Here is a 144,179-nt window from a genome sequence, read left to right as displayed (position 1 = left end):
CATTACGGATGGTTGTGAGCCACCATGTGTTTGCTGGGGTTTGAACTCAGGATCTTCGGAAGAGCAGTCAGTGCTCTTAACCACTGAGCCATCTCTCCAGCCCTCCTTCTTTAAGCCCTGTAAAAAGTTAGAGTATTGTATTGGAAATGGTGAAGAATTTTAGTTTGCATCAGTGGTTCTAAACCTGTGCGTTTCTACTCCTTTTGTTGAACTATCCCTTCACAGTGATGAATGTCAGATACCTTACATATCATATATTTACATTATTATTCATAACAGTAGAAAAATTACAGTTACAGAGTAGCAATGAGAATAATCTTGTGATGGGGGGGGGTCACCACAACCTGAAGACCTGTATTAAGGGGTCCTGGCATTAGGAAGGTTGAGAAGCACTGGTTTAGATAGACTGATGAACTCATTTCATTCTGGGCTTGAACGTATTTTCTCTAGGGGCAGATTTCACACCTCTGAGCATAAGTAATCACCTATAAAAGGATGACCACAGGGGCATGGAACTATACAGATGATGGATGGAAGTATCCAGCTAGGACCCAATGGAAACGAGTGTTAGTACCTTTTCACTTTCTCCTTGTAGAGTCAAAGACTAATAATCTGGAGCTGAAGAGATGGCTCCTTGGCTAAGAGCACTGGCTACTCTTCCAGAGGACCCGAGTTCAAGTCCCAACACTCATGTGGTGGCTTATCTGTGAATCTAGTCCAGGGGATCTAACATAACACCCTCTTCTTAGTTCTGTATGCACCAGGCACCTAGGTGATGCACAGATATACAGGCAGGGAAAACACTCATACATATTATAAATGAAATACAAAATTTAGAAAGAAGAATAAATTTTTACACACATTTTTTAAAAAAGATTTTATTTATTTATTTTCTATATATATGACGAGTACACTGTAGCTGTCTTCAGACACACCAGAAGGAGGCATCAGATCTCATTACAGATGGTTGTGAGCTCCATGTGGTTGCTGGAAATTGAACTCAGGACCTCTGGAAGAGCAGTCAGTGCTCTCACCTGCTGAGCCAGCTCTCCAGCCCTTTACCCATATTTTTAACAGGAAACTTCACTGCCTCCTGAACTTCCTTGATATTTTATATTTAATTTTTTTAGATACTTCTTCATTTTTTTTACAACATATCACACTTTCTTAAAACTGAGTGTGTGTGTAAGTGTGTATATATATATATATATATATATATATATATATATATTCACCATAGTTACAACCATTTTATCTGAGGTATGCAGACTAGTACTAGAACATAAAAAATACTTGAATATATGTTTAAGATTTTTTTATTATATTTATTTGTTTATTTTGCTTGTATGTGCATGCTCAGTCCATGTGCAGAGGTCAGAGGACAACTTGAAGGCGTCAGCTCCTTCTTTCCATCAGGTGGGTCAAGTCATTGAGCTTGGTGGCAAGTGCCTTTACTTACTGAGGCATCTTACCACCACTAATTAAATTTTTACACGTGCGCACGTGCGTGTGTGTGTGTGTGTGTGTGTGTGTGTGTGTGTGTCTGTCTGTCTGTCTCTTTGAGATATATGTATCTTAGGGGTATGTGCATGTTAGTTCTGGTACCCAAGGAGGCCAGAGGTGTCAGATCCCCTGGAGCTGGAGTTATAAGTGATTTTCTGAGCTGTTGAAGTTGGTGCTGACAACTGAGCTCAGCTCCTCTGTACGAGCAGTATATGCTTTTAACTCATGAACCATTTCTTCAACTTCTGGCTTTAATTTTTTTCAAACATTACTTTGAAAACTTAGGGGTAGAATTAGGTTAAGTTTTTTTACCAACTTAAAGGAAAATTTTGAGAGCTGGGTCTGGTGGCACCTGTAATACCAGCCCTTGGGAGATGGAGGCAGGAGGATCATTAGTTTAAAGCCAGATTCTGCTACTCAGCAAGTTTGAGGCTGACCTGAGCTAAGTGAGACCCTCTCTCAAAAAAAGCAGCTGGGCATGGTGTCTCATGCCTATAATCCAGCACTTCGGAGACTGAGGCCTGAGGATTGTTGTGAGTTTGGAGGTAGCATGGTTTACATAGTAAGCTCAAAGAAAGAAAAGAAAAAAGAGGAGCTGTGGAGGGAAGGAAGGAAAATAGGCTTGGTGATGAAATTTTAGGTGGTACAAAAAGAAGATCACAGGTTATGGGAACTGTTAGTTTTACTGTATATAGTTACTGTCCAGTCTATGCCAGAAATACTGCATTCTAGTCTAGGTGCTTTAATTAAGATAGATATTCATGTGTATTCATAAGAGTGCCATCCAGATGGTAGGAGATGTGAAGAATGGCTTTGTAAGGCTCCATTAACAATATACATGAGATCTAAGAATAGTTCCCAGTATTTATATATTGAAAATACAGCAGTTACTCTTGCTTTGGCGATCCTGCTCCAGTTTTTTTAGCTCAGTAATAGAATAGACTTTTGTGATCTAATTCTAAAAACGGTCATTTTTATACTTTTTTAGCTTAATTTTATTTAAACATTTTAAGGGTTTATTTTTACTTTGATTCACGTGTGAATATGTGTGTGTAAATGCTGTGTGAGTATAGATGCCTTCTGTGGCCATAAGAGGGTACTGGATCATTGGGAGCTGGAGTTAAAGGATGTTCCTAGTGAATACGGGTGTAGGAACTGAACTTGGGTGCACTGTAAGAGTAGTATGTGCGCTAAACTCCTGAACTATCTCTTCAACTCTAGATTCTTAATTTTAAAATTAAAAGTTGTCTCCGTACCAGAAACCCACTGTCATGGACCATATCTTTATCTGAAGCAGTTATTCTGAGACCAGCCTGGCGATATATATTGATGGTGATGATGGTGATGATATACCAATGATATCCTCCTTTGAAGTGGAATCTTTCTGTGTTCCTAAGACTGCCCAGAACTCCTGAGGTTCAACCATATGCTCCTGCCCTAGCCTCTCAAGTATGTGGAATTACAAGTGCACACCACAGTCATGCTGAGTGAGGCAATCCAGACCCAGAAAAACACGAATTGCATGGTTTTTTTCTCTTTAGATATGTGTGTTTCATTTAAATGGAGGGGTTAGGTAGCTATTAACTGAGCAGGGCACTCTGAGGGAAAGAAGGGGTGTTTTAGGGAAGAAGAAATATAATATAATGCTATAAAGGGATAAAGAGGAAATAAGAACAGGAGGATTAATTGGGTTGGGGGAATGGGAGGACAGGGTGAAGGAGGGACTCTAAAGAGGGACAACTAACTTTAACTGCCTCTTGAAAAGCTATCTGGAAACCTACTACAGTAGAAGCTTCCTAAAATGTAAACATATATAAAAGGAGTTTAAGTAGCATTACCATATAATGAGGGGAACAATAGCCTGACTATACACTGTATGCCACTAAATAAAACCCCTAACACCAAGAATGGATTACATCTTTTTGATTTGTTGACCAGTGGGATTCCATAACACCCCCTAACATTACAAGCTATTGGCAATGCAGTGTTATCTGACACTGCATTACAAGTTGACAGTAAGAGACTATTGCTGATTACACCCATTCACAAGGCATGGGACCAGGAGAAATCTAGCCGGTACTCAACTGGAAGTGTCATCATTATTAGCTAGTGTTCATAGTGTTGATAGTGCTGGCAATATCAGAGGAGAAAACTAATGATGAATTTCACCTGGCAGTGAATGCTCTGAGCTATAATAATGATATGTTGCAAGATTTGTCCATAGATGCAGTAGTGGCACAGATGTCACGAGAGCAGCCTACCAGTTTTGGGTGGATTTAAGGCCCGGTCTATAAGATGGAATCCATACCTGGTAATGACTAGATAAGTCATGGGCCCTAGGGGAAAACCTGTTCCTGTTATTCTGCTAAATGATCATAGCAATAATTAAATTATTCCTAATTACATATTGCTATATCCATAGATTGGTACAAGTGTGAGGAGTTGTCTTGGGTTATGAGAAAGTAAATCACTCTGAAGTAATATTGCTTTATATATGCAATTTGTTACTTTAGGGTTTATTTTTAGTTATATGTATGTGGGGGAATATGTGCAGATGTGTGCAGGTGCCTGGCCATATTGACACTCACTATATAGACTAAGCTGACTTAGAGCTAATGTTTCCGCTGCCAAGTACAGGGATTGCAGATGTGTGCCACCATGCCTGGCTCTGCCTCACACACTCTGTCTCCGTGTGTGTGTGAGAGAGAGACAGGTCTCAATATACATCCTTGATTGGCTTAGCATTCTATGTAGACTGGTGTGTGTGTGTGTGTGTGTGTGTGTGTGTGTGTGTGTGTGTGTGAGAGAGAGAGAGAGAGAGAGAGAGAGAGAGAGAGAGAGATACAGGTCTCAATATACATCCTTGATTGGCCTAGCATTCTATGTAGACTGGCGTCAAAATCACAGAGCTCTGCCTACCTCTATTTCCAGAGTGCTGTTATTTTTTTAAAAAAATATTTATTTATTTAATGTATGCGAGTACACTGTCGCTGTCTTCAAACACACCAGAAGAGGGCATCAGATCCCATTATAGATAGTTGTGAGTCACCATGTGGTTGCTGGGAATTGAACTCAGGACCTTCGGAAGAGCAGTCAGTGCTCTTAACCTCTGAGCCATCTCTCTAGCCCCAGTGCTGTTATTTTTAAAGTATGTGCTACCATGGCTGACATAACTGCTTATGTTTTATCGTTAAAGAATGTTTTTTGACCTAGGGTTGTGCTGTGCAGGTCAGGTCAGCTTGCACCTTGATTGAGTCTTGGCTGGCCTTGTGCTTGCCATCTGCCTGCTTCACTTCTCCTGTAGTGAGTAACACCGAACTTTATGTAGAAACTTTTATTTTATTATTTTTAATTTTATGTGTGTATGCCACATGGATGCATGTGCCTGCAGAAGCAGAGAGGAGGTTGGATACTCTACAGCTTGAGTTACAAGTGGTTGTAAGCCATTGGACTCGCTTTGTAGACCAGGCTGGCCTTGAACTCAGAAATTCAGCTGCCTCTGCCTCCCAAGTGCTGGGATTAAAGGTGTGCACCACCACGCCCTGCAGATGTGTAATATTTATACATGGTATAGAATTCAAAAGATTTAATAGGGTACATGATAAAATGTCATGAAGCCATTCCTATTTATCAAGGTCTTTGGGACACAACCATTACTACCAATTCTGTGTGTCTTTTTCTAGAGACATTTTAGGTATATGTACAACATGATTTAATCTTACTTTATTTTATAGCTAAAGTGGCACCAGGCTTTAAACATAGCTTGTTTCTTTTACTTATTTTGATATAGTGTCTCTCTATATTCTGAGTCGGCTCTAACTCATATTCTTGTCTCTTTTTTGGTTTTTCGAGTCAGGGTTTCTCTGTATAGTCCTGGCTGTCCTGAAACTCACTCTGTAGACCAGGCTGGCCTCGAACTCAGAAATCCACCTGCCTCTGCCTCCCGAGTTCTGGGATTAACGGCGTGTGCCACCCCACCCCCCACCCCCTGGCTCATATTCTTGTCTTACTCCAGCGTTTTACTCCACTGTAATTTAGCAATGTGCTACCATGCCCAGGTGTCTTTAAAACTTTAAAAGGTTTATTCTCTCTCTCTCTCTCTCTCTCTCTCTCTCTCTCTCTCTCTCTCTCTCTCTCTCTCTCTCTCTCTGTGTGTTTGTATGTACATACCGTTGTACGCAAGTCGAGGTCAGAGAATAAGCTGTGGGAGTAGGCTCTCTACTAACAGGTGGACCCAGGGACCAAACTTAGGTTTTCAGGTTTGGTGGCAAGTGCCCTTAGGTACTGAACCAGTTCTCTGTGCCCCTTTTAATTTTTTTAGTAGTCTCACTGGCCTTGAACTTGTTCCATAGGCAAAGATGACTTCAACTTCTGATCTTCTGTCCCCTTCCTCCTGGGGGCTAGATTGTAGGTACAGGACACCACACCTGATTTAGGCTATACAGGACTTCTTGCATGGTAGCCAAGCACTTTATATTAACACCCCCCATAGTTTTGGGATGAAAATCACCCATAGTTCTATAAAGTAAGTTAAAATAATCAATGATCTAAAGATGGTTATCAACGTTAAGAAAGGACATGTTTATAAACAGTTTATTAGCAGGTACAATGGAGCTTTGTAGTTAGGTGGGCAGTTTTGTTTGTAAATGATCTAAAGAAATTTTTTATTTTTTTTTAACTGACCTGTATAAATTCAAATTTTCTGATTATTCCAGACTTCATAGTACCCACCAGAATATCTGCTTCCTGTTACTAAAGAATGAATTGAAATAAATCACAAAATTAAATCATAAATAAAAAAATCATAGAAAAGAGACTGTAAGCACTTTTCGCAATCATGAAGTTTTAGACTCTTCTAATTTTCTCAGCCTTAACTTCTGAACTGTTCTTAGTCTCCCATGTTTTCCTTCTTCCTAAATTCTGTTTTTTAAGTAAGTAACATCATTGCAAAGAAACATTGAAGTTATCTTTATATTTGGTTAGAAAGCTAACACTGTTTTTTGTTTTGTTTTGGTTTTTCTGAGACATTATCTTGGTGTATAGTCCAAGTTTGCCCTGGACATACTAGATAGCTCAGGCTGACCTCGTATTCTTAGTAGTCCTGCTTTGGCCTCCTGAGTGCTGAGATAACTGTAGTGTGACTTGCAGCTAGTGATATTTTTAATGAAAATTTTCTTTTTTATATATGAAAATACATTTGTTATTTTTCAATCTGTTGTTAACATTGACCTTTAATCTTTGATTTCTAAAACTAAGGTTTTTTTTTTAATTAATTAATTAATTAATTATATGTAATTACACTGTAGCTGTCTTCAGACACTCCAGAAGAGGGAGTCAGATCTCCTTACAGATGGTTGTGAGCCACCATGTGGTTGCTGGGATTTGAACTCAGGACCTTCAGAAGATCAGTCGGGTGCTCTTACACATTGAGCCATCTCACCAGCCGGGGTTTTTTGTTTGTTTGTTTGTTTGTTTGATTGATTGATTGATTGATTGATTGATTTTGGCTCATCAATACAGGGTTTTTTTGTGTAGCCCTGGATGTCCTAGATCTCGCACTGAGATTTCGCGCTGAGACCAGGCTGGCCTCAAACAGAGATTCTTCTGCCTCTGTCTCCTGAGTACTGGGGTTAAATGTTGTGCTACCGTACTCAACTCTAAAATCAATTTTATATTTAAACTTTTTTCTTTTATTTATATTTTGTGTTTAAGGGTTTTTGCCCAAAGAGACTATAAGATGGCATCAGATCTCTTGGGACTGGAGTTAGAGAGGGTGTGAGCTGCCATGTGTGTGTTGTGAATTGAACCCCATGTCTTCTGAAAGAGCAGCCAGTGAGCCAGTGGTTTTGTTTTTGTTTTGTTATTGTACTTTTTTTTTTTCAGAATATGAAAATTTATTGCTGTTTCCATTGTCAAATTTTTGTGATCTTGGCCTTTCTTTCTTGCCTTTGTATAGAGCCAAAAGAGACACATTGGCTACTTAACCACATTAAAGCAGGCTCCAGGAGTATCACCTACAGCATGACCTTTTCCACCAAACTCAGCAACCAGAACTTCATCATTTTCCTCAATGAAGTTCAGGCAGCCATCATTGGGCACGCACGGACGCTGTGATCTTCTTGCTGTTCTTAATGAGCTGCACCCTGGCACACTTCCTGATGGATAGCAGAATTTGGCTGTTTGGCCTCAACCGCTACTTTTTCCAGCACAATTCCCTTTGCATGAGAGGCACCCCCAAACGGATTGGTCTTCAAGCTGTGCCCAAGTGGGCTTTCTTGTATTGTTTATCATGCCACTTCTGGTCCCGTTGGTGACTGCGGTGCTTCTGGGCAGTTCGGAGACCATGGCACTTTATCCATCTTGCCGGTGCCACAGGCCCAAGAGAAAGTGTTGTTTTTAGCAGGGTCTTTCTGTGTGGCTTTGGCTGTCCTAGAACTCACTATATATATTTTTCTGCCTACCATACCCAGCTGCAGCCAGTGTTTCTGGTATTTATTTATTTATTTAGGTTTTTCAAGATTGGGTTGCTCTGGCAGTCCTGGAACTCATTCTGTAGACCAGGCTAGCTTTAGACTCCGAGATCAACCTGCCTATGCTTCCTGAGGGCTGGGATCAAAAGGCATGTGCCAGCACTGCCAGCCTTGTGGACATTGTTCTAAATACGGGGCCATCTCTCTAGTCCCTATTCGCTTATGTTAAAAAAAATTATTTGTGTCACTTAGTCCGGTTATTGAATATGAGTAAAATTTTATTTCTCAAAGGAAAAGCCCAAGAAACACAGAATTTCATGTTGTGACTTCAAAAGAGCTGTCATTTATTAATGGGAATACCGACATTGACACCACCCTATTTCAATGTAATATACCCTAATGTTGTCTCTTTGTGAGTTCTTTGCTAAGTAGGTGTTTCCAGCAATTGTTGTCTGGGAAGCCTTCCTACTTGGAAGAATTTACTTTTACAAAATAGTAGGATCAAAAAGCCAGAACCCTGTTAAAAAACAGAAACCTTGGGCTGGAGAGATGGTTCAGTGATTAAGAGCACTGACTGTTGTTTTCAAAGGTCCTGAGTTCAAATCTCATTGTTTAAGAGCACTGACTATTCTTCAAAGGTCCTGAGTTCAAAATATGGTAGTGCACAACCATCCGTAATGAGATCTGACGCCCTCTTCTGGGGTGTCTGAAGACAGCTACAGTGTACTTACATATAATAAATAAATCAATCTTTAAAAAAACCAACCAAACAAAACCAGAAATCTTTAGAGAAGTTGGAAACACAACTTAGAAGAAGCATTTTTTTTTTCAGTGACACTTTTTGCATTTCACGTTCATTTAAGTAGCATTAATTAAACATACTTGGTGTCATTCCCCTGGCCCCAACCCCAGTGGGAACTGAAGTTAAGGCCTTCAGCATGTAAAGCAAGCACTCTATCATTATAGAGTTTTAATCCCTTTATCCTTCCCTACTGTCATAGGGTTTCATTGCTGTGAAGAGACACCATGACCATGGGAACTCTTATAGAGGACAACATTTAATTGGGGCTGGCTTACAGTTTCATAGACTTAGACCATTATCACCATGGTGGGAAGCATGACAACCTCCAGGCAGACATGGTGCTGGAGAAGGAGCTGAGAGTTCTGCATCTTGATCCAAAGGCAGCAAGGAGGAGACTGTGTTCCACACTGGGCAGAGCTTTCATATAGGAGACCTCAAAGCCTGCCCCAACAGTGACACACTTCCTCCAACAAGACTGCACCTACTGCAACAAGACCATACCTCCTAATAGTGCCACTCCCCATTGGCCAAGCATTCAAACACCTGAATCTATGGGGGCCATACATACCTATTCAAACTGCCACACCTACCCTTTTAAAAACAGAAATTTCCCCATCTAACCCAGAGTGGCCTTGAATTTGAGATCCTCTTGCCACAGCCTCCTGAGTGTTAGGATTATAAGTGTGTGCCACTATACCTGAGTTGCATATGTTTAAAAAGATCACCTCAGAGTTATATGTAGTAGCATATAATTATAGTCTGAGCTATTCAAGATGTTGAGATGACCTTCATTTGAACTTGGTTGTTGAGGCTAGACTGGGCAACAAACCCTTGTCTTGCCCTTTCTTCTCTTTGCCAACTTCCCCCACAGAAAAACAAAAAACAAAAAACAAAACAAAACAAAACAAAAAAAAACCCTACAGAAAAATCAAACAAGCAAATAAACAACAAATGGGCATGATGGGGTATGATGGATGTGTCAGTAATGGATTAGAAAAGAGTAATTACATCTTCCAAATATGTATATATCTATATATAGATATATCTTGTAATAATAAAACTTTTAAGAATAAAATTTCTGAAGTGATTAAAATACCATAATTTTCAACTGGAAATCTTATAGTTTCCAGCTGAAACTGAGACTGGAGGATCATGTGAGGCTAAGCATTGAGACCAGCCTGGGCAACACAACACACCCTTAAGCATAGTTATGAGTTAAAGTAGGAAAATTGCCACAAATTCCATTCTAGAAATACTTACTTAATATTTAGTTTAAATATTGACTATAAGACCTGTAAAGTATTTATGTTGTACTACCTAAGAAAATTTCAGTTCTTGCTAAATGTGTGGTTGATACACGGTAATATCAATGACGTGTCCCCTAAGTTCTCATTATGAGGATGGAGTAATATTTTTCTGCAAGTGAATTTAGTTAAAGTCTATTATTTTATTAGATATTTTCTTTATTTACATTTCAAATTTTATCCGCTTTCCTCGTTTCCCCTCCAAAAACTCCCCATCCCATTTCCTCTCCCCCTGCTCATTAACCCACTCATTCCAGCTTCCCTGTCCTGGCATTCCCCTACACTGGGGCATCGAGCCTTCACGGGACCAAGGGCCTCTCCTCTCATTGATGTCCTACAAGGCCATCCTCTGCTACATATGCAGCTGAAGCCTTGAGTCCCTCCTGTGTACTATTTGGTTGGTGGTTTAGTCCCTGGGAGCACTGGGGGGTACCCATTGGTCCATATTGTTCCTCCTATGGGGCTGCAAATCCCTTCAGCTCCTTGGGTACTTTCTCTAGCTCCTTCATTGGGAGCCCTGTGCTCAGTCCAGAGTGTGAGCATCCACTTCTATTTGTCAGGCACTGGTAGAGCCTCTCAGAGGACAGCTATATCAGGCTCCTGTCAGCAAGCACTGTTGGCAAAAGTATTATATGAGCCGGGCGTGGTGGCGCACGCCTTTAATCCCAGTCCTGGGGGCGGGGGGGGGGGCAAAGGCAGGCGGATTTCTGAGTTCGAGGCTAGCCTGGTCTACAAAGTGAGCTCCAGGACAGCCAGGGCTATACAGAGAAACCCTGTCTCGAAAAACAAAACAAAACAAAAAAACAAAAATAAAGTATTATATGACGATTTGGGGGCTGTCTAAATTGCTAATCCATGTGTTTGGGAGAATCTCAGGGAGATAATTCTGAAATATGGCCAGAATTTAGTAAGTAGAGCTCTCACTAACTTTATTTTATAATTGTGGACAAAGTGGAGAATGTAGCAAAGGGAGTGTGAGGAACTGAACAGTTGGCCTGTTGTGAGAAAGGTTTGTGCTTATTTGTCAACTGTGGCAGGCATTACAGTACGGTGGGAATAGACATATTATTCTTTAAAGGGTTTTAAACATTACATTTGTGTTTGAGTGTTTGTATGCCTGTGCACACCTACACCACTTGCAGGTCAGAGGACAACCTGCAGGAGTTGGTTCTCTCCTCTGATCATGTGGGTCCTGGGGATCAGACTCAGGTCTTCAGGTTCAGCAGCAGGCATCTTAACCTGCTGAACCATCTCACCTGCCCCAATTATTTTACTCTTCTATCACTAAGTAAGTATTTGAGTTGAGTGGCTAGAGAGATGGTTCCGCAGTTAAGAACACTGGATACTCTTGTGGGGACTTCTAGGGGCCCCACTTGGGGTTCAATGATAAAGACACGGATACCTGTATAATATAAGGCTATTAGCTTGTTTGCTTGCTGGGGGGTACCCTCAGCTACCCATCTAGACTCAATCTGACTCTCCTGCCCTGCTCCTGTTCTGCTTCTCTCCTGCCCCACCTCCAGCAGCCTGCTCTTTATTTATCAAAAGCCACACTCTATTCTCATACAAAAATGCTATTAGCATGGGGGAGTGGGGGGGAGTTTCCACAGCATACTCATTTTGAACCAATCAGCAGCCAGACTACACCCATTCATATCTTAGTGTTGCCTTTTGGCCAAATTGAAGGCAGTGTATTCCCCCATGGCAGCTTGCTTTTTAACCGGACAATCTCAGAGAATCCTCTTTTTTGGGCAGATGAGAAAGCAACATATATAAAGCAGGTCTTGTGGGCTATAGCAAATACAATATCATATATTCTGCCAGCACCTGACTCTGCAGGTACAGCAATTAACAATTGAGAATACAGGGACACATCTTCATAGCCAGCTGATATAGTATGTATGGTGGTAGGTTATCTCAACAGGCTGTTTTCCCAGAAGACCTGGGTTTGATTCCCAACATCCACATGGTAGCTCACAACCATCTGTAACTCTAGTCCAAGGAATCGCATGTCCTCTTCTGGAGTCCTCAGGTACTGCATGCATATGGTGTACAGACATATAAGCAAGTTAAAACACCCATACACATGAATAAATTAGCCTGGTATAGTGGTGCATGCCATTAATCTCAGCACTTAGGAGGTAGAGGCAGTGGATAGAGGCCAATCTGGTCCATATAGGGGGTTGTAGGTTAGCCAAGGGCTACGTAGTGAGACTATGTTTCAAAAAAATTGTTTCTTAACTGAATAATTTTCTTAACACATTCCATGCTAGCTTCTTTGCATAAGAGACAATATGCTATTTGCTGATGAGAACATTCTAGTTGGCTGTACATTTGTATTCCTTTTTATGAAGAAATAAATTGTCAAAGCAGATTGAAAGGAACAAAATTAGTTATCTACAAACATGTGCTTATGTTTCTGTGAGCTTGGTTATAAGGCTTGGTCCCATGAGAAAGACCACGCCTCCTCATTGTCATGTTAACCATCAGGTAACATTTCCTTGCAGCCAGTCCATTAGTGTACTTTTTTTGCATTGCTCTGAGGAATTCTGTATATGTGTCTATATGTGAGTCTTTGCATGCCATGGAGTACACAAGTTAGAGGACAACTTGCCAGGAGTCGGTTTCCCCTTGGACTGTGTGGGTCCTAGACCTTGAACTCAGGTTGTCAGGCTTAATAGCAAGTGTGTTTGATGCTGGCCATATTGCCAGCCCCACTATAAGTTTTTCTTTAATAGAAGGGCTTTGTTTCTATCATTCCAGAGATGTTCCATATCATCCTTATAATCTAGCTGGGTAACTGCAGTCTCCCTCTCACATGCTGCAGGGTTCCCTTTCAGACACAGATGCCATCCAAATCTTCCTGCTGTCCTTGTTCTTAACTGTTGTGCCTTGCTGAATCGAAGCCATGAAACAAGTTCAGTATCATTTTCTTCAAGGATTAACTCACCCACCTGGACTTGAGAAACCGAACCAGCAGCATCTGAACTCATCCAAACCTTGAGGATGTAGTTTTCATCCAAGAAAGTTCAGATTTCAGCCAGAGGCCCATTCTCACACCACAACTAGAAACAGGTTTTTCCAGTAAATAACACACTCTCAGTGTTCACCTTGTGAACCTACAACAAGCCTTCATTTTCACAGTAAATGCAGCAAAGAGAGACCCACCTTCATCTCTGTTCTTGTGATCTGTCAGGGGCCCGAGTGTTTCCTATGAGTATTAACATTTGAAAAATACAATTGCACATGACTCATACAAAATGAGAGCACTGATCTAATGAGTTTTTAAGCTATAAATCTTTTTACTTTCATACTGTATATATTTAGTTGTATCATTACAGATGTATAGAAAAGCATTAGGAGGAATTTTATTTAACTATTTTCTATTGAAAACTATTTTTTTATATTCTGGTCATGGTTTCTCCTCCTCCAACTCCTCCTCCCCTCACCATCCATACAATTCCATACCTTCTTTCTCTCTCTTTTGAGAAAACAAACAGGCAAAATATAGATAAAACAATGAAAGAAAAAGTACAAGAAACAGACACACAAACAAAACCCATAAAACCACAAAATTGGAAACCATAATATACAAGCAAAAGACCAGTAAGATTTTAAAAAGTGCCCAAACAAAGCAATATGAGACAGAAATGTACAGGAATATCATTGAGTTTGTTTTGTGTTGGCATCTTCTGCTGGGCATGGACCTGCCGTTAAGTGTGGTTTATATACCCAATGAGACTCTGTTGGACAAAACACATTTTTCCTCTGCCAGTGGTTGTCAGTTGGTGATAGCTTCTTGGTTAGGGATGGGAGCTCTTGGATAGACCCTGTGCACGCTGCCTGTGCATCCATGTGCATGTCAGTACTTTTCTTTTTTGTTTGTTTGTTTATTATATGTAAGTACACTGTAGTTGTCTTCAGACACACCAGAAGAGGGCGTCAGATCTCATTACGGATGGTTGTGAGCCACCATGTGGTTGCTGGGATTTGAACTCAGGATCTTTGGAAGAGCAGTCAGTGCTCTTAACTGCTGAGCCATCTCACCAGCCCCCAGTACTGTTCTGTTATGGCTGGGGAAGACATTGTTTCTTTGGTGTCTTCCATCCCCTCTGGCTCTTTTCTGCTTCCTCTTCTGCATAGTTCACTGAGCCCTGAGGGAAGGGGAAGGATGATGAAATCATCATCTATGGCTGAGTGTTTTTATCTCTCTCACTCTCTGTACATGGTCCAGCTGTGGGTCTCTGTGTTAGTTCCTATCTACTGCAAGGGGAAGCTTCTCTGCTGATGTCAGAGGGAGACACTGATCTGCAGGTACAACAGAAGGTTGTTAGGAGTTATTTTGTTGCTATGTTCCTTTGGCAGGACAAGTATTTCATTCCAATCCAATCTCAATGGAAGGAATTTTAAAGTGTTGAACTATAATTGATATTACCACTAATACACTGATTACCTAGTTGTGTATTTCAGTTGAGCCTTATTTAACTCCAAACTGACTCACAAATGACCAACATTTGATCTACAGGCTACATGTTTTCAAGGATAGATATGAATTTAGCCCAGAACAAAATTATAAACTTACTTAGAATTATGAATTTTTTTTGGTAACCTCACTGGGGAAGGGGAGGTGTTCTTGAGATGGGTGTTGTAGGTGACAGCATTGTGGCACAGTGTCTGAGTCTTAGGCATGCCTGATACTGTCACTGCTAGATTATTCTGAGGTACTTCAGACCTCAAAATTTAATGTCACTACTCCAGTGTGTATTTCTCACAGATTAGTTCTTTTAAAACCATGAGCCATATTTTTAACACATTAAAGAATGACTCAGTTTTTTTTTTTTTCTTTTTTTTTTTGAGACAGGGTTTCTCTGTGTAGCCCTGGCTGCTGGCTGTCCTGGAGCTCACTTTGTAGTCCAGGCTGGCCTCGAACTCAGAAATCTGCCTCCCTCTGTCCCCCGAGTGCTGGGATTAAAGGCGTGCGCCACCACGCCCAGCAGAGTGACTCAGTTTTGATAGTTAATTTCACTGTGAAACAATGTGCTAAACATTCCCAAGCAACATTCTCATTTCTAGGCGATGAAACTTCCTCATAAAACTAGAGGACTAAGTTCTTCCTCGCTCCTATTTATTTAGGCTAGCAACATGACTGCTGAAGAAACGGTGAATGTGAAAGAGGTTGAGATCATTAAGCTGATTTTGGACTTCTTGAATTCAAAGAAGCTTCACATTAGTATGCTGGCGCTGGAGAAGGAAAGTGGAGTCATAAATGGCCTATTTTCAGATGATATGCTTTTCCTGAGGTATGGTAACATCATTACTATGAGGCTTACAAGGAGCTCTTCCTAAGAAGAATATGGTAATATGCATAATATCTCATGAAATACTATAAGTATAATTAAAATTTTTTCATAGTGGAATATTTGCAACGCACAGTAATATATGTACAGAATGTCTTTAGTAGAAACGTGTTACAGGGTTACAGCCTTAAGTATGGTGTCAGTTTAAAAAGTACGCAAGAAATCCAAGGCACTGGGAAGATAAAACATTTCTAAAATATACACAAGGAGTGTATAGAAGTGAATTCCATAAAATAGAGCATTTATTATAAAATATATTAATTATTAAAAGTAAAGAAAATTCACCACTACATAGAAACAATTGTGATTCTTGCATTTATATATATTGCATTTTTTATTTTAATTATATATATGTGTGTGTGTTTTGTATATGCCTGGTACCTGTGGAAGCCAGAAGAGGGTCCCAGATGCCCTGAAACTAGAGTTAGAGATGATTGTGAGCGGTCACGTGGGTGCTAGGGGTTGAATTCAGGTCCTCTGGGGGAACAGCCAGTGCTTTTAGCCATTGAACCATCTCTCCAGCTCCTTTTGTGTATATTTTAAAATAGCAAATTTTTTCCAGACATTGTAGTATATGCCTTTAATAACCAGCATTTGGATGGCAGAGGCAGGCAGAATTCCAGGCCAACCAGAACAACATATACAAAGTGGTTCTGTCACACATACACACACACATAAAAAAGTAATTTTGTTTCACAGGAATTCTCTGTGGTTACAAATACCTTAAAACTTTTCAATTTAGTCTCTTTCTTGTTTATTTGTCTGTTTGTTTTTTCAAGACTGGGTTTTGCTGTGTATCTCTGACTGTCCTGGAACTCACTCTGTAGACCAGGCTGGCCTCGAACTCAGAAATTCGCTTGCCTCTGCCTCCCAAGTGCTGGGATTAAAGGCGTGTGCCACCACTGCCCAGCGTATCCTTTCTCCATTTTCAAGATTAAAACATCTCTTTATAAAACTACTATGACATATATTGTGATTGGTTATTATTCTTTAAATTAAAATATTGGAAATCTTATGTTGATCCTTCTGCCCATCCATCCATTTTATAAATTTACTGTTATCATACACTCATAATTGAGAAATTGTTATTGTAAAAGAATACTACTAATGTTTGAAGAGTCAGAGACGATCATCTCATTATTTGCTTTTAATGTCTATTTTTGAATTGATGAGCATTCTAGATTTTTCTTTATCTAGGCAGCTAATCCTGGATGGCCAATGGGATGAAGTTCTTCAGTTCATTCAGCCTCTAGAATGTATGGAAAAATTTGACAAAAAAAGGTAGGATTTTATTTTAAAGTTTTACTGTTTTGTCATTGACAGAAACCTAGCAACAAAACAGAACAATCAATGCATGTAAAATGCAGCCTTCCTATGAAACAGTACCCATTGGATCCTGCTGTGTTAGAGCAGTCTAGTTACAGTTACAGTTCTTGGAAGTCTTTGCAAGTTCCATGAGCAGATCTACTCAGTCAGTAGTGTGTATGCAGACTTGTGCATATGAAGTAGTGAAGTGCATACTTCAGAGACATCTTTCTGCTGACTCTTGGCCTTTATTGTTCACTGAGCAGTCAATTGTAATTTGTGTCCTTATTCTCTTAGTGTAACCAATGTCCTTTCTCCATCCCTCCACTGGCTGCCTTTAAGTTTTATGCTTTATCATTGGTTTTTGGCAGTTTGATTATTGTCTTGGTTGAGTTTTCTTTGCTGTGAAGAGACATCATGACTGAGACAACTCTTATAAAGGACAACATTTGTGCTAGCTTACAGGTTCTGAGGTTCAGTCCATTATAATCATGGCAGGAAGCATGGCAGCATGCAGGCTAACGGGATGCTGGAGTTACTGAGAATTCTATATCTTCATCAAAAGGAAGCCTGGAGCAGACTGGCTCTTCTGCCCTAGGTGGAGCTTAAGCATCTGACCTCAAAGTCCACACCCACAGTGACACATTTACTCCAACAAGGCCCATACCTATGCTAGCAAGGACACACCTCCTACTAGTGTCACTCCCTATGGGCCAAGATTCAAACACATGAGTCTATGGGTCTATTCAAACCACTACAACTATGATATGCTTAAGTGTTTTTTAATTTCCTCACTTATTTGTTTGGGGGGGTAGCTATACGTTTACTCCTCCAATTTGAAATATCTTTGGCCATACATCTTCAAAAGTATACCTCTCAGTGTATTTTCCTTCTGGGATATCATATAAAATTGAATTTGTCCACAGCACTGAGGACTTCAGTTGTTTAGTTTTTTGTTTGTGGTTCTAGGGCTTGAACATAGGGGCTGGCGCGTGCTTATTAACAAACGCTCTTGAATAAGCCACATCTGCAAGCCCCTCCTCCCTTCTTTTCTCTTGAGACGGTCTCATTAGTCTCAGATTGGCCTCAAGCTTGATACTAGACCATGACCTTGAACTTCTGATCCTTCTACCTCCACCTCTGGGATACTTGGATGTATGTAGGTGTGTACCAGCAGACATAGTTAATAAAGTGTTGCTGTTTGTGCATGCTGAGGACACACTGCATCAGCTGAGCTTCCAATCCTAATACCCCCAACCTGAAAACTGTTCAGAGACAGTGTCGTGCTCTACAGAATTGACTGGACTTGGAATCTTCTATATTCCACATACTGAGATTACAATATTTGCCACCACACCTTAATCTTTTTTAAAGCACATTTCCTTTATGTTTGTATGGATTATTTTTTGTTGAATCTTCACTGAACTTTCTCTTAGCTACATAATAAGCATGAGATTTTAAATTTCAGATAGCATACATTTCAATTTCAATTTCTTATTAGGCACGATGGTATATACTAGTCATCCTGGTGTTTAGAAGGCAGAGGTAGGAAGATCATGAGTTTGAGTTTCCTGTGCTTAATAAAGAATTTCATATCAGCCTGTGCTATACATCGTGCCTAACTCAAAAGTTTTTGTCTTTTTAATTTTTCTCTGAGATATCTTTTCTTGCTGTTGTTGGGTTTTGTGTGTGTGTGTGTGTCCTGCTCCCAAGATAGGGTTTCTCTGTGTAGTCCTGACTGTCCTGGAACTCACTCTATATAGACCAGAAGGCTGGCCTTGAACTCAGAGATCTGCCTGCCTCTGCCTTCTGAGTGTTGGGAATAAAGGTGTGTGCCACCACTGCTCAGCCTCAGAGATATTTGTATCTGCTCATTTCCTGTGGTATTTTTCTGTAAGTTTTTGAACTTAAATAGTTGCTTATTTGCTAGTGTATTGTTTCTAAGTTTTTCTGGCGATACCAAGTTCAGATTTTAATAATCATCTTTTTTTCCTAACTTTAATTCACTTTTAAAAAGTACTCATTTTTATATAAAGTTTTCTTCTACCCCTATAGATTTCCTCCAGCCCAAATGCTAGGGACAGAAACCTGTGCGCTGCACATGCTAGGCAAGTACAGCCGTACAACTGAGCTGTATTCCTAGGTTGTAAATTTATCTTTGAGGCTATGCTGTCAGTCATCGTCCTTTGAAAGTGTTGGCTTTTTTTTTTTTTTTTTGGTTTTTCAAGACAGGGTTTCTCTGTATAGCCCTGGCTGTCCTGGAACTCACTTTGTAGACCAGGCTGGCTTTGAACTCAGAAATCCGCCTGCCTCTGCCTTCCAAGTGCTGGTATTAAAGGCGTGCACCACCACTGCCTGGCAAAAGTGTTGGCTTTTAAAACATTTATTTTTATTATTTTAAATTATGTCTATATGTGGATATGTCTGTGTGGGGGTATGTGCATGTGTTTGAGGCAGCCGTGAGCTGCCCTATGTGGTCCTGGGAGCTGAACTTGGGCCTTCTGCTAGAGCAGCAGGGTTGATTTTTATTTAAGCAAGTAGTTAACTTGTGTAGTCCAAAATACAAATTTTGCTTTTTCTCTGGTAGATTGTAGTGAAATTTCTTCTTTTTTTTTTTTCCTCCCCACCATTTTTCTGTTGTTTTCTCAGTGTCCCTTGGCATTTCTTTTTTGTCTTAACCATTTTGGGAATAGTTGTAAGTTCGGGCACTTGAATTTATACAGTGCATTTGAATGCATCCCTCATCTCTTACCATGGTTCCTTTTTTCTTTTTCCTTTGTTGTTTTGTTTTGTTTTGTTTCTTCACTCGTTTTCTGTCTGATCTAGCAGTATCAAACTAGGGTGGTAGAAACTTTTTTCCTAAAGATTTATTTTTATTTTCCATTATGCTCATGCATGTGTGTCTGTGTGGGCATATGTGCATATGAGGCCAGAAAAGGGTTGGATCTTCAGGTGTGGTAGCAAGCACCTTTATCTGTGGCCCAATTTGACCATTTTTAAAACAAAATGGCTGGCGTGGTGCTCTGGCCCAGTGATGGATGGACTGTGTGCCCGGCATGCGCAGAGCCCTGGGTTTGGTCTGCAGCCCTGCAGACTTGGGCTCCGGAAGCCTCTCTAGGCTGTGCCTTGTTCTCATTCTTGCCGTGTAGCTCAGGCTGGCTCATGGGTGCCCTTATGCAGCCTCCCGAGTCTGGATTTATAGATGTACGCTTCCATGCCTGGTAGCATTCAGTTTTTAATTGTTTTAATGTCTCCTCTTTGACAGGTTTCGTTATATTATCCTGAAGCAGAAGTTTCTAGAAGCTCTGTGTGTTAACAATGCAATGTCTGCAGAAGATGAGCCCCAGCATGTAAGATTTTTATTCCTGAAGGTTTGCGCCCTAGTCTTGTTTTCAGCTATTTTATTTACTAAATCAGAAGATTATTATCATGAGTTTTTCTTTTCTTTTTTTTAAAAAGATTTACTCATTTATTATATGTGAGTACACTGTAGCTGTCTTCAGACACTCCAGAAGAGGGCATCAGAGCTCATTACAGATGGTTGTGAGTCACCATGTGGTTGCTGGGATTTGAACTCAGGACCTCTGGAAGAGCAGTCAGTGCTCTTAATTGCTGAGCCATCTCTCCAGCCCTATTAGGGGTTTTTCAAGGGTTTGTGAGCTATGATGAGGCAAGATCTGTAGTTTTGCAGACATAGTACTTTTAATCTGTAATCTTTCTAAACCTATTCTCTGATTAAACCAAAGTGCTATGTGAATAACCCAGAGGTATATATTCTCCTTTAAGGTAAGTTAAACCAGGGCCTGTTAAACTTTTTCCTCTTTTGACTCTGTTTTATCCTAGAAAAATTTTTATGGCTCTGGATTTATTGGTATTCAAATAAAGGATTTACCATACTGTTTATTAGCAATGAAATCAAATTTACATGCTAATGAGATAGATATGTATATTTACCTAATATTTATGTATTTTCATTTATTTGTATATGTATATATGCAAGGTTTACGTCCCCCCTCGTGTGTGTGTGTGTGTGTGTGTGTGTGTGTGTACATGGATGGAGTCCAGTGTGTCCTTATAGGCTGTCCTCCTTAGTTACTATCTGCCTTGTTTCTTTGAGACAAGGTCTGGGAAGGATTGCTGATTTATTCATTTATTTATTTATTTATTTATTTTTAGCAAGGCTGGCAGCCAGCAAGCCCCAGTGATCCTGTGTCCACCTACTTAATGCTGGGGTTATAGGCATGCTTGGTTTTTACATGGGTGCTAGAATCTTGCTCTTCTCATAAGCAGAGCAAATGTTCCTAACATTTGAATCCTTTCTCTGGCCTCAGTCTCTATATATTTATTGGAATTAAAAAAAATAGTATGTGTGTATGATTTGTATATATGTGTTAGAGAGAGAGAGAGAATAAATGTATGCATGCTATACATATGGTATATGTATAGAGGTCAGAGGACATCTTGGGTGTCTCACTTTTTAGCTTGTTGAGACAAAGTTTCTGTGTTGTTTGTTTCTTTATATGCCACACTAGTTGGTCTGTGAGCTTCCTGAGATTCTCCTGTGGCCACTTCCCATCTTTCTATACCAGCCCTAGAATTATGAACATGTTGCAAACCTTTAGTGTGTTCTAGCTCTTCAGTGGGTTCTAGGGGTTCGAGCCCAGTTTATTGTATTGCACAGCAAGTACTTTACCTACTCAGTCATCTCTCATGTCACTCTCTTCTCTTTTAAAGAAAGGGTTTCTGAGTTTGGTTCCTAACATCTACATGATGGCTCATGACCATCTGTAACTCTGGTTCCAGGTAATTCAGCACCATCTTCGGCCTCCCAGGGCACTGGGTACACATAAGGTCACATATATGTATGCAGGCAAAGCACTCCTGTACATAAACGAAGGAAAAGGGGGGAAGAAAAGACAGGGTCCGTGTAGCCTGGGTTGGCTTTGAGCTGGCTTAGAACAGGATGATATTGAGCTTCTGTAACACCTGCCTGCCTCTGCCTCTGCCTCCTGATGCTTGCTCATTGTTATATAAAGGAGTAAATATTGGCTAAATATTTTATATTACAGGATATAGCAAATCTTTAGCTCAATGTTGGATCAAGTTTTAAATTTTTATCACTTATTTATTTTATGGGGGATCCATCACACACTTCATGGTAAAAGTACATGGAGGATGGCACAAAGCTTGCAGGAGTTGGTTCTCTCCTTCTGCCATCTAGGTCCCAGGGATCAAACTGAGGTCTTCAGAGTTGGTGGCAGGCAACTCTTTCTCTCAGCTGTCTTGCCAGCCCTTGGTCAATATTTTTATTTTGTAATCGTTAATGATGACAATACATTGCATAAATACATAATACAAAATGGCAGAAGTATGCTTAGAGTGATTTTAGAAATCATTGGAAATTTTGTTTTAATCTCAAAACAGAATTAATCAAAAGTTTTAAAATGAAACTCAAGCAAGTAACTCAAACATAAACGTTGAATTGAAATTTTTGAAGCAGAGTTGAGGTTTTTAAAATCTAAAATACATTTTAACCACCAAGAATTAAAACAGTGGTTTTCTACATTTATTTGTTTATTTGTGCGTTCTCTCTCTCTCTCTCTCTCTCTCTCTCACACACACACACACACACACACACACACATACACACACACGTGCCATTCACAAGTGTAGAGATCAGAGGACAATTTGAGTCAGTTCTTGCCTTCAGCACGTGGATCCTGGGAATTAAACTCAATATTGTCAGGTTTGGCAGCACATACCTTACCCACTGAGCTCCACCCACAACAGATGAATTATGGGGAATTCAGAGCATAGCAAAACCAACAGATAATATTTTTTTCCCATGATGAAGAAATTTTTACTAGATGATGTCACGAGTAGAAAAAACAGTGGAACAAGTTTTATTTAAAACTAAACTTGTTATTTTGAGTTTGTCACTAATTCATTCAGTCTGTATTTCCAGCTAGGCCCATATACTTAAATTCTATCAGCTCTGTCCAGACTTGTGACACTGGGACATGATATTGTCATCTACAGTGCTTACACTCAAGAACCACACGACTGAGTTGGAAGAAAAACACCTTAATGTTTACATTTTTGGATTGGGCCACATTCATAGCTAACCTGGGGCACATACTACTCCCAGGCCACAGGTTGTCATGCAGTCTGGGTTATCTGACAGTATTTAGTATACACATTGTTGTCAGTCATCTCAGCTAAGCTTCTTTCTGCTCTTTCTACTGTTTTTGTAATATAGATGCTCCCTGTTGTGAGCTTTGCATTTTATCCCTTTATCTCTTAGAATTTATTCTAAGAGAAGTTGAGACTAAGAAAATGGCTCTTTTGCATTTGAGCTAAACTAAATAATCGAGTTTTTAAAACAAACTATTGTCATCCTTCAGCTTTAACTTTCATTGATCTGTGCATGAACTCTAATCCCAGTATTCATAAGACAGGAAGAGCTTGAGTTCCAGAGCAGCCCGAGCTACAGAGAGACCCTGTATCTAACTATACTAACAAAATGAAAGTAAATTAAAGAACAAACATTTTCAAAGAATTTTAGTCTGAATTAGAATGCTTTTTTTTTTTTTTGGTAGGTAAAATTTAAATTTGGTAATTAGCTAATTTTTTCATTTTTAAGTTGTAAAAACATTACCAGTTAAAAATTATTACACTGTACAAATTATGTGTATGTTCTCTGGCACCAACATCTATCTTTTATGCTCTCAGCTTTCATGTTTCATTTTAAGGTGATCATTTGCCTTGCACCGCTTTATAGTCATCCTTTGTTTTTCAGTTGGAATTTACCATGCAAGAAGCGGTGCAGTGTCTGCATGCTCTGGAGGAGTACTGCCCTTCTAAAGACGACTACAGCAAGCTATGTCTGCTCCTCACCTTGCCTCGTTTGACCAATCACGCTGAATTTAAGGACTGGAATCCCAGCACTGCACGAGTTCACTGCTTTGAAGAGGTCTGTGTCATGGTTGCAGAGTTCATCCCTGCTGACAGGAAGCTAAGTGAGGCAGGTTTTAAAGCAAGTAACAATCGCTTATTCCAGCTCGTAATGAAGGGCCTACTCTATGAATGCTGCGTAGAATTTTGTCAGAGTAAAGCAACTGGTGAAGAAATTACAGAAAGCGAAGTCCTTCTTGGCATCGACCTGTTATGTGGCAACGGTTGTGATGACTTAGATCTAAGTTTATTGTCTTGGCTTCAGAATCTCCCTTCTTCAGTCTTTTCTTGTGCATTTGAACAGAAAATGCTTAATATTCATGTTGACAAACTTCTGAAGCCTACAAAAGCTGCATATGCTGACCTGTTGACTCCTCTTATCAGCAAACTGTCTCCCTACCCTTCATCTCCAATGAGAAGACCTCAGTCAGCTGATGCCTATATGACTCGCTCTCTCAATCCTGCTTTGGATGGCCTCACATGTGGGTTAACCAGTCATGATAAGAGGATCTCAGATCTTGGGAACAAAACTTCTCCAATGTCACACTCCTTTGCTAACTTCCACTATCCAGGGGTACAGAACCTCAGCAGAAGTCTCATGCTTGAGAATACAGAGTGTCATAGCATCTATGAAGAATCTCCTGAGCGGTAAGCATTTACTCCTAAAAATTAGGATGGCATCACTGCCAAGAAATCTGTAGCGTGTGCGTGCAAATGATCTTAGTGTTCAGCACTTTGTAGTTTTAAGAGTTTAAGTTTATTTTCAAAGTTAGCTTATAAAGTAATGGGTTTAATAGTGACGTACATTTTTATACATATGTGTTGTTATTACATTATTCTGATTTGTCTCCTTCACTGTGCTCCCCCATGCTCCTGTCAACTTCTGACTGTATCTCCTCCTTCCCTCAATGTTTTTATGCACATGTGTTCCATTTTCCTTTTTTCTTCCTTTCCTTAAGATACCTTTCTTCCCTGTCATAATCCCCTTTCTACTGTGATGACCTATACACACACCATAGACATAAATATAATTCTAAGTATAGGTCCTCCATAGGGAAATGTAGCGTTTGCCTTTCTGAGTTTGTCTTACTTCTTTTTTCGTCAAGACAAGGTTCCTCTGTATAGTCTTGGATGTTCTGGAGCTAACTCTGTAGACCAGGCTGACTTTGAACTCTCAAAGACCAACCTGCTTCTGCCTTCCAAGTGATAGGATTAAAGGCATGCACCACCACTGCCCAGCAAGTCTGGTTTATTTCATTTGACAATCATTTCTAGGAGTATCAATTTTCCTGTGGATGTCATGATTTCAATCCCATTGTATACTCTGACTTGCCAGGCAAGATGTGCCCACTGGTACACTAATGGCAAGACTATTTGGGGGACAAGCAACTGCTTTCAGACTAGATTCTGAGTCCCTCTCCATTGGAGGGAATGTATGCCTGGTACTGAGCCTAAGGCTGGAGAGGTTATAGGCCCTAGTGGAGAACATCTAATCAAAGTGCCTTCTAAATAATTGTATTTATACTCACAGAACAGTGCTGTTCTTAGCCTGGGTCAGAAAAGTTTCTTTTAGCAGAGGTCGAAAGTTAATGTAGAGGCTCACACATGGGCAAAGTACTGAGAATAAATGTTTGTCAAATGCTGAGTCCTAAATGGAACATCAGTACCTGCTTCAAAGCCCAGAAACACCACCAAAGGTGTGTGGGGGTTGTTGAGTGCCAGAAGATAGAGAGGAGTGCCCTGAAACACTGTTTTCTGGAAGTGGCATGACCATCCCAGTCACCAGCTCACAGCAGTCATGACCAGCTGTACAAAAACAACCAAGATGTGGGAGTAAAAGGGGGACAGTCGAGGATAAGCAAGTTATCAAGAGAGGGAAGGGAGAAGGAAGGGGATGGGGCAAGAATGATCACAAGCAGTCTGTATTTTTACATTATCAGTAGGAAAACACAAATGATCAGAAGCATATATTATAATGTACAAGAATAAATAAGATGGCCATAAAGCTCCACTGTGGGTATGTCCTACATTTTCTGTATCCGTTTGTTGTTGGTCATCCAGGTTTGTTCATTTTCTCTCTGTTGTGAATTGCACAGCTGTTTAGAAACATGGCTGTGCAAGTGGCTCTACAGTGTATTGACCTGCAGCTTTTGGGGACATACTCAGAGTAATATGGCTGGGTCATACAGTAGTTCTATTTTTAGGTTTTTGAGAAACCTCCATCTTGATTTCCATGGAGGCTGTACAAGTTCCCAGTGAGTATGGGTTCTTCTTTCTCCACATCCTTGCCAGCTTTAGTTATCGTATATTCTTCTATTGATAACTGGCTGTGAGGTGGAACTTCAAAGCAGTTTTAATTTTTATTTCCCTAATGACTAAGGTCATCGAACATTTTGCATAATACTTATTGGCTTTTTGTATTTCTCATTTTGAGAATCATCTGTTCAGTCATTAGCTCATTTATTGATTTGGTGAGTTTTTCTCTTTGGTGTTCAGTTTTTTTAGCTCTTAGTCTATGCTAAGTATTGTTTTATTTTATTTTTGTTTTTTTTTGAGACAGGGTTTCTCTGTGTAGCCTTGGCTGTCCTGGAACTCACTTTGTAGACCAGGCTGGCCTCGAACTCAGAAATCCTCCTGCCTCTGCCTCCCGAGTGCTGGGATCAAAGGTGTGCGCCACCACCGCCTGGCTACTAAGTATTGTTTGATGTATGGTTGGCAGAGCTTTTCCCAGGCAGTATGCTCTGCAGAAACCTTTTACTTTCATGTAATATCATTCTTGCAGTTCTTGGGATTATTTTCTGTGCTTTTGGAGTCCTCTCAGAAAGTCTCTGCTTCTGTGTATGGTTCAGTGTAGGCAAGGTTATCATAGTTGTTAGTAACTCACAGCAGTCTGAGAATGTGTGCATCTTCCACATGCATACATACCTAGGTAGTCAGAAGGACAAGCTCCTAAGTGGAGGGTGCCTTTGGGACAGTGGCAGTCTAACTTTATCTTCCTGATCCCCATATCCTTATATACTCTTCCAGGAGAGGTGAGTACTTTATAACTAAATTCTTTAAAGTGGAACGTCATTTAACTAATATAGTTGTCTCCATGGTGTTTTGTAGCAATAGGTAGTAAATCTGAAAATGTTTGGTATTCATCATCAGATAACGTTTTCCTTTTTTCCTTCCTTCATTTACTATTTATTTGTTTATTTGTTTGTGTATTTATTTATTTGAGACAAGGTATGTAGCATTGGCTGGCCTGGAGCTCACTGTGTGAAGCAGGCTGCCCTTAAACTCATAGCCTGCCTCTGCCCCGTAAGTGCTGGGATTAGGGGTGTGCATCACCACACCTGGGTTACTGTTAACATTTTTGAGATTTATGAAAAGCAGAAATTGTTAGTGTTTTAAAAGAATATTAGGACCAACTTGATAAAAAGAAAACCCTATTGCTTATGCCATTAAAAAGATCATTTATTAAAAGCGTGGGAAGACCGGGTGTGGTGGCACACGTCTTTAATCCCAGTACTTGGGAGGCAGAGGCAGACGGATTTCTGAGTTCGAGGCCAGCCTGGTCTACAAAGTGAGTTCCAGGACAGCCAGGGCTATACAGAGAAACCCTGTCTTGAAAAACAAAAACAAAACAAACAAAACAAAAAAAAGTGGGAAGATAGGCCACTTTAGGTATACACTATAGATAGGTATACATCTTATACATCTTTAATCCCAGCACTTGGGAGGCAGAGGCAGGTGGACCTCTTGAATTCAAGGCCAACCTGGTCTACATAGTGAGTTTCAGGATAGCCAGGGCTATATAGAGAAAGACTATCTCAAAAAATTTTTAAAAAAATTAAAATAATTGAGTAATTAAAAAAAGTAGAAAGATATGATTTACTTTTAATTTCAGTATATATAAGTCAAATAAAGTCTCTTAATAAAATTTAAAGTCTTAAAACTCTGTAGAAACATATGAGAGGGAAAAAAATAAGTATTTGAATAACAAAATCGTAATTCATATTGCATAAAGAGACCATGAGTATTAAATCTCCCAGCCTATTCAGTTTGTAGATGATTCTGGGCCACAAGAATGGAAATGAATTTCCTGAAAACACAGATTTAGACTAGAGACCCTGCTTCCTGAGTAAATGTATGTTCTACCTGGGCATGGCAGTATACACCTGCAGCTGCACTGTGTGGGGCTGAGGATCCAGGCAGTTCACACCTGCAGCTGCAGTGTGGGGGGCTGAGGATCCCTGCAGTACACACCTGCAGCTGCAGTGTGAGGGGGCTGAGGCTCTCTTTAGCTCAGGAGTTTGATGGCACCTGTTGCAAAAGCAAACACCTTCTCTCTAAGCATGTTCTATATTTTGAATCTACTTTCTATAGTTAAAGAAAAGAATAAAGACGTTTATTTTTTTAAAATAATTAATAAGCACTAAATCCTCAATATTCTTTTTTAATGCAAGAAGAATTCTTCTAAATGTATTTTTTCACTCACGTCTGTTTTTTTCTGCTTTTTGGAAGAAGTGATACACCTGTTGAGGCCCAGCAGCCTGTGAGCAGTGAACCCATGTGCCAGGGGTCAGGGTTAGAAAAAGAGCCTGCAAATGGAGCACAGAACCCAGTTCCAGCTAAGCAAGAAAAAAACGAGGTAATATTTATTGGATGCCATGTGCTTCAAAGTTATACTCTTTGTAAAAATTAATAGAATTGGATAAAATTTAAAAGATTTTTAATATTTTGAAGTAGTACAAAGATTTTAGATATTCTTATTGGATTATTTTCTAGCTTCTCCCCAAGAATTTATAGTATGTTTAGCTGTCATCAAGTATTTTTTAACTTTTAAGTAGAGGAATTTATAAAAATAATCTGCAGTGCCACATATTGGCATTGCATGACTTAAATAATTGACTTTGCATTAAATGTGGCTAATTTTCATTTTAAAGGCATGTACTGTATAATAAACAAATTTTATAATATAGAGCAATACTTTTATCTAAACCCTAAGACTCCATTTTTATGTTTCTGACAGGAAATAGATTATAAATTTTCGACTTGAAGAGGTGTTACATGTGATTTTTTTCCTTTTTTTAAAAAAAGTAATTATTTGTGTATTTGTGTGTGTGTGTATTTGTGTGTGTGTGTGTGTGTGTGAGATGCATGCAAGTGCACATGCCGCAGTGCAAATGTGTAGGTCAGAGGGGAATCTGTGGGAGACAGTTCTCTCCAGAATCAAGCTCAGCTTGTCAGGCTTATATGGGAGCTACCTTTATCCTCTTGTCTATCTCTCCAGCCCCTAAACAATTGTTTCAGTGAATGAATGGTAAATAATGAGACTGAAGAGGAATTTAAAATTAGCTATTACTCATGAAAGCACATTTTAGCCCAGTTTTTGGGCAAATATGTTTCTATCTATAGAAACCTATTATATGCTCAGTATTAAATATGTTTAATAAGGTTAATATTTTCGCTAAATAGTAATACAGTCTTTAAAAAGGTATCTAATTTAAGTAATGCCAAATTTATCATTATCTACATGTATATTCCCTCATTATTACTGTCAGTTTGCATGTTTACGTTGAGCTAGTCGGGAATGGACAGTAACCAGTCACTTCAGTCCAGAGTAAAGCAAAGAGACCTGTCATCGGGGACGATTAAGATGTTGATGCTAGGTTATTTTTCATAGAGTAATGTGATTTTTAAATTGTTCTAATTGTAATTTTATTCAGCATTATGAAAAACCATAATTCAGTAATGGTCTTTTCAACAATATGTATTGTTTTTCTAATATTTTTAAGCTTCGAGATTCCACTGAACAATTTCAGGAGTATTACAGGCAAAGATTGCGCTACCAGCAGCATCTAGAACAGAAGGAGCAACAGCGGCAGATATACCAGCAGATGTTACTTGAAGGAGGCGTGAACCAAGAGGATGGTCCTGATCAGCAGCAGAATCTTACTGAACAATTCCTTAATAGGTCTGTTGTCTGTCTCTGTAAATAAGAGATTTGTTTAAAGCTGTCCGAAGTGCACAGTGAGGGCTAGGGCTGGAGAGGTGGCTCACCATTAAGATTACATGATGCTTCTTAGGGAAGATCCGGGTTCAGTTCCCACCACGCACATAGCGGTACGCAAAGCTCCTAACTACCTGCAACTCCTCTTTTGGCCTCTTTGAGCATCAAGTAAACACAGGGTGCACATATGTACATGTAGGAAAACATTCATGTGTATGAAATAAAGCTTTTAAAAACATGCAGTATCTGCTACTTTTCATGTAGTTTGGAATTTTCAAGATTTTAGAAATTTTTTGTAGTGTAAAATTACATACTGTCTTTCAGTTACAAACCTATTTTTGTCTTTCTACCCTGAGTAGCTACAGCTGCAGGGTGGTGGTTCAGCTCATGGCTGGAAGCTTGTGGGCTGTGGGTATCCCATTTTTACCCAAGGTAGATGAGGATATAGGAGAAATTACTCTGTTTCTTTTCTGTTTAAATTCTAACATTTTATGTGCTAGTGTTTTGTCTCTGTGCCTGTCTGTGTGCCAGAGCATGACTAGTGGTCACAGAGGCTGGAAGAAGCCATTGGATCCCCTGGGTCTGGAGTTACAGACACTTGTGAGATACCATATAGGTGCTGGGAATTGAACCCAGGCCTTCTGGAAGAGCAGCCAGTGAGGAGAGCCAACTCCTCTATGTTGTCTTCTGGCCTCCACAAACATGCTGAAGCATATGCACACACACCCTTAGTTATTAATTAGTAATTAATTAATTCTGCTTTTAAAAAAAAGGACAGGGTTTCTCTATAAAGTCCTGGCTATTTTGGAACTCACTCTGTAGACCAGGCTGTTCTTGAATTCACAGAGATCTGCCTGCTTCTACTCCCTGAGTGTTGGGACTAAAGGTGTGTGTGCCACCACCACCTAGCACGATCAAATTCTAAGTCCACAGGATATTAAGGTCTATATTGTGTGTACTTGTCCTGTGTGCACATGACTTGCACATCAATTTTTGTTATTCTCTTAATAATGCTGCACCAAAATTTTACATTCTTGATTGTGTGCTCAGTATTATACTTGGCACCAGTGATTGGGCGCTTAAAGGTCTATTCTGTCTAGCCTTCATCCTACCCTACTTCAAGAGACTGGGCTATAGAATGAGAACCAGTCTCAGAGAGAGAGAGAGAGAGGGAGAGGGGAGAGAGGAGAGAGGGAGGAGAGAGAGGGGAGGAGAGGAGAGAGAGGGAAGGGGAGGGGAAGAGAGGAAAGAGAGGGAGGGGGAAGGGGGAGGGGGAGGGGAGGGGAGGGGAGGGGAGAGCAGAGAGGAGAAAGACTCTAAAATGACAATCAGACTGATGTGAGCATTTTGGAGTCTCTTTACACTTAATGTCCAGATTTACTTAGGTCTTTTGGGTGGGGGCATATCACAGGATTAATGTTTCACAAAAAAATAATTTCAGAAATTCTTTCTAATTAAATTTGTACCTAATACATAGTTAATAAATATTGATTTTCTCCTAATTTTTGTTATACTTTTGTTTTGGCTTTTGAGTTGTCTCTGTGTACTTCAGGTTAGCCTCAGCCTTGCAAGTCCTGGCATGATGATAGGCATTTGTTAGTATGCCTGTCTTCTGTAAAAGACTTTAAAAACCAAATACACATACAATGGTTAGTAAAGGGAAGTGAAAAAGCACAATGAATTACCATACTTCAGTAATCATACCAATTGTGTTAGTCTTCTTTTATGTTGACTCTTGACTGGAGAGTGATCTTGGGTCAGTCTGGACTTAAGCAGTTTTTGATGGTCTCACTGTGCAGGTTAGGCTGGTCTTCTCCTGCCTTAGCACCCCTCACGATGGATTACAGATACACACCATCAAGGCATCTTAGATCTAAGAGAGCCTAGTACCATCTTCTTTGTGCCTTCCATAAGCCTGAGCTTCTGAGGAGTCAGGCTATGCAGATGGAAGGATTGTTTAGAGAGAAATATTGAGGGCACATTTTTAGTTCTCTCTCCAGTGCCCCATCAGAGTCTGGCAGATGATAGTTAAACGGTGAGTGAATGAATACAGAGCTGAGTAATAGGATACCTCTTGACATGTGTGGTCTGCGCTTATCATCCATGTCTTAACATGTTGACAGGATGTTTGTAGAGATAAATGAAATGAAGACAGCTTATTTTGTTAGAGGAAAATTTGATACCTTGATATTATTATTGACAATATTTGGAAATTATGATTTTTTTTAATTCAAAGCATCACATATGCTAAGCAACAACCACCAAACCTGTCTCCTTTACCGTGTGACACTGTGGGAAATTTGGATTATCTTTTTTAGTATCTTGGTTATGTCTTCAGTTGATGATGAGTGTTATTTTATTAAAAAATTTCCCCTCGATTATATATATTCACAAGTTTGACTTTTCAAGCTTTAGACATATCATGAATGTTTTAAAGTACATTTTTGAAAAAACACTTGTGTTGTTCACTTCTATAGGTCTATTCAGAAGCTTGGCGAATTAAATATTGGGATGGATAGTCTTGGTAATGAGGTGCCAGTACTCAACCAGCAATGCAGCGGGAGCAAAAACAATGGATCAAATAATTCCTCTATGACTAGTTTCAGTACACCACCCCAAGATTCCAGTCAGAGGTTAATACATGATACTGCCAATATTCACACAAGCACTCCTCGTAATCCTGGATCAACGAATCACATCCCTTTTCATGAAGAATCACCTTGTGGAAGCCAGAAGTAAGTACTTGACTATAAAACCTGAAATATTAACTTCTTACTGTAGTGATAGGAACATTGGAGCCTTACAGAATTGAGGGCTGCTCCCAATTTCTCTCTGACCTGCCTTCTTTTGTCTGTTTTCATCTCTTTATAGTCGTCTTTCCTGCCTGGTGTCTTTTTGCTCCCTCACCAGTGCCAGGGCAGTTGTGTCCTGAGGCTTACTGAGTCTTTAGTGTTAGACTTCATTTTGATTTTTATCCCTGTACCTTTGACATTCAACAGATAATTTCACAGACTTTTAAAGAACAAGAGGGTGTTTTTACAACACGTTAGAGTGATTATAGGAAGACAAATTTTGGCCACCGTGAAAAGCATTATAGCAGCTAAAGACTTTGCATATTCATGTTTTCACTAGTTAGAACATTTTTATCTTCCTGTCACTAGTAAACAGGGGTTAATTTATGCAGTGAGAAGTGTCAAGAGGTGTCTTCTTGCATCACCATAAAATACTTCTCTTGTGTGGTTAATTTAGAAATGTCTAATTTCCTTTTGAGACTTGTGTACTTGTAGGAATTCACCTTGTAATTAATGTCATATTCTACTTTTGTAACTAGGATACTGGATCCCAGGCTGTTGCACAAATGTCTATGAGTAGAGATAGGAGCTAAATCTTAAAGTTAAGCTTTATTCAGAGGGCCTGTGATCCAAGAAGACAGCAAGTTAATACCCTGACCTCCATATGCACAGCATTGCACACACCTATGCATGCACACACACAAATAAATGTAAAAAACAAAACTGTCTCAGTATTTTAAAAAGCATCCAGTGATTTGTTGTCTTCTTTCTCTCTGGGACATTTCTGACTCCAGCATCGTTCTTGCTTTTACTTACTGACTTTAAGCCATTTAAAAAACAAACAACAACAAAACAGGCCTAGAAAATTCTGGGACTTTCCTCATCTTCCTGGGGTGGTCTTTTCCTGTGTTGGATCCCTGTCTGTAGGATCTCATGTAGTTCTTTGAAAAGGGATATGTGCCGGGCGTGGTGGTGCACGCCTTTAATCCCAGCAGAAGCAGATGGATTTCTGAGTTCAAGGCCAGCCTGCTCTACAAAGTGAGTTCCAGGACAACCAGGGCTATACAGAGAAACCTTGTCTTGAAAAACCAAAAAAAGAAAAGAAAACAGAAAGAAAAGGGATATGTGTCAGAAGTAGTTTCTCAGACCCTGTATGTCTGCCGGTGTCTGCTGTGTTTCAGTGTCGGCATAGAGTTGGGATCATTTCTCAGTATTTAAAGTCCTGCGACATGATATTCCGGTTTCAGAGCTCTTATGAAGAAATCCAATGTCGTTTTGATACTTGATCCTTTGTGAAAGGCCTGTTGCTTTTTCTACTCTGAAATTTTTAGGTGGTTTTCTTTCCTGATGTTCTGTAATTTCATTCTGTTAGGTCCTCCATGGACCTCCTAAAACTAGAAACTTAAGTTTTAGCAGGTTAGAAAAAGGGTGTAGTTATTTCCTCACCTCTGGTCTCTATTGATCCCCCACCCCCGTGTGATGTTCCCATTTTCTAAAAATTTACTTTAAAAAAGCACTCCATTTTTTTTTCTGACCTGAAATCCTTGTGTCTATAAAGAGTGTAATTATGGTTTTAGATGTGGGGCTTTGTTCTATGAAGTGCTGCTCTTTCCTCACTTCCTTCGCTATCTCCCTTTTATGAGAAGTGCTTTTGCTTCTTTGTGTTTGGAAGCCTCTGGCTGTCTGTAATTCCTGAGGAGTTTTCTTAAGTAATTAGAAAATAGCTGCATGCGCTCACGACTTGTCTGTTCTTGGCCTTACAAAAAACAGATTAAATAAATACGCTGTTCTATGAAGTGATAACTGTCAGTTTCAGTTATTTTTTTCTCCAGATAATTTTCCTAAAGAGTAATTTCCAGACTTGTGCTTGGGGTAGAATTAATAGGCATTGTAGGCAGGACTGTGGGACAAGCCGAGGAAAGGTTCTCGATCCTTCCTGTACAATGTAGAGACTTGACCCTCTTTTCTTACCTTCTCTCTACATCTCTCCTTTGTATCACCAAATCCAGGGCCCTTAAGTGGCTCCATATAGTAGCTTTGAATGGAGATATTCAAGATTGTTTGCTAAGAGAAAAAAAAAAAGATTGAAAGGTTAAGTTAACTTAGTTTCTGTTTCCAGTTTCACAGTAAGCTTTATTTGAATGTCTATCCACAGCTCATCAGAACATTCTGTCATTAAGCCATCACCTGGAGATTCTTCAGGGAATCTATCAAGGTCAAAAGGGGAAGAGGTAATGTTTTTTGAGAAGTTTCTGTTTGTATATGTTACAAAGAAAAAAACATATTTTTTTTTGTGAGACAGGGTCTCACTGTGTGTGTAGCTCTGGTTGACATGGATCTGGCCTCAAAGCCCCAGAGATCAGCCTGCATCTGCCCCCAGCATTAAGATTAAAGGTGTGTGCCACTACCATCCTGCTGCAAAAATTCTTGCTTCAAAAAACTATAGAAATGGTCATTGTTGATCTCAAAATAGTTGGATAGAGCTCATGGACCTACATGTTAGAGTGATTATAGGAAGACAAATTTTGGCCACCGTGAAAAGCATTATAGCAGCTAAAGACTTTGCATATTCATGTTTTCACTAGTTAGAACATTTTTATCTTCCTGTCACTAGTAAACAGGGGTTAATTTATGCAGTGAGAAGTGTCAAGAGGTGTCTTCTTGCACCACCATAAGATATTTCTCAGGTGTGGTTAATTTAGAAATGTCTAATTTCCTTTTGAGACTTGTGTACTTGTAGGAATCAGCCTTATAATTTGCCTTCAAAAACACATTTTGGGATCAGTTGGGATGGCTGGGTCAGTGGGGACCAGTGCTCACCACCAAACCTGATAAACTGAGCGCAGCCCCCAGGACCCACATGGTAGAAATAGAGTACTGACTGCCAGATGTTGTCTTTTGACTTCCATGTGCATATGTGCACCTCCCCCCCACACACACAAATAGTTAAGTGAAAACACAGTTGTAGATATTCATATTAATGACCTAGGTGACCTTGACTTCTCAAGCTGAGACTACTACTCTCTGAACTTTATAGTAGCTTTGTTGAGATTATATTGGTATTTCTACTGGGCCTTTCATCTCAGTATGTTGTGTGCTCTGGAATCAGATATTTTTTTTTCTTAATAGAATATTCTATCTTGGTTTCTCCAGCTCAAAATGTAACCCCATAAATAAAGATATGTTTTCAGATGTCTGTAGAGGTCAAACAGGAAATAAATTAATAGTGTCCACCATTTTCATAAGTATTCAGGAATATTTGTCCCTTGTACAAAGAAATGGAAAGTACTGGTGTTTCCAGTTTCTTAAGAAAAGCTAGTATCTGCTGGGCGTGGTGGCGCACGCCTTTAATCCCAGCACTCTGGAGGCAGAGGCAGGCGGATTTCTGAGTTCGAGGCCAGCCTGGTCTACAGAGTGAGTTCCAGGACAGCCAGGGCTACACAGAGAAACCCTGTCTCAAAAAACCAAAGGGAAAAAAAAAAAAAAAAAAAAGAAAGAAAACCTAGTATCTGTATTTTTATATGCAGTCTCCTATTATGCAAATAACTACATTTTTTAAAAAAAATTAAAACATTGTAGTACAAGTAAAACCAACTTATGTTACTTGTGCTGTTAAAAAAAAATCTCTTAGTATTAGTGTTCAGAAGGGTAATTAATCAACCATCCATCCCTCTCCTTTCTCTCTTTTTTTTAAAGATTTATTTATTTTATGTATATGAGCACACTGTCAATCTCTTCAGACACACCATTTGATCCCATTACAGATGGTTGTGAGCCACCATGTGGTTGCTGGGAATTGAACTCAGGACCTTTGGAAGAGCAGTCAGTGCTCTTAACCACTGAGCCATCTCTCCAGCCCCCTCTCCTTTTTCTCTTACTTCCCCCATACTATTCATTTACATGTCTCTTTCCTCTACATGGATTTTAGAGCTCATATAAATAACAATTCAGTTAGATAAGAAAAATACATATTAAACATATATTGTATAAATACATATCTATACACATATATAGACACATCCGTTGCTTCCCTAAGGAGAGCCCATTGTTGGTATGCATAAAAGCTTGGGTAGTAAGAGTTCGTGAACTGGTCATTGTGATTCTCAAGTTCTTAGGCTGTGTCCAGAGCTGAAACGATTTGCATTTTTGCAAACCTGACATTGATCTTTCCCAAAGACAAGATTACATTAAGGCTGTCTGCCATGCTGTCTGTAGACCCCTGTTTGTCCAGGCAGTCCTGCTCAAGTTAGCAGTGCTGTTTTAAAGGACATTGAGCAAGAGCTCTGTGAGTCTTTGTATAGAATTGCTTCAACTCACTTCTCTGAGAGTGTGTGGACAGAGACTGACACTTTAAGTAAACATGAAACTCAAATATTTTTATTAAAATCACTTTCATAATTTTAAAAGGTCATTCTACAATTCAGTGTGAAATAATGAGATACTAATCGCCATAAGCTGTCTGATTTTAACTGTAAGTGTATCAAATTAATAATAGCCTTTTATATTTCTTCTTTTCTTCCCGAGAGAGCAGTCTGACTGTGTTGCCCGCTCTCATCTAGAACTATTTCTCCTGCCTCAGTTTCAACTAGCAGCCCATGAATTTCCTATTAAAACACAAATGAAGCTCTGTTGTTGTTGTTGTTGTTGTTAAAACTATGTATATGAGTTCCCCCTTGAAAGTTAAAGAAAGCTTAAGGTGGGAATATACATTCTGATGTCATAATTACTTTAATTTCAGTGTTTGCTTATGTGCATGGGTGGTTTGTTTGCATTTATATATGTGCACCATGTTGGTGCCAGGTGTCCACAGTGCCCAGTAGAGGAATTGGATTTATAAATGTGTGGTTGATTGGAATTGAACTGAGGTCCTCTGGGAAAGTAGCCAGTGCTCTTAACTGTTGTTTATGAGTGTTGTGCATTCAGTACAATCTTATGTCTGTGAGCCACCATGTGGTTGCTAGGAATTAAACTCAGGACCTCTACAAGAGCAGCCTGTGCCCTTAACTGCTGAGCCATCTCTCCACCACGCCCCACCCCCATCTTATATATTTTATCTGTAACATTCTTATATTCCAGTTAAATGATGCACAGCAAAAATAGTAAGACTCATTATAGGTTGAGAATATATATACATATTTTTTCAAGGCAGTACTTCATGTTCTATGTATATGTATATAATCACATATATGTCTGGTGTCTGTGGAGGTCAGACGGCACGAGTTCCTCTGAACTGGAGTTATCATGATGTTGAGCTGCTGTGTGGATGCTAAGAACTGAACTTAGGTCCTCTACAAGAGCAACAGATACTCTTACCTGCCAAGCCTTCTCTCCAGACCACATATTTTGTTTTTATCTGACTTTGGTTTAGCAATGATTAGCAAAAATTACTAACATTATGGTTAATTGGACTTGTAACTTAAAAGATTATTAGTAGCTACTATGAAATTATCAAACAGGTATAATATGGTTGAAATTAATTTAAAGTGGGATAAAGGTAACTCAAGCTTGTTTTTCCCATATAATGACTTTTATATTTGTTCTTTCCATAGGATGACAAGTCAAAAAAGCAGTTTGTTTGTATTAATACCCTAGAAGACACACAGGCTGTTAGAGCTGTGGCATTTCATCCAAGTGGTAGTTTGTATGCTGTTGGTTCAAATTCAAAAACTCTGAGAGTGTGTGCCTATCCAGAAAAAATGGATGCAAGGTGAGATCAACTGTCTGTGTTCTGCTGCCTTGTTCTGCAGTTGGCTCTGTTGACTGCCTCTGAGTCGCCATTTACTAATGTTCACTTCTTCCTTTCCTTCCGGTAAACTTTATTAATCAGTGCCTTGGAAAATATCCATCATTAGTAATTTATTCATTTCCCTATAAAATATTTCTGAGTATGCCGTTTTGCATCAGAAAGTCTTTATTATTTCTGAAACGTTTACATCTACAGGGTTCTTATAGTCCATCTAAATGATGCAAGACAAAGACTAGATCATGGCTCACTACAGATTGAGAAAATCCACATTTTTTTTTCTTTTGAGGTAGCATTTCACTTGTAGCATGGATTGGCCTTAAGACCTAGATTCTTCTGCCTTTTTTCCCTTTGCAAGTACATGCCACCATAACCTGAATTACATTTCTTATAGTTTCCGAGGAGTTGTGGTTAAATTATAGTAATTACTGTTAGTGGGCATTTTTAAACCTACAAAAATTAAAATTTTATTTGGTTAACTTAACAATGGTTTTACTATCTTGTTGTAGCAACAGAGGAAACCTCAACAAGGCAAGGAAATGGTAATATTCACTAGTTATAGTTCAGTAGTGATATGGTATTTACATATGATGTATAAGACACTAGACTAGGTTCAGTCCCTAGCAAAGCAAAAAATATATTTTTTGTTTTAGATATAACTTCACAGGAATCTAGATAGGATCTTTGTGATAAGGTACTATTTTTGTCTTTTTGTTGTTTATTATTAAATGTCTGCTATGAGTAAAGTCAAATTAGAGCAAAGACTTTTTTCCAGAGGACCTGGGTTTGAGCCCCAGTGCCCACATGGTGGCTTATAACCTTCTGTAACTCCAGGAGAGCCAGTGTCCTGGGGTACCAGGTACAGATATACATACAGTCAGAACACTCATACACACGAAATACATTTTTTAAAAAAAATGAGTATTATAACGATTATGAGTACTGGATGTGATGGCGCACACCTTTAATCCCAGCATTGAGAAGGCAGAGGCAGGTGGATTCTGTGAGTTTGAGGTCAGCCTGGTCTGTAAAGGGAGTTCAGGACTCTGTTACACAGAGAAACCCTGTCTCCAAAAAAAAAAAAAAAAAAAAAAGAATATAAAAAAGATTATGAGCTATTTGGTAAATTTTCATGGTTAGAGAAATAAAAATGTTTGTATTAGTATTCTAGAAACCACAGGGACTGTTAGAACAGTTGTTTCTTATCCAAATGGTAGCTTATATACTGCTGGTTTAAATTAAAAAAAAAGTCTGAGAGTATGCCTATATAGAAAAAAATTCATTTTCATACTAAAGGAAAGATACCCAAGCAAATAAGCTTTAAAGGCTTTAAAAGTATTAACAAGTACTATGCAGCATATTATGTTGGCTTTTTAAGCAAATTTTTAAATGTACTGCTTAGTTTTGGAATTTCATACATGTATATAATGTATTTTGATCATATTCACTCCTCTCCCCTTTAATTCCTTGTAAGCCTCCCCCAAATATACATCCCACCCCCCAACTTTATACACTTTTTTTTTTAAGATTTATTTATTTATTATATGTAAGTACACTGTAGATGTCTCAGACACTCCAGAAGAGGGCGCCAGATCTTGTTACAGATGGTTGTGAGCCACCATGTGGTTGCTGGGATTTGAACTCTGGACCTTCGGAAGAGCAGTCGGGTGCTCTTACCCACTGAGCCATCTCACCAGCCCCCACTTTTTTCAAAAGTTAAATACACACTGAATCTAGTCAGTGTTTCCCGTATACATGAGTGTGGGAGCCATCCACTGGGGCATGGCTAACCTATTAGTATCCACACGCCAAAGAGAACTGACTGTCCCTCTGCTAACAGCAATCAACTGCCAATCGCTCCAGCTGGCTGTGGGCTATCCCAAGCCCACCTCTGGTTCATTGCTGCAGTTTTGAGCAGCTTGACCTTTTGCAGGTCTAGTTTAGGTAACACAGCTGCTATGAGTTCCTGAGTGCAGTGGCCATGTCATGTTCGGACGACCCCATCTCACAGCACTCCTCCCTTTCTGTAATGCTGTGTTGGTTGATGCAGCTGTCTCATTTTATTTGATTAGTCATGCATCTCTGTATTAACTGTTGCCTCTGCCGAAAAAGAAGCTTCTCTTTTGAGACTAATGTTGAGACCAGCACAGATCTATGGGCTTCAACATAAATATTTAAAGGACAGTTTGACAGTGTGACCATTTAGCAAAACACCTCCCAGGGACTGTGTTTTCCCCTTATCTGGGCTTTTGACTAGGTTAGCAGTATAATAAGTTTTAAAGTACACTTTAAGACTTATTATAACCCTAATAGAATAGAATTGATGGAGCCTTTCATAGTATTTTTAATACACACATACACTCACACACACATATATATATATGTGATAATTAAATAAATAATAATGTTGATCTTTGCCCTGTAAAAGCATTTAAAGAGTTAGATAAGAGGCTATAGAGATAGTTCAGTGGTTAAGAACACTTGATGCTCTTGCAGAAGACCAGCATTCATTTCCTGGTACTCATGGCAGGTGGTTCACAACTATCTGTTTACTGCATGCAGTTCCAGGGGGTCTAATATCCTGTTCTTGCTTCCAAGGGCACCTGAATGCACATAGCCATACACACATAATAAAAATTAAAAACTAGGAAAAAGAATAATAGAGACCCTGTTAATTCAGTGTTAATTTTTTGTTGCTCTTTTTATTAATAAGTAGATTTATTTATTTATATTTAAGTATATGAGTGTTCTTACATGTTTTAAGTGCAACACATGATGTAGTACTCACAGAGGCTGGGAGAAGGTGTGGGATCCTAGAACTGGAGTACAGAGAGATTTTAGCAGTCATGTGGGTGCTGGGAACTGAACGCAGGTTCTCCACATGAGCAGCAAATACTTCTCACCATTGAACTGTCTCTCCAGCTCTGTATTACTAAGTAGAAATACTTGAAAAGGAGACAGCAGAGTTTTAGACCAGGGTTTTGTTTTGTTTTGAGGCTGGCTTTGAGTTCGGGGTCCACGCCACATTCTCAGCAAGCACAGTCACATCTCTGTCATCTTTTTCCTGCAGTTCTTCTGCAACTTTTAGAGCTCAGAACTTCATACCTTACCATAATCACCCCAGCTAAATTGTTAAATTCTCCAAAGAGGCCTTGTCTTTTTAATTCTTACCCACCTCTCACCTTCTCTTAAACCCAGGCACACTGTTTATTAGTGTTAATAAGTATTTATTTCACTTTCCTAATTCCCCACCTGCCCCCCGGAAAATTAATGAAAAAATAAGATAAATGGAGTTTTGTTTTGTTTTGTTTTTTAAACCTGTATGTCCTATTTATTATGTGATCTGAAATGGTAGATTCATGTAATAGTTATAATTTTACTGATTTGGTTTAAATGTGATTTATAATATTTTCTTTTATGATTTTGAAAATCTAATCATCTGCTGTCAGGCATGTGGTACCCAATTTGACATCAGCATTCTGGAGGCTGAGACAGGAAGATTATTGAGTCAGAGGCTTGGTAGGACATATCTCAAGGCTTGGTAGGACATATCTCAAGGCTTGGTAGGATATATCTCAAGGCTTGGTAGGATATATCTCAAGGCTTGGTAGGATATATCTCAAGGCTTGGTAGGACATATCTCAAGGCTTGGTAGGATATATCTCAAGGCTTGGTAGGATATATCTCAAGGCTTGGTAGGATATATCTCAAGGCTTGGTAGGATATATCTCAAGGCTTGGTAGGACATATCTCAAGGCTTGGTAGGATATATCTCAAGGCTTGGTAGGACATATCTCAAGGCTTGGTAGGATATATCTCAAGGCTTGGTAGGATATATCTCAAGGCTTGGTAGGACATATCTCAAGGCTTGGTAGGATATATCTCAAGGCTTGGTAGGATATATCTCAAGGCTTGGTAGGACATATCTCAAGGCTTGGTAGGATATATCTCAAGGCTTGGTAGGACATATCTCAAGGCTTGGTAGGATATATCTCAAGGCTTGGTAGGACATATCTCAAGGCTTGGTAGGATATATCTCAAGGCTTGATAGGACATATCTCAAGGCTTGGTAGGACATATCTCAAGGCTTGGTAGGATATATCTCAAGGCTTGGTAGGACATATCTCAAGGCTTGGTAGGATATATCTCAAGGCTTGGTAGGACATATCTCAAGGCTTGGTAGGATATATCTCAAGAAGCCAAGCAATCCAGCCTCTCCCCAAATAAAGCCTTGGTGCTGGATATTCTTTTCCTCCTTCCTTTATTCTAATTTCATGTTAATTAACTTTCAAAAGCAGGAGCCTGAAGTATCTCTATGTGCTTTTTCTTTCCAGTGCACACGACAATCCTAAGCAGCCAGTGGTGCGATTTAAAAGAAACAAACATCATAAAGGATCTATTTATTGTGTGGCTTGGAGTCCGTGTGGACAGTTGTTAGCAACAGGATCAAATGACAAATATGTAAAAGTGCTGCCCTTCAATGCAGAGACTTGTAATGCAACAGGTAGGGCCCGGTGCAGCAGTGCCACACGCGCCAGTGTGCATGTGCGCTTGTCCCTCTGTCTCTCTGTCTTCACTAATGACATCCAAGAACACTGTCTTGAAGAATTATTTTTTGTTCTGATTATTCTGATTCAATGAGGCATTTTTTTTTAAATAAGTCTTACAGGTTAGTTACGTAGTATATGAATTTTAGAAAAGCATAAGGAAAAAATAATTTTTAAGGACTAGGGATGTAGCTGAATGATAGATCACTTGCATAGTGGGCATGCGCAGACAGACAGATATGAAAGAGAGAGACAGAGACTAAGAGAGCCTTTTAAATAACTACCATAATTGAATTAATGGGTATTTTCTACAGTGTATCTTTCCTTTTTTGTTTGAAATAAAAGACAGGGAAGCAATGAATTTTCTGTAGTTCTGTTTTAAAGGCAGTAATAATTAGTTAATAATCAGTATTTTAATGTTTTGAAGTTTTATGTTCAGTAAATGAATTGATTATGTCAGTCCATAAATATAAATCATACTGCACTATTTTTTAAATTATGTTAGCGCATAGCCTAGCGCATAAGATAATGGGTTTCATTATGATGTTTTCCTACAGATGTGTCATTGTGCTTTGCTCTAACACTGCTGTGTTATCCTTGGCCAGAGCTTAGGCAGTTTAGCATCCTCTTCACACAGTAAGTTGAGCAGCATTTTTTTTTTTTTAATTCTTATTGCTGTTTCAGGACCAGATCTGGAATTTAGCATGCATGATGGGACAATTCGAGATTTGGCATTTATGGAAGGCCCAGAAAGTGGTGGAGCTATTTTAATAAGTGCTGGAGCAGGAGATTGTAACATTTATACAACAGACTGTCAAAGAGGACAGGGTCTTCATGCTTTGAGTGGACACACTGGTATGTGATGCTCAGTCTTCCTATTCTCAGTTTGTGCTGTGTGCTGTTTTATCAGTGAGATCTCATTGTAATGGGTCTTTTTGAGACAGATTTTTATTTCAAAAACTTGCATTGTGAGTGTTGGTTATCAGAGAAATGTTAATAGCACTACGATCCATTTAGTCATCACAGGATTCCTTTACTTTAGCTTCACAGCCATTATATGATGTAGGAAGTTTGATCCCTGTTTGTATTTGAAGAAAGTGAGGCACGGGGTGAAGCTGGTAAGCAAGGGACAGCTCAGATAAGTTGCCATTATTTCAAGTGACAGATTTTTGTCTTTACTAGTTACCATATCTTGAAATACAGAAACAACTTAGTCTTCTAATAGAGTCACCAAAGAAGGACTGAGTTTGTTCAGAGTGGTTTTGATGAATTTAAAAGATCCTTAAATCTACTTTCTAGTCTATACAGTCTCTGTGATATGGCATGTTTGGTTAACCGGTGATGAGAAGAACTTACTTTTACACACGTGTGGAAGGGCCTTTCCCACATCAGTAACTGCGTGCTTCTGGTCTTCTGTAGGGCACATTTTAGCACTTTATACCTGGAGTGGGTGGATGATTGCGTCTGGTTCCCAGGATAAAACTGTTAGATTCTGGGATCTTCGTGTACCAAGCTGTGTTCGTGTGGTTGGCACAACATTCCATGGAACTGGTAAGTTTTCCATAGATTTGAATGAAGTTCTACGAGAAAGGAACTTTATAAATGACTTTAGTGTCTGCTTCCCTAGCCCCATCTTCATGTAAAAAAAGAGAAGTAGGGTTGGGAATGTAGCTTACTGATAGATTGCTGGACTACTTTATATGAAGCTCTGAGTTTAATTCGTAGTACTGAATAGACCAGGTCAGCCTGGGATACAAGAGACTGCTTTAAAGAAAAGAAAAGGATGCTGGGGGTGGGTGTTAAAGGGAAGACCGACTTTGTATTTTATTGCTTAGTTTCAATTCTTTTAGAATTCTTTGATACATTACTGTATTTGTAAACTGATATTAGATTAATATTGTTATTGTGTTCCAAATTGGCAGTTTTACTGTCTATTCATTTGTTTATTATATGTGATGTATGTGAGTGTGTGCATGTGGGACAACTGTGGAAATCCATTCTTACCTGTGGACTCTGGGGATTGGCCTGAGTCCAGGCTTGATGCAGTCTCCTTAACTGCTGAGCCATCCCCTGCCCAGGTCTACATATATAACATTTTTAATTAATTACCTTCTTTATTTATGTGAGGGCATGTGTTCACTTGTAGGTCACTGGGTAACTTATGGGAGTCACTCTGTCTTTGCAGTCTGTGTCATGAGAATTGACCCCAGGTCATCAGCCTGACAGCAAGTGTTGTTCATTACCTTTCTGGACCATCTCACTGGGCCTACGACTGCAGATCTTTAAAATTACTTTTTAAAGATTTATTCTTATTTTATGTATGGGTGTTTTGCCTGCCTTTATGTCTGTGCACATGTGCATGCATTGTCTGTGGAGACAATCAATCCCCTGGAGCTGAAGTTACAGAAGGCTGTGGAGCCACCTTGTGGGTGCTGGGGAGCAAACCCTCATTTTCTGTAAGCGCATCAAGTGCCCTTAGCCATTGAGCCACCTCTGCCGCCTCTTCTGACTCTTAACAAAATTCACGCTCTAGGTTTGAAGTTCCGGGCTACCTTTAAAGCTCTGCTGCACGGTTTTTAGTATATTTTACCTCTTCTTTCTAATGCTTTCTGTCCTAAGGCCAGGTCATGGCCTGCAGCCCTTTCTTATAAACCTCACTACTTCCTGAAGAATGTTCATGTGCCAGCTCCTTCTTATGAACCAGCTATGTCTTTTATTTAAAAGTATGCTTATCTAGTGTGGGTTCAGGGGGCCGTTTTGGTAAAATGGAGTATTCTTTAAATACCTATTAAGTCCATTTACTGTCTGTATGGGATAGTTTTTGTTGTTGTTGTCTTTGTTGTTATTTTGGTTTGGTTTGGTTTTTTGAGACAGGGTTTCTCTGTGTAGCCCTGGCTGACCTGGAACTCACTCTGTAGACCAGGCTGGCCTCGAACTCAGAAATCCGCCTGCCTCTGCTTCCCGAGTGCTGGGATTAAAGGCGTGCGCCACCACTACCCAGCAAGGGATAGCTTATCTCTAATGTTCATTGCTGGGTTCTCATTTGGATGATTTGTTTAGAAATGAGTAGGTTTCTACAGCTTCTCTAATAAAAAATCATAGTGAATGATATTTACTTTGTGTGTGTGTGTGTGTGTGTATGTATGTATGTATGTGGGGGGTGCCGGTGTGTATGATCTTCTGGAGGTCACAGGACAAGTTTAGAGAGAGTCAGTTCTCTCCTTCCACCATGTAGGTTTCAGGAATCTACTCAGGTCATCTGGCTTCCTAGCAAGCACTTTCACCTGCTGTGCTCTGCTTGGACCAGCTTTTCCTATTTTGATCATTTATTTACTACAATGGCTCATTCTAATTTTTTTTTCTTATGCAGCTGAGCTCAGGTATTTAAGTGAGTTGTTAAGTGACTGGAGACTAGTCTGCAGAGAGTGTTTTATTTGATTTCTAGTACCCATTTATACTTTTTAAAGACCCAGTCAAGTAGCTATCTTCCGATATTGTTTATCCTTTAGTTTTTCATTCAGCCCTGATTCCCTCATTATTTGCTTTTCCCTCCTTTTATAATAATCTATTTTAATTATTTACACATTTTTGCTTAGATTAATCTTGTATCATTCAGTTCTCTTGCTTAGAAACTTGCAGAGGTGCTTCGCTGATCCTACCCCTTAGAATGGAGTGCAAGGTGCTTAGCAGTCTGGCCCCAGCCTGCCTTTCATGTCTCAGCTCCAATTGTTTTCTTCCTTTTACTACTCGAGCCTTTCAGCTTTTATATGGTTTTCATTTAAATGTTTTCTTATGTAACTCTTCCAGCCCATAGTATTTTCTTTTTTTTTCCCCAAAGTTTCAAGAAAAGATTATCTTAGTTTACATAGATGTGTTTATGGTTGGACATTCATGTACACCATTATTTATGCTGTTTACTGTTTTTCAAGTTTTAATTTATATCCTTTTATTTCTGTGCAATTTCCAGAGACTACTTGAACTACTTGGGTATTGAGTACAACTCTTCAATCATATTTTATTTATTTATTTATTTATTTATTTATTTATTTATTTTTTGAGACAAGGTTTCTCTGTATAGCCCTGGCTGTCCTGGAACTCACTCTGTAGACCAGGCTGGCCTCAAACTCAGAAATCCACCTGCCTCTGCCTCCCAAGTGCTGGGATTAAAGGCATGCGCCACCACTGCCTGGCTTCAATCTTATTATTTTTTTTTTAAAGATTTATTTATTTATTATATGTAAGTACACTATAGCTGTCTTCAGATACTCCAGAAGAGGGTGTCATATCTCATTATGGATGGTTGTGAGCCATCATGTGGTTGCTGGGAATTGAACTCAGGACCTTCAGAAGAGCAGTCAGTGCTCTTAACCTCTGAGCCATCTCTCCAGCCCCCTTCAATCTTATTTTTATGATTGATCTTCTTTAAGAAGAAAAATCACAACTTTATCCTAACAAGAAAAACTAAATGCTAAATAATAACATTTGCTTAGATCCACAAGGTTTGTTAGCATTTTTTTTAAACCACCATCTTTTTTTGTTTTGGGGGTTATGAATATCCCCAGTGAGAATACATGGTAAAGTTAGGGCTATATACTTCAGATTCAGAACTTAATTTCTGTTGTTAATAGATCTTTGGTTGCCTTAGGATATTTCCACGCTGTTTCTTTAAAGTATACCTTGTTTGTGAGTTTCCTTGTCCCCTTGTTCAGTGCTCTAAGCTGAGCATCGGGGTAGTTTTAGGATGTGCCCTAGTAGTGAGCACACTGAGGGAGGAGAGGTTTTCTAGCACTGTTTCACCATGTTATGCTGGTGGGTCTTCAACTCACAGGACATACGTGTTTCATCTCTTCCAGAACTTGTTTTATCCTGGCTTCTGAAAAACATACAGTGGTTATTAGTTAATTTTGATTTTTCCTTATCAGATCACTACAACAGTATCCATAAGCTATACCAGATCATTAGTGTGTGGTTCAGTGAACTTGAGGAGCTACATTGTGGCATAAGGATTAATTTTCTGTGTTGCAACATTCATTTCCCCCCTATAGGCAGTGCAGTGGCATCTGTGGCTGTGGACCCCAGTGGCCGTCTCTTAGCTACAGGACAGGAGGACTCTAGCTGCATGCTGTACGACATAAGAGGAGGCAGAATGGTCCAGAGTTACCACCCTCACTCCAGTGACGTTCGCTCTGTTCGCTTCTCTCCTGGAGCTCACTATCTGCTGACAGGCTCTTACGATATGAAAATAAAGGTGACAGACCTGCAAGGTGATGGAGACTGGCTCCCTTTGTTTTTAATTTTCTATTCTATTTGTAGTCTTTTTTTCTAGTATGATATGATTGACTAACATTTTTTAAGCTTTAATTCTATAGTTATTTATTGCAAAGACTACATGAAGATTTCTTGTAGTAAATTAAGTAGAGTGAAATTTATTTAATAAAATACATTTTATTAATTTGATTTACTACAGTGACTTATTCTGTGTTATAAGTGATGGGTTTTTATATACTACTTTAACATCTTAAAAATAATATTGTATAATTTGTATGGTTAGTCCTTCAATGTCTAGTTTTATCTTTAAACATTCATTAACTAAATGTTTGTTAAATAGTAACTGGGATCAGATGAAGTAACTCCTATCTTAATGGAGCTTATAGTTTAGAGGCCAGTGGAAAATACACTAACAAATGATGTCAGTCTTGGTATTGCCAATGTGACTATAAATTAGCTGCTAGGAATAGTGACTTTAGTTAGGGGATGGCTGTTGTAGACAGGGTGATAAGTGTAGTTCTCTGCAGAGATGCCATTTGCACAAGACCTTAATGAGGAGAACAGAACAAGACCCTCAGTGAAGAGCACAACAGATACAGGGTGCTGAGGCAGGGCAGACTTGGAACAGTCGTGACACTGTAGGAAGTTGATGTGTTGGAACATAGTCAACCCAGGAAAGAGATGTGATACCAAGGGTGTGTTCGTGAACCCCGAAAGACCAGTTAGGAGCGGATCGGATACAGTCACACCAGGGCCTTTAGTCAAGCTAGCTCCGGCTTTCCTCCCTGCAGATTATTGTTTCCTATTGTTTAAATTTGGAGATAATGTGAGTGTGAATCATAGGCATATAAACGCCCAGGATATGAGATAGAATTTCAGAGGAAGTAAGATACAGGGGAGACAGAAGAAATTTGCAAGATGGGGACTCCAGGATCCCACCAAACCTTAAATTGGGAAAGGAAGGGAAATCAGGGAAGGGCCTTGATTTGATTGCGGTGGAGCCGCACTGGAGCAGGAGGTGGGGAGAGTAGCAGTTGTGACAGATACTGCCTGTGTATTTTACCAAATCCGGACACTCTAAGTAGCAGGAAGTCTGTATAATTTGAGTATCCACTTGCTTTTTTCCTTATAAGCCAATATCTCTTCTTTCTCAATCTAGGGGACCTCACCAAGCAGCTTCCTCTCATGGTGGTGGGGGAGCACAAGGACAAGGTGATCCAGTGCAGATGGCACACCCAGGATCTCTCCTTCCTCTCATCCTCTGCAGACAGAACTGTGACCCTCTGGACTTACAGTGGCTAGAGACCACCCTGCACTGGCCTATGCAGTGAAAGCACAGACTCCAGACTACTGAACTGTTAGGACTACAGGCCTGAAGAACGTGTACTGCCCCAGAAAGAATTTAAGTGGAGAAGCCCCCTTATTACCATTTCCTATGAACAGAAGGTGTTGGGTGGTGGTTTTCAGTCTTCCATGTGTGTTCATGCTGCTGTGTAGTTTCCTTGCCAAAGTCTGCAGAAGAGCTCTTATGTTGTTGGTTTGCACCCCAAGTCATGGTCCAGGATGGGTTCATGGTTATTAAGTGCACTCCTTGGGTGTTACCCAGGTCACAGTTTATACTCACACTGACATGGAATTATAATTTAAGTAATTGTTTCACATACTAGATCCAGGTTCTCCCCCAGATAAAACAGAGGTATTCAGAAATGACTTTGCTCTTGTCACAATCCCATACTGTATCACGTGTCTTCTAGCGGTCAGGGTTTGGTAAGTCTCCAATTTTACATGATCATCTTTGCATAGGGCTCACCAGAGTCTCCAGATGAAAGGAGAACTGCTTCTTTCTCTTAACCCAGGGGTGTGGTTGCTAATTTGTCACATCACTTTGTTTCAGGCTAAAAGGTAATAACCATTTTGCTTTGGGAACTTGTTGACTTCAGTTTTTTGAATGCACAAGATCCCCCCCTTCCAAACAGCACTGTAGAAGCAGAGCGGCAGCTGTTACGTGGAACAATAGTCAATGGTAGGTTAACTTACCAGGTAGCATTTTCCTCTTCAAAATTAAGACTTTGCCATGACCCTAGCATGGCTTGAAAAGCTATGTTTGCATGATAATTTAAAATGGAAAACTGAAACTTTGCACTCCAGAAGCTTACTCGGATTTTCTTGCACAGTTTTGTGTAATGAGGAATAATGATTTTATTTGTACAGTACTATATATCCTAACATTTTATGTATCTTTATTTTCATATTGTTCAGTATTTTACTTTAAGTTATTAAATAGGCTACTTTATTTATTTCAGCTGCAGTGGTATTGACCTGTCTGTGCACTATATGTAGCAAGCATTTTAAATCTATAGTACACAAGTGGGAGGTAATAGAAGTGTAACTGTGCTTTTTATTTCAATAAAGACCTCTTGACACTCAATCTGTCCTTTTCTCACGGTCTGAGTCCATGGCATTCTCTTCATGCTGTTCCAGTTTACTTGGAGAAGGTAGGTCCAAGGGAAGGAAGACTTCCTGGATGTGGAGTGGACCCTAACTCTGCTTCTTCCGGAAGCCCCTGGCGACACGGAGCACTTCTGTCCTCTCCATTCTTGCACAGGCTAAGCAAGCAGTGTCCTACCTGAGCTGCATCCCCAGCTTTTTTTTTTTTTTTTTTTTTTTTTTTGGTTTTTCGAGACAGGGTTTCTCTGTATAGCCCTGGCTGTCCTGGAACTCACTTTGTAGACCAGACTAGCCTCGAACTCAGAAATCCTCTGCCTCCAGAGTGCTGGGATTAAAGGTGTGTGCCACCATGCCCAGCTTGCATCCCCAGCTTTTTGTTGTGATTTCTAGTTAACAAAACCTGGCACAGCAGGGGCTGGAACAATGCCTGCCTGGTAAAGCATTTTCTAAGCATGCAGAAGCCCTGAGCTCAGTCCCCAGAGCTATAAAACACATAAACACCCAGGCTGAGTAAAGTGGGCCTCGGAAAGCACACACACTCTAACCAGAGGTGCATTGGCAGGGTTTGGAAGCTTTTGAATGTTTTAAACAAGGACAGATTTTTCACTCACAGTGAGTGACTCGGTAGGGGGTAGGGAATGCTACAAACCGCAGGCCATCTTGAATGAAACTAAGTCTCCTTAATTTGGTTTAATGAGCAGTTTCACACATTTTAGGTCTTTTTGTTTTGATGTTTTTGTTTTGGGCAGGGTCTCACTCTTAACCCTGGCTAGCCTGGAGCTCAGAGATCCTCTTTGCCCCCCAAGTGCTGGGATTAAAAATGTAGGCCCCATTTTAGGATTTATTTATTTATTCATTCATTCATTCATTCATTCATTCAAGACAGGGTTACCTGTGTAGTCCTGGCTGTCCTGGAACTCCCTCTGTAGACCAGGCTGACCTCTAACTCAGATTCACCTGCCTCTGCCTCCTGAGTGCTGAGACCAAAGCTGTGTGTCACCACTGCCCTGTTCATTTGAGGAATTTTGAAAGGTCGGTTTTTTGTTAAGTTTAAAGCCTAGGTGGGGAAGGCACTCGGGAAAGGCAGACAGGATCTTGCCCTACTTTGAAAAGGGAGCTACCGATGTGATGCCGCTGCTCTCTGGGTTCAATTCTCAACACTCCTTATACCTCCCCCAAGTTCATAAAAGTACATATCCTACTTCAATTATGAGGCAGAAAGCTTTCAGGACCCTCAGATGCGGTATGAAGTTCATCTTTCTTTAAACTTTTCTGTATGTATTACACACACACAGGGTAGGTGTATGTGCTTCTGTGTGTGCACAGATGTTGGTTCCAGGGATCAGACTTAAGTTGTCAGGCTTGTGTTGTGGCCAGGCACCTTTACTGTTGAGCCACTCACTGGCTTCCATTTCATTTCTTTAATTGCATTGTCTTCTAGCACCAGAAATAATTTTAAGCAACTATTCAGGTACATGCGCGCATTTTCTGCCTCTCTACACTGTCTTCCCCCACGGGTTGAATAGATTCTGAACTTTATACACAAAAGGAACTGCCAAGACCAAGGTGTCTGTGCTTCTAGATACTCTCAGCATGTGAGAAAGGAGTTTGTCCCAAAGGAGGTGTCGGACTCCCCAAGTCTAATTTAAATTCCACAGCCTAATTAAAATTTCCCCCTTCTCTTTGTTTTTCTTTTTTCAATCAAAGATAATTTAGTTCTCCTCAAAAACTATAAGCCCAAAAGATACACTAAACAGTGAAGGAAGCCCATGAAATGTGAGAAAGCATCCACAAATCTTTAAGACTATGTAATTATCGCTGGACAGATGGCTCCACCATTAAAGGCTAGGCTCACAACCAACAGAATAAGAATAAGAATATAAAATTATTTGGACAAGGCAGTTGGGAGGTTGAGGCAGGAGAATTGCCACAAGTTTAAGGCCAGCTTGGGTTACATAGTAAATCTCAGACCCTTCTGGGCTATATGTCCCTCTTGTCCTAAATACACAGAGAGACAGAATATTACTAAAATATAACAACATTCAAAACCAACCAACCAAAATCCCTGGTTAGAAAGGATTTGAATTCACCAAAGAAGCACATGAAAAGATTCACTGCTGGACTTGGAAGACGACACAAGAGTTTGAGATAAGCCTGGGCAACAAAAAGGACACTATCCCCCCTCCCCCCCCCCCCCAAAAAAAAGAGAGAGACTCAAACAGTTGAGGATTCAGGATATTTCCCCCCCCCCCTTGGGCACACCTGTGATCACATTTTTTTTTTAAGATTTATTTATTTATTATATGTAAGTACACTGTATCTGTCTTCAGGCACACCAGAAGAGGGCACTTGATCCCATTACAGATGGTTGTGAGCCACCATGTGGTTGCTGGGAATTGAACTCAGGACCTCTGGAACTCTGGAAGATCAGTCAGTGCTCTTAACTGCTGAGCCATCTCTCCAGCCCACAAAATTATTTTCTATTGCAGTGGTTCTCAACACAGGAGTCACATATCAAATGTCTTATGTATTAGATATTTACAATATGATTCATAACAGCAAAACAAAATTATAGTCATGAAGGAGCAACGAAATATTTTGTGGTGGTGGGGGTCATCTCAACATAAGGAACTGTATTAAAAGGTTATAGCATTAAGAAGGTTGAGAATCACTGATCTATAGAGATGTTGGCAGTTCCTACCAAGTTAAAACTGGAGCCAGCTGTGGTGGCACCTGCCTACATTCCCAGCACTGGGAGGCTGAGGAGAACAATCAGGAGCTGGAAGCTGGGTGGGCTACCTAATAAGACCCAGTTACAAAATACAGAAATAAAAATAAGAAAAATACTACTCAGCAGCCCCACATTCAAATATATATCACTGAAGGTGGAGATATGGCTCTGTGGTTAGCAGCACTTGTTGCTCTTGCAGGTAACTAGATTCGATTCCGAGTACCCATATGGTGGTTCACAACTGTCTTAGGGCTTTATTGCTGTGAAGAGACACCATGACCACATCAATTCTTGTAAAGGAAAACATTTAATTGGGCTTGGCTTACAGGTTCAGTGGTTTAATCCATTGTCATCATAGTGGGAACCATGGTAGCATGCAGGCAGGCATGGTGTTGGAGGAGCTGAGAGTTCTGTATCAGATAGGAGGCATCAGAAAGTAAGACTCAGCCACTAGGCCTGGCTTGAGCTTCTGAGGCCTCAGAGCCCACCCACTAGTGACACACTCTCCAGTAGCCACACCTACTCCAACAAAGTCATGCCTCCTAATAGTGCCACTGCCTATGAGCCTACAGGGGCCATTTTCTTTCAAACCACCACCACAACCATCTGTAAATTCAGTACCAGGGGAAGCTAACAGGTACACATGTGATGCACATACACGCACACGGGCAAAACATTCATTCACATAAAACAAATCTTTAAAAAACATTAACATATATGCTAATGGAGTTTTAGGGCCAGAGTTCTGTCTCTATGTCCTGATGTGCCTGACTCAACTACCTATCCCAATGTTTCAAAGATGACAAAGGACAGGATAATCAATTTGGCTATGTTTGGATGAATAGTGTGGCAGCTAATACTGTCTACTTGACAAACAGTCCTTGGGCATATCTCAAAATTAGATTAATAGAGTGTACTGGCTAGTTTTGTGTGTCAACTTGACACAGGCTGGAGTTATCACAGAGAAAGGAGCTTCAGTTTCAGAAATGCCTCCATGAGATCCAGCTGTAAGGCATTTCCTCAATTAGTGATCAAGAGGGGAGGTCTCCTTGTGGGTGGTCCCATCTCTGGGCTGGTAGTCTTGGTTCTATAAGAGAGCAGGCTGAGCAAGCCAGGGAAAGCAAGCCAGTAAAGAACATCCCTCCATGGCTTCTGCATCAGGTCCTGCTTCCTGACCGGACTTGAGTTCCAGTCCCGACTTCCTTTAGTGATGAACAGCAATGTGGAAATGTAAGCTGAATAAACCCTTTCCTTCCCATTTTGCTTCTTCGTCATGATGTTTGTGCAGGAATAGAAACCCTGACTAAGACACAGAGGTAGGGAGGCCCACCTTAACTGTGGGCAGCCCCACCCCATGGGCTGGTGTACTGGACTGGGTACAAGGGAGAGAGCAAGTGGAACACTAGCATTCCTTTGTCACTCTACTTTCGGATCGAGGACATAACGTGACTAGTTGTTTTACATTCCTGCTTCATGACTTCCAGTCTTGCTGGGCTCTCCCCTGAACTCTGAACTCAAATAAGCCCCTCTCCCCTAAGATGCTTGTGTCAGAGCTTCTGATCACAGCAACAGGAAAACTAACCAATAAAGATGGATAAAGGAGTTTGGTGGCCCCAAATCCCTATATCCGAGGATAATCTTGACATTATAATCTCCCCTCCTTATCTATGCTCATGTGTAATCATCCATAATTAAACCTATTGAGTCACACAGAACGTGACTGTACAAGAACTGATGTGGAAAGTGGGTCAGGAGGAGGGGGAAGGGGACAAAAGAGGGTTAGAATAAGTGGGTTTGATCAAAATGCATTACAAACACGAAAATACAATGAAACCATTATCTATAATTAATGCATGCTATTAAAAAGAAGAGTGGAGACACAGCTAATGTAAGTTTAATTAGGGATGGTTACGTGAGCAAAGGTGAAAAGTTATTTACAGTATAGATTGGCAACTTAATCAGTTACTATACCATTGAAGAAAATACATCCTCTCCTCAAGCAATCATTAACTGCCCATAGCCCCTCAGGGAAAAGTGGGACCTCATGAGCCCTGTCCCATGTTCACAACGTCAAGACAGATACTGACTTGTAACAGTTCTTAGCTACTAGTGAGTTCATGTCGTGCCAGGGAGACAAGAGTCCACAACACGCCTACCTTTCTACCCTTCCTCTGGCTCAGATTCTACCCTTACCACCCCCACCCCACAACCCACCAAGTGATGTTCTTTGAGTTTTGGAAGGAGAGAGTTAGATGTTTCATTTAGGGCTGAGCATTCAAGTCACTTATTCTCAGTACTTTGAGCAGTTATGAGTCTCTGTATTAAACACTACTACTGCAAAATGACGCTTCTTTGCCCAAAGCTGAAGGCAGTACTAATGTTTGGGTAAACATAAATATTTGGAAGGCTGTTTGATATGTATGATACATTTAGTCAGCAAAAGAACAGTAGCTTCCCCCCTAGGGCATTGACCTCCCAGACACAGATTTGATCAGGTCTACTGTGCCGGACATGGATCCCCTCCTATGGAGTGGGCCTCAAATCAAGCTGGAAAGAAGATGGCTACCCACTTAACAGTTTGCCACTATTGCAAATGTGGGTACATCTTGCCTGGGAGGGCAGTCGGGTAACACACAAAGTCACAGCAGGGCAAGACTGTTGGTGACTTCTTCCATAAGGCATCCTCTAGTGTTATGAAAGCTAACCTCCCAGAGTAAGCATTCAGTCCAGTTCCATCTTGACTTCTGTACATACATGGTTTCTACAGCAGTAGGATCTTATCATCTACATCTGAAAGGCTACTAGCCACAGTAGCATGGGGCTGGAGAAGTGGCTTAGCTGTTAAAAGAACTCAGGTTCGGTTTCCAGCACCTGAGTTTTGTGGCTCACGATCACCTATAACTCGGCATCTCAGGTACCTGATGAGATAGCTCTGACCTCTGCTGGCAACTGCATTCATATGCAGAAACACAATCAGAATTAAAAATAAAATAAGTGTTGGTGCCACAATTATCCGGGACTTCCTATCTAGGGGGATCCAACCCCCTCTTCTGACCTCTGTGCGTACTAGACACGCACGTGGAACACATACTATATGAAGCAAAGCACTCAATACATATGAAATAAATCCAAAACGACTACAAATCTTAAAAAGTTGTAAACGATGTATGTATACCCAAGAATACCAAATTAAATACTAACAGTGTCTCATTGCCAGTTAATTTTTGTATTCATTTCTGGGGTGGGGTTCCTCTTTGGACACTTTGGAAACTGCAAAGCCAGAAGTTGAAGATAAACACAAAACAAACCTTACGTCCAAACTCCTATTTGCCTGCCTCATTATATATAGTACTAGTTAACCATTATCTTCCACTTAGAAAGCTATGTTCGAAGTAGATTTGGTTTTATTGCATCTACTTTATTTATTTATTTACGTACTTACTTATTTTGACATACTTGGCTCCTTTAGCCACACCCGTCTGAACTGAACTGGTGGTTGGGTAATTGAAAAGCCCTTACTTCAGAGCAGAGGAGCGAGGCCTGGCCCCGTCCCCGCCTCCGCCCCCGCGGCGCAGCCAATCAGCGACGCGCGCGGGAAGGCCGCACAGCTGCGGGCCGAGTGAGTCGATGAGTCGGCTCGGGACTCCAGCCCGAGTGCACCGTGTTTGAGGTAGGTGGCTCGGCGTCTTCCGCGGCCGGGCTGGCCCGGGTCCCTCTGAAAGAGCAGGGAGGACTCCCGACGTGAGTGGGCGCTCTTCGGTGTGTCGGGGCGGCCCGCGGGTCTGCGTGGGAGGCGGCGCGGCAGCGTGAGAGGCGCCGGGGCCTGGGCCCGTGGCGATTCCCTGTTCCGTCCTACGCGGGTAGACAGCGCCCGCCAGTCATTCCCCTGCCTCGGCTAACCCTGCGAATATACTGAGCGGCCCAGCCTGGGGCAAGAGCATCCTTGCTTGTGTTATCTGAAACCTTGGCAGAATCTGCAACAAATACTGACGGCCAAAAAATTATATATATATTGGATTTGTTGGAGTAATGGTATGAAACTCCAAATTTAATTTGGGTATATTAAGTTAGTTGATGCTGTAAGTCTGTGGGTTTATAATTAGGTGCAAAACGTCAGGTTTTCTCCATGATACTGATTATAAAAGTGCTCTTCTCAGCGTTGTCTGGGCACATATTGGAAATGAAAATTGTCTGGTGGGCGGTGGGCACCCTTTAATCCCAGCACTCCGGAGGCAAAGGCAGGCGGATCTCTGAGTTCGAGGCCTGCCTAGTCTACAGCGTTTCCAGGATACACCGAGAAACCTCGTTTCGAAAAACAAGCAAACAAACAGAAAAAACAACCTCAAGCTCCAGAAAAGGACAAGAACACGCGTGAGCTAAATAGCGACTTCCCGCTTCTAAGATAACAGAGAATTTGACTTTCCTTAACCCGGTTAGTCCTGCTTGGCTGGTTGGTTAGACCTCTGATTTTTTGAAATCAGTGACTTTCTTGAGGGTTTCCATTTCGTGGCTGTCAATCAGCCTGCACATCTTAAGAGCTAAGCCAGAGGCCGCCCCTGTGAGAAGCCCCTCTTCTGGTTTTCCCACCTGTGTGATAAGACCCAGCAGTTTCCTCACCCGCTTTTGAACCCTAACCTCCAAGGAACCTCTCAGAGCTCAGAGGCCTTGGGCAAGTTACCCGGTTTTTCTAGGATTGAGACAGTGGTACCCTTTCCAAGAGTTTTTGTAAGGATTAAAGGAGCATATGTTTCAGTAACAAAATGTCCTCTATTATTGTATGAGTGTTTTTTTTTTTATATACTATTATTGTGCGCACTGGGGTGCATGTGTTGTAGTTGAGGCAGAGAAAATGATACAAACTAACTGGTGTCCACTGACAAGTCATAGAGTAACGCAGGTTTTTTCATAAACTGAGGCAACATAGGAAGTTTTTTGTGATGTTTTTGTTTTTCCGAGTCAGTCTATTTATGTAGCACTGGCTGTCCCTATCTCAGAGACTTGTTTTTAAAATAAGCTCGAAGCAGGTCTAGATTGCAACTTTGGAGGAAGTATGGGATCCGTTCTAAGTTTTGTTGTTTTCAAAGAGTTCTAGTCTTAGATGACCACGGGACTCTGACAGGAAGGCTTGAATTTCCATTTGATTCTGGTTTTGGTTTCTTCCATAGCCCTCTCTCCCCCTCTTTTTGACTTCCCAGCTCATTCTGGTGTGGAATCTAACTCTGCCCACCCCACCCCCCCCTTTTTTTTTTTTTTTTTTGCCTTCCATCATTTTATTCATTCTGTAGTCTTGGTTAACTCTGCACCTGCTGGTCACTATTGGAGAAAGTCATGTGGCTGCCCATGGTGTGACTTTTGAGTGGTACTTGGCAGGCTGTCAGCCTCCATAAGTAATGCCCTCTGCTTTTGTTTTCTAAACGTCCATTACCTTCACCCTAAACCCCTGTTTTTATCTGAGAAAATTTGTCTTCCTTCTCACTCGTTCTGTTGATGAAGAAGTATGCCATGCCCATGAAAGGGATACAGGATACCGTTTCTGAAGCTTTTATTTCATTTTTTAAAAATATTTTATGAGTATACTGTTGCTGTCTTCAGATACACCAGAAGAGGACATTAGATCCAATTACAGATGGTTGTGAGCCACCATGTGGTTGCTGGGAATTGAACTCATGACCTTTGGAAGAGCAGCCAGTGCTCTTAACCGCTGAGCCATCTCTCCAGCCCTTATTTCAGTTTTTATATGCTATTAATTACTTCTTCACTCATTAATACTGGTCCTTTCCCTATTACTCTTTTAGTAAATGGTTATTGAATTAACTCATCAAGTGACCTTTCCTTGGGCTTTACTGAATGTCTTTGACATATTGAATATGACCAATACTTGTTTTTTTCAGCCAAGCCCCTCCTTTGTGTCTTTGGTTTTTTTTTTTTTTTCCTTAAAATTTTTTTTCTTTAAAAAAATGTATGGGTCTTTTACCTGTATGTATGTCTGTGCACTGTGTGTGCTGGGCCTACAGAGGGCAGAAATGGTAGTCAGATGCCCTGGAGTTACAGCCAGGTCTGAACTGCTGTGTGGGTGCTGGGTCCTCTGGAAGAGCGGTCTCTACGACCGACCGCTTCCCTGATGTCTTCCCTTTGCTGTTTTTGTTTTTTTGTTTTTTCTTTCTTGCTTGCCGGCAGCTCTAGTTAAGCCTCCACTTTCTTCAGTATGTAGTTCTTCTAAGGCTCTATTTCATATCTTTATTTTTAATCACATAGTTATTCAATTTTTCTGTCTCCAGAGTATGAGATGACGTTAATGTTAGCATTCTGTCAAAGCTCCGCCCCACAGTTACCTGGCAACAGTCAGGTATGCTCCGCCCCACAGCCAGGTAGACCTGACAATAAAAGGGGCTGCTTGCCTCCCATCCTCCCTCTCTTGTTCTCTTGCTTCTTTCTTGCCCTCTTGGGCTCTTCCCATCCCCTCTCCCTTCCACATTCCCTTCCCCCCTCTCTCCATGTGCTCATGGCCATGGCCAGCCTCTGCTTCTCTACTCTCTCCCTCTCTCTGCCTTTCTCTGCTTCTACTTAACTCCCCTCCCCATGCCCTGATTAAATTCTGTTCTATGCTATACCGTGTGGCTGGTTCCTCAGGGAAGGGATGCCTTGGCATGGGCCCACCAAGATACTCCCTTCCCACACCTTACCACCCCCACCTTACCACATGCCCATGAACATATCTGACATCTCTTTATCTTTTTATAAACACATCAGTTAGTATTTAGGTTTTCTGTTTTTAAGCATAAACGTTAGAAGTATCAGCTAGTCAGCATATTACTATTTTTGATCGATTCCTGATCATCACTGTTTTAGCTACTCTTGTGTACCCTTGTTCTGCATAGGGGTTTATATATCATAAGAGGAGACTGTGGGTTATAGACCTCTAGTTTTTTGTGTCTAAAGAAATCTATTGAGTTTTCTAGGACTGCCGTAACAAAGTATCTTAAACTGGGTAGTGTAAATGACAGACTAGTTTTCTGACAGTTTTGTAAGAGGCCAAGAAGAGCCAGCGGAAGGTATAGCCTGGTTGGTTTCTCCTGAGGCCTCTCTTCTCGGCTTTTGTTGAATGACTTTCTGGGCCCGGGCAAGACAGGTTTTTTGTTTTTTGTTTTTTTTTTATTATGTATGAGTGCTCTGTCTGCATGCCAGAAGAGGGCATTAGATCCCAATCTTCTGAGCCACCGTGTGGTTTCTGGGAATTGAACTCAGGACCTCTGGAAGAACAGCTAGTGCTCTTAACTGCTGAGCTGTCTCTCTCTCCAGCCCCTTGGCAATTCTATTTTTATTCCCTTCAGATAAAAAGGTAAATGACAGGCCAGAGAAACAGTTCCATCCAAGTCTAGCTTGATGGCTTTATTGGGGCTCCTTATGGTGACCGACTGGGTGACCGACTGGGGCAACTGTATGTATGTATAGAAGGAAAAGGCACACAGTACCATGGGTGAGACACTTAGAGGAAGCTATGTCTCTGATGAGTCCCTCCCCCCAGCAATCGTTTACCACTTTTATAGCTTTAGAGAGGGGCTTCCTCAGGCTTGTGAGCCTTCCTGGCTCCCTGGAAGAGAATGTGCATGTGAGTGCCTACAGAATCTAAAAGAGAAGCTTGGACCCCCTGAAGTTGAAGTTATGGGCACTTCCGAGCCACCCCGTGTGGATGCTGAGAACTGAACTCAGGTCCTCTGGAAGAGTAGCAAGTGCTCTTAGCCAACGAGACACTGCTTTAGACACTTCTTTTAGCGTTCATATCTTTTAAAATTATTTGTTTCAAAAATTAAAGAAGGGTTGGCAAGATGGCTCAACTGGCAAGTGCTCTTGTTGATAAGCTTAAGAGAGCTGATTTCAGATCCCAGAGCCCACATGGTGAAGGAGAAAGCCAACTGCTATAGGTTGTCCTGGGACCTCCACATGTGTGCTGTGGTAAATGTGTGTCTCCCTCTGACCAGCCCATAAATGGTTTTTTTAATTGGTGAGGTAGGTCTGGTTAAAGTGACTGGGAAGGTGGTTCAGTTGGTAAAGTACTTGCTGCTCAAACATGAGAATCTGAGTCTAGATATTGCAGAATTCATTTAAAAAGCCGGGCTCAATGGCACATGCCTGAAACTCACACTCTGGGTCAGAGGGTTGGAGGGAGAGGATTCCTGAGCTCAGTGGCTAGAGACTGAACTGATGTGTGCTGGGGTCAGTGAGTGATCTTGTCTCAATAATGAAGTGGGAAAGCGGTAGAGGATACCTGATAATGACCTTTGACCTCAACACATACCCTACAAACACGCATACATACACATATACTATAAATTTAAAAAGAAATATTTGTTTTCTAGCAAATTGTATTGTGCTCTAAGGCATATACTACACAGACACACACATACATGTATGTGTGTATATAAATCTATTTCATTGACTTTTTATTATTATTATTTTGTATGGGTGTGTGTGATGTGCATGGGGGGCACTAAGGACAGCTTTGTTCCCTGTTGAGGTAACTTACCCCCACTCCCACACACATTGTATCAGGTGGCTATGTGGGTATGCCCCTGTATTTTCCTTTGCTAATTGCTGTGTTGGCAGAGCCAAGTGCTGGCCGGACATTTGGTTTGGTCATTTCTACGGCCCATCACCTGCCTTCTACATGTAAATGCTTGTTTCTCACTGCCCAAGAGATACTTCTCAGGGATTATCATGTTAGAAAGCAAGCAGCCACGGTAAAGATCCTGTAGCCCACAATGCCAAAAGGTAAGGAAGAGAGAGGGACAGGGCATTGCTCTGCTGGTGATTGGTTCAGACTGGACAAATAAGGAATGCAATGTTTTGTAAATAAAGAGCTAGGGCCTGGGGCAGAACAGCCAGGCAGACTGGGGAGGAGGAGAGAAGCCGGGTGGGACAGAAGCCAGGCAGGACAGACACATGAAGGGGAACAGAGAAGGGAGGCAGGGCAGTGAGAGCCACCTGGAGAGACACAATGGCAGAGAAGTCCCTTAGCTAGGAGGCTAGCTGATGGCTGCCCTAGCAAACAGGCCAGTAGCTTTATACTATACAGATGTTTCTATATCTTTATTGAACCCCAGGTGGGACTCCTGAAAGCCACACAGTAGTTCTCTCCTCCCATCTTTACATGGATTATTGGAGGGGCTGGAATTGAACCCAGGGCTTTGTACTTGCCAGCAAAGTTCTCTTTTAACTGTGCTATACCTGCAGCCATTTTACTGGGTGGTTTTGTTTGACTTTTATGTGCATTTTTTTTTCTTTTTCTTTTTCTAAGAGTTACTTATGTATACAGTATTCTGCCATTCTACCTGCATGTTTGCCTGGAGACCAGAAGAGGACATCAGATCCCATGTGCTTGCTGGGAACTGAACTCAGAACCTCTGGAAGAGCAGCTGGTGCTCTTAACCTCTGAGCCATCTTTCCAGCCCTTACGTACATTTTTTTTTGTCTTTTATTCAGAAAGTGTTAGCTCTAGAAGGAAGTAGTTTTTACTACAATTGTATTACAATTACAATAATAAAGACAGTTATTTAAAAATTGTATTTCATTGCTTTTTATGTTTAGGCCTTATTCAGGATGCTGTGTCGGTTGCTCCTTTGTGAATGTCTGTTGCTGATAACTGGTTATGCTCATGATGACGACTGGATTGACCCAACAGATATGCTTAACTATGACGCAGCTTCAGGAACCATGAGGAAATCTCAGGTATTTGCGTCTGGGTTTTTTTTTTTTGTTGTTGTTGTTGTTGTTACTTATTTTTGCACTGATAAAACCTTATCTGTTGTGAGGGGAATAGTGCAGTTTTGCTGTTTATGCAGAGCTGTGAGAGTCACAAACGATTGATTAGCTGTCATGCAGAGTACGTTTTTCTTTTTCTTCCATGCTGGGTCTTGAGATGCTAGACAAGCCCGCACATCCATCTGGTTAATTCTGTTTGAATTTGACTCTAAGCCCATCGAGGAGAAAGCCGGTTTAGTTTTGGTTTTTAGACTGTGTCGTTGAGACTTACTCTTTGGTGGTTTAATGCAAGTAAAGAATTTAGGAAGCCAAGTCATAAGATGATAGAGTTTTAGTCTTTATTCCCTGGAGCCTGCCTTTACAACTGAAGCGTAAAGAATAAAGTCTCTGCTTTGATTTAGGTGAGGTCTGGTACATCAGAGAAGAAGGAAGTGAGCCCTGACTTGTCGGAAGCCGAGGAACTGTCAGACTGTTTGCACAAACTGGATTCTTTAACTCACAAGGTTTCATTTTTTTTTTCCCATTCACAAATTAGATATTATTTATGTTAAGTTACTGTGCTGGCTAGTTTAATGTCAACTTGAGATAAACTGAAGTAGTTTGAGAGAAGGGAACCTCAATTGAGAAAATGTCTCCATAAGATCAGGCTACAGGCAAGCCGATAGGGCTCCACTTAGTGCCGTCCCTCAGTGATGAGCAGCCATGTGGGATCACCTTCCCACGGTGCTCTGGTCACGGTGTGTCATCACACCGATGGAACCCTGACTGAGATGATGAACAGCCATGTGGGATCACCTCCCCACGGTGCTCTGGTCACGGTGTGTCATCACACCGATGGAACCCTGACTGAGATGATAAACAGCCATGTGGGATCACCTCCCCACGGTGCTCTGGCCATGGTCTGTCATCACACTTACTTGTTTATGTGTCTTTGCTAATTTTTATATTTGTAATGTTTCTATGTACTCTACAAGTATATATTTTATTAGTATAATATTTAGTTGCATCTTGTTTTTTCAAATAGTACTTAGTATTTTTGTAATAACATAGTTTTGAGATTATAAACTTGTTGGTACAAGGAATAGATATTTTTGGTTTTGTTTTTCTGTTTTTTCGAGACAGGGCTTCTCTGTATAGCTCTGACTATCCTGGAACTCACTCTGTAGACCAGGCTGGCCTCGAACTCAGAAATCTGCCTGCCTCTGCCTCCCGAGTGCTGGGATTAAAGGCATGTGCCACTGCTGCTGGGGCAAGGAATAGATTTTATCTTGATTGTTATCACCTGTCATACTGTTGCACTGTTGATAACATAAGGGATGAGCAGTTGAGTAAATTGGCTTATTAAAGGTTGTAGTAGTTCTTGTGAAGGGTGGTTATAAATATAAATATGCACATACATGCATGCATACTTACATATATATACCCATGAGTGACATTGTACTACTGAAAGGCAGTGCTGACATCATAGTGACAGCAGTGAAGAGAAGAGAGAGATGTGGATAAGGGGCAGAGTGGACAAGTGCTGCGTCTATCTTGGGAGGCAGGGAGAGGGTTAAGTGAGGCCCATGTGTGTCCCGGTCAAGCTTTCTGTAGTCATACTTACAGTAAATCCTAACCTTGTTATCTTAGGGTTTCCATTGCTGTGAAGAGACACTGTAACCAAGGCAACTTGTATAAAGGATAACATTTAATTGGGGCTGGCTTACAGGTTCAGAGGCTCAGTCCATTATCATCAACGCAGGAAACATGGCAGCATCCAGGCAGGCATGGCATGGGAGGAGCTGAGTTCTATATCTTGTTCCAAAAGAAACCAGAAGACTATCTTCCAGGCAGCTAGGTGGGTCTGAAAGCCCATGCCCACAGTGACACAATTCCCTCAACAAGGCCACACCTACTCTACTAAGGCCACACCTCCCAGTAGTGCCACTCCCTGGGCCAAGCATATTCAAACCACCACACTTGTCAAACAAAAAATAACCAACTCCTTATTCTAAGGGCATTATCAATCTAGAACTTGACTTTCTTGGTAGCCTTTGATGCTGTTGACTTTATTGTATGATTACAGGTTGATATTTGTGAAAAGAAGAAAATGAAAGATTATGAAAGTCAAAGTAATCCTGTTTTCAGGAGATATCTAAATAAGATTTTAATTGAAGCTGGCAAGCTTGGACTCGTAAGTATTTGATGACAAGATTCTAATTACTGTAGTAGATACTTTCATTACTTGTTTCTCACAGTGTAAGGAGTTGTGTGCCATGCATGATGATACACACCCGTTGTCCTAGTTAGTACTTAGGATGCCAAGGCAGGAGGATCTCCAGTTCCAGCCCAGCCTGTATCCCTACCAAAAAAGTGAAGTAATAGAACCTCACGGGCTTTAACAGGAAATACTGCTTCACGCTTTCCCAAAAGGCTGTTGACCCAGATTTTAGGACCCCCTGACACTACAGTGTTGCTTGGTAGAAGGTAAGCAGTCCAGAGCACTGTGATTTTCCCTAGGCCTCTGAGGATTTGCTCAGTCAGCTGCATGGTGCCCACTGATGGAACTGAGGTAATGGGGAAATAATCCTGCCCTAACCGTTCTTGTCATTTCCCTGTTCCCTTACTTTCAGAGCCACAAAATGTAAAGTCATCATTTGAGGACAGAAAAGGGTGTTTTAGTAGTCTGTCTCTCTATTGTGGTAGGTTCTCTTTTGTGGGATTGCGTGTCTTCATCATGTGTTATTTATAGTGGTTAGAGTACCTTATACTATTTTGTAGTGATGCAGAGCAAATCCAGGGCCTTACACATGCTAGGCAATAGTGTTACCACTGGGCACTAACCCTAGCTCTTATATGTTATTTATTTATTTATTCATTCATTCATTCCATAATTTTTTAAAGATTATTTATTTATTATATGTAAGTACACTGTAGCTGTCTTCCGACACTCCAGAAGAGGGAGTCAGATCTCGTTATGGATGGTTGTGAGCCACCATGTGGTTGCTGGGATTTGAACTCAGGACCTTTGGAAGAGCAGCGGGTGCTCTTACCCACTGAGCCATCTCACCAGCCCCCCACCCCCCAATAATTTTTTTTTAAGAATTACTGTTTCAGTTTAGGAAATCAAGACATGATACAAATTTATAATTTTGCATCTTACATCATACTTACAAAGCTCACTTTTACAGTTAGAAGGCTGAGAAGTGTCTAAAGCTCATTTGTAAGCGTAGAAGGTCTTTTTCCTTATTATTTATGCCACCAGAGTTGGTCTAGGGATTGGAGGCAGAAGCAGACTTTTAGTTGGTCTGGGCCAGCCACCAGAAGTAGGTCCGTCCGTCCGTCCGTCCTTCCTTCCTTCCTTCCTTCCTTCCTTCCTTCCTTCCATATTTATTTATTTAATGTATGTGAGTACACTGTTACTGTCAGACACACCAGAAGAGGGCATCCAATTCCATTACAGATGGTTGTAAGCCACCATGTGGTTGCTGGGAATTGAACTCAGGACCTCTAGAAGAGCAGTCTTAACCACTGAGCCATCTCCAGCCCAATTTTTGCTTTCGAGACAGTGTACCATGTAGCCAAGGAAAGTATGGAATTTGCATGTTATCCTCTTGCCAGGGTCATACTAATCTCTAGCATTCCATTCCCACTGTAGTATACGGGCAGCCAAAGCAAGCACAGGAAATGTCCTATTTGTAGTACTAGGCAGTTTTTCTCACAATTAAAAAATACCAGTAAGAAAACACCTGGATGGGCTGGAGAGATGGCTCAGAGGTTAAGAGCACCGAATGCTCTTCCAGAGGTCCTGAGTTCAATTCCCAGCAATCACATGGTGGCCCACAGCCATCTGTAATGGGGACAGATGCCCTCTTCTGGTGTGCCTGAAGACGGTTACAGTGTACTCATACTCATATATATTACAGTGTACTCATAAAATATTAAAAAAAAGACCTGGAGATGTAGCTTAGTTGGTAGTCTGCCTTGGGTTTAATCCTTAGCCCTCCTTAAGTCAGGCATAGGTGTGCATCCCTCTAATCCCAGCATTCAGTGAGAGGTAGGAGGATCAGAATTTCAAAGTCATCTTTGGCTACATAGCAAGTTCAAGGCCAGTCAAGGATATATGAGATCTTGTCTCAGAAACAGAGAACAAATAAAAACCCAAAACAAAAACAACAGTCAGAGAGAGAGGGAGAGAAAGGAAGAAAGAAAGAAAGAAAGAAAGAAAGAAAGAAAGAAAGAAAGAAAAGGAAAGAAAGAAAGAAAGAAAGAAAGAAAGAAAGAAAGAAAGAAAGAAAAAAAGAGAAAGAAAGAGAAAGAAAAAAGATAATTGTTTTGGTTCATGGTTTTCGGTATCGCAGTCTAAGACGATCTGGTCTCTAGTAGGTATAGCAGATAGATGTTCATGGCTGGAAGCAAGTGGTGAAACACATGTGTTCACATCATGGCTAAGAAGCCAAAGAGAAGGATAAAGCCGCACTGCTCCCATGATTCCCTTCAAGGACGTACCCCTAAGTCAGCTAACTTCTTGCACTAACTCCCACTTCCTAAAAGTTGGACTACATTCCTATAGTGCTACCATGGGCACCAAGCTCTTAACACATGGACCTTTGGGGGATACTAAGCACCCAGACTGAAAAACCTGGGTGTGCTGCCACATGCCGATAATCCTTGTGCTCAGGAGTGTGAAGCCTTCTTGGGCTTTGTACTGGCTGGTTTTGTGTGTCAACTTGACACTAGCTGGAGTTATCACAGAGAAAGGAGCCTCCCTTGAGGAAATGCCTCCATGAGATCCAGCTGTAAGGCATTTTCTCAATTAGTGATCAAGGAGGGAGAGCCCAGCCCATTGTGGGTGGTGTCATCCCTGGGCTTGTGGTCCTGGGTTCTATAAGAAAGCCAACTGAGCAAGGCAGGGGAAGCAAGCCAGTAAGCAGCATGCCTCCAAGTTCCTGCCCTGTGTGAGTTCCTGTCCTGACTTCCTTTGGTGGTGAGCAGCAGTGTGGAAGTGTAAGCTGAAAACCCTTTCCTCCCCCACTTGCTTCTTGGTCGTGATTTTGTGCAGGAATAGAAACCCTAAGACAGGTTTCATAGCAAGACTCTGTCTCAAAAAAAAAAAAAAATCAAATCTAAATTGTGTGTCAACTTGTCAGTGAATGTCAGGTTGGTTTTTTTTTTACAATGATTTCTCTGAGTTGAACTTGCACTAATAAAGAAGTAAATGTTTTATATTTCAAGGAAACTGTGTTTTCAGTAATTTAAAACATGTTTTTTATTTGACCTACTGTAAATTTTAGGCTATCTGAAAATTGTGTCAGCAAATGGAAACTCATAGATTGAATTATAAAGACTCAGTCTGTCCTTATTCTTTGTAGTTTCCTTATAACCTGTTCATTAAAGTTTGTCCCATCAAGATCAATACATGGTGATTTTTTTTAAATTACTCATTTCTTAAAGTTTTCCTTTTTCTTTGGTTGTGTGTGTGCATGCACATGTACATGCATGTATGTTCACACACGGGGAGGCCGGAGCTCAGTTTGGAGTGTGTTCCTCAATCATTTCGAGACTAAGTGGCCAGGAGAAGCCAGCCCAGGGGTCCTCCCGTCCCCGTGGCTGTAATGTGCTGCTGGGTATCTAACCTCAGGTCCTGATCCTCGTAGAGCAAGCACCTTGCCAGCTGAGCATCCCTGAGGTGCTTCTGTGGTCACTGTTGTACATGTGCAAGTTGGAGTTGCTTGGTACTGTGGGTCTCGTGTAAGGTGGGACAAGGCAACCCAACTGCTGCCTGTTTCCGCTCTCATGCTGAAGCCATTGTCTTTATCCCTGCAGTTTATTGTGGCTGTTAAGTGCTAAGGTTGCCACACTTCAGGGTAGGGAGGGATTCCATTGTTTAAAGTCATTTCATCATTTGGGACATCTCAAATGTGAAGTGCCACCTACTGTCCCTACATGCACGAAGCCTATGATGTACCCTACAGGAAAAAAAGTCCCAAACCCCAAACCCCACATTTATATAAATATCCAGAAAAAGCCGGGCGTGGTGGCGCACACCTTTAATCCCAGCACTCGGGAGGCAGAGGCAGGTGGATTTCTGAGTTCGAGGCCAGCCTGGTCTACAAAGTGAGTTCCAGGACAGCCAGGGCTATACAGAGAAACCCTGTCTCGAAAAACCAAAATAAATAAATAAATAAATAAATAAATAAATAAATAAATATCCAGGCATTCATTATAGGAAGGTTGGCGGTGTGTTCCGTCATATTTATGACTTAGGTGTCAACAGAAACAAAGATATATTGATCAGTTGACAAGTGTTATGACCAGGGGTGCACAGAGAGCTAACCCTATGCTTTGTGTAGGACCATGGGACAGACTTCCAGTGGCTTTGTAGACCCTGTGTACCTCACACAGGGAGGCCAGCTGTGCCTCGGTGAAGTGTCTGCACCATTTCTCATGCTTCTTACGTGTATCTGCCTTCCCTGCCAGCCTCTGAGGAGAAGGATGGTATCTGTGGCGCTGGCACCTGGAACTATTTACACCTTGTTACATCAGCTTCCACGGTGGTTTTATCTTTTGAGATAAGGTCAAGGCTAACCTTGAATTTAAAGTTCTTTTCATCCTCCTGAGAGCTGGGGATGCCGATGTGCCCCACCATTCTGGACCCAAACCAGTTTTAAACTTGATGTTTCATTGAATGGTGTAATAATACAATCCTTTCTCTGTTGTTGGTCTCTTGGTAACTGACGCAGCCTGATGAGAACAAAGTAGAGATGCGCTATGATGTCGAGATTCTCCTTAGCAGACAGACACTGTTGGAGATTCAAAAGTTCCTCGGCGGAGAGGAGTGGAAGCCCGGAGCCCTGGACGACGCACTAAGTGACATTTTAATCAATTTTAAGTGCCATGACTCAGAAGCATGGAAGTGGCAGTTTGAAGATTATTTTGGAGTAGATCCATATAATGTGTTTATGGTAAGATGACATGAGGGTGACAGGACACTTCCTTTGAAAAAGTACTTCCAAAATTAATGAACATAATTAAGAAGCTATGCTTATTAGTCCCTTACTATAGGGATGATAAAGCTGTAAAATGTATAGGTCATTTCATTTGAAGCTGGGTCTCTTAGGGCTGTTTCACTGCTGTATTCATTTATTCTGTGTGTGTGTGTGTGAGAGAGAGAGAGAGAGAGAGAGAGAGAGAGATAGATAGGTAGAGAGAGAGAGAGAGAGAGAGAGAGAGAGAGAGAGAGAGAGCGAGCAAGCGCGCGCCTCAAGAGAAGGTCAGAGGACAGCTTGCTGGATTTGGTTTCTCTCTCTCCTGTGTGGGTCCTGGGACTGAACTCAGCTCGTTAGGACTGATGACACCTTCATTAACCTCGAGAGCTGTCATCTCCCTGGCCCAGTCTAGCCTTTTTTTTTTTTTTTTTTTGTTTTCAAACTGATTTTTGCTGGGGTTTGGTGGGGAAAACCACTTAGCAATGACTCTGATTCCCATTTCTGTTTATAAGGTACTCTTGTGTCTGCTCTGCCTTGTGGCGCTGGTGGCTACAGAGCTGTGGACTTATGTTCGCTGGTACACGCAGATGAAACGAATTTTCATCATCAGCTTTCTCTTGAGTTTAGCATGGAATTGGATATATCTATATAAGGTATTAAATAAGTTTTTAAAAAATTAAATATAAATTCAGAGTAACCGGAGACTATTAGCCACTCAGCAGTCTTGCCTCAGATTTGCTGAAGACTGTGGTTGGGTTCTCAGCAGTGGAAGTCAGTCAGTACTGTCAGCACGGGTGATTTAGAGATCCTAGCAAAAAGACACAGCTCTACTTCTATCTCTGGCTTACTGTTGCCTAGCACAGAGCAAAATGGACACATTTTAGAGACTCATAATTCGGGAAATGAGCTTTTATTCTCTGTTTAGAAGTGATACCAGAGTCATGATTAAAAATGTTATCCCTAAAAGATTGGCTTTTTGAATATAAAAGTTGGGTATATTCACCATAGAGAAACTGGAAAACTAAGATATAGATAAACTCACTTTCAAATTTTTAATAATCACATTACTGATGAATAATTAGTGTTGAATTTTAAATTATTTTTATTTTTTTTGCGACTCTCCCTATGTAGACCAGGGTAGCCTGGAACTCAAAGCTCTGCCTGCCTCCCATGTTCTCGGATTAAAGGCGTCAGTCACCACACCGAGCCTGTTGATTTCTGAGGGCTATTTTTTTTTCCCAGATTTTTTTTCTTATCTTTCAAAATGAGAATAAGATTGTAGGAATGTAAGAAGATTACTGCTTGTAGCAGAATAGTATAATCACAGAAGGGAAAACTTAATTTCAGTCTTCCTGACAAGGGTGGGTGAGGATCAGCAGTGATTCCGGGGACGATGGCGGCGTTACACTTCTTTCCCCTTTGCTCTGGGTTCCGTGGCCCTGAAACAGATCACTTGCTCATTAAGCACTTGCCTGGTGGAGTGCTACTTACTTCAGTGAGTTCCTCTGGGAATGTGGTTTGCTGAACGCTGTACACCTGCCTTAGAGGGAAAGAGGCTTGGGTCTGGCCTCCACTTCACAGATAAAAGGGATCGTGTGGCATTTGCAGATAAGCTATGTGTATCCTCTCGGTACTTCACCTTACCTGTGGGTCATGTATACTACCTAATTCAGTGTAAGGAGCTATACATGTTTAATACTTGTGCAGGTTTTCAGTCTATTTGATAGCAGCCATCTATATTAAACCCACCCAGAGCAAACTACCATTTTATCATGAACAATAAAAGATCCTGAATTGTTGTTAATATTTTCAGTCATGACATGAACCATATGTGAATTCCTTTTCAAAAATAGTCATGCTGGGTGGAAGTGGTGTATGGCTTTAATATACCAGCCCTTGGGAGCCAAAGGCAGCCAGATTTCTGAGTTCAAGGCCAGCCTGCTTTACAGAGTGAGTTCCAGGACAGCCAGGGCAATACATAAACCCTGCCTTGAAACCCCCCTCCCCCCCAAATTACAAAACAATTAGTTTTTCTGCATCATACTTATATGCAAAGATGGTATTAAGTGTTGTAGTTTGTTTTTTAACCATTTTATTGCATTAAGACTGCATTTGTAGCCAGGCATGGTGGCGCACGCCTTTAATCCCAGCCCTTGTGAGGCAGAGGCAGGCAGATTTCTGAGTTCCAGGCCAGCCTGATCTACAGAGTGAGTTCCAGGACAGCCAAGGTTATGTAGAGAAATCCTGTTTCAAAAAACCAAAAAAGGGCTGGAGAGATGGCTCAGCGGTTAGGACCACTGACTGCTCTTCTGAAGGTCCTGAGTTCAAATCCCAGCAACCACATGGTGGCTCACAACCACCTGTAATGAGATCTGATGCCCTCTTCTGGTGTGTCTGAAGACAGCTACAGTGTACTTAGATATAATAATAAATAAATCTTAAAAAAAAAAAAGAAAAACCAAAAAAAGTTTAGGCCTGACAATAGTGGTACAAGTCTTTAATCTCAGCATTTGTGAGGCAGGGTATCTTTGTGGGTTTGTGTTTGAGGACACAGGGTCTACATAGCAAGTTTCAGGCCAGCCAGTGAGACAGTTTCAAAATCTTACAAAAAAGACATTAAAGTCTTTTTGGCTAAATGATATAGAAAGTGCTAGAGTAAGTTTTGTTGGCTGTGCATTCCCAGCCCGGTTGCCCTCAGTTTCATTTATGTTCCCTTTGCTCCACAGATGGCGTTTGCTCAGCATCAGGCTAACATTGCCGGGATGGAGCCTTTCGACAATTTATGTGCTAAGAAGATGGATTGGACTGGAAGTCTCTGGGGTAAGGTGAAAACCAACAACAAAATGACCAGTAATGACAAAATGAAATGCCCCAGGAAGCTGCCTGTGACTGAGTCTTTAATATGAGATGTGTACAGGGCGCCTGTGTATGGCAGGTAGGGAGAGGGATTGCAGTGACCCAGCTACTCAGAGGCTCACAGGCTCCAGCCATACTCAGCGAGATAGCAAGACCCTGCCTGCCTCCAAGTTAAATGGGATGGATGGGTGCAGCTCATGTTAGCACGCATGCCCATCTCCTAAAATATCCTAGCTTTGATCCCTCCCCAAAGAATAAACAGAACAACTGCAGGTAAAGTCTACTTCCTTAAATGTAAAAAGTAGTGACTTACTGAGCTCATCCACAGTCACAGGAAAGACAGCAGCCGCGTGTACGTGGTGTGGTGGTGTGGTGTTTTCAGTCTACTGCATTAGACTGAAGGGTCCTAGGCTCCCTTTTCATCACCTAGCCCACGGCATTTTCTAGGTCTTCAGCAGAAATTTACTAAAAGTGAATGTATATATAAAATAATAGCTATTTTAGCTTTAATCTCCTTAGATTTGACATAAAGTATTACTTTATAGCTTTCTTATAGTTTTTTTCTTTGTTGTTGTTCCTAAGTGAAAAGTTGTTTTTTATCCTTTAAGATTTTGTAAAAACTCTAATATTAACCACTAACTCTCAAAATCTAGACTGGAACAGCATAATAGTCAAAGACATTATATAAACACCAGTCTGTGATGACTGACACAGAACAGATTCTCAGTAGTCTACAAGTAGGTCCCAAAATTAACTCAACATTTTTTTCTTAGATAATTTTTTAAAAATGTGTTTGAATATTTTGCTTGCATGTATGTTTTTGCACCACATGTGTGCCTAGTGGCCAAGGAGGTCAGGAAAAGGCATCGATTGGATCCCCTGGAACTGGAGTTAACGACTGTGAGCACCCATGTGGGTGCTGGGAACTGAATCTGGGTATTTTGCAAGAGCATCAACACTCTTAACCCCTGAGCCATCTCCAGACCTCCTGCCCCCTTCTTTAAGTTGTGAGATTAACCCAGTTCAGCGTGGGTTCTTGGCTTCAGGAGACAGGATGCTTCCTCTAGTGCAGGCCAGATTCCAAACATGCATAAAGCTGCTCTAGAAAAATTAAGAGAATATTCTACTTTAAAAATTATGGGGTTGGCAAGATGGCTCAGTAGGTAAGATCACTGATTGCTCTTCCGAAGGTCCTGAGTTCAAATCCCAGCAACCACATGGTGGCTCACAACCACCCGTAATGAGATCTGATGCCCTCTTCTGGAGCTTCTGAAGTCAGCTACAGTGTACTTATGTATAATAATAAATAAATAAATCTTGAAGCCAGAGCGAGCGGCCCAACCAAAGCAAGCAGGGTTGACCAGAGCAAGCAGAAGTCCTAAAAAATTCATTTCCCAACAACCACATGAAGGCTCACAACCATCTGTACAGCTACAGTGTACAGTGTACATACATAAATAAATCTTTAAAAAAATTATGTTAGGGAAGGAGAAGAGGGAGTTGGGCTGCAATTGGGATATAAAGTGAATAAATAAATTAATGAAGAAAATGTGTCAGAGCTCACTTTTTAAAAAAATTTATTTATTTATTTTAAGTAAGTACACTGTAGCTGTCTTCAGACACCCCAGAAGAGGGCATCAGAGCTCATTACAGATGGTTGTGAGCCACCATGTGGTTGCTGGGATTTGAACTCAGGACCTCTGAAAGAGCATTCAGTGCTCTTAACCTCTGAGCCATCTCTCCAGCCCCCAGAGCTCACTTTTTAAAGAGAATTTTGCTGAAACGATCGGAGATTTATAGGTCTCTTCCTGTTACATTTTACACAGCTACAACACTGCTATCTAGCCAGGATATTATGCCTGGTCTCATTCCCACTTCTCAGTTTTATATGTTTATTTGTGTGTGTAAAAAACTAAGTACCGGGCTGGTGAGATGGCTCAGTGGGTAAGATCACCCGACTGCTCTTCCGAAGGTCCGAGGTTCAAATCCCAGCAACCACATGGTGGCTCACAACCATCCGTAATGAGATCTGGCGCCCTCTTCTGGAGTGTCTGAAGACAGCTGCAGTGTACTTATATATAATAAAAATGAATAAAAAAAAAAAAAACAGGTGAGATGGCTCAGTGGGTAAGAGCACCCGACTGCTCTTCCGAAGGTCCAGAGTTCAAATCCCAGCAACCACATGGTGGCTCACAACCATCAGTAACGAGATCTGGCACCCTCTTCTGGAGTGTCTGAAGACAGCTACAGTGTACTTACATATAATAAATAAATAAATCTTAAAAAAAAAAAAAAAAAACTAAGTACCCTAAGCCAGGCGTGGTGGCGCACGCCTTTAATCCCAGCACTCGGGAGGCAGAGGCAGGCGGATTTCTGAGTTCGAGGCCAGCCTGGTCTACAAAGTGAGTGCCAGGATAGCCAGGGCTACACAGCCTGTCTCGAAAAACCAAAAAAAAAAAAAAAAAACCCTAATTACCCTTTGAAAATCTATAAAGCAGACATTTTGTCATGTCCATAAAATTTGTTGAATTTGAATGGATTTTGAAAATATGATTTTGAGATGAAATAATTAACATTATAGAGAGTCTATTTAAAATATAAAACAACTCAAAATTTACTAGTGGGTGGGCACAGTCAAAACCAAACTGATTTTGTGAAAGAAATATAACTCTGTTCTTTTTCCTTTGATGGTTTGTCTGTTTCTCCATACAGAATGGTTTACAAGTTCATGGACCTATAAGGACGACCCATGCCAAAAGTACTATGAGCTCCTAATAGTCAACCCTATTTGGTTGGTTCCGCCAACAAAGGTATAGAATATGTTTTGTAATAATTACAGTGTGTCACAAATTCTTTGCCTTTATAATGGATAGGGCTAATATTAAACCTTTTTCCTAGAAAAAAAAAATAGTTCCATTAAACATTGGCTTTCAAATTTAGGTGGGCCTGGAGGTGTGCCTCTAATACCAGCACATGGGAGGGAGGCGGGAGGACAGCGTTCAAGGCCTGGTCGGGTTATAGTTTGAGCTTGAGCTCTGAGATTCACTCTCAGGACAGACAGACATAAGAACATGTATGTTAACTTGTGTAATTTGAGCATCAGTGCACAGTGAAGTTTTGCGTGTGGATGTCTCAGTCTTGAAGTTAAATTGCTCTGGTCTTTGGTTTTAGGCTCTGGCAATTACATTCACTAACTTTGTAACGGAACCATTAAAGCACATTGGAAAAGGAACAGGTGAATTCATTAAAGCGCTCATGAAGGAGATCCCAGTGTTACTTCAGATTCCGGTGCTGGTGATCCTGGCGCTGGCTGTCCTGGTTAGTACCTTAGCATTGCTCATAGTGAATACGGTTTATAAAAGAAAGCAGCTCTCGAGGCGTTCCATCTCTCTGCAGTAAACCAAACTGCAGTGATGTGCTCTGCTTACAGGTGTAAGGTGATTCTTAATGAGTTGAGATTTCATATATTCCTCTAGTCAGAAGTTCTCGAGTTTGTATGCATCATAGCAATGGTTTAGAATAATTTATTTTTAAATTTAACATGAATACACAGGAAATTGTTAGACTGCTTCCTCTGTGAAGAAATGGGGCTTTTATTCTAGTCTGAGCAGGACAGAGCAGAGAGGGTGCAAGAGTGTGTATGCACCCTGAAAAGCAGTTGGGGCTCCGAGAGCAAATATTACAAATATTGTTCTTAGTCCCCCATGGCTCTGTGTTTGTACCTCAGGTAAATCAAATGCCCAGAGCACTTCAGGGCTCTTGTTGCCAGAGTGAAATCTAAGGTCAATATGTCTCTGTCTCAAAGCATCTCTCTTACACGCACGCACCTTGTCATGTGTTATCCCCCCAGTTTAGCATCTTGTTGTTGTAGCCATGACCTCTCCAGAATACATGCTGTTAATTGGAGGGAGGTCCTGAGTTCAATCTCCAGCAACCACATGTGGCTCACAACCATCTGTAATGGGACCTGACGCCCTCTTCTGCTGTGCCTGAAGACAGAGCACTCATATAAAATAAATCTTTAAAAACAGGGAGTGCCCCAGGATTTGTGATTATAGTGCTATGCACACTGACTGAACTGTCTCCTTTTCAGTTTTGTCCTGGCGTATGATTTATTATGAGATGCAGTTAATAATTTTCATCATTTGCCCATATATGAGTATGAACAGAAACACAAGCAATGACCAGGCTTTTAAATTTAAATTTCTAGAACTCTGTAATTTAAATTTTTAGGACTCAGTGATTGTTACATATTCAAAGTGTGTCAAGCTGATTGAAACACACACACACACACACATATATATATATATGTGTATATATATATATGTGTGTGTATATATATATATATATGTGTATATATATATATATATATACACACACACATACATACATACATACTGTTACATTTTTGTTAACTATGAATAACATAGTTCCTACTTTATTATCTGTCAGTTACTGAGTCCTTGGAGCCTATTTCTTTTCTTCACAGAGCTTCTGCTATGGTGCTGGACGGTCAGTTCCTATGCTGAGACACTTTGGTGGTCCTGACAGAGAGCCTCCCCGAGCACTTGAGCCAGATGACAGAAGACGACAGAAGGAACTTGACTATAGATTCCATGGTGGAGCAGGTGATGCAGATTTCTCTTACAGGGGCCCAGCTGGCTCCATCGAGCAAGGCCCTTTTGACAAAATGCATGCGTGTAAGAGAGATGCTTTGAGACAGAGATTTCACTCTGGCAACAAGAGCCCTGAAGTGCTCCGGGCATTTGACTTACCTGACACAGAGGCACAAGAACATCCAGAAGTGGTCCCCAGTGTAAGTCAGAAATTGTCTATTTTTTACTCTAGGCCCAAGTGCTTTTTACAGAGCTTTGATTGCTTTTATTCTGTACCCTCTGTCTTAGTCAGGGTTTCTATTCCTGCACAAACATTATGACCAAGAAGCAACTTGGGGAGGAAAGGGTTTATTCAGCTTACACTTACACATTGCTGTTCATCACTAAAGGAAGTCAGGACTGGAACTCAAGCAGGTCAGAAAGCAGGAGCTGATGCAGAGGCCATGGAGGGAAGTTCCTTACTGGCTTGCTTTCCCTGGCTTGCTCAGCCTGCTCTCTTATAGAACCAAGACTACCAGCCCAGGGATGGTCCCACACACAAACCTCCCCCCTTGATCACTAACTGAGAAAATGCCTTATAGATGGATCTCGTGGAGGCATTTCCTCAACTGAAGCTCCTTTCTTTGTGATAACTCCAGCCTGTGTCAAGTTGACACAAAACTGGCCAGTACACCCTCTGTCAGTCAAGTCACCAATGACATGATTAGTCATCTTCTCTTCTCACTGTCACCAGTCCAGCTTCCTCAGAAAATGGAGATTTTCTTTGTATGTCAAATACCATTCAACTGTATTCTTTATAACAGATGGTATTTGGAAACTTACAAGAACAAGATCAGAGGCCTCACTGAGGGCCTAAGAGTGGGAGGAGACTAGCTGTAGAGCTCTGGTGGCCCAGCCTGGAGGGAAGAGAAGCCCTATAGATTCTATAGCACAGAAGAAAGTAATAGCACAGTTGGCTGGGCTGGGCTTTTTATCTGCAAGGTGATAAGTTCTTCATTATCTAAAATTGTATATTAGCAGTCCCGGGGATTGGATCTAGGGCCTCACGATGTTAGGCCACTGAACTACATTTTGTAGCACCGCTATTGTTTTTTAAAGGAACATTTCCATTTCTGCCTTAGAAAGGAATGATGTGTAATGTCGTAGTTGTAACTAGAAACCTCTAGAATGCTGTAAGTCCATGAGACTCAAGAAATGAGGGATCTAGCCATGGATGCTGATGTATCTAGATAACCTGAGACTCTTCTTCCAGCTTTTATAGCTGTTGATCACCTGTCACTCATTCCAAACCTCTCTAGTGTCATTTCCAAAAGCCATCTACCAGTGGCCCAGGGACTCCCTGTTTCACCAGGTCTCACGTCCACCACCATACTGATCATCTGCGGTCTTGTGTGCTTGTTCTGCCTTTGTGACTGGATGTCTGTTTTTGTGGTTCACTGTATGCTTATACTCACACACAGTCTTCAGCCTTTACTCACATCATCTTTTTTTTTTTTTTTTTAAATTAAATCATTTCAACTTTCTCATTTTTTTTTTAAAGATTTATTTATTTATTATATGTAAGTACACTGTAGCTGTCTTCAGACACTCCAGAAGAGGGCGCCAGATCTTGTTACGGATGGTTGTGAGCCACCATGTGGTTGCTGGGATTTGAACTCTAGACCTTTGGAAGAGCAGTCGGGTGCTCTTACCCACTGAGCCATCTCACCAGCCCTACTCACATCATCTTAAACTGCAGTCTGAACATAATTTACCTACCACCTACCTTATTTTTTCCTATGTACCCTGTCTGATCCATCCCCACAACTAACGGTGGGTTCCTATGGGAGCAGGGCTTGTGTTTTGCTCCTTCAATATTCCTAGCACCTAGAACTTAGCAGGGTCAACAAGCGTTTGTGAAATAATTATTCTCACCAGGCCGGAAGAGACACATTATTGGTAACCAATCTTCTTGACTTTTCCTAAGCAGGGTCAGCAGACCGTCTAACACCTCAAAGTGTCTCCATTCCTTCATGTAGTTTTGTGACACTTAGTGCTTTAATTATGCAGATGAAAAACCAGGATTTTAAAATACTTAGAGCAAGCTACAATAGATTTGGATAAGAATTGGCAATGAAACTTTACATTTTACTAAACAGTTAATATAATTCTATATTTTAAAGCATAAATCATCCATTATGAACACAAACCTTGAGACTGGTGAACTCCCAGGAGAAAGCACCCCGACAGAATACAGCCAGTCTGCCAAGGACGTCTCTGGCCAAGTTCCCAGCGCTGCCAAAAGCTCATCCACAGTGGACAAGGCCCAGCTGAAGACAGACTCTGAGTGCAGCCCACCAGGAGGCTGCCCACCCAGCACGGAAGCTGCAGTGGCAGCACGCGGGACTGAACCTGTCAGCAGCCCATGTGGCTAAAGAACAATGCAGAGAGCAACCACAGCTCCAGTCATCTTTGAAGTCTGTATTGACTCTTCATCCTTCCTTACAAATTTACTACAAAGCTGCCAACTTTAAATTAGTAATTTTACAGACCATCAGAATATCTCTTAAGTGTTAGGATATAGCTCATATTTTAGAACAGGGTTTTGTAAAATTTACATTTTTAAGTTACTGCTTAGCAGATAGACACCATTAAGTGAGCTGATACTATCAGGCTTTAACTAACATTAAATGTTTCTTTGGCTACACTGCTACATGACAGCTAGCAAAGCAGCAGGAGCCAACTGATCAAAGTGTGTGTTGGCTGACAGAAGTCCTCTGAAACCTAGTTTACTAACAGGGTGTTTAATGCAGGCTGGGTCTGCTGCTGCCGCCACAGCGTCAGTCATCTGTGTTTCTATGCAGGCCACCTGCAGAATGACACGACTTTCTGGTTATCGGGCCTGTCTCCTTGTCATCCATTTACATTAGGTCTTACTAAGACAAGCCTGGATGGCCTGGTTCTAGTGATACTTGAGTTTCACACTTTGTCAGTGACTGTGAGAATGGCTTTATTCTCTACCATGTAGTACCAGATTTAGAAAGCCCCATTTTCATGTTTGGAATCATGCAGTTGCTTTGATTTTGCTATTCAGTTTACTATATTGTCTTGGCTAAATGTAATCCTGGTTTTCAGAGAGGTGTAGATAGAGAACAAGATGTATTAACATTTTAAAGTCAACATTTAGTTGGTGATTTTAAAGTGCATTCTCCATTTTATACCTTTAAAAAAGCAATTTATGTATTTTGTACAAGTCCTAGTTGGCACTCTTTCTGTGCACGCAGGTGTCCTTTGTTGTTGCAACCATATCTACACTGCACATTTTATTCAGATGAGACCGCTCAAGAATTAAGTCTTGAAATTAATTACCAGGCAGGCTGCTTCAACAAGGACATTCTGTCCGAACAGTTGATTTTTGATTTCTTTATACAAATGTGTGATCCTCCTTTTTTTTTCCTACCTCAGTATCTGAAAAATCAATTTTATATGTCAGTATAACTTTCTTGTTCATCATTGTAAATGCCTTTTTCTTTTTTTCAGATTAGACCATATTAAAGGCAGGTTTATTGGAAATTGAGGCCAGAGGTGTTGCCATTGAGAGGGGTGGGGGCAGAGAGAGACAGAGACACAGAGAGGGAGAGAGACAGACAGAGAGAGAAGGAGAGAGCGAGCGAGCATGGACAGAGGGAAGAGAAGGAGGAGAGTAAATGCCTTAGTATTTTATCAGGAAGGTAAAAACTTCCCCAAAACAAAAGGATTTTGCATTAAGACAGTATCGTAGCAGACATGTAACGAATGCATGAGAGGACAGCAGCAGCTTATTCAGACTCTGACCATCTGTGTATAAAGCAGTTCTCTCTGTGGACGGGAGGGAGCCACTCACCCTAACTGTAAATGCATGCCCAAGGTAGGGAGGGAGTGCCCTTTGAGCGCTGGCATAATTCTGAAGAGAAGTAACTGCCGCCCTTAACAGAGTACCGGAGAGGAAAGAAGTACCGTGGGCACTACTGATGGCTTTTCATCCAAAGTGAACCCCTTTCAAAGCATTCACAATCTCATCTTTGTATTTCTCATTACAGATGCCCATTTGGGGATGGAATCTACCTTGACAGCTAGCAAAGCAACCTGCTGTTCTTGAGTGATTACAGCAATTCAGGGAAGACTTGATTAACACAAGGTGAAGATATCAAGGCCAGTTTATTGCAGAAAAGAGAAGCAGCTTGTCTCAAGTGATTAGTGTGACTATCGAATATTTGTCATTGAGGTTAAAGCATATTGTAACTGGCTTTTAAGAAAAGAACAGGGTAGGTAGTTGTTAAAGCACTTTTTAAAACAGAATAATTGTTGAATGCTTAACCATTGTAAACACAAAATAAACACTTATTTTTACATTATTTTGGTCTGCTGTGCAGTCTTTGCTTTCTTAGTGAATTTTCTTCTATGTGTCTGCACCAAATGCGGGCCAGAAGATCACTGTCTCATAAACTCGTTAGATGAAGGCTCATGGTCTAACATTAGCTAAGCCTTGCATACTTTCTGTGAGTTTTCTGCCTATGTAGTTTTCCTAACAGTACATCTCCTAAAAGTAGGCCTTGTGCTACTTTATCACTGCGTTATGTAATAAAGGAGACAGATAACCCAGAGCATGCTAAAAGCAGTTTATTTCTCATTTCCCTCACTGGCTTTGCCTAAAAATATATTGAATGTAGTTTTCTTAAACTAGAATTTTATGACTATTTTCATCTTTTTTACATAGGACATTTACATTATTTTCAATAAACAATGCAATCCGCTATATTCATGGGCAGGTACAAAAAGTCACTGTCAACTAGATCCTTACAAAGCGACTCCGTGAGAAAAGACTGGGTTCTAAGGTAGGGTTCACTTAAATTCCTATTACACAGACCCTAGTCAAGGGATCTCAAGGTCAGTTAAGTTGAGGAAGCACCTTCCAGGACATTCTGCCCTGAAACAGAAGAATGTCAGCCCCTTAGTACCCAGCATTCACACCCTAAAGTGTGGCGACTGCTACAGTGGTGAGCTCCCTGCAGTGTCCTGAGGGGACCAGTCCTTTTCTTCAGTAGGTTACCACACCATCTTGTGCTTTGCTAGTTATTTTCCCGAATGCTTAAATTCCAACAAAGCGTTATTTTGCAAAAGTTCCTTTAGTCCAAACTCACTGTCTCTGTTTGGATCTCTCTGCAGCAGAACTCTCTGCTCATCCATTCTTTTAGCTTGAGAGCGTAAGATGAGGCTAAAGAAGTCCTCATCGGGGACAGTCGGCCCCTTTGTGGCAGCAGGTGGTGGAGCACATCTTTGATCATCTAATCTCGACCCCTAAAGATGGAGACAAATGGAAACATAACAGTCAGAAAGGAAAATGCCAAGCTGCATCATCTGTTCGGAGTTAGATCCATACACATTTCTTTTAGCTTTTTTCAGAACGTTGTCTTCAGACCCGAAACTCGATAGAATGAGACTAAAGCAAGTATTACGGAGAAATGGGCTTCGTAAGTATATTATACTACTACAGCTGGTCACAAATAATTTGACACTAAAATGTCAGGTATGACAGTTTCAAAATTAGAATCTTCTCTATATAATGTGTTTCTAGAATGGTCTAGGCCAGGGGGCCAACAAATTATAATCTACTGCTGATGTTTGAAGCTGTTTGCACGAAGGATTCAAATGGCAACCCAGAGGGGTTTTTGGGTTTTTTTTTTTTTTTTTTTTTTTTGGTTTTTCGAGACAGGGTTTCTCTGTGAAGCCCTGGCTGTCCTGGAACTCACTCTGTAGACCAGGCTGGCCTCGAACTCAGAAATCTGCCTGCCTCTGCTTCCCAAGGGCTGGGATCAAAGGCGAGCGCCACCACTGCCCAGCAGAGGGTTTTTATTCTTAACTGTATACAAAACAGATGTTCCCCAAGTCACTACCTATTCTGACCACCCACTAGCCCTTCAACCTTTACTTTTTCTTCATAGTACCACTGCCACACTGTCTCTTGCTTGCCTGTGGAGAGCCTTTTGGGGTGCCGCTTGACACTGGCCAAGGACAAGGAAATGGGCTTCAGGCAGGAATCTTGTGGCCTCCCTTCCCCCAGCCTGGAACCTGCTTGCTCAAGGGTGGAGCTACTGGCTCATTCGTCCTGCCACGCCCACTGCTGGAACCTGCCTTTGCTGCCTGGAGGCACACACGTGTTCGTCCTACTTCTGGACCCTGAGTTACTTGGCGGGATATTGGGTTCCCTCCCCTTTCCTTTATAACTGAGTGTCTGAAAATAGTAAAATTGAGCCTTGAACAGAATGTATGTTGTCTTGGCTCCATTCATTCTTCCGCCCCGTCTAGATTCCTCTCTTTTCAGTTCGAACTGCCATTCTCAGTTGAACCGTTCGTGTTGTGGACTGCGGGCAGGCCGCAACAGAATCTGACATTGGCCATGACAGGGACATAAGCTCAGGCAGGAATCTGGCATTAGGATATGCTAAGGAAGTAAGTTTCGGCAAGAATCTAACTTCAGGCTATAATGGGGAGGCAGGGTAAGGTAGGAATTTTAATCTTAGGGTGCAACAAAAGAAGTAGGCTTCAGGCAAGATTTTGGGCTTGGACAAGGAAGTGGGCTCAAGTATTTCGGCCATTATGACAAGACCTTTTAAACAACTGTCACGGGAGTAATCACGGGACTTTGCCCACTGCCTTGCTAGTTCCTTATTGTACTGCTCATCCTTAATACTTGCATGTAACTAAAATGGTATAAAAAGTGGACTGGGAAAATTAAATTTGCCTTCAGTCCCAGAATTGACTGGGGTCATGATACAAAACTGTCTTTTTTTTTCTTTTTAATCCTCACTTGCATGCTGGAGGACCTGTTGACTGAGCGGGCTTGGTCGCTTGCCCTTTGTACACACTTTTGTCTTTCCACTTAGATGCCTGATGCAAGAGCATCCTGGTGCCCCAATCTGTCCCTGTAACAAAGGCATTTAGTGGCCTTCTGAATGACAGGCAAGTAAATAATGCCTGATCCACAAAGAGCCCCGTGGGACAGTAGACCATGCCAGGAAACATGGGATGGTTGAGCAGGTTCAGAGTCCACAACACCCAGGCACCTACCTGAGACTAGGGGTGTCCCTCCTCCCCACTGGATTCCTGGCCTAGAACACGTGCCACACCTCTCACACGTGGACCAAAACAGTTTTCCATGCTAATGAGGTACCTAGAGACCCTGAGGGTTTACCCAACAAGCTTCCCTCCCTAGACACTCCTCCTTGCTAAAGGTATTTAATCTCTGGCCCACCCTGAGGAGTTGGGTTTGGTACCGTATGTACCCATTTTCCACACTAAACAGTCAATAAACATGGATAAACGTGGACTGTCTATCTGCTGTGGGGAGCATGGAGAAAGCCTTTGATACCAAGCCACATCCTAAGTCTCCTGCAGAAGCCTCTGCGCTCCCAGACAACCACTGCTAAGCTAAGGACTTTCACCAGTGAGATAAGCTGGAGCTCCCACCCTCAGCATCCTCAGCCTGCAGGCCTCCAATTCTGTTTCCAATTCTTTGAGATCCAGCAGCGCCTGGATGTCCAGGAATTTGGGAGCAACCAGTCCTGGCCAGCCTCTTTGTGGCCTGAGGACACCCCGTACTTCATTCCCAGCTTCTCTGCAGTTTCCCAGCAGTGACTGGATACGATACCCAGGAGTCAAGGAACCCCAAGCTTTGGCCTCCCATAACCTAGGCTGCATTTTCCCACCCTTTGAGTGGTGTCTTGGCACCTCCCTAAAGGCCAGCACCCAACAGCAGCACAGGGCTACTCCACAGAATGGAGTGAGTTTGCACTTACCTGACACTTTACAAGGATGTCGAAGAAGTCTTCATCAGGCTCTTTCTTGTCATTTGTCATCAGGCGCTCAAGTACAGATGGATTGTTGCCTTTTGTCAGGCGTAGCCCTGGCAAATTACTGAAACTGGCCCTCTGGTCATCCAGACGGCGGCTCTGTGAGCTAGCAAGAAGATCTAAGAACTCATCTGTGTTGGGGGACACCACAGAGACAGACGGTGCTATGGACAGGAAAGAATAACACTGAAATGTTACAAACATGCTGAGATGTCTACTTGCACATAACTCGCATGCACCTAGCTTTCCTCTCGTGCAGGGCACTGCTGCTGTGTGGCCTTCCCCAGCAGAGTGGGGAGGAACGCGACCAAACAGTTGTCTTTCCTTTATAAATTCCTTTGTTTCCTTCCATGTTCTGGATGGGGATCATTTAGTGAAGTCAAAAGACTGGCCAATCTTAATCTATGGGAGAAATCATCTTATAGTAGAGAAATGTAACAATATAAGTAATATAGTTTAGATTTTTAAATTTCAGATATGAAATGTCTTATGATCTGACTTTGTGTGTGTTGCAGATGAAGGGCCTACTGCTTGCTACCAAATGGGCTAGCCTGGGCTATGCCTCAGATAAATAAGATGAACCGAAATTGAAGGAGAGCAAAGAAGGCTTACCTTTCATCAACTTGGGGGTAGCAGAAGCAGCTGCTGTGGATGTTGTGCGACAGTTTCCTTGTAAGTGGCACCTCTGGTCGTCCATCCTGTTGCTCTGAAATCGCCTTAGCAAGTCAAAGAATCCTTCATCTCCAATCGTGTCTGAACTGATTTTCTAAAACAAAGAAAATCTAGTATGTTTAATTATCCCTCTTTGTCCTTAGGTCATCAATGAACACCATGATGTAATTAAACAGAAAAGGCAAAGGATACAGATTTTAAAAACTGGCCTTTTATTTTAAAAAAGAGCTTAAGTGGCAATTGGTAATAAAATGCTCCTGTATCCACCCCATAAAAAAACCATTTTTATTTATTTAACTTTTAATTCCTGTATTTCTTAGGCCAACAAAATATATCTGAGGCTTGGACTGGACACTCATACTATAATCTCTGCTTCTAGAACCAAAAATGAAGAATCCCAGGGGCTGGAGAGATGGTTCACTGGTTAAGAACAGTGGTTGTCTTTCCAGAGATCTTGAGTTCAACTCTCAGCACCCACATGGCTCACAGTCATCAATAACTGTACTCATGGGATCTGATTACCTCTTCTGGTGTGCAGATATACAAGCAGGCAAAACACCCAAATCAATCAATCAATCTTAAAAGCCTAGCAGTGGTGGTGTATTTCTAAGTCCCAGCACTAGGGAGGTGCTGAGCCAGGTATATCTCTGAGTTTGAGGCCAACCTGGTCAACAGAGAGTTCTAGAACAGCCAAGGTTACGCAGAGAAACTCTGTCTCAAAAAACAACTAACCCAATAAAACCAAAACTAAAAACAACAACAACAAAAAAAAAAAAGAGGAAAAAAAAAAAACAAAACAAGAAAGCATCAGTCGTTGCAGGCAAAATCCCAGTGAGCTTTTTGACCTTCGGTGGCTGTACAGCTAGTTCTGAACACTCCTGCACAGACGCTGGCCCCTCAAGTGGATCCGAGCAGCAGAAACAAACGTTCAAGCGTCTAGTCTACAAGTCTACGTGAGGGGTTAAGTATTAGAGGAAGACTTGGTACAGAGAACGTTTTAGAAGTGAGAAATTCAAATCTAAAGAACAAAACGATCAAGTGTGGTTAATGCAGGAAGAGAACCTAGTAACACCTAGCTTCCTAGGAGACACGGCATGGCATCCTAAAATGAGTCAGGGGATGTACTGGCTGGTTTTGTGTGTCAACTTGACGCAGGCTGGAGTTATCACAGAGAAAGGAGCTTCAGTTGAGGAAATGCCTCTGTAAGATCCAGCTCTAAGGCATTTTCTCAATTAGTGATCAAGGGGGAGGGCCCATTGTGGGTGGTGCCATCCCTGGACTGGTATTCGTGCGTTGTATAAGAAAGCAAGCTGAGCAAGCCCGGGGAAGCAAGCCAGTAAGGAACATCCCTCCATGGCCTCTGCCTCAGCCCCTGCTTCCTGACCTGCTTGAGTTCCAGTCCTGACTTCCTTGGTAATGAACAGCAGTGTGGAAGTGTAAGCCAAATAAACCCTTTCCTCCCCAACTGCTTCTTGGTCCTGATGTTTGTGCAGGAATAGAAACCCTGACTAGGGCAGGGGAAGAGCAGTTGACTCCAGACTTAAGCTGAATCTCATGTTTGGGAATGGAGTGCTTAAGCTGTAGCCAATACATCATCACCAAGACCTTGCTCTAGGTACAAAAAGCCTGTAATGTACAATTTTGAACATCAAAACCATAGCACAACGCTGGGCATGGTGACCATATCTGTAATACTAACCAGCCTGGTCCACAGGGAGTAAGTCCTTGTCTCAAAACAGCCCCCAAATGAAAAAACCACAGTAGGTTTCAAAAGATCAGAGATTTTAGCTCTGTTCAGTGTGCCTGCTCAAGACAGCCTAGAGCCCTAGTTCTGCATCCCTGGACAGTCAATCTATACCCAGCCCCATAATTTTTCTGTTTATTAGCCAAAAAGCATTGAAAAGACACTTCAAGGGGTATATAGCCATTAGTGAAATTTTGTCCTTTTTTTTTTTTCAGAGCTGAGGACTGAACCCAGGGTCTTGCTCTTGCTAGGCAAGCACTCTACCACTGAGCTAAATCCCCAACCCCTGAAATTCTGATTGAAAACAAAAGATCTTTGTTTTTTGAAAGACCTTCCTTGACTGAAAATGGTACTTGGTGAAGAATGTTCTTTTTTTTTTAAATTATAACTTAGTTTATCTATTTATCTATCCATCTATCTATCTATCTATCTATCTATCTATCTATACTTTTTATTAGATATTTTCTTTATTTACATTTCAAATGTTATCTCCTAGTTTCCCCTCCCCCTGCTCACCAACCCACCCAACACCTGCTTCCTGGCTCTGGCATTCCCCTATACTGGGGCATAGAACCTTCACAGGACCTCCCATTGATGACCAACTAGGCCATTCTCTGCTGCATATGCAGCTGGAGCCACGAGTCCCTCTGTGTGTTTTCCTTGGTTGGTGGTTTAGTCCCAGGGAGCTCTGGGGGTACTGGTTAGTTCATATTGTTGTTCCTCCTATAATAATGTTCTTTTTGACTTAGTTTGATTCTGTTTATCAGAATTGAGGATAGCTAGGTAAGCGTAAAGAGTTCTTTAATAATGATCATTAAGTCAATGGTGCCTTTATTTCTGAGTATGTTAAATTCAATAAACTGCTGTACTTTTGTGATAACCTGAATAAAAATAGCCCCGTAGGCCCACAGAGAGCAGCACTATTAGGAGGTTGGCCTTGTTGGAGAAAGTCTTTCGGTTAGGGTTGTTGTGGGTAGGCTTTGAGGTCTCAGACACTCAAGCAAGGCCTAGTCTGTCTCTTTCTTGCTGATGACTGCCCATTCAGATGGAGAACTCTCAGCTCCTTCTCCAGCACCATGTCTGCCTGCATGCTGCCATGCTTCCCACCATGATGATAATGAACATGTAAGTCAGCCCCAATTAAATGTTTTCCTCTTTAAGAGTTGCCAGGGTCATAGCACCTATTCACAGCAATAGAAGCCCTAAGATAAAATTCTAAATATGAAAGTGGTCATGGCCAGGCAGTGGTGGTGAACCCCTTTAATCCCAGCACTCGGGCGGCAGAGGCAGGTGAAGCTTTGAGTCCCCGGCCAACCTGGTCTAGAGCGAGTTCCAGGACAGTCAAGGCTACACAGAGAAACTCTGACTTGGGGAGTGGAAATGGGGTGTGTGTGTGTGTGAAGGTTCCAATAATAAGATGAAATAAAAGCTGATGCTACCATGGCTGTCCTCTGAGGGCCCAACAAGCAGCTGAAAGAGTTAGATGCAGATATGTACAAGTTGGGGACTCCTGTGGTTGAATTAGGGAAAAGCTGGAAGAAGCTGAGGAAGAGGGTGACCCCATAGAAAGACAGAAGTCTCAACTAACCTGGACCCCTGAGATCTCTCAGACACTGAGCCACCAACCAGGCAGCATACACCAGCTGGCCCAAGGCCCCTGACACATATACAGCAGAGGACTGCTGGGTCTGGCCTCAGTGAGAGAAGATGCACCAAACCCTTGAGAGACTTGAGTAGGGAAGCCTGGTGGGTGGAGTGGACATCCTCTTGGAGATGGGGGTAGGGGGAAGGAGTGGAATAGGAGGGTGGACCAGGAGGGGGTAATGACTAGACTGTAAAAAAAAAAAGCTGATGCTACCAAAATTTTTTTTTTCTCTAAGATAGTGTTTGCTTAAAAATCCATGAAGATAAAAAAAAATCCCCTGGTGTCTGTTTCCACTAGGTGAGACAGTGCTGTAACACGGTCTGACTCATTTAAAAAAACCAAATTCCTGAATCTGCAGTCAGTGTTTTTCTGGATTCAAACATGAGTTAGTCTTACTAGAGAACAACAGTAAGAGAAACAGTGCTTTTGCAGACAGTGACAACTACTGTCCAAAGCAAGAGAAGAACTTCTCTATGAACAGAACGGGCCCTAGCTGAGGAGCAGGAAAGCCTGAGAGACACTTTCTTTCACTAGGACATGTTATGTGCTTACCAACAACTGAATGAATACAAGGAAACGAGTATGACTCGTGGGCCTTACAGCGCTCCGGACGGAACCGTACCTTCTGGGAGTGCGGCGCACGGTGGTCCACCGAGTTGCTGGCGTCTTGGAGAACCTTAGTGCAGGCGCTGCTGCCTTTGTATTTTTTGCCCTTCAGTCTGTTGACAAACAGGAGCTTTGCAGATGGTTTGGCAAGGAGAGGTTTCTGTTTAGCGAGAATTTCACTGTTCCAATTGGGCACCTACAGATGGACAGTGGAAAGACATGAGGAAAGCCACCTTCACAGTTCTATTAGGATGGGACAGTCACAGATCCGTGAGAGGCTTTATTGTTGTGGCTGTTACTGTTGTGTTTAGATGTAGGGTCTCGTAAGGTAGCCTTACTAGGCTAATCGGGCCCTGTGAACCTTTGGCCTCAGCTCCCTTTTTTGTTGTTATTTTTCCAAGACAAGGTTTCTCTGTATAACTTCCCTGGCTGTCCTGGTTCATAGACCAAGCTGGCCTCGAACTCACAGAGATCTGCCTAACTCTACCTTCCTACTGTCAGGATTAAAGACACGTACCACCATGCCCAGAGAGCCTCACAATCTTTTTTTTAATATACTTTTAAAATATTTATTTATAAGTACATTGTAGCTGTCTTCAGACACACCAGAAGAGGGCATCAGATCAGATCCCATTACAGATAGTTGTGAGCCACCAAGTGGTTGCTGGGATTTGAACTCAGGACCTCTGGAAGAGCAGCCAGTGAGTGCTCTTAACCACCGAGCCATCTCTTCAGCCCCCTAGCCTTACAATCTTAATGAATCCATTCAACATATTCAACATTGTGTATCAAATGCATACTGTGAATGTTTTTATGAGTTTAAAAAAAAACAAATGAATGAAGTTTACCAAATTCCTTAAAAATATATTTTGAATGGTCAGAGAAGATAAAGTATTATTCTAGATGTGAATCAAATAAAAATCTGTTACAGCTAGAAACTTGTACATTTTCAGTACACAAATGGGCAGATAGGTTTAAGTCAGGTGCAATGACTGCTACTCGGGATTGGAAGCTGGAGAATTGGACATTCAACATCAGCCTAGGCTATACAGCCATACAGTCTTAGCAAACACAGATGCCTGACTGAGGGAAGGGAAGTCTGTGCAGAGTATACAATTCATGCATACACTCTACACTTGAGCTTGAACTCATCACAGAGGGTTCACGGCAAATATTATGTGTACCACTGGGAACCGTGTAACTCACTCTAATCAAGACACAGAACAGCTCCACCAACCTAGGAGAGTCCCTTGTGAGGTACAAAGTGGCAGGCTAGTCCCTGCTCCACGGCTGACAGGAGTGAGGCACACAGCCAGCAAGTCAGGCTCAGTTGTAAGGGGGAATTACATGCTAGTGGGAACTTTGTGGTCTCTTTGTTTGAGACAGAATCTCTCTGCGTAGCTTCGTGGTCTTCTAAGTGGAAAAAAAATGGCCTGGATTTAAGAACATAAAACTATACCTCAAAATCCATTTTAATAAAATTTAAAAAAACTCAAGTGGAACTGTGCCTTAAAAATTATAAGGGCATGTTATTTCTAACCAAGAATTCTTCTTTTAAAGAGATAAAAGGAGAAGGAGACTTTCTTGGAAAGAAAGAACTCAGCAGAAAGGGAAGAGAATGGAGGTGAAAATGACCCAGATACATGATATGCATACATGGAATTATCAAGGAATAACAATTATTCTTGTTGTTCAGTGTTTTGGTTGGTGTTGGGGTGCATGTGTGGTGTATGTGTATGTTTGTGTGTTTGTGTGTGTACACTCAGCATCTCAAGCATGCTCTACCTATACACTTAAACCAAGACTCTAATAGTTAGCAAAATCTGATCAGTGAAATGAGAGAGCAGGAGAAGGCACCTTCACACTTCTCTTCTCTCACACTGCACCCATTTCCCCGGGAAGCACCTGATTCCAGCCTTCTGCTTCCTTATTTATACCTTAAGAATAATGAATAATTAACTGTTAACTTTATTATGGAGGAAACCCCCCACATGAGTAATTCTTCCAGGTCCAGCAAGATGGCTCAGCAGACAAGAGCGCCTGCTTGCTATGCAAGCCTGAAGACCTGAGTCCTGAGTCTAATCCAGCATCAGGAGAGAACTGACTCCTGAAAGCTGTCCTCTGACATCCACCAAAGCTTGCTGCTTTGAGTCTCAGAAACACACACACACACACACACACACACACACACACACACGCCAGTAGCAGTGCATATCTGTAATCCCAGATTGGGATGGGGTATGGGGTAGAGGTGGACACATGAGAATCAGTGAGGAGCTTGTGAGCCAGCTAGCTTGGGATACTCTGTGCAGAGGAGGGAGGGAAGGAGAGAGGAGTAGGGAAGAGACACTGTTCCAAAAAGCAAGGTGGGGGCTGAATATGGCTCAGTGGGTAAACTGTTTGCTGCCAAGGCTAATGACCCTGGAACACACAGAATGGAGAGCCAACTCCCACAAGGGGCCCTCCAACCTCCTGGCACGCAGAAATGCTTTCTTTATTAAAGCTGGAAGAATAGACTTGACTCCTTGAAGCTGCTCTCTGACCTCCACACGTGTGGCCTGGGGACGCGCACACACACAAGTTCACACACACAGCTCTGTACTGATGTGGCTATGTAGCTGAACGAGAAGTACTGCTCTTGCTTTTGTGCTACCTGGTATGCATTCAGTTAAGACCTGTTTTTTAACAAGGGAAGATGTTCAGACAGTTCAAAATAGCCTATAAAATATTTCTAGCCTATCCCAAATACTCTGCTGAAGCAGTAACTAACTTTTCTTAAGTACTCTCCCAGAAATGCTACATGGATCTATAGAGCAGACATGCGTTTATCTTTATCAAGCACACGACGGCATGCTGTTCTTCTCCCTGGCACTGGACTTCTCCTGGCTCTTGTTAAAAGCAAACTCTTAAGCGATATCCATAGAGGACAAGGCTTAAACGCTTTTACTAAACAGTTCCTGGAATGTGAAAGCCGAGACCGCCAACCTTTTCTGGTGTTAACTTCATAAGTTCCATGTTCTCCATACTGTGTCTTCGGCCCAGTTTGGCGCCTGCACCTTTGTTTAAAAAAAAAAAAAAGAAAAAAAGAAAGACAGACAGAAACACAAATTAACTCAAATAAACCAGGAGCCCTTCAGGACGCACAGCTGGCACCACCACACAACTCTATTCTACCGTATGATTCACAAGTCCGCGTGGAAGGAACGCTCACTTTTTGAAGAGCAATTATTATTTCCCACAGTTCATGCAAACAGTCCCTCTGAAATGCTTTGATGTCAGAAGACGCGTTTTGGTTGCCAAGTAACCACTGGTTACTCAGATTTCCCTTGATTTAGAAAAGGCATTTTATAATCACCGCTCTCTAGTCTCCCTGCAGCCTCAAAGAAACCCAAACGTACTGCGGTCAAAGTAAGTAAACCCATGGGAAAGCTGTAGGCCTTCAATTCTGAGGGAACTGAAAATAACTCCCCACTTCTACACAGGGTTTTCTAAGCTCCCCATTTCCAGACAGGCTCTAGTGTGTAGTGAGTCAGGACACAAGTCAAAAAAAAAAAAAAAAAAAAAAAAAAAAGCAAAGTTTCTCAAAAATGGCTTTTCAGTAAGATTGTTAAAGATTAATTACAGAGTTTCTATGACTGTAATCCTTTAAAAAGTAAATGTCTTGTCTGTATGCATGTCTGTACCATGTGTATGTCTGGTTCCCCTGGAACTAGTTACAGATGGTTGTGAGCCACCTTTTGGGTATTGGAAACTGAGCCCAGGTCCTCTAGTAGAGCAGTCAGTGCTCTTAATCACTGAGCAATTTCTCCAGCCCCTAAGCAGTATTTTTTTAAAGGCATAATATAGCTGGCCACGGTGGTGCATGACTGAGAGACAACCACTCAGATGGCTGAGTCTGGAGGATCAAAATTTAAAGCCAGTCTGAGTGTATAGTGAGTTCAAGGACAGATTGGGCTACAGAGCAAGACCTTGTTCAAAATAACAAAGCACCACCTCCAACAAAAGGTATAATACAAAGATACCTGATGCCTACCACCCAGTTTTAAAATATGGCCAGTGTATCAATCTCCTTGTGTAAGTCCCACTATATATAAATCCCACCTTTGTCATGGTATCAGTTCTCCCCCAGTGTGAGATCCTAGACCTGGCACACACTAGGTAAGCGACCTTACCACAGAGACACAGCACAGCAAAGCACAGCCCTTGCATCTTAAGTACATTGGATCCAGTATAACCCAGCTATCTCCTTTTGGTTGGGCCTGGTATGACAAACCTTTCTCATCCTTTTATTTTCTGTCTTACAATTAGATGAAACCTTGCACATTTGATGGCAGTGGGAAAGTGCAATAACAGAGCACGCTGTGCATCATCAGGAGCAATGACTCCAGGGTCTGCAGTCACTCAAACAAAATTGCAGAGGTATCCAGCATGCTCCATTAAAACCTGTCAGCTTTAAAATAACTTTCCTGGATTTGTTGTTTGTTTTGCTTTTAGGAATTTTGAATCTACATTCATTGTTTTTGGTTTTTTTTTTTTTTTTTTGAGACAGGCCTAGAACTCACTCTGTAGACCAGGTTGGCCTCGAACTCAGAAATCCGCCTGCCTTTGCGCCCCCCTCCCAACCCCCCAGTACTGGGATTAAAGGCGTGAGCCACCACGCCCGGCCTGAATCTACATTCGTGAGTGAAGCTGGTCTCTCAGTTATCCGTCTTGTACTGTTTATGTTTCTAAGGCTGATGAAGTTTCTCAGTGATCTGTACGATGCTGTAGACAGTTATACAGATGGTCCCTGGCTTATGAACAGTTTTCACTTTAAATGATATAGAAATGATTCATTCAGCAGGAACTGTTTACTGACTTTGGATCTTACCACAGGTAAATGCAGCAGGATATTCTCATGGTCTGGGCAGCTGTGAGTGGGAGGCAGCTTCCGGATCACCAGAGAATCCACCTACACTCCATAGTCAGTGGCACTGCTTAGCTTTGATGTTTGGTATTCGAGGCATGCATGCTAAGTGCATTCTGACCACCTGAGAATAACCTCAGCACTCAGGCTTTCTAGGGGGAAAACTTTTGGGGGAAGGATGGGTAGGTATTTAAGACAGGCTTTCTCAGGCTGGAGAGATGGCTCAGCAGTTAAGCACACCAACTGCTCTTTCTTTCAGAGGTCTTGAGTTCAATTCCCAGCAACCACATGGTGGCTAACAGCCATCTATAACAGGATCAGATACACTCTTCTGATGTGTCTGAAGACAGTGATAGTGTACTTTCATAAAACAGATACATAAATCTTTAAAAAAAAAAAAAAAGGCAGGCTTTCTCTAGAAGTGTAGCCCTGGCTGTCCTGGAACTCTGTAGATCAGGCTAGCCTTGAACTTAGAGGTCTGCCTGGCTCTGTCATGATTAAAGGCGTGCACCACCACCACCCAGCAAGGGAAGACTTTTAATTACTGACCTATTGTTATGATTCTAGAAATTGATATTTCCCCCAGGTTTTGAAATGGATTGCCCTAAGATTACTCTGAGCTCTCACCTGTTCAGTCTGTACATCCACTGCTACGCCCCTTCTCTCTCTCTCTCTCTCTCTCTCACCCCTTTCTCTCTTTCACCCTCTCTCTTTTTAAAAAGAATCTTGTTGTAGATTTGCTCACCTTCTTTTTATTTTTTTATTTTTTTCGAGACAGGGTTTCTCTGTGTAGCCCTGGCTGTCCAGGAACTCACTCTGTAGACCAGGCTGGCCTCAAACTCAGAAATCCACCTGCCTCTGCCTCCCGAGTACTGGGATTAAAGGTGTGCGCCACCACCACCTGGCTGATTTGCTCACCTTCTTAAAGAACCAAATTTTAACTGTGAATGCAGGTGCTGGATGCCATGTTGGTCCCGGGAATGGGACCTGGGTCTTCTGGAGAAGCAGCCGGTATTTTTAACTGCTGAGCACCTTCCTGCCCTGAGAACTCCTCTACCACTCTAAAATGTCCTACTGAAGGCACTGGACTAGAGCCTGGAAGGGAGGAAGAAGCAGGAGATCTGCTCCTATGATAGATGGTGAACTGCTAGGGAGGGAAGGAAGAGGGAGGGCATCCCGGGTACAGCAGATGTGTCAGATGGAGCATGAAGAGGAGCGCAAAGAGCTGTGAGTGGAGAGCCAGCCGTGCGCAGCCTGCGGGTGGAGGAGGCAGGTGAGAGTGGCCAGCTACAGGAAACACTGCACATCTAGACAAGGACACTGCGCTAACCATGAGGATTCAGTGACTGGGAAGGAGGAGGAGACACTAGCATGGGTCTAAACTGAGAGGGGGGTCATGAGGAGACATGCTTTACGATGAGAATTCTTACAACGTACCGACTCGCAAGTCAAACACAGAAAACTTCAGTTTATCCAATTACTAAGCACAACGGCTATGTATTCCACATCCCTCACTTTAGAATCTCTTATGGAATGTTCTGTGAATATCTTAGGATTATCAGTATGGATTTCTCATTATCACCTCTCCCAGTTTAGAGAAAAAACAGCCAATGACAAAGCTAATTTTTTCTATTGGCTTTCAAGTTTGAAACATTCCTGGCACTGAAGGAGGAGGGCATCAGATCCCTGGGAGCTGGAGTTACAGTTCTGAGCTGCTAGGTCAATGCTGGGATTTGAACTCAGGACCTCTGGAAAAGCAGCCAGTGCTCCTAACCCTGAGCCACTCTCCATTAAGCTTAGGAATCAAGGCATTTTTTAAAACTATATTTATATATTAATAATTATATATATATATATACACTTATTGTTGGGATGTGCTGGTTCTAGGAACTGGTTCTCTCCATCTACCACACGGGTTCTGGGGCTTGGCCCTGGGTCACAGGGCCTGTCAGCAGGTGCTTTACCCACTTAACCATGCCTATGGTTCATAGAGTCAAGCTTTAAAAATATATTTCAGAGGCAAGGTCTGAGCAGCTGATAGATAAAGGTAGATGATTTCCTGACTTTAAAAAAGAGACAACAACCCCAAGCTGTTTTTACCAGAAGTGAAATGGATGGCGTTTACTAAAAACCAAACATATTATAAGTATTTGAATTAAAAAAAGGTAGACAAAAGGTTTCAGTTCTAGCATCTTCATATTTATACACTTCTGAATTACCCTGTAAGTTAATTTAACAGCACTTGAATATATATTTTTTTAACCAAAGTAAATAATTATACCTTCAGTATTCCTGTGTTCTCAGTAAGAACTATAAAATGCTATGTTCTATATGCTGACAGGTTAACTGAACTGAAAAACCAAGAAGGGTGGGAGAAGTCACACAGGCACTCTACGTGCAATCGACATGCTTCCTAGCAACTTAAAAAGATTTACTTTTTAAATTTTTCTGAAAGAAGTGGGGCTTTCAGGGTGCTACCTACCATGTAAGCTGCCATCAATTTCAATGTTCTCAGACATCATGGAATTATTTGTGCTGTAGCTCAGACCAAGAACCATCTGCAGGTCTGAGAGGTTCAGCCGTGCAGTCAGTTCACCACTTTTGTCCCCAACCTGTAACCACAAGCATGTTCTACGTCAGAGTGACATCAGTTCACCACGCACATGTGTGTATGCACGCATCCATGCATGCATACATACATACATACCCAACTTCCACAGGATCTATGGCCATTCCCATTTCCTATACAAGGGACATGAAGCTGAGAAGAGGTATCTAAGCTCAAACACCCATCAGGTGTAACACGAGCCAGTCAGTCCTTACTTAGTTCTAACCAATATTTTCTTTAAAAACTATGACATGAAACGAAGGTAAGAGGATGGAGTAATAGCATCCTATCCCCACGTGGCTCAGCTCACCGTGCTGTCTCCCTAGGTCCAGCAATACAGTCATCTGTCTGTTTACACAGCTCTCTGAACACTGGGAAAACACCCTATCCCGTCACTGACTTGAAAATTCTAACAGGATGCACGGCGATTTCTTTTGTTTCGTACCTCTCTTGAAATTTCCAAGTGCTTTTCAGCAAAATGCATTGCTTGGTCATGATTTCCCAGAGCTGTGTATGCGTTTCCTAAGCTCCAACACGCTCTTCCTTCACCAATCCTAAAACAGAACTCAACGTTAACACGGAGCTATCCGAAAAGAGGTCCTCACAGAGGATAAAGCGACCCAGCAATGATTAAAGGTATAATGATTAAAGGTATAAAGTATAAAGTATAAAGTATGCCTTGGGCTTTCTTTCAGCTAGAGCGATGCAGATTCTAGGCAGAGAAATGAGAATACTGAGTACCAAACTCAAAGTCAAATATTAAAACGTGGAAAGATCCTTTACAAATACACAGTGGTATTTTTAATCAGCGTTCAGGGGGCAGAGGCTGGCAGAGCTCTGAGTTTGAGGCTATCCTGGCCTACATAGTGAGTTCCAGAACAGCTGGGGCTGGCTAACACAGTAAGATCTGTCTCACAACAACAACAACAACAACAAAACACACACACAACACACACACTCATTGCATCATGAAACAATTCTCAGGGAGAGGACTCGTATCCTAACCACGTTATCTTCCTATTACAGCCTTATCAGTAAGCATTCGGTGTAGTCTGAACCCAGGAACGGGGGAGGGAACAGTTAGCAAAACTCGCTCCCCTACATCTACTTCATTTTGAATAACTACACTGAAAAGTTCTTTCTCAAAGTGAGGTAAAAACTATCTTCTCAAATAAATATTGCAGACTAACATTCCACAGATGTTGTTTTCCATATAGAGAAAAACAATAAAAATAAATAAACGCAAACCAAAACAATCGATTTAGCACCAGCACTCAACAGGCAGATCCATCTCCGTCACAGGACTTCTAACTTCTATTGAGGACCCGTGTCCCCCACAGGCGACACTGCTGGAGCTAAGTGGCAGGTATCCCTTGACCTCAGCATCTCCTGAGTTCTCCAAAATGCCCACTGAGCTTCACAGGACAACTTCTGGGAAGGCAGCTGAGCTTGTGATCTAGTCACTCACTCACACTCAAAGTCCTATGCATCCCCACTAATGCTTGACCCCAGGCTGGCCCTTGAGACAGTAACATGCGGGGCTGGAGAGATAGCTCAGCGGTTAAGAGGCCTCTTCCAGAGGACCTGGGTTCAATTCCCAGCACCCACATGGCAGCTCACTACTGTCTACCACTCCTTTACTTTAGAGAAGTGGGGCTTTCAGGGTGCTACCTACCATGTAAGCTGCCATCAATTTCAATGTTCTCAGACATCATGGAATTATTTGTGCTGTAGCTCAGACCAAGAACCATCTGCAGGTCTGAGAGGTTCACTTTACTTTACTTGAGGCTAGCCTGGCCTACATAGTGAGTTCCAGAACAGCTGGGGCTGGCTAACACAGTAAGATCTGTCTCACAACAACAACAACAACAAAACACACACACAACACACACACTCATTGCATCATTACTTTAGAGAAAGTGAAAAGATGTTTTAAAGTAAAACAACAACAACTCCTGTTCCAGTGGATCCAACACCCTCAGGCAAACATACATGCATTCAAATCACCAATGTACATAAAATAAAAATAATTAAAAAAAAACAGAGTAACATGCAGTGGAGTCTCATCAAACAGGACACTCCTTCTTAAGGGTGACAAACAGAAAGAGCCAGAGGGAAAGCCAGAGTGCTTATCAGTGCCTCTGCGTTTACCAGAACTTAGGAGCAGAGTGCAGAACTCACCGATCCTTGAGCTCTTGAGCGATGGCTAAGTGCTTCAGGTGGTAATCGACGGCCTTCTCGTAGTCCTGAAGCAAAGTGTATGTATTCCCAAGACTGTAGCAAGACTGAGCTTCCACCGCTCTGTCTTTAAGCTGCCGAGCCAGCAGCAGTGTCTTCCTGAAACCAATTCACATAACGCTCATTTTAAATTCTGGTCCTAAGAATCATATTAACATTTTCTATCTCTGTTGATTTTTGCTGCCTTTTATATAAGTCTGTATTAGGGTCCAATATATTTTCTATTACTTTAGAGAAAGTGAAAAGATGTTTTAAAGTAAAACAACAACACCACAGGGAGCGGCTACCAGAGATCCTGCATGTTAGATATTTACTTTATGATTCATAACTAGCAAAACTAGTTAGTTATAAAGTAGCAACAAAATCATTTCCTGGTTGGGGGTCACCACAACGTGAGGAACTGTATTAAGGGATCGCAGCACTGGGAAGGTAGAGAGTCACTCAGCTAATCAATAATCAACCAACAGATATTAACCATGGGCAGATACTTAAAGACAGACGGCACCCTTTAATGTTTTAGATGGTCTAAAACAACTTTAGCCTTTTCTTTTCTCTTTATGTGAGACAGGTCTCATTGTGTACCTCAAACTGGTCTGAAAGTCACTTTGTAGATGAGGCTGGCATCAAGTTCAGAGTGATGCACGTGCCCATACTGCTTTAGGGCGTGTGCCAGATTTTTCTTTTTTAAATAACAAAAAAAAAAAAAAAAGAGAAAGTTTACTAAAGAAAGGCACTCCTAAAAATGGGACTAGATTACTGGTCTGGGAAAGTCATACACCAAAAAGCTAGGACTGTTTTTGTTGTTGTTGTTGTCTGAATTCTGTCACATGGGAATCTCTAAAGCTTCAACACAAATCACCCCCTGTGCTTTAGGTTCAGTCTGGATGAGTGTTCAAACCCCACTAAGCAGAGAAAACCCTGAACAGTCCAGAAGGCACAGGGCAACAACTGGAAGCAGGTTAAACCTGGCTATCCTGCTGCTGGGCCAGAGGGACCCTGACACAGAAGCCTGCCTGGCAATGAACAGCGTCTTCTCTTTGGTGACAGTCAATGCTGGCAGAAGGGTAAACGCTGGCTAAGAGTCTGGGGGAGTAGAGAAAAACTCGGTGATCATCAGTGGACACTAAGACCTATGCTTTCTGAAAACTTTTATCTTCAGACAAGTTGGCCACAACTCATAACCGAGTGAGATAAAGCATACACACCATACATGCTAAAACGGGCTTAAAAAGACTCGAGAAGTTCACAGCTTTAAACAAAAAGTTTTAAAGATAAAAATAAACATAACGGAAGTCGCACAGCTGCCACTAAGTATCAGGTGAAAGCCTACCTGTGATGGTGTGTGTCTGCAATGACAACACTAAGGAGATAAAGACAGGATTGCCAATTCAAGGCCACCAGGTGAGACTCTCAGAAAACAATAAAACGGGGGCACAGTGCTTCTTGAGCACTGTGTGTATCAGGTAAGTACTTAGCACAAGGTGCTGAGTTCTTAACACATCCTTCTACCCAGTTCTCACAACAACCCCAGATCCAGGACCTGATGCCTGCCACAGGTGAGACAGGTGTGAGTGTCTTGGCCCTGATGCTGACACACATCATCAAAACCAGGTTTCAGCTCCAAAGCCAATGTGATTTTATGGGATACATAGTTACTCATTTGACATTCATCCACAAAAAGTATCTATCTGACTAACTTGTAGTATTCGGAAGCAGTTTCGAATTCACCCAGGAATATGTATGCATTTCCGAGGTTGCTGTAAGCTCTTCTCTCAGCCGCCTTATCTCCGAACTCCTTTGCAATTAGGAGACGCTGAAAGAGAAAACTTTTATCAGAGATACAACAAAACCTAAGACCACCCGGTCATGGCCCTCACCCCTGATGGAGGAGATGACCAGGCTCCCAGGCCTTCTGATTACCTGCTCGTGAGCTATAACTGCATCCCTGAAGTTGCCGAGGAGGTAGTGTGTGTTGCCAAGGTTCCCAAAGGCTCGCCCCTGTGCTGCTCGGTCACCTAGAGCAGTTACTAACGACAGGTTTTCCCTTAGTGATGACAAAAGGTGGTAAAAATGTAAGTTTAGGAAAAGTTCTTAGCTCAGTTACAGGTAGTTTGTTCTTCTCATAGCGGCGGATGTAAGGCCAGGGCCTATGTGTGCTAGGCAAGACTAGCCACAGAGCTATAACTCCAGCCCTAGGGTTTACTCCACTCATCAGAAAGAAGCAAGCTTATATATAATGTGTAGGGGCTTAAAGGTACATTCTGAGGCAGGGCAGTTGTGAAATGGTTGGATTCTTAATTCGCTAAAACATTTACTGTAGATCTTTACTGAGAGGCATCAAGAGATGATCTTGAAGCCTTATAGCTAAGCAAGTCTATGAAGCTCTACTGGTCAAACACTAAATTTACCCCAAATAAATTTAAGCACTGATATTTCTTGCTTTTACCACTAGGGGGCACTAGTCTGCAGTCTCAGTGAAACTGTAGATTTATGGCACTAATAACATTTAAACAACTATTTCTAGTCTTCATATTAGCCTTTTATTGATTGATTGATTGCAGTATTTGGTTTTGGTTTTGTTTGAGATGGGGGTCACAATGTTGTCCTGGAATTCAGAATGTAGACCAGGCTACTTTCAAACAGGGAGGAAAGGCATGTGCTACCCCAGTCAATTAATTATCTCATAATTTTTACATATTTCAGAAACTTGGAAATCTCCTGAGTAAACACATACCCCGTAGGCGCCTGGGCCCACAGGACCACACTGTACTCACTCATAGAGATCCACAGCTGCCTGTAGGGCATTCCTCACGTCTTCTGGAAACTCTCCTGCATCCTGCGGACCCGGGCAACCAAAGCTTTTCCCTTTGGCGTGATAGACATTTCCAAGATTGTAGAGCGCTCTTGCTTCTCCCACCTAGATGGAGACGGCAACAAAGCTTACATTCTGAAGTCAGAGGCCATGGAGTTCTCACTGCTTCTGCCACGTACTGACTTAATGTGCTATCACCACGTGTGTGTGCACGATGTGTGTGGGTAGTGTGTGTGCCGCAGCACACGTGGAACTCAGAGTGCGCCCCTTCCAGCCTTCTGCAGGTTCTGGGAATGAAGCAAGGTCACCAGGCTTGCACTGCAAGTGTCCTTACCCAGTGAGCCATCCCACCGGCCCCATGTGTACAACATTCCCAGTACTATTATCAAGAAAAGGACGGGTCCCCAGTGCCCATCCACAGAAAGTCAAACACGTGATTTCACTCACAAAGAAGGTTCTTTTGCTATTTGCTTCTCCTATTTTAAAAATACTTTTGTTTTCTCTTTGACTTTTGTCTATGAACACACCTTCCTTTGTAGGCAAATCATGGAAGTAGTGCTAGAAACTACTTCAGTGAAGTCACCGTCACTTGGCCCGCCATCTTTATTACCTTGTCATTAAGCTCTCTGGAGATATCCAGGTGTCGCTGGCAACAAACTATCGCTTCATCAAAATTCCCAAGCACCTTTAAGGTGTTTCCGAGATTGCCGCTGGCTTTAGCTTCCCCAAGTTGGTCTCCAATAGTCCTGGAAAATACATTTGAAAGACAAATGATATTAAAACTATTTTTAAAACTTAAGAGACAAAGACGTAAAAGACCAGTTTTCCTAGGGGACAAGCGACCCAAGATAAAACGCATTCATCTTGGAACCTATTTTAAATACAAATTGAAACAGCCTTCCCTAGTTAATTTTCATGCATTTAATTAAACTCTAGGGTTGCTCCATTACTAGTTTGCCTAAAAGTTAAGTTTTCAAGAGCAATATCATAAATTAGAACACTTCAGATACACTGTTGGTGAATAGAAGGTTTTGTTTTAAGAGTGAACTTAGATAGGATATAAAGGGCTGACATTACCGTGCAAGAGTTAAGTCATGGTGGTGGTATTCTAACGCTTTGGCGTAGTCATGCAAGTAGAAGTAAGCGTTGCCCAGTTGGCTGTAAATAGCACTGAGTGTTTTGAGGTCTTCAGTTCCAACTTGAACTGCAGCTTCAAAAAATGACACGCCAGCGCGGCAGTCCCCTGATTTACATAGACGTTCTCCTTCCAAGGCCAGCTCAAGGCAAGAAGCTTCCATTCTGCAGAATTATATACGACAGACACATTACAACTGGATCAGTGATTTTAACTCCCAATAATATAATAAATGTGGATTTTGTGGCTACCCACAATCAAACCAATGCTTAGTTGAATTACAAACAAATTACTGACAAAAGAGTAAACTTAACTGTAGCAGCAGCCTATGTGCCTACTCGGATTTCTGAGCCTCAGAGGTCTCTTCAACTGAGTTGCTAACTGTCTTATATAGTTTGTTCTAACTGGCCTGTGTAGAGTAACCCACTTTACTAGTGAGGCAATCTCAAGCAGTGTTTCAATCCACCCATCCATTATTCCATCCACCTACACCAGTCTCATCCACCACACACAGACAGACACATAGACAAACACACACAGACACCTTACTCCCTTTCCATTTTTTACCAGCACACAAGCTATTACAGTCTAAAAGAATAAAGGAACCAAATATCTCGATTCACAGAGAACTAAAGGTCAAGAGCATCCCAAAGCCAGTAATTGAGGTGGAGATGGAGGACTTTGCTGGTACAGCAGGGGTAGAGAGCTTAGCTGATAACAGCAGCTGCCTTACAAGCATGAGGACCCGACCCATATATAAATGCCAGATGTGGCAGATGCTTGTCACCCCGGCACTGGAGAAGGAATGGCCGGCCAGACTAGTCAAGGTGGGACCTTTAAAGCAATGAGAAACTGACATAGGAGATGTATGGACCTCCTGAGAATGGCACGCCAGGCTGTCCTTAGGGTCTATAAAGTAGAAAATAAATCTGACGGAGTTAGAAAAAGTAAGGACTCAGATCCACAGAGCCAGCTGCAAGCTTCAAAAAGCCGACTCTGGATTTACAACAGGAAACTTACCCCAAATCTCTAACAGGTAATGTTCAACTTTATACCCAGGATTTTAACAATTCTAAAGACCTAGCCAATGCCTAGTGCTGGTTCTACAATGGAGACAGTGCCTTGGACACATGAGCTTATAATGGCAATCAAGTCAGTATACTCAAGGTTCTGACATTTTGTTTCAACATTAGATGAAATCAATTAGACAGAGGAAGGAAGAACTAAGTACACAGGAAGATAACATCAGTCCAATTAGGATGTAACCAGCTACATCCTCAGAGCTAACTTATCCTCTCATCACAGTGCCACACAGGTAGACGGCGCACTCATGCCCATAGCCTCTCTTACCCATCCAGGCACTGCCCAGCCATTCTTCCTCCCGACAAGCATGGGTGTGGGGGGTGTTGCTGACCTACTGAACTTAGAGCTGCTTGAAAGAGCACGAGGAGGGGGTCTTTACTTGAGCTGAGCACCTTACCAGTGGCTACAACCAATGCAACTCCTGTCTCCCAGCAACTGTTAACTGCCTACAGCTCTTCAGGAAGAGGTGGGGTCTCAAGAGCCCCTCCCAAGTCCATGACGGAATGTTGATGCTGGGCCCAGTCTGGTGCAGGGATTTAGTCAGCTAACCTTGTAGATTTTTTTCCCCATTCTTTTCTTTGTCTTGAGTCAGCCTCACTATGTAGCCCATGTTGGCCTTAAAAACTGGAGATTCTCCTGCCTCAGTCTCCAGAGTGCTGGATTCACAGGTAAAGACCTCCACAAACAGCTATTTACATTTCTTTGTATGCAGGTTTGACATTAATAAAGCTTCTTGCTGTCTTTCATGACTGAAAACTTCCCTTCACATGGAAGGTGCTAGATGAGGCATCTGAGCCTGTTGTGTTTGTCTAATACTGAAACCAATGAACAGCTAAGAATTATCAGAGGAAACCATTCGGAAAAGAGAATACGTGTGTGTGTGTGTGTGTGTGTGTGCGTGCATATTTGAGTGTGAGAGAGTGTGTGTGTGTATGTGTACGTATATATACACTCATATATACATATATATAAAATCTTCCTTCTAAAATTTTAACCAAATATTCTAATTGTATGAAATATATATTAAGCATTTGCCCTTCTAGGAACAGAACTTAAGAATTAAGTTTCAGAATTTCATTAGATGTCTGTACAAGGGGGTTTACAGCATGAAAATATTGCTAATAAGTATCCATCAGGAGAGTACTGGGCAAAGTAACTACAAGCATGGCTGGACAGACGCTCAGTGGTTAAGAGCACTGGATGCTCTTCTAGAGGATTTGGGTTTAATTCCCAGCACCTCCCTGGTGACTCATAACTATCTGTAACTCCAATCCCAGGGAATCAGACACCCTCTTTCTGGCCTCCTTTGGCACTGGGCACATGGTGCTCAGAAATACCAGCATACAGAACACCCACACACAATAAATGAATGAATGAATGAATGAATAAATAAATAAATAATGTGCCACCAAACATGGCAGATGATTTTACAGAGGTAGAGAGAGCAGGGAAACAGTCACGGACAGCAGTGCCCTCAATTCAGGGTGACTGGGTTACACAGGACATCAGAGACAAACACACTTATTCCTATGGAAGGCATTTACAAATGAGGGCTACATGTTTGTCTACATCCATAGGAAACAAATGCGGCCCGTATAAAGCAAACATCCATATAAAATATCATTAGTACAAATATAAGACCTTCTGGATTTGCATGGTTGTTTGGTTGTTTGTTTGGTTGGTTGGTTTGGTTTTTCAAGACAGGGTTTCTCTGTGTAGCCCTGGCTGTCCTGGAACTCACTCTGTAGACCAGGCTGGCCTTGAACTCAGAAATCTGCCTGCCTCTGCCTCCCAAATGCTCGGATTAAAGGTGTGCGCCACCACGCCCGGCTGCATGTTTATTTATACAACACGATACCATCTATCCAAATGACATGATACTCAACAAAATTTAGCTGTAGACAAAATGATAACGTAAGAGTTACACACTCTGGGAGACCACGCTGGCTGCCACAAGTCCAGATTAGTGCCTAGCCCCATAGTTATCCAAGAGGCTCTGCCAGCAGCTGACAAGAGCAGATGCAGGGACCCACAGCCAGTTGTCATTAGGCAGAGAGAGCCCAAAATGGTGATCTCGAGCAATTGGGTCCCTCTCCTTGGAAGCCCAGAGAACCCTGCAGAAGAGTGGGACATGTAGAAGCCAGAGGGCTTGAGGACACCAACAGAATCAACTATAAATCAACTAATTGGGGCTCATAGGGGCTCACAGAGACTGAACTGGCAATCACAGAGCCTGTGTGGGTCTGCGCTAGATCCTCTGCTTATGTTATGGTTGTTGGACTCTTAACAGTGGGAGTTTGGGAGCCTGACTCTTTGACCTCCCTTTGGGAAGCTTTTCCTCCTATGGATTGCCTCACCCAGCCTTGATATGATGGTATGTGCCTAGTCCTATCGTATCTTGGTACAGTAAGAAGTCTCTGTGAGGCCAGTTCTGTTCTGAAAGGGCATAGAGGAGGAGTGGATCTCGGGGACAGAAGTGGAGTTGGGAAGGACTGGGGGACTAGAGGGAGGACAAACCGTGGTCAGGATCTATTGAAAACAAAACAAAAAATATTTTTAAAAATAGACTTACACTTTTGTTTGTGCATGCATGTGTAGGTTTGCTTGTCTGTGGTAAAGTTGGGAGGTCAGCGACTGAAGTCAGTGTCTTCTCCATCGCTCTCCACCTTACTTTTGAGACAGTCTGCCCCTAAACCTAGAGCTGCCTTGTCCGGCCAGTGAGTGACTCACCTGTGTCTGCTCCCCAGTGCTGAGGTGACACACATGTGCTAGCACACCCAGCTGCTACATGGGTGCTGGACTCAGGCCTCATGCTGTAACCCACTTTACCCACAGACTGTAGGCCCAAATTACATGCTTTAGAAGACATTTTCTGTAACTGTCGCCAGAAACCATAACAGCCAACTGGAACCCTGCTGGCCTCGCTGGCCTCTGAGATCATGAGAATGATCATAGGAAACCCTAAGTTATTATAGCAGCTAACGTCTGGAATAAAACTCAAAACTCTCCTGGGGAAGGTTAAAGCAGAGACATACTATGGCTCTATTATATGTTATGAGGAAACAAGTTATTATTATGCCAAAACCCCCAATTCCAATCAAATTTTGTAACGGCAAAACACTGCAAGTTAAGCTTCTACACTTTCAGAAGAGCACTAAATAATTAATAATGATAATAATAATAATGATGATGACAGCAAGTAGTTTCCTATCCTGTCTGTCACCGGGAGAGAACAGAGTAGCCTCATTTGTCTAGCAGTGGGGTTGAAAACAAGAACATGCTCGGATGTAGAAACACACCAGAGCAATACCTCTCCTACAAAGCTTCTTCAGCCTTTCTGGGTGGCCTGTCTCGCCGTATAATCCAAGGAACTACTCCGAATAACTGTAAGCAGACCTATCAGCTGCGATGGTTTGCATCGATCAGGAACACCTGGAGAAAGCTTCTGAACGCATCTGTGAAGGTTTCTGTACTAACTGAGGCAGACTCAGCCTAACCCGGGGCAGTGCCTTTCGCAGGCTGGGATACTGGTCTGAATAAAAGGAGGAAGTGATCAGAATCAGAGTCACTGCTCTCTGCTAAGGACTGAAGGCAGCCCTTGCCTCAGGCTCCGGCCACGCCCCCCTCCCCCATGGGCGGTACCCTCAAACTGTGAGCCAAAACAGACCCTCCCTTTGTCAAGTTTTGGTCAGGCATTGTGTGACAGTCTTCAGAAAGTAATGGCTACAGATGGATCAAACACTTAGTGTAACTCCTCACTGGTGCTATTCTGACTTCTCAACTTTCATTTTCTCATCTCTACATCTAGTATCTTCATTACCTCCTTCATTTTAATTTCTTACATTCATGTTAGATCAGTCAAAGCAAAAGAGGGTAAAAATCGCAATGCTGCATCTAAAAATATCTAATAATACAGATTATGTTCAGATCTGACTCCACAAAGGGACTCCACAGTTTCCAAGGACCAATGATGGGAGTCAGGACTTAGGACCCATTCAGGAGTACTGTCCACTGCCTCCTTTGACACCCCCAACTGTGTGTGTATGTGTGAATGTGTGCCGTGTGTGGATGAGGGAAGAGGCCAGAAGAGAGCAGCGGATCCCATGGAGCTGACGGGCTTACATGTGGTTGTGAATCTGACCCGAGTGTTAAGATCAAACCTGTGTCCTCTGTGAGAGCAGAAAGCCTTCACTGCGGAGCCATCTCTCCAGCCTGTAGTTTGCTTCTTTTATTTGAATGCACTAGTGTTACTTTTACAATATCAAAATACTGAAGTGGTTTTTATTTATGTGACAAGGACAAACAAGGACAGGTCCCAAAGAAATACAAAACTATAAAAACAAGTGTAATGAATATGACATATCCATCTTCCAACTTCAGTTACCAACCAATCAACGTTTCACCTCTACTCCAAAGTTGACTCCAACCCCAGATTATCTTGAAGTAAATTCTAGAATGTGTGTACTCATACACTTAATGTGCATTACTAAAAGTATTTTGAATATCATTAAGGACTTGGAAGAAAGGTAGGGCTACTGGAGCGCTGATAAAGCCAGGGATGTGTTCAGTATATTTTTACTACAGACAGTTACAAGTCTTTCCTTAGTGAAGTCCTATAGCAACATGAAACCAGGTGGGACCTGTGATGGAAAAGAACAAAGCTAAGATAGTCCTCAGGCAGAGGTCCAATCCTTTCTGACTTATCTACAGTTTTTATACTGTATCAGAGGTGTGACACTCTTCACAACAATCAGACAGATCAACATCCAGGGTCATCTGATGGTTATGTTCAGCCACATTCAACAGACATTAGGCAAACAAGTGCTAAGCAACTGGGGGGCCCTGAGGCACTAACAACCAAAGAAATAAGGGAACGGAAAGGAGGAAAGACAGCCAGACAGGAGAATGCACAGGTCACAATGGGAGCAAACTAAGGAGCTTAGAAAAGGTTCCTATCTGTGGTCTCTGGATGAATCTTTTAGACACCCAGTAGAACTAGCTTTGCCAAGAAAGTGGGAAGGGGGATTCATGTCACCACGCACAGCGTAAGCAAAAGCACTGAGACACAGAGCAGCACAATGTGCAGGGCTCCAAGTAAAAGACGGAGAACCACAGACAGAGGCAAGCGTCTGGTGTGTATGGCACAGGTACAGGTAAGGCAGGTGTTGGGCTTGGCTTGTGCCCAAGCATCTAGGGGCCACCCTGGGCTGCACAGATAGTCTGTTTTCACTGAGTCCCCAAGTGGCAAATTGAAGGTGAGTGGAGGGGGGAATACTGGGAGTGTGAACCAGTGCAGGGTGGGAAGGCTGTGGATGGACAGAGTGTGGGAAAGAGGGGAGTAAACATTCAGGTGGGGGAGATCCAGCCTCAGGTTAACAAGATGGCACTTCACATTAAATGCTTTTCCAAGCTCGAATGCCCTCCGTTCTTCTTTATTTTACACTGTTCTTTCTCTTTTGAGATAAGGTCTTACTTACTCTATAGCCTAGATTACAACTTAGTATATAGCTCAGTCTGGCCTTGAACTCATAGCAATGCTCCTGCTTCAATCCTGAGTGCTGACATTACAGGTAGGAGCCACATATCTCAGACTTAAAAAAAAAGGTACATCTACTTATTGTGTCTGTATGCACATATGCACACACAAACACACACGCACTTATATACATGCACACAGCACGCTAGTACAGTCAACTCTTGAGAGTCAGTTCTCTCAAGGCAATGTGCACACCAAGGGATTAAATTCAGGTTATCAGCTTACGCTCCAAGTGCATTTTCCACTGAGCCATCTCACCAGCCTGAGATTTATACAATTTTAATAAAAATGTCCTTACTGGGCGGGGGAGATGGTCATATCAGTAAAGTGCTTGTGTAAGGACATGAGTTCTAGGCTGGTAAGATGGCCCAGTGGGTAATGGTCCTCATCACCGAGTCGGGTGACCTGAGTTTCATCCTCAGAACCCACACTGTGGATGGAGAGAACCAATTCACACAAACTGTCTTCTGACTTCTTCATGTACAGCATGGCATACACAGCCGTGCCCCCAACACACACACACACACACAGAGAGAGAGAGAGAGAAAGAGAGAGAGTGTGTGTGTGAGAGAGAGAGATGCATTCACACTAAATAAATGTAATTTGCTTTTAAAGTTACAAAGCTAGAGTCAAGAATCTACATTAAAAGCCCAGGTGTTACTATACATACACGTGGACTCCCAGTGCTGGAAGGCAGAGACAGGCGGGTTCTGGTGAGCTCAAGGCCATCAAAGACCCATCTTTAAAAAACTGTAGATGCCACTAGAGAAATGACACTGAAGTGGTCCTCTAGCCTCCACATGCACACAACACACATGTGCACACACAGAGAGAGGGGAAGGATGGAGAGATGAGGGAGGGAAGGAGGGGAGAAGAGAATATAACCTTTCTTGGCACTGCCTTAACCCAAACCATCTATTTCACAGTGTAACTCTCCTATTAAACACATTATTAAGACACGGAGGATTTAACAACAAACACCTTCACCCAGGAGATTTTGAGTGCCAAGACTATAACTCAGTGGCAGAGCACGTGCCTACCATCCACAAGGCCATGGGTTCAATTCCCAGGAAGAGAGAAACAGAGAGACAGACACTGACTTCAGTTCTGTTCACTATGCACGATGCCATGTACTAATGAGCCTCTGGTGTCCGTTGCATTAACACATTTTGAGAATGAATCTACTGTTATATATTCATCTTTTTAAATAATCATTTTCTGGTTTGACTAGAACTTCTAGAATAAATGTCAGATAACAACAGAGATATGTTTGCTTTGTTCCTATTCTATCAGAAATGTCTTTAGTATTTTATTACTAAATATTAGGCTGGCTATTGATTTGCCATGTTTAGAAAATATATACTCATTCCCACTTTATTTAACTTGTCTGTTTTGAAAGCTTAACTAGGAAAGATCACCACTTAGAAACTGTCACAACAGTCCGTCCAGCTATTACCCACAAAAGTAAAAAATAGACTCCATTTTTGTATTTTTAATGTACAAGTTACAAAATATAAAGCAGCTATGCAAAAATTCTCCCAGAGAACATTAATAAGTTACAGTACAGTCTCTACTGCCATTTTCCCACAAAGGATACACAACTTTCCACTACCACCAAACCCTGCTTGCAGAGCAGACTAAATTTAATTGGTATATTTTAAGAACTTTGAAATTAAAAACTGAACTGGACAAGAATTAAATGCAGATCTAAACAGATGAACAGCCATGCACTAAGTGAGCGGCGGTCTTACCTGTAGCGGACATGAAAGGAATGGTCTTCCCTCATGCTTATCAAATTTCCCTCCATCCAGTCATATTATAAGGTGAGAAAATGGGAAATTATTGTGTCCTGGGCCAGTCCAGTCCTTTAGAGTGCAGAGGGCTTTGCAGAGCACTGTCCGGTTAGTATAGTAATGAGCTGGTGTTAATACATCCTAAGCCCCTGCTTCTTCTTTATTAATAATGAAAGGAGGTCAATGTCAGACAGCTTAAAGGTTCAAATGTGTCCCAAATCCTGGCATCGCTGGCCCCTTCAGCAGCACTTCAGCAACATTTCTGTAAAAGGAATAGAAGAGGCTTTGCTGGAAGTCCTGTTAAGATTAACCTAAAGTAACTTGAGCTGTACACGATCACGCAGCTAGTGCCATCGACTACAGACAGGTCAGTCACTACAGACAGGACGGTCAACATGGAGGCACGATGTGACTTTAGGAGGTCTGGTTGAGAAGTTCACTTCACTGGTTGGGAGTGTAATCGTCTTATGTAATTATTACTATTATGGGAATCACGGGAAAAAGCAGTGTATCAGATTAATACCTTAAAATCAAATCATGATTCTTTAAGCTTTTAAAAACTGCTATTAGCAGATCAAGTGAGGATCCAACAACTGTCTGAAGAAGTCAACGAAACTCTGCAAATCTGCTCTTTCAAGGGCGACAGCACACTGGTAGTTACGTTATATTTGCATTAATTTACAAGTATATTCTACTTTAGTTCTTTAAAATAGTTGCATTAATATTAAATAGATACAAAAAGAATTTGGGAAATATGCATATATGAGAAAGAATGAGGCAACAAAATATTTACTTGACCCAATATAAGACAGCATGAATCCCCACTACCCTGAGACTTCTGGATACTCCCACTTTTCTGCTGCCTTCGCTTCCTGTCAGAGGACCTCGGTCGGATTGGACTCTGCTTATCATTCTCTTGCTTATCTTAACTTTTCCACAAGTTGTGCACAGCCCTAAGCAACACATTCCACTTTCTATGGTTCTGTTCAACATTTCCTTTCTGAGATTCACTTAAGTCACTGTTCCCCATAGCTCTAATTTGCATATTTTCATCTCCATATCACACTGCATTATATAGCAAGTGTATTATATAGTAAGTGTATTACATAGCAAGTGCATTATATAGCAATGCATTATATAGCAAGTGTATTATATAGTAAGTGTATTACATAGCTAGTGTATTATATAGCAAGTGTATTATATAGCAAGTGCATTATATAGCAAGTGTATTATATAGCAAGTGCATTATATAGCAAGTGTATTATATAGCAAGTGCATTATATAGCAAGTGTATTATATAGCAAGTGTATTTTTCAATCGGCTGTTGATGGGCATGTGGATTGTAAAAATCTCTATTTCTATTTTTTACTGTTATTAAATGAATCACCACAAAGATTATTAATAATATGATTATTAACTTGACAGCAGAGTAGATGTGGTTAGGGAGAAAAATAATTAAAAGAATACAAGAATAAAAATTCCTACAGAGCACTGGGGGCAAGAAGGAAGGAGAAGAGAGGCTCTGACGGATGTAACAGGAGCACCAGAAGGAAAGAGGAGTAGATACGATCTCGAGGAGCAAAGGTGGAGCAGCCTCTAGACTTAGAGGCACCAATCAGCTGATGGAAACAGCACAAGCCCCGACCAGCCGCAGAGATGCCCTGTGCGCAGATACTCCACAGGAACCAGCAAAAGAGGGAAACCATAAGAGAAATAAAGATGTAACTGTAGAGTCCCGGACCTTCAGCACTGTAAACAAGCCTTTTAACATCTTACTACCTTTGCAAAAGGTGAACGGACAGCTGTTGCTTGTTTTGAGTCCTACTGCAAGGTTGTCCCTTATTTTTAGCAGGCCCTTCATTTCTATCCATCTGGCCAGGTTTTTCTTCACGCTGCCATATATAACAAAACCCAATTCTACTTCCATATAATGTCTTGTGATCTGGCTAGAGCACAGCCAGACTGTAAATAATGAACAAGCCCTGCTCTGCAGGGAATGCGTTCCAGTGGCAGAGCAGTAAGGTGAGGGGGGCTCAGCCTGGGAGAATGAATGTTTCCTTGAGGAAATGAGGCTTTCACATAAACTACCAGCTTGGCATGTCAGGCACATACACTATTCTTCTTCCTCTTCCTTCTCCCCTCCCGCAAAGGAAGCAATAACTTAAAGATGAAAAGACTAAGTCACAGCTATCAGGCCAACAACTCTCTTCCTCCCCCTCCCCCAATCCCATTGTGTATCTTTCTCCCCTTTAAAAACCTGACTGAAGGGAATTAGTGTAGCTGCTCAGAACAATAGCTCTAAAGTGCGTCTAGATTACACAAGAAGCTGAAAGGGCAGCTAGACAGTTGTCTATTATTCACTGTGAGGTTCAGCCAGTCATGTATAAAATGAGGTGCAAGGAAAGGTATTTGGATCTGTCTAATGTAAATTAAGGTGTATTTAAAGATCTTGTTATCTATGAGATAATAATGAAATTCCAACTTTTACTAATAACTGAAAATGTTAAGCCGGGTGTGGTGGCACACGCCTTTAATCCCAGCACTCCGGAGGCAGAGGCAGGCGGATTTCTGAGTTCAAGGCCAGTCTGGTCTACAGAGTGAGTTCCAGGACAGCCAGGGCTATACAGAGAAACCCTGTCTCGATTAAAAAAAAAAATGTTAACTTCACACTGTAAAAATGTAAGCTGTTTCCATGTTTAACAAATTAGCAAACACATACAGATGAAGTTGTCAAATACCTTACTTGATGAAAAAATGCACATAAAACCACATCACCTGAGTGACTAGTGATCTGATTTGTGTGATTTTTGTTGTTGTTGTTGTAAATCTAGGATCTCATATAGCTCAGGTTAGCAAGAAACTCCCGATCCTCCTGCCTCCAACTCTAAAGTCCTGAGATTAACATATGCCCCCCACAAACAACTCCTAAGTCAATTGTTATTATGGTTTTAGAACTCTCATGTTTATCCCCCAGTTCACGCTACATTACTCTCTGCAACAACTGGGTAGCATGTCATTCTCTCTCCTCTTTCAACGCAGGTCCTCCCGTGCTACACAAGTGCTCTTAGAGCGGACTTGTCTTTTGTTTTTATGACATAGTTTCTTGTGAAGCCCTGGCTGTCCTGGAACTCACTCTGTAGTCCAGACTGGCCTTGAACTACAGAGATTTACCTGCCTCTGCCTCCTGAGTGTTGGGATTCAAGGCCATGACATCCTAAAACCACTCACTGAGCAGACAGGCAACTCTTGACTCCTGATTCACTCCTCTAAGCACAGCTGTCTATGTGTTTGCTATGTTCCTTGCGGCATAGTTTACGGCTCTTATTTAGCACTACATTTGTGTATATGCACACTGATATACTATAATACTAAAAGGAAACATCCATTATATATGAACACACACACATATAAAACAACACTAATTACATTCACAAGTTTTTACGCTGTTTGCTAGAATAAGAGATTTTAAGGATAGAAACTGCACAAGGAAAGAACAGTGAGAAGCTGTCATTTGCAAGAAATGGTAATGCCCGAAGCACCCCCCAACAATGCTCTGGAAAACAAGATCAGCAGTGGCAGTTTTTGTCTGCCCATAAAGAAACAAAGAGAATGCAGTATTTCCCCCATACTTCAGAAACAGGCAGAAGCACACAGAAAGAAGTGGCACGTACCTCTGTTTCACATGTAACTCTGATTAGAAACTCACACTGGGAAACTCCCCAGACACTGCTAGTGGACTTCAGCCACTGTCCAAGGTACACAGCCATTGTAGATTAGAGGTCCTGCCCAGGATTACCCCACTGACAAAAGTTCACAAACCACACCATGGGGGTGGGGAGCAGATGGGACACAGCTACATTTTCAACATCTATGAGTTTATCTAAACTATGTGTTCCTACTTCGATGTAAAGGACAGTAACTTTTGGTCTGCTTCTTTCATTCAAAGGCACACATAAATGCAACTGGAGAGATGGCCCAGTGGTCACCAGCACTTTTTGCTCTTACAGAGGTCTTGAGGTCCATTCCCAGGCTCCATTCCACTCTCAAGATTCACAACCATCCATAAATCCAGTTCCAAGGTATCTGATGCCCTCTTCTGACTTCTGCAGGCACCAGACATGCCTGCAGTGTACGTACATACATGCAAGCAAAACTCTTACGCATATAAAATAAATATTTTTTTAAAAAATCTATATATTGGCAACACTCATTAATTTACTTTTCTTACCTCCAAGTCAGGTGACCTAAACTCTGTAAGCTTTTACATCCTATTAATTGCCTCTAAGGTACATTATTCAAATTCTTTAAGTCCCTTTAGTTTTAACATTTCTATCAATATAAGCAGGAATATGTATAATAATCAACCACAAACTCAAAACAAGGTCCTGCTCTATTAGAATTCAGAGCACGGGCTCTAGTAACACATGAACATCATGGTAATTATGGAAGGGGTAAAGCGGAGTGCCAAAACAGCCGCTTCTGGAATAAACTCCCTCCTAGGTAAGCCGCTCATTTTGCGTCTAACGACGTGTCTGTAAACAGACATGAATTTAGTAATCTAACTCCACCCCACCTTGGTGCTGAGATCTGAACCTACAACCTCGGGCATGCTAAGCAAGTGTTCTACCACTGAGCTACATCCTAAGCTCCCTCTTCAAATTCTATCTCTGTTCTAACTCTATTTGAAAGATAAGTGGAAACAAGTTGCCAAGTACAAAAATTAATATCAGCAAAATTGAGAAAACAGTAAGTATTCTTACTTAAGGAAGTCGAGTGTGGACACACACACACACATACACACACACAGGCTAGAGCAACGGCTCAGCACTTCTGAGTCTGTATTACTCTTGCAGATGATCCAAGCCTGATTCCCAGCCTGCAGGTCAGGGGGCTTACAACCACTTGTCACACTGGCTCTAGAAGACCTGAGACCTGAGGCCTCTACGGCCCCTGCAGTCACACACACAGACATGTGCATATACACATGGTTAAAAATGAATCTCAAAAAAAAAAAAAAAAGAATCTCAAACTCTTGATATAAAAAACCCCACAAAACAAGAGTAGGGTGCTGATACTGGGGAACCTACGAAGCGTGTTTGCCTGGAAAGGCAAAGGGCATGGTATACAAAGCCTAAAGGTAGCATAGGTTTGAGTTTATGGTGGTCAATCAATAAAAAAGCTCAAGTCAACAAATGGCAAACCTGACATTAGAACACAGGTCTAACGTGAGAAACCACTACCCAAACAGAGCGGGTCAAACCTGAGAACAGCTGTGACCTGGACCACGTCATCAGAGGAAAATGAAGACAGAGCCCACGAGGTAAGCCAGGGGCCAAGGCTGACAGTGAACTGAGCTGACAGAACTTCCAAGACCAGCGAAAGAGGAATGGCGCCCACAGCAACTGGCAAACCGGATAACAACTACACCTCGGAAGAAAAACATGGACTGCCTTCGCGTGTTAAACTTGCATGTCACAAAGTGCATATTCACCAATGATAGCTAAAACATTAGCATCTCAAGCTAGACTACAGAAATATGAAAACCAGGTAAAGGTCTGCGTGGAAGAAAGGTCGGAGTGATAGATGCTCCTGGGTTTTATCTTTTACCATTGTGATTCCTTCCACCACGAGGTCCAGGGAGCAAACTCAACAGCCTGAATTTCCACACATCTTTAGAGCTAAAAACTGTTTAAGAACTTTCAATCTTCTTTCTTCTTTTTGAAATCTAAATTTAATAAAGGAATTCAATGGCAAAATTAAAAAGAAATTCCACCAGGAGTAAAAATAAATCAAGGTAATAATATGTAGAATTCCTCACTCTTCATTTAACATACTCTGTAAGCCAGTAACATAATCAAACTATAGACAGAGTACTGTGAGCTGGTGATTAACTAACTCAAGATACATTATCCATCGATATCTAAGTCCTAAGTGTAGTTTTACTATTAACTGGCATAAGTGCCAAGATATAGTACTTGACACAATCCAAGCAAATAAAAATAAATACGGTCATGCACTTCAGCACTGACCTGAGTCCTAGTTCTTTACAGATTATTCACATAGTACCAGCAGAAAGTCCAGAGACTTTTTAAAAAGACATCCTAAATTTTAATTAAACATAATGATATATATTCTGTACTTTCTAAAGGACTATTCATGACAAAACAAACATTAAAAAACAAAACAAAGCAAAAAAACAAAAACAAAGAAAACCCAAAACCACCCAAGAGATCACAAGAAAGGGTGCAATCCAAAAATACTAAAAGCAAAAAATAGGCCCAATTTCTTTTTTTTAATATTTATTTATTTTATGTATATGAGTACACTGTAGCTGTCTTCAGACACACCAGAAGAGAGCATTGGATCCCATTACAGATGGTTGTGAGCCGCCATGTGGTTGCTGGAATTTGAACTCAGGACCTCTGGAAGAGCAGTCAATGCTCTTAACCTCTGAGCCATCTCTGCAGACCCCTAAGCCCAATTTCTAAAAAGAAAAAAAACAACAACAACAACCCATATTTATGTTGTTACCTTTTCCTATTTGTAGTCTTTTAGTTAGTAAAAATGTGTTTGAATTTTACCTTTTTAGAGACCACACAAATTAGACAAACATTATATAAGAGTTCAAAGAAATACGTATAAAATAGTCCTATGACTACTATTATTAGAGGAAAAAAGGAACAAATATTAGTCAACAATGGTGTGACAGTTTGAATATGCCTGGCCCAGGGAGTGGCACTATTAGGAGGTGTGGCCTTGGTGAAGGATGTGTGTCATTGTGGGCGTGGGCTTTAAGGCCCTCCCTGGAAGCCAGTCTTCTGTTTGCCTTCAGAGCAAGATGTAGAACTCAGCTCCTCCCGTACCATGCCTGCCTGGATGCTGCCATGCTCCCTGCCTTGAGGATACTGGACTGAATCTCTGAACCTGTAAGCCAGCCCCAATTAAATGTTGTCCTCATAAGAGTTGCCTTGGCTGGTGCCTGTTCACAGCAGTAACACTGTAACTAAGACAAATGGGAAATATACAACTCTAAGAAAAAGTAGATACCAAACCACTTGAAAACCACAGCCATTCTTTATCACAGCAATTCTCTCACCTCTGACTTCCCTTTTCAGTTTCAATTACCCACAGTCAATGGTAGTCCAAGACTATTACATGCTCAATTCCAGAAAGCCAATGTACCTTTAAGACTTTACTTATGAACCATTCTGAGAAGCAGGATGAAATGCCCTGATTCTACCAAGACTGTGAATCATTCTGTGTCCAGTGTATCCATGCTGTATACGTTACCTGCCCTGTTAGTCATTTACCAGTAACTACCCTGATCTGCAGATGTCACAAGTCCTCCTTCAAGTCATCTTTATTTTAGTTAATAATGGCTTCAAACCATGAGAGTACAGATGACGACAATTTCATTACATTATATTGCCACAGTTGCTTTAATTATTGCATGTATTCACCCTTATGTGCATTGGTGTTTTGCCTGCATGTATGTCTATGAGAGAGTGTCAGATCTTGGAGTTATAGACAGTTGTGAGCTGCCATGTGGATGCTGGGATTTGAACCCTGTTCTCTCAGTGCCGTTAACCGCTGAGACATCTCTCCAGCCCCTAATTGCTTTATTTTATTATTAGTTATTGTTAACTTCTTACTTTGTCTAATTTATAAGTTAATTATCATAGGTATGTTTATATAGGAAAAGACTGCTTAGGAGCTACTCAAGGTCTCAAGGCTGGAGGTCTTCAAAGTGTCTCCCCGAGGATAACAGGCTACTATACCAATGATCCTCAACCATCAACTTGAATCAGTCAATACTTGTGCATGACAATTTACAAGCTGAACAGTGAAACCCAAAAAAGAACTGGCCCTTCCTCGGTAAACAGCACTAGATCAGTTCCCTTAAAAAGGCAGTACCAACTTCAAACATTTTAAAGCAAAAATGAATCTTAATTGCAAAACTTTATATCCAACCAAAGAAGGGCTCTAGAAAGTGAGTACAGAATTCCTTATAGGAAAAAAAAACATATAAAACACAATCTTATATATAAAACATATTACTAAGCACCTTCTATGGAAGGAAATGCTTCTACTCAGTTTAATTTTATGAGGTTATAGCAGAACTCTAATTAAAAAGGACAAAAAAACCCCAAACCCTCTGTGGAAATAAGGAAATGTGTACTGCAGGCGCTCCTATGGTAGAACTTATTGGGCAAGCAGAGTAAGGCGTTCTATTTAAGGGAAGCAACTGAAGCAAAGAGGTGGGGTGTGTAGACACTCCTGGGAAGCACACTGGTCAGAAGTGGAAGAGAACATGACCAAACTGTGAGGCTTGCACTGTCTGGCTGAAGCACCTATTAGGCTCTGTGTGTGTGTGTGTGTGTTTTCCAATGGGAAACTTGTAGGGTTGTTATTATTTTTTCCAACAAAGAAATAGCAAAATTACATGCTAGGACAAGAAACAGGCAGCATCACACAGGGCCAGATGAGGAGACAAGGTGAAAAATACTGCAAAAACTCAAAACTGACTAAGGAGCCTCTCTGCCCACTCAGGACATCAGTGCATATTCTGTGCATCACAGATGTCCAACCATCTAGGTCTGAGAATGAGGCTGGGGTGTAGCTCAGCAGAGCAGGAAGCACGTGAGGGCAAGAACTGGGGTTCAACCATCAGGACAACCATCAGGATAAAAGGGAATTCTGTAATCGTGCAAAAGCAAGAGTTTATAACACATTTCTAACAGTGGAGAAGACTATATTGATATTCTTGCAGATTCAAGTAAACTTTGCTCTATGTCTTTGGAAAGGTTAAAAGCTATGGGAAGTGTTATTTGCTTTAGAACACACACTCAAAGCGAGACCATCGTTACAAGGGTAGATAGATCCCTCCACACTTCCCAACAAACCACCGACTGTATTGTGGTTTTAAGGAGAACTATGTGCCACAAGTGGGATTCAGAGACACGTGGCCATTTAAGTGCGGTAGCTGGTGCTCTGAGACTAGGGAGTAGACCCAATCCCACCAGTAGCCTATTAATTACACAGTTTTAAAAACAAATGCCCGCAGGTGTGGGGTATGTTTGTTTGTTTGTTTGTAGGTAAGTCTTGGAGTATTTTATGGGTAAGAAAGGTGAAGGCTGAGGATGTGGTTTGGTTTCGCTAGCATACACCTGCCCTGGATTTGACCCTAAGCATGTATCGTGCACACCTGTAATCACAGCCCTGGGAGCTCCGATGGAGAAAGAGAATTAAAGCGTGCAAGGCCAAATTCAGCTATCTGAGACCCTGTTTCAAAACTACACTGAATGAATGGAGGAAGGAAGGAAGGAGAAAGTCAGCCAGCCATTTCATACCAGGTGGAATTTGTGCACATCTGTAATCCCAACTACTGGGCTGAGACAGGAGGATTCCAAGTTCCAGGCCAGCCCTAAACATTTAGCAACACTAGGTCTCAAATAAATGAATGAATGAATGAATGAATAAATGAATGAATGGATGAATGAATGATCTGGAATTACCTCAGTGACAGAACTCTTGCTTAGTGTTCACATGGTTTAGAGTTTAAACCCAAGTACAGAGGAGGTGAGGTGTGGGGAGTCACACTATATACAGTCCATTACTTTTGTAACTAGCCTACTATTAAATGGTTTACATCAAAACATACTTGTAATAGTGTATGTCTGACCTACTGAAAATTCAGCTAAACTATTTTTCCGTGGGACATGCTTCCACAATACCCCACAGTCTCTGAATTCATAACCAGTCCAATCCTCGAATTATAAGTTAGAAATAGTTTGCAAGAGGGGCCTATGAATGCTTAGAATCGGCCCGGCATCCCTGAACTCCCCCTCTGCCCTGAAGTCAAAGGACAGGGACCTTCGCTTTTGTACTTCGGCGGAACGAATCTCTCTGCTCTTAGCATGTCGAAACCCCAGGCAAAAGTGTTCTTTACCAGAAGCAATCACGATGGTTACTAACAAGCCGGAAAATCTTCAGTTTAGCCTTCCAAAGAGGCAGTCTGAAAATTCTGCTTCGTTGGTGACAAAAACTTACAACACAAACCACACAGCAGTCCAATCAACACAAGGCACCGAGAGGAGAGTCAAGAACTTACCTGTTCTAAGTCTACCGGGCGTTTAAATTATGCATTAAGGCAAATAAACATTGCCATCATTACTCGTTTCAACAGAGTTCAAATGATACTTGTTAAAGCCACCCAACTGTTTACCATTAAAATACAAGGAAATTACGTTTTCCACTTTTCAGCTGAAGATAAGTTTACAGCTTTCGTGCTAAGATCTCAAACATGTTACGCTTGCTATAAAACTGGTTACAACGATCTATCAGTTTCGCTTGCCAGTAAGTCTGGGATCCGAAAAGTTCAGGAGTTTAAATGTGATTTGACAAAAGTGTCTGGTGTGGAGACCCGGGGCGGGCGACGTGCCTGGGATTCGAATCCACTGGGATTCGGCTTTGTATCCACCGTCTGTTACGCTCCGAAAACGCGTGAAGTCGCTGCATCCCAGCAAGTATTTTCAAGGTCTGCAGAAGCCCGATCCCCAGTCTCCTCTCACTTAGGGGACAACAGCCTAAATGGTGCGGGTGCGAAGCCCCCCACGGAGCTCCGGGGTCCCAGCGTCACCCGAGCCCGTCGAGCCTCGGTGGTCCGGAGACCCCCGCCCCACGCCCCCACACGCCCCTCTGGGTCACCCCCTCAGGCTCCGCTCACCTCCCTCCGGCCGGCGGCTCTTGAGAACAAGGAACCGCTGCAGGGATGAGCGCCTCCGGCCGCAGACTAGGAACCGCGGCGCTCCCCCAAGTCGGGTCCCCGCGACGACGCCGAGCCCAGCAGGGGCACCGCGGGAGGCTGGCGAGCGCCCCGGGCGCCCGCCCCCGGCAGGTCACGTGGGCCAGAGCTTCGGCCTCCCCCTGGCCTCTCAGAGGGTCTCACCGCCAGCAAGGCTCCCTCAGCGCCTGTGCTCCTCTGCGCCTGCGCCTAGCTCCAGGCTCGCCCATTCAAACTGACAACGCCCCGCGTTTTTTGGACCGGCCAATGGCACCTGTGGGGCGGGGCTAGGCGGGTGGAGGGCGGGGCTAGACGAGCCCGGGCTCCCTCCTTCTAAAGATCTGTATGTGAGGTTTGCTTCTCGGGCTGTAGCGCTTGGTTCTCCTCTGCTGCGGATAGATCCTCCGCCAACTAGAAGCTTATTGTCCTCGAATTTCTCCTTCAGATGGCGAAAAGTGGGACAATAAACATCAGAGTTCAAGCTGGGTCTAGTTCAGACTTTGAACCCAGGAGCCCCAGTCCAGTGCCTCTTTCCCTGCAGGCTCAGTCCCGCCCTGGGAAAGTCTTCCAAGAGGCAGATGTGAGAAAGAAAGAGGCCTGTGTGAAAGGAACAGAGGGTCCCGTGTGAAAGTCTGAACAAGGAGCCTCAGTTCTTGAGGCTGTGTCACACACAGTTCTGGCGTTTCCAGATGTTGGGAAAGCAAACGTCTTCTAACTGCAGGATCCCTGGTTCCCAGGAAAAGCAGAGATGGCGAATTTAATCAGCTCCGGCGGCTTGCATTCCCATTCTATTCATGCCTTCAGGTCAAGTTCACCAAAAAATAGATCTTAGCTTGTTCATCAAATGTTCAAACTAGAGTCTCTGCTGTGAAGCTGATGACGTTGGTTACATTACATTATGTATAGCCACTGCTTATTTCTCCACTGGGATGAAATTTTAATGTTTTACAGGGTTGGGCACCTGTTAGAGAAATTCTAGTTTCAGCATCTCTCTGGTGATGGCTGTGAGCACTACATGTGTGTCATGGAAAACTGTATAGAGATAGTGTTAGCACCAGCCAGACCTGGGTTTGAGTTTCAGCTCGGGCCTCTTCCTACTGACTGACTTTGAACCAGTTAGGCGTCTGTCCTCTGTAGCCTTAGCTTCCTCAGCTGTAAAACACAGATAATGAGGCCTCCTCTAATAAGGTCCGTCATGATGCTTCAGGAGGTAAAGTTTATGAAATGGTTAACACAGCTGCTGACACATCGAAGCTGTTCAATAAGTGGTTCTCTTATTATTATCAGCGAGCACCCTTAATACCAAGTTCTTATAAAAAGCTGAATTAGCTGGTTGTACTATTTCAGAGGTAGATATTATAATTCTTCCATACTCATAAATTCTTTGTGGGAATTGGCATAGTAAACCACAATAAAAAGTATTTTAAGTTCAGCATAGCCAAAGCAAATCGTTTCTTTCCTGTGCCCCCTTCTCTCATAGATTGGACTTTTTATCTCTGCTCTCAGCAATGTCTATCTTCCTAATCAGTTGAACTGTTTTGTAAATCATCTTTCCAAACTCATGCATCCATGAGATTGTGCCATTCTTCTACTTGAAGACATTTAATGGTCAAAAAACAAAACAAAACAAAAACAAACAAACAGACAAAAAATAACAAGAGTCGGGTATTGTCTCACATACCTTTAATGCCAGATCTTGGGAGGCACAAGCAAGTGGGTCTCTGTGTGTTTGAGGCCATCTTGATCTATGCAGTGAGTTCCAGGACAACCAAGGATACATAGTGAGACCCTATCTTTTAAAAAAAAGAATATATATTTATATAAACCTACTTTTTATTTTTATTTATTTATTTATTTATTTTTGGTTTTTTGAGACAGGGTTTCTCTGTATAGCCCTGGCTGTCCTGGAACTCACTTTGTAGACCAGGCTGGCCTCGAACTCAGAAATCCGCCTGCCTCTGCTTCCCGAGTGCTGGGATTAAAGGCGTGTGCCACCACGCCCGGCTAAACCTACTTTTTAATAAGTGTAGTTGAGAGTATTATATATGTAATATATAATCCACACAGACTTTGAAACTGAAATATGACATAGAATATTTAATATATTTAAAGAAAGAAAAGCATGAAAATATAATGAATCAAGGAGTACAAAAGCCCAAAACTCTCTATATAAACCATATGTAACTATATAACTATATATGTACATATTTATGATAGCTTATACAAATATCCTCAGAGGACAAAAGGGCAGCAGAACCTAGCCCACACAGACTTGTAAGTGCAAAACGACATAGGTAATAAAATAAGGAAGGTTAATGTATTTAAAGAGACAAAAGCATGAATCAAGAACTGGAAAAAAAGAGACAAGAACAGGAAGGTTTTCAAAAGAATCAAGAATCCAATGAAACTTTTAGTATACTAGGGAAGCAACTGAAATTTTAAGTTCAGTGCACAGGTTTGACAAATTAAGAGATGAAAAGTGAGCCATGAATGAGGTGCAACTCAGGAAACCATTCTCAAACAAGAGAGAAACGTGGAAAAAGACTGAGAGGCCCCAACACGTTTCCAGTTAAAACCCAAGATGATGGGGCTGGAGAGGTAGCTCAGCACCACGTGGTGGCTTTATACCCCTCCAGAACTCCAGTTCCAGGGGATCTGACGCCTTCTTCTGACTTTCTTGGGCATCAGGCATGTGGTACACCAGGTCAAACACTCATATAATGATCTAAAAAAAAAAAAGTTTAATTCAAAAGTAAAGGCTGGGAACACAGCTCAGTGGCACATGTTAACTCCCAACACCAGAAAATAAAATAAAATAAGATAAATAAAATAAAATAAATGGCAGGGTATAGAGGTGCATGCTTTTAGTGCCAGTACATTTCCTTTCTTTATTAAGTTGATTATCTCAGGAATTTTGTCATAGTAACAGAAAGCTAGTGAACAGTGAAGTGTATTTACTTGGCTAGTTAATGACAGAGCTAATCTGTCTCAAGGCTATGCTTTTGACATCTCTCTTTACTGTCTCTTACTAATTCAAGAAGAAGCAATAAGTACAGGCATATGTGAATAGCTAAATTAACACTACATACTTAGTATTTCAATTAATACTAAATACTTAGTTTTTAAAGAACTGTTAGGGAAATAAGTGATCTAATACTAACAAAGGCAACAACCCAAGAGAAAAGCACAGGTCAGGACCAGCCCTTTGCAATGGAAATCCCAGTGGCTACAGTGGGTTTCCACAGGCACTTCAGCTTCTCCAGCTTTTAAATAATGCAAACAGAAAGGCTGGGACGATCTGGAGGCTTCCAGTCAGCAGATGAGACCAAGGGCTTTTGGCTCCCGTGGTGCCATGTACAAATGAACTACCTTATTGCTCCAAGGCCCACTTAGCAGGGTAAGTTGCATAGAGGAGACGCAGGAGTCTCCTATGACTGTCCTGAGTCCAACTTTAAAGAGTTGGCTCACTGTTCTTACTCAGATGTTCTCCTCTGAAGATAATTCCTCTGTTTTATGATGCTATTATCAGTCTCAATTATGGGATTGCAAATGTGCCCAGAGGTCCCATTGGGCACAGTATCCTAGCAACCTAAATTATCATCATAAGGAATTCTTTCTAGTCTCAGTGGTTACACTCCACCTCAAATATCTGTTACGGATGCTTACCAGACATTGGCCTTTGAACCAGCATGACCCCTGTAGGACCTGTATCTCACAGATATAAAGACCTAAGTACATTTTTTTGTTTTGTTTTGTTGTTATTTTTACAACAAGGTCTGGTTTTGTGTCACTCTGGCTGTGCTGGTGTGTGCTATACATGCTGACTTTAAAATTACTAAAATCCTCACAGCCGGGCATGGTGGCGCACACCTTTAATCCCAGTACTCGGGAGGCAGAGGCAGGCGAATTTCTGAGTTCGAGGCCAGCCTGGTCTACAAAGTGAGTTCCAGGACAGCCAGGGCTATACAGAGAAACCCTGTCTCAAAAAAAAAAAAAAAAAAAAAAAAAAACTAAAATCCTCACATCTCAGCCCTGGTGGAAGCCACTATCAAGATAAATCTCACTTCTCAAGAAGCAGGTCTAGTCACCCTACAGATAGATACTCTTGGCCTCCAAATTGATGAGTTCTATATCTTGTAGGTTCAACCACTTGTGTATTGAGTTACCATTCATATCTAGACTTGTAATGATTTCACAGGAAACATAGTATAGCAACTGCCCATGGACCATGTGGTGGCTTGAATGAGAATGGCCCCCATAGGCTCATAGATTTGAATACTTGGTCCCCAGTTAGTGGAAGGATTTAGGAAGGATTTAGGAGGTGTGGCCTTGTTAGAGGAGGTGTGTCACTGAGGGTGTTTTTTGATGTTCCAGAATCCTATGCCATTCCCAGTTACTGTTCTCTCTCTCTCTCTCTCTCTCTCTCTCTCTCTCTCTCTCTCTCTCTCTCTCTCTCTCTCTCTCCTTCCCCCTCCCCCTCACCCTCCCTCTTCTCTTTTCCCTGTAGAGACTGGGAAGCCTGTCTCACGGTTGTTGTCGAAGCGTGTAAGCTCTCAGCTACTGCTTCAGCACCATTGCCTGCCTGCTGCCATGCTCCCCCACCATAGGTAAACTCATCCTCTGAAACTGTGAGCTCCCTTTAATGCCTTCATCTATAAGCTGCCTTGGTCCTGGTGTCTTTCACAGCAATTTTCTACTTAGTCACCTCTCTAGTAACCAAGTCAGGCCATCTGGGATGTGGTTTTGAATGTGTTGGTGCTTTAGTTTCATTTCTGTGGCTGTGATAAAACACTCGGACAAAAAGCAACTTAGGGGAGAGAGGGTTTAACTCACAATCCCAGGTCACAACTCTGTCATTTTGAGGAAGTCAGTGCACGAATCTGAAGGAACTAGTCATATCATGCCCACTGCCAAGAGCAGAGAGAAATGGACACATAACTGTGTATTGCTCAGCAGCAGAGAGACATGGACACATAACCGTATAACGTTCAGCTAGCTTTGTCTGCTCTCACACAGCACAGGACCCAAACCAAGGGAATTCTACCACCCACTTTCAGGCTGGTTGGTTCTTCCCGGTCAGTTAAGGCAGTCAAGACAATTTCCCACAGGTGTACTCACAGACCAAGCAGATCTAAACAATTACTGATTGAGACTCTCTCCACAAATAGTTCTGTTATATCAAGCTGACAATTAAAACTGATTATCCAGTTAAGCACTGTCTTAGGTAGGTAGGGTTTACGATTGCTGTAAAGTGACACGATGACCACAGCAACTCTTTTTTTTTTTAATCGCTCAAGCTTTTATTTATTTATTTTTTTATTAGATATTTTCTTTATTTACATTTCAAATGTTATCCCCTTTCCTTGTTTCCCCTCCAAAAATTCCCTATCCTCTCCCTCCTCCCCCTGCTCCCCAATCCACCCACTTCTGCTTCCTGGTCCAGGCATTCCCCTACACTGGGGCATAGAACCTTCACAGGACTAAGAGCCTCTCCTCCCATTGATGACCAACTAGACCATCCTCTGCTACATATGCAGCTAGGGCCACTAGTCCCTCCTTGTGTTTTCTTTGATTGGTGGTTTAGTCCCAGGGAGCTTTGGGGTTACTGGTTAGTTCATACTGTTGTTCCTCCTAGGGGGACCACAGCAACTCTTATAAATGAAAACATTTAATTGGGGTGGGCTTACAGTTTCAGAGGTTTAGTCCATTATAATCATGATGGGAAACATGGTGCTGGAGAAGGATCAGAGAGTTCTACATCTTAATTTGCAGGCAGCAAAAGGAAACTGTGAACCACACTGGGCTTGAGCCTAGGAGACCTCAAAGCCCACATCCACAGTGACATACTTCCTCCAACAAGGCCACATATTCTAATAGTGCCACTCCCTATGGGCCAAGCATTCAAACACATGAGTCTGTGGGGGGTCATACCTATTCAAACACCACAAGTATAGTAACCTAGAAATGATTCAAAATATACAGAAAGAGTGTGAGGGTTACATGTAAATATTACATCATTTTATATAAGCAACTTAAGGTAGATTTTGGCATCCCTGGAGGTCCTAAAATCAATCCCCATAGACACCTATAGACAACTATGCCAATGTGCATAGCTGGAATTATGAAGACAATATGGCTCTCTTAAAAATACTTGAACAATAATAACACACAAATATCTAGAATTCTGTTCATTGTTTCCACTCAAAACTTGCTCATTTGCCGCCACCTGACCACAGGCTTTGCTTAAGTAGGTTTTGTCAAGTCATCTAGAAGTCTTACAGACTTCCTCTCTCTCCCACACCAGCTTCAAAGCTCTTTTTCAGTCCACATTTCTTATTTAATGTCCACTGTTACATGCCTGCAATTGGGCAAGAAGAAGAAAGAAAGTAGGGGGGAAAACCCTATTTATGGAGCACCCATACTTGTTAGACATTGAAGAAGCTACTTTGTCTACTTATCTCATTAATTCCCATACAGGCCTGTCTCCCAATTCTGTGGATGATGAAAAACCAGTACAGATCCCTTAGACAACTTACCAAGGTCCTCAGTAAGACAGAGCCAAGAATCCAATTCTAGGGTTTTTTTGTTTTTTTGTTTTTGTTGCTGTGTTTTCAAAAAATGTATAACATGTATTTATCCACGGGGATACAGTGTGTACCTGGAGACCAGAGGACAATCTGCAGGAGACACTTCTCCCCTCTACCTTGTGTGTCTTAGGGCTCAAACTCAGATCTGAAAGCTTGGCAGCGAGATTCTCTATCCACTGAGCCACCTCTCAAGACCTGTTTTGTTTTGTTTGAGGCAGAGTTTTGTGTATCTCTTGAACTCACCATGTAACTGGTGATGATCCCTCTTCTACCTCCCTAGCGCTCCCAAGTGCACATTACCATGTACTGTTGGATACAACCCAGGGCTGACTCGGACACTGACGGAATCTTTGGAAAGTCAGCTGTGTCAGATCGCGTGAAGCTGTGCTTTCCTGAAGTGGACACAGGTGAAAGGATGTTCACAGGTGAGAGCAAGCACATGGAAGGACACGTGAAGACGGATTCTTCACTAATGACACACCTGTATTGTTCTGCCTTACATTGAGCTCCTTTGGTTGGGACTCCATAGAGAGAAATGCATCAGAAACCTTTGGGTGGTATGCTGGTGGCTTCTTGCCGCTTCTGCAGACTCAGGCTGATTGGTAAAGTGATGTCAGCTGATACAGACTCACAAAGAGTTTTGCGAAGACAGACTCATGTGCTAAGGCAAGACCTGTGGAGGATATTTGATGTTTGGAGGGAGTATAAATAGGGCTCAACAGGCTGTGAGAGGGACTTGCTTGTAGAGCTAGCTCTGCAGTACGTCTCAGTCTCACATCTTTGCTAATCTTCACCTCACTGGGAGAGGCACAGCCGAGAACTTCTCCTGGTATCCCTGGTGGTCCTGGTTTTTTCCTGCTGACCTCGCTGATGCAGCTGAGACCTGGCTGTTCCTGCTAGGTCTTGCCACCACTGCTGATTTGTGTTTGCTATCCTGACTCTACCAAACTGTTGGTATAGTCATGAATATTTGCTAGTGGATTGAGCTGCTGATGCTGACCTGTGAACTGAATGGCTGATTTCCTGACAACGCAAATAAGATTTGCTCCAAAGAACCATTTCTAAACAGGTTCACTTCCTTGTATCCTTTCTTTCCCACTACCTCTGTTGGGTGGTGGGCTAAAAAGGAAGTTAAAGCATTTAAAAACATTATTAAAAGTAGGGCTGAGAAAAATTAAAACTACACAGGGCTTCATGCATGCTAAACAACCATTCAACTAATGGAGCTACATCCTCATTGCCCAAAGTATTTCTTGAACTAATGCTTTTCCAGTCTCCTCAAGCACACGAGTGGATCTTCTTCACACTTCACACATCTCTTCCTCCCACCTCTCTCCTCTTGGCCCTCACTCTCCTTGCTCCTCTTCCATATATATATATATATATATATATATATATATATATATATATATATATATGTATATATCAGTATGGAGATAGCAAGGGTTTTGAAGACTTGCAGCAGAGGACCCTGCCTTAGTGTGGGGATGCTCACAGAGAGAATGGCGTGAAGAAATGGCCCACAGTGGGCAGGAGACAGTGTATTTGAGGAAGGGCAGGCCAGGGGTCTAAGAAAATCAGCTCCTTTGGGGAGAAGATTCTGGCCATCACCACTCACGGTTCCCACACCTACCTCATTGTACAGGACCATTCTATGTCTTGCTTCTAACTGGGTATGCAGGTATTAAAGGCCAGCCTTTACTCTCCATTTCCTGACACCTTGGATATGACCTGCCTTTCTTCTGAGTATCAGCTGTTCTAGTTGCTGCAGGAGGATGACTGCCATTAACTTTATAAGCAGTTTTGTCCCTTCATCCAGTGACCTTTGACCTTCTCCTTACCAGATCTCTTTCGAGTACAGACACATTGATGGTTCCAGCATTTAATATTCTATAAAATAAATGGTGACTCTCCGAGACATGCCCAGGTTGGCAGCACAATCGTGACAGAGATGTAATGAACAGCTTAGTTATATGATGGTGAGGAAATTATAAGCTTAGACGGGAGGTGGAGGTGACAAGTGGAGAAAGGGCCACTCCTCTAGTTAAAAGGGCCGGGGAGGAAGGGCTTCCCAGACAGCAAATTCAAAGTCAGGAAGGCAGAAAGCACCAGGGAAGACCCGGAACTGCTGAAGCGTGACTGTCGGTGGGTGTGGTCAGACGGATGGTGGGCGGAGTCGGCGCCTCAGGTCACAGAGAGGCTCCAACTAGAAGCTAGGGAGCTTTGACTGTGTAGGAGATAGTCTCAACTCTTCTTCATTCCTCTAGAAACACCAACATCTGAATGAAGTATTTGAGCTTTATAGATCAGGTTACTCTGGTGCGCTGCGTGTTTCTCCCTGGTTTTCATTTATGAAGTTCCTGTGTGCATTGGAGGGTAGGGATTTGTTTGTTTGGTAATGATGGGGATTAAATTTAGGCCATCATGCTTGCAAAGCAAATACTCTACCACTGAGGCACAACAACAGCTTCCTCCACACTTTTTTTTTTTTTTGAGAGACAGTATCTCATGAAGCCCAGACTGGAGGTAAACAAGCTATGTAGCTCAGGATAACCTTAAACTCCTGATCTTCTTGTCTCTACCTCCCAAGTGCCTGGATTACAGGCATGCCCAGTTTATGTGGTAATGAGGATTGAATCCAGGACTTTGTGTGTGGGGTGGTGGCTTATTTTAATCATGTGTATATGTCAGGGGGCTGCGAGTATGTTCTCATGAATGAAGTTTCTCTTAGAGGCCAGAGGCATCGGATCTCTCTGGATGGGCTGTTGAGAGCAGCCTGGTATTGGTACGAAGACCTGCACAGCCTCTGCAAGAGCAATACAACCTCTTAAAAGTCATCTAACTCCAGTCCAGAATCCAGGGCTTCGTGTGTCCTGAATCCAGGGCTTCATGTGTATTGGACAAGCATACTATATGGAACTGGTATAGCCAGCATACAATAAGCAGTGCACAGATAAAGACACAACATGGCAGATCACAGTGTGTGTGTGTGTGTGTGTGTGTGTGTGTATATATATATATTGTGAGGGAAGTTCTTATAGAGAAAAACTAATGAAAAGCATCTCCAAAACCGATTTATCTAGTATCACCGCTAAAATTTCCTCCTGCCTTTTGGAAATCCCTCCAACCTCCACTCCTATCCTAGGCAACTGTGCACCTACTTCCAGTAGTTACTAATTTGTTTTCTCTGGAATTTTATATAAATAGAATGTGATATAGTCTTTTTTTCCAAACATTAAAAATTCAAGTAGCATAACTAAGATTCATCATGTATTTGTGTATATCAATAGCTTTAATTAAAAACTGATTCTAAACTTCTGCTTTTGAGGTATGCCTTTCTACTTAACAAACCCTAGTGGTTTCATGAGTGACAAAGCCCAATATCAGGAAGGACTCTGGAGGTAGAAGTGCCCTCTGGAGACACAAAGGATGCTGTTTGGAGACTATAAGAGAAGACCAGTTCTTTTCTAGATCACAAAAGGGCACGGCAGTGAGTGAAATGGTCCTCCTAGATATCCACGTGCTAATCCCCCAATCTGTAAATCTGTTACCCCACATATCAATGGGGATTATGCAGACATGATTAGGATCTCCAGGAGGAGATATTTTTGGGGTTATCTGGATAGGTTCAAGAAAATCCTGGGGATCCTGATAAGTGATAGAGGGACCCAGGAATATCAAAGGCAGGGGAATTGAAGATGCTGTGATGTCATTAAAGATGGAGAATGGGGTCAGGGTCACAGACTGCATAGTCTCTAGAGGCCGAAAAGGACAAGGGAATGACGGACAGACTTCTCTGCAGACCCCAGAAGGAGGTAGCGATGCCCGTGCTCTCCCTTCCTGGTCCGTGATTCTAATGTCAGACTTCAAGTACTGAAAGATAAACAAATCTGTTCTGTACTGTTGTCATTACGTTTGTAATAATTTTATTTAAGATGTGTGGAAGGTTATTGTCTTATATTAAGTTCTTGTCTTAGGCCTTAAGTATTCATACTAGGTGCCAGGTATTCAAAGTGAGCTCAGAAGCCAGCAGAGAGACTCCAAGGCACCAATTGAAAGGGGACCAGTCAACCCAAGTGGGCATGGGAAGGAAACCCTCTCTGCTTTAACCATAAGTGAGAGTGTGTAGCCTTGAAGCCAGTGGACTCTTTTCCCTTTATGTTTCTGCTATCCAGCCTTTTCTGTCTGGAAAGCCTGCTGTTCCAACCTAGAGGAGGAACTTGATATTCTGAAGTTCAAGGCACCAAGAAGAGCTAATTAGATTGCTTGTTCTGTCGCTGTGACAAAATGCCTGCTAAAAACAGCGTTAGAAATAAGAAAGGTGGGGTTTTAGCTCACACTTACAGGGTACAGTTCATCAAGGTGAGACCACAGGGCAACAGGTCACACTGCATCCACAGTCAGAAAGCAGAGAAAGATGAACATGGTCCTCCCCTTTTTAATCTAGTCCGGGACACTGCATCATGGAATGGTACCACCTACATTCAGGATAAGTCTTTCTACCCCCATGAAACCTTTCTTGAAATGTCCTTCTTCTTAGACAGACCCAGGGGCTTGTCTCATAGGCCATTCTAACTCTAGTCAGGTTGACAACTGAGAGAACTATCACAAACCTTCCAGATACATTGTAGCAGAGGATGGCCTTGCCCAACAGCAAGGGAGGGAGGCCCTTGGTCCCACCGAGGTTGAATGCCTCAGTGTAGGGGGGTGCTGGAGCAGTGGGGTGGGAGAGTGTGGGTGGGTGGGGTAGCACTCTCATACAGACAAAAGAGAGGGGGGAGGGCAGATATGGGATCGGGGGTTGGTGGAGGGGTAACCAGGAAGTGGGATATCATTTGAGATGTAAACTAATGGAATGATTAATAAAATAAATAAATACAAAATAAAAAAATTACATTTTTGTTTAGCAATTTGTTACAGTAACAATAGAAAACTAATAAGTAACCAATTTGGGGGAAGGGACAGCAAAATGCATAACTGTGATTTTTTTTTTTCTGTTTCTTCTTCCTTGAGACACATGGTAAAAGGAGAGGAAGCCAGGAGGCTCGTTGAGAGCTGTGAGATGTTAAGACGGTACCTATAAAACAGTACTAGGGCTCCAACTGAGTTTCCTCCCCCGCAAACATTTGATTTCAGGGCACCGAAGGCTCTTGACCATGACATGATTTTACCTAAATGTTTTCCTCTCTCTTGAACAGTCCATGAATATAAAAGGTAACGCCATTAACTCCCTCCTGGTGTCTAATTAGGTTTGTAGTGTGGCCGGATGCAGCGGAGAGTGTGTTTTAGGTACAGAGCGCTGTTATGCTCTGAGCAGATAATTGTTTCCTCTACAAAATTGTCCAGCATCATACTGCTTCCACCTCTTAAGTGATGACATTGCTTGAGAGAGGGAAGAAATACCTCCCCTAGGAGTTAACTACGTAAGGCCTATTAAGCCCACACAAGCCTATTTTACAGCTCGAAATGAGGCTTGTTTACCTTAAGTACAAGCATCATTTCCACTTCCGGTATATAATACAGACGCCAAAGTTGTCCAATAAAGGTTGGCATTTTAGTCCCAGCTGGGCTAATACTTCATTAATCGTGGGGGGTTTCTAATGTATTTGAAATGAACTATGCAGTTTTGTTTATTTACAAGGGCCAGGGGGTACTGATAACCGGCATTATTCTACTTTACAACTTTGTAATGCTTTATATACTTTATAACAGCTTTTAATTTCAAATCCTTAGCTCTTAAAAGTGATAGACTGAGCTGGGCAGTGGTGGCGCACACCTTTGATCCCAGTACTTGGGAGGCAGAGGCAGGTGGAGTTCTGAGTTCCAGGACAGCCTGGTCTACAGAGTGAGTTCCAGGACAGCCAGGGCTACACAGAGAAACCCTGTCTTGAAAAGCCAAAAAAAAAAAAAAAAAAAAAAGTTAAGCTTTTGAAATACTAAGATTTCTATATAATAGCTATACTTCTTTTGACAATGGTAGGGGTTAAATTTGGGGTCATTGGGATGCTAGACAAGTGCTCCACTAGTGAGCTATCCCCAGCTCTTTTAATAATTTTTTTTTTTACAGTTTAATTAATTTTATTTTCTGTGCATACATGGTATGGGTGGGTGCCCTATGCTATAGCATCTGTAGGAAGGTCAGAAAACAGCTTTTGGGGAGGAGGGGTCCGTTCTCTCCTTCCACCGTCTGGGTCCTGGGAGTCGAACTCAGGTTGCTAGACTTGGCGGCCTCAGCCTTTACCTGGGCTGTCCTACTGGCTTCAGCCAATGGTGGTTTTTTTTTTTTTTTTTTTTTTTTTTTTTATTACGTATTTTCCTCAATTACATTTCCAATGCTATCCCAAAAGTCCCCCATACCCCCCCCCACTTCCCTACCCACCCATTCCCATTCTTTTGGCCCTGGGGTTCCCCTGTACTGGGGCATATAAAGTTTGCAAGTCCAATGGGCCTCTCTTTCCATTGATGGCCGACTAGGCCATCTTTTGATACATATGCAGCTAGAGACAAGAGCTCCGGGATACTGGTTAGTTCATCATGTTGTTCCAACTATAGGGTTGCAGATCCCTTTAGCTCCTTGGGTACTTTCTCTAGCTTCTCCATTGGGAGCCCTGTGATACATCCAATAGCTGACTGTGAGCATCCACTCCTGTGTTTGTTTGGCCCCAGCATAGTTTCACCAATGTTGTTTTAAAGCTAGTGTTTATGAGACATTATATGGCAAGCACTGCTCTAAATTGTATGCATGTGTTAAACCTAAAATAGACACAGCCCAACCCTAATGTGCTACATTTATTTGTTTATAATGTTCCCAATATGTAGCTGGGTTAGGATGGCTCATGCTGGGGTAAGGGTGGAGAAGGATTTCTAAGACCCAGGACTTTGGTTCTGTAGGAATGGCTTCCATTCCTCAGTATGACCCATAGTACGTGAAGTAAACACATTTTCTTTTCTTTTCTTTTCTTTTTTTTTAAAGATTTATTTATTTATTATATGTAAGTACACTGTAGCTGTCTTCAGACATTCCAGAAGAGGGCGCCAGATCTCGTTACGGATGGTTGTGAGCTACCATGTGGTTGCTGGGATTTGAACTCTGGACCTTCGGAAGAGCAGTCGGGTGCTCTTACCCACTGAGCCATCTCACCAGCCCGTAAACACATTTTCTTCTTTTATTCTTAGAGGAATTGTGAGGAGCAGAGGAAATCCTAAGTAAATATTATAATTGACAAATATTCCAATGCTTTATCAGGCTCAGGGAATTAATAAAGTCTTCTCCCATCAGGCTTAGGGAATTGGTAAAGCCTGACCCAGGTCATGCTCGCTCAGGGAATTGGTAAATTCTTCCCTGGGGTCTGTGTGTGAAAGTTGACAAAGTGTCCAGAAAGCATGGACTGCAGCTTCCTCCTCCAGATGTCACAGCCTGAGACTGCTCCACTGCAGAGATTGCCAAGGCTAGGTAACCCTCCTCCTTGTGCTCTGTGTCCATGACGGTGTTCCTGGTTGCTATGCATTAAGTGCCACTCCATCAGAGAAGCACAGCCTACCTGAGCCCAGTTTTCCTGCACATGTGTCTGTCCTTTATTCCTGTGTCACCCAGTCTGGTTGCCAGGATCAAGTTGTGCAGGACTCAGCCAGCTATCTCCACAATTTTACAAAGCATGAAAGTAAGAATCAGAGAAGTTATTAACTTTCGCCAAATTGCAAAACTAGAAAGTCCTAATGCCTGTTAGTGGTGGCACATGCTTTTAATCCCTGAACTTGGGAAACAGAGGCAGGAGGAGGCAGGAGGATCTCTGAGTTTGAGGCCAATTTGTTCTACAGAGTGAGTTCTAGGACAGCCAGGGCTACACTGAAGAAAGAAAGGAAGAAAGAAAGAAAGAAAGGAAGGAAGGGAGAGAGAGAGAGAGAAGGTAAGGAAAGGAGAAGAGGAGAGATGAAAATGAAGAGATGTAGGGGTGGTGCTGACGCTAAGGTCCTGTTCCTCAGTTGGTTGTTGATCTGCCAGTAAAAACAAGATATAAGATACAGTTGCTAAACACATGAAACTCAAGAAGAATGAAGACTGAAGTGTGGACACTATGCCCCTCCTTAGAATTGGAAACAGAACACCCATGGAAGGAGTTACAGAGACAAAGTTTGGAGCTGTGACGAAAGGATCTAGAGACTGCCATATCCAGAGATCCATCCCATGATCAGCATCCAAACGCTGACACCATTGCATTCACTAGCAAGATTTTGCTGAAAGGACCCAGAGATAGCTGTCTCTTGTGAGACTATGCCGGGGCCTGGCAAACACAGAAGTGGATGCTCACAGTCAGCTAGTGAATGGATAACAGGGCCCCCAATGGAGGAGCTGGAGAAAGTACCAAAGGAGCTGAAGGGATCTGCAACCCTATTGTCGGAACAACATGATGTACTAACCAGAACCCCGGAGCTCTTGACTCTAGCTGCATATGTATCAAAAGATGGCCTAGTCGGCCATCACTGGAAAGAGAGGCCCATTGGACATGCAAACTTTATATGCCCCAGCACAGGGGAACGCCAGGGCCAAAAAAAAAAAAAAAAAAAAAATGGGAATGGGTGGGTAGGGAAGTAGGGGGGGAGGGTATGGGGGACTTTTGGGATAGCATTGGAAATGTAATTGAGGAAAAGATGTAATTAAAAAAAAAAAAAGAAAGTTGAATGGACTGGCAAAAAAAAAAAAAAAGAAAGAAAGAAAAGAAAAGAAAACCATGGGCCAAATGCTGGACAGAAGGTACAGGCAGGACTTCCAGGTCCCTGGAGTAGAAGAGAGCCCACAAGGGAGGAGAGGAGAGTTTTGCCACACTTCTTCTGGAGAAAGGTTGAAGAGCCATGTAAGATCTAAAAAATCGAAGTGACCACACATGCTGCTCCTACAGGCAGGTGGTCAGGGGCATTTAGCAGGTCCTAGTTGGACTAGCCACTAAAGTTTAGGGCAGATGGGAGGTGCAGAACTATGAGTAGTAATAAAGGCACACTTTCCAGGCAGGAGATAGTAACGCCCAGCAATTGTGCCAAGAAGGCAAGTTGAAAGGGAACAATTGTGTGTCTGTCTTTTATCCTTGGATTCCAGGGAAGCTGGGTTGGGGCTGGTAGCACGGCCACTTCCTGGAGCTAAGGCAGAGTAGCAAAGAGCTACACACAACCGTAGCAGAATTCAGATCTTTGTCTAGAAGTCCTCAGAACTTGTCTTCCTTGAACAATGTTCTTGGCAATTGTGATGTCTTGAATAAGGGAGAGTCAATCTTACTTAAGCTGATATATACACTAACTGAAGTCAAGACATTACCAGACTTATTTCATTCCTGCGAGCAAGGCAGGTCTCCTCTTCCAGGTGTAGGAGTAGAAGCTGTGAATAAAGAGCCAAGATACCCTTCTATGACTCCTCGGGAAAAACAGGTGTGCATGTGCATGCATAAAAAGAGACACCTGATCAGATCAAGCTAAGTCAGGCAAGGATGAAGACAATGCATATTGTACACCATTTCAAGACTTCAGAGTGGCTGTCCATTTCCTATCCTAGTACCATGCAAAGGTCTCTCTCTCTCTCTCTCTCTCTCTCTCTCTTCCTCCTCCTCCTCTATCTCCTTCTTTTTCTTTTTTTAGATGGCCTCAATCTTTCCAGAAAAGTAAATTCACTTTCACTCAGACTTCATGTGCATGAAGATACAGCTTTAGGGCTGGAGCTCTGGCTCAGGAGTTAAGAGCATTTGCTGTTCTTCCAGCAGACCAGGTTCAATTCCCAACACTCAGATTAGGTGGGTCACAACTACCTGTAACTCCAGTTCCAGGGAACCTGATGCCTTCTTCTGGCTTCAAGGGCACTTCATGGAAGCACACATTCAGGGATACACACTCAGGTAAACACACACACAGATGCCACCACCACCAATAAATACTTTTTTTAATGTAAAAGATATAGGGGCTTAGTGGTTAATAGCACTGACTGCTCTTCCAGAGGACCGGAGTTTAATTTCCAGTATCCACATGGTGGCTCACATTCATCTGTAACTTCAGGTCCAAGGGATCCCTGTTCTGACCTCCACAGGCAGCAGACATGCTTACAGGGCACAGACACAAATGGAGAAAAACATGCCCCATACGCATTAAATAAAGCAATAATGAAAATTAAAAAGAATAAGGTACAGTTTCAGGCTAGGCACAGTGGGACACACCTTTATTTCCAGCACTCAGGAGGCAGAGACAGGCAGATCTCTGTTAGAGGTCAGCCCAGTCTACATAGGAAGTTCCAGGACAGCCAGGGTTACATAGTGAGACCCTGTTTTGAGAACAAAACAAAGATAAAGCTTTGTTAGATCACTGAGACTTCTCTTTCATCTGGGAGGTGTGCTATGTCTGAAAAGTCCTCTCATTCCTTTTTATATTTTTGTGCTAGTGTAGGGCTGGAGATGTGGCTCAGTTGGTGGTGTGCTGGCCTATTGTGCACGGAGTCCTAGGTTTGATTCCTAGCGCCTGCTATCCCAGCACACTGAGGATCATCCTCTGTTACCTAGGGAGTTTAAAGACCACCTAGGACACAAAAACCCTGTCTCAAACAATCTATAATTGTAATTTTGAAAACGAAAGCTTAGTTGAGGACAAAGCGCCTAAGATAGAAAATTCTAGCAAAGGTGTGAGCATACAGATAATCTTTTCCTATGGTTGTGGTTTCTCTTTCTGTTACTCTACATCGTTTGCCCATTGAGATAATTTGCATACTGATTTGCATGATCGTCATACAATACTAGAAATAGTGGGAGGTGTGGCCAAGGAGGTTGGCCAAGGAGGTAGGTTCATTTCCCTTTTTCTCCCAGGCGCTCCCAAGCACATTGCCTCTGCCTGTTGACTCTCTCTCCAAATTATTTCATATGTATTGGATACAGACACTTGTATAGATTTTTCCCTAAAATATTCCATATGTACTGGACGGACACTTGTTTAGTTTCTGCCCAAATCATTTCGTATGTATTAGACACACATGTTTGATTTCTCCCCTCATTATTTCATGTATATTAAACAGATCTGCTTCTTTAAGCCTCACCATCATGCTATCTACCTTCCACCAACATCCCTAGCACATTTGTGCTGATTGAGTGAATGATGTGATTTTTATTTTTTTTCAGATGGGATTTTACCATGTAGTCCTGACTGGCCTGGAACTTGCTATGTAGAGCAGGCTAGTTTCCTACTTGTGATCCCCTTCACCCCACCTTTGCTTCCTGAGTGCTGTAGTCCTTTGTCCATCTCTTTCAGGCTACTCAGCCAGTAAAGATGCATCAAGCCTGCAATATATCTCAGAGACCAAACTCACGTCTTCAGGTTCAGGCAGGAAGTCCCTTTATCTGCTGAACCCTCTGACTGGCTTGGGAGTTATTAGCATAATACTTCCTTAAAATTGAGGGTGGTTAAAATCTTATTATGAAGGCCAGGGAGATGGACCACTCAATAAAAGCACTTGCTTTGCAAATGAGAAGACTTAAATTCAGATCCCCAGATTCCCAAGTACAGTGTCTCACAGCTCTGAACCCAGTGGTGGTGATATGTTCCAGGCCAGTGACAGACTGTCTCAAACAAATGGCAGGTGCCTGGGGACCTACACTGGAGGTTGCCCTGTAATTTTCAGCACACACACACCTGTACCCCAACACAGTCCCCTTACATGGATGTACACTTCATACACACACAGCAAATTTATCATGAGAATTATTCTCAGAAAATTAATTGCTTTCCAAATGTTCTCTGAGCATTGCCAGTGTCCGTGGGATCATGATACAGATTAGACTGTCTATGGTTACAACAGGGCTATGTGGGCAGAAAATTAGGTTAAAAAAAAAAAGGCAGTGAAGGAAAGGTGTTTTTCCAAATTCTGGTTTGCTCAGTTTCAAAGATAGTCTCTAGATAAATAACCTGTAACAGCTGGTCACTACATTCATGCCCACTCGTGGAAGACTGGTGGCCCTCCGCCTGACTATAAATAATACATCACCTGGCTCCCGAGGGAGGATTGGGTTGCTCTGTTGCTCCACTGCAGTTTCCCTGTCATCCCACAATGACAAGACGAGGCTGGGCCACTACACAGAATGAGCTACGGTTACAGTTTTAGACACTGCATTTGTGGGCAGCCCACAGGGCTGAGGTCCAGTTAACTGATACGATTACCAGCCTGGAATCCAATGCAGCAGGTACAGAGGAGGTGTGCATCGCATTACCGCTGCAAATATTTTAATCTAGAAACAATATAAACTGAATAAAAAAAATCCCTGGATATCTGACCCTTGGGTGTGGCTTAGGACTTATTTTGAGCCAGCTGCCAGGTATTTTTTTTCCTCCTCGTGGATAAATAGAAATCCACAGCTAGATATAGAGGCAGAGAACATAAAGATTAGGAGCGAAACCAACTATTTTCTTGCTGCTCTTAAAACAAAGAGCTTAGATTGCATCAGAAGTTCTCTGTGAGTTTTCAGTGTGACCTCTTCCTTAGAGGGATGCAGGAGGAGACAGACGCACACCACAACTTTAAAGGGTTAATTTCTGTCCTGCCATTCAATTGCAACCAACTTTCCAGTGATTGAAAGAAATGAAATGATTTTCAGTTAACGGCTGGCTCATTTGCGGTGCAAGGCTCTTCACTGTGTGATGTCGGGACCCTAAGACGCACGTGAGTTTCTTTTGTACCTGCCCTAGTTTTACCTCTTGGTGGTGAATGTCACATTGCTTTGGCGAGGACAGAGCAGCATGTGACTTTGTGCAGAACAAAACTGTTATGGGACAGGTTCTCAAGGCTCCCGACTCCTTACCAATCATACTCTAAAGGCCAAAGTAGGGAGGAGCAGGGAGGGACGGCTCTGTCACCACCTCAGACACTTAGGTCTCTCTCAGTGTTGTTTCAGTCAGCACAGTTGATCTCAGAAGCATGGGTTTAGAATCACGAGGGGGAAGAGATGCGGCTGAACTAACGGGTACCTGTTAGTTAGGCTGTGGAGTGGAGAGATGAGGCTGAGTATAAGTTATCCTGGCTCTCAGTTCCACAGCTGGCTCACAGGCATCTTCCCATCTATCTGGCTCAGAGAACATGAAATGAACAGTTCTGAGGTCAAAAGATGGCCATGAAATTGGACCTGGTGGTGCAGGACCATATCTCTAGCCATAAAGGAGACTGAGCAAGTTGATCACAAGCTCAGGGTTGTTGTGGCCTGCAAAATGAGTCACAGGCCAGCTGGGCAGTTTACAGAGACCCTGTCCCAAATGATAAGATGAGGGCTGGGGTTGGGCTTTATTAGTAAAGTGCTGGCTAAGCATACAGGAAGCCCCAGATTCATCCCAGCATAAATCTGGCATGATGAGGCACACCTGTAATCCCACAGCTCAGGATGTGGAGACACGATGTACTGGCTAGTTTTATGTCAACTTGATAAAAGCAAGAGTCATTTTGGAAGAAGGAACATCAACTGAGAGAATGCCCCCACTAGGTTGTCCTAGATGCTTTAAGAAAGCAGGCTGAACAAGCCATGAGGAGCAGGCCAGTAAGCAGGGTTCCTCTGTGGCCTTCACATCAGCTCCTGCTTCCAGGCTCCTGTCTTGAGTTCCCTCCCCAACTTCCCCTGGTGTTGGAGTGTGACCTGAGAATTGTAATATAAAATGAGCACTTCCTTCCCCAAGTTGTTTTGGGTCTTGGTGTTTTATCACAGCAATAGAAACTCGAAGACAGAAATTGGTACCAGGAGTGGAGTATTGCTGACAGACCTGACCGTGTTTTGGTGAGGATTATAGAAGGACTTTGGAACTTTGGGCTGGAAAAAAAAATCACTGGATGTTCTGAGAGCTTAATGAGCTCTTGTGGGAGCTTAAAAGACAAAGCTGAAGGCAACCTACTTGTCAGAGGTTTGACTTTCCAAGTTACAGAGGGAAATAAGATTCTATTAGACATGTTTTAGTGGTATTTTGAACTAAGACTCTGTAGCTCTCATGGGCTATGGCAGAAGAGTTGGCTGTAACTATAAGACCACCAATGCAAAACTTTGCTTTGCTGGTACAGTTGATGCTGGTCAGTTGGAGCTGAGAAATTACTGGTGATTAAGAACTAGACCAGCATCACTAAGGATTATAAAGCTGGGCGTGTTTTACTCAAGGTCATCACACAATGACCAGAGGAGTTGAAGACTGCATCTCATGCTGGCAGCCAAACTTGGCAATGTGCAAAAGTCACTTGGGGGGTAGTGGCTTTGAAAGTCTGAAGGAGTCATGGAGAGCAACTGAGACAGGGTCAGAGTTCCTGAAGAGAGCCCAGGAGAGGGTACTGGTTAAGGTGCAGTCAGTTGTAGCAAAGTCCCAGCCAGAAGACCGTGAGTGGATCCCAGACAACACTAACCTGTTTATACCCTTGAACATTGGTTTTGCTTTGACTGTGACTATGCCCTGATTATTTTCTCTTGTATAAGAAACTTCTTAACTAGCTGGGTAGCGGTGACACATGCTTTTAATCCCAGTACTAGGGAGGCAGATCTTTGAGTTTGAGGCCAGCCTGAACTATAGAGTAAGTTCTAAGACAGCCAGGGCTGCGCAGAGAAACCATGTAGGGAGGGAAAGAGAAAAGAAGGATGGGGAGGAGGAGGACCGGAAGAAAACGATTTGACCAGGTTTTTATATTATAGGAGCGCATAGTTAGGAATTTGGAATTCTTAGAAGACTGGATTTCTTTTGGAACCTTGATATTTTAGAGAGGTT

At 42.0% G+C, this 144,179-nt stretch overlaps 3 protein-coding genes across 10 annotated transcripts in view; 2 read left to right on the top strand and 1 right to left on the bottom strand.

Moving 5' to 3' along the window:
- Wdr47 (WD repeat domain 47) overlaps positions 1-50,465 on the top strand; it is a 53,829-nt gene extending 3,364 nt beyond the window's left edge. For 2 of the 3 annotated variants that reach the window (XM_021158957.2, XM_029475342.2), the window contains exons 2-15: positions 15,213-15,379; positions 16,634-16,717; positions 20,007-20,091; positions 23,541-24,343; positions 28,205-28,331; positions 29,479-29,657; positions 32,171-32,428; positions 34,641-34,716; positions 38,035-38,192; positions 42,563-42,732; positions 43,460-43,630; positions 44,195-44,326; positions 47,821-48,039; positions 49,203-50,465. In XM_021158957.2, coding sequence (XP_021014616.1) covers positions 15,222-15,379; positions 16,634-16,717; positions 20,007-20,091; positions 23,541-24,343; positions 28,205-28,331; positions 29,479-29,657; positions 32,171-32,428; positions 34,641-34,716; positions 38,035-38,192; positions 42,563-42,732; positions 43,460-43,630; positions 44,195-44,326; positions 47,821-48,039; positions 49,203-49,345 — 2,763 coding nt within the window. In that variant the 5' untranslated portion in view covers positions 15,213-15,221 and the 3' untranslated portion in view covers positions 49,346-50,465. The remainder of the gene's footprint in view (positions 1-15,212; positions 15,380-16,633; positions 16,718-20,006; positions 20,092-23,540; positions 24,344-28,204; positions 28,332-29,478; positions 29,658-32,170; positions 32,429-34,640; positions 34,717-38,034; positions 38,193-42,562; positions 42,733-43,459; positions 43,631-44,194; positions 44,327-47,820; positions 48,040-49,202) is intronic. The other variant, XM_021158958.3, reaches the window with a different exon arrangement.
- A 6,358-nt stretch (positions 50,466-56,823) lies between these two features.
- Positions 56,824-81,794, top strand: Clcc1 (chloride channel CLIC like 1). Of its 2 annotated transcripts, none has more exons than XM_021157392.2 (12): positions 56,824-56,892; positions 62,808-62,948; positions 63,383-63,484; positions 65,047-65,154; positions 69,704-69,925; positions 70,462-70,602; positions 72,676-72,769; positions 75,518-75,615; positions 75,977-76,123; positions 77,295-77,621; positions 79,584-79,877; positions 81,480-81,794. In XM_021157392.2, exons 2-11 carry the CDS (start codon positions 62,820-62,822, stop codon positions 79,833-79,835), a joined length of 1,620 nt encoding a protein of 539 aa, XP_021013051.1. In that variant the 5' UTR covers positions 56,824-56,892; positions 62,808-62,819; the 3' UTR covers positions 79,836-79,877; positions 81,480-81,794. The 2 variants fall into 2 exon arrangements, with proteins under 2 accessions (XP_021013051.1, XP_085691700.1); XM_085835574.1 differs by lacking the exon at positions 56,824-56,892 and adding an exon at positions 57,290-57,654.
- A 249-nt stretch (positions 81,795-82,043) lies between these two features.
- Gpsm2 (G protein signaling modulator 2) lies at positions 82,044-123,036 on the bottom strand. 5 transcript variants are annotated; one of them, XM_021157386.2, is made up of 15 exons: positions 122,794-123,036; positions 112,026-112,329; positions 103,598-103,819; positions 103,131-103,266; positions 102,483-102,625; positions 101,629-101,752; positions 101,406-101,521; positions 99,652-99,807; positions 97,916-98,024; positions 97,345-97,474; positions 92,942-93,012; positions 89,973-90,152; positions 85,902-86,055; positions 85,236-85,453; positions 82,044-82,737 (listed from the first exon to the last, which is right to left on the bottom strand). In XM_021157386.2, the coding sequence occupies exons 2-15, from the start codon at positions 112,079-112,081 to the stop codon at positions 82,513-82,515; spliced, it is 2,040 nt and encodes a 679-aa protein (XP_021013045.1). In that variant the 5' UTR covers positions 112,082-112,329; positions 122,794-123,036; the 3' UTR covers positions 82,044-82,512. The 5 variants fall into 5 exon arrangements, with proteins under 5 accessions (XP_021013045.1, XP_021013046.1, XP_021013049.1 ...); XM_021157387.2 differs by lacking the exon at positions 122,794-123,036 and adding an exon at positions 115,739-115,783; XM_021157390.3 differs by lacking the exon at positions 112,026-112,329 and having other exon boundaries at positions 122,794-123,008.
- Between the last annotated feature and the right edge of the window lie 21,143 nt (positions 123,037-144,179).

The sequence above is a fragment of the Mus caroli genome, unplaced genomic scaffold, assembly GCF_978045245.1.
Source record: "Mus caroli unplaced genomic scaffold, Mus_caroli_1 scaffold_3, whole genome shotgun sequence".
Lineage (NCBI taxonomy): Eukaryota > Metazoa > Chordata > Mammalia > Rodentia > Muridae > Mus > Mus caroli.
Note: the sequence above shows the minus strand (reverse complement) of the source record. Positions and strands in the feature narration are given on the sequence as shown.

What these genes read in the sequence shown, in the direction of transcription:
- Clcc1 (XM_021157392.2), top strand. Translation starts at nt 62,820, where the DNA reads ATGCTGTGTCGGTTGCTCCTTTGTGAATGTCTGTTGCTGATAACTGGT. An exon ending in GAACCATGAGGAAATCTCAG is followed by an intron (nt 62,949 to 63,382) that starts GTATTTGCGTCT and finishes GCTTTGATTTAG; the next exon opens with GTGAGGTCTGGTACATCAGA. An exon ending in AAGCTGGCAAGCTTGGACTC is followed by an intron (nt 65,155 to 69,703) that starts GTAAGTATTTGA and finishes TAACTGACGCAG; the next exon opens with CCTGATGAGAACAAAGTAGA.
- Gpsm2 (XM_021157386.2), bottom strand. Translation starts at nt 112,081, where the DNA reads ATGGAGGGAAATTTGATAAGCATGAGGGAAGACCATTCCTTTCATGTC. An exon ending in GCTCAAGAGCTCAAGGATCG is followed by an intron (nt 98,025 to 99,651) that starts GTGAGTTCTGCA and finishes GTTCTGTTTTAG; the next exon opens with GATTGGTGAAGGAAGAGCGT. An exon ending in GTGCGCCGCACTCCCAGAAG is followed by an intron (nt 86,056 to 89,972) that starts GTACGGTTCCGT and finishes TCTTTGTTTTAG; the next exon opens with AAAATCAGTTCAGACACGAT.